We start from the raw sequence: 121,896 nt of genomic DNA on the forward strand, positions 1-121,896 counted from the left end.
GGTGAACAGGTTCAACAAGGACTTCACTCTTTTGTGCCTGGTGTTTCGTTATCTCCAGTGCATTCCCTTTGGTATTTACATCACAGGTATTTAAAGCATTGCAAAGAAAATGACTCATTACTTTTTAGAACCTGTTTAATGCTAGCAGTTGCTTCAATCCTACAATGGACCGTATTGTAGAATTGTATATTCAAATCAAATCACTAATGGACTGCCATGTTGTTTTGTGTATTGTCTGTGTGATTGGACAACAGATAAAAGTGTGTCAAACTCTCAAATCAAGGTCAAATAACTAACTCTACACCTATATGGAATAAATTCACAACTTCATTTCAAATATGCGAATTTATTAATAGGAATAATTCAACTCAAGGTTAATGATATATCAGTTTAAAACTTTCAAGCTAGTGAATCTCAACTAATTATCTACTACGTACACTTACAGGAAAAAAGGCAAATGAAAATATTTGAAAAATCCTGATCAATAAGATCAGGTGAAGATATCACAGATAACACAGGATTTTTTTGATAACACATGATTTTTTTGTTTTGAGAAACAAAGTTTATCTTGAAGAGTTTGAAATCTTTTCAAGTGAGCTTTTAAACATATCGAGAGCAATTGGAATGCAATCAGCCTGCACAAAAGCAAAGAGGTTGCTTTTGAAAAATTCTCAAAAAATTTTTTTGTAGAATAATATTTTAAAATCTGATCTTATTTTATCAGAAATAAATAACTTTTTAGATAATTAATTCTTAACATTATGTGATTATTCCTAATGAGTTGAAAAAGGCAAAGTAACACTTATGGCAAAGGGTTTTGTTTAGCTTGCCTTTTTCTGACATACCATTAATTCACCACCCCAATATTCAGACAACACCCCAATAACCCTTTACAAAGACATGCCCCTCTACGATCAGTTGCATCCCCCCACTATGACAGTTTTAATTGTTGCCATTCCGACACAAGTACACTCGTGTGTTGAATAGGGCCACTCTTCACAAGAACTCTGAAAAGATAGCAGCAAGAAGAAGAACTCTACAGGTTGCCAAAGAGATACACAAAGCACACCACAATTATGATAATAACATTATAATCATTATTATAATTATCATTATTACTGTAATTATATGATGCGAAATGTGTGCCATACATATTGTAAAGAGTTCACATGATACTTTTACATCAGTGGATGAAGAGCTTTGCGCCCTGTGCAGGACCTTGCGCACCTGACACATAGCTGACAGCACATTCCCATTACCAGGAGAACAACCTATAAAATCTGCAGAACAGCAACCCTGCTTGAAATAAAGTAACCTCACTTTAAATTAAATGTAAATAAATTTTAGAGAAGAGGCTTAAAGCATGTTAGCCCCTGAAGCCACTGGCATCTGTATTAGTGTTATTACATTGTTTGGTTTTAAATACAGTAGAAACACTTTGTCATGCTTGCATCTCTGCTTCTGTCTCCTTGAACCCCAGTCGGCCTCAGCAGATGGCCGCTCACACTGAGCCTGGTTCTGCTGGAAGTTTCTTCCTGTTAAAAGGGATTATTTCCTCCCCACTGTTGCTAAAAGCATGCTTAGTGTGAGGGATTGCATTTGAGGGAATGAGTCAATGCAATCAACTGGTTTTGCTTAGAAAGAAAACGTTTGTATGATCTGGTAACTGTAAAGTGCCTTGAGATTACATGTGTTGTGAATTGGCGCTAATCTGAATTGAAACGACCCGGCTCATAGCCCATTACAAAACCCACTAAGACAAAAATCTAAAGTAAATAATGGAAATCTTAATAGAGAATAATCTTTGAGTTGTTTGTGCTCATGAAACAACCAAGGTTGGTAAGCTTCCCCCATTCTCTAGGTGTCAGAGAAAGAAGAAAGAGATCCTATGGCAAGCCACAATAGGACAGTTGTTTCTGTAGATCCTGAAAAGGTTTCCCCAGCAGCACAATATATAATCTGTTAATTTTGAGAACATCAGCAAAAATAAAAAGTGCAATGTTTCAAATTAAAAAAATTTTTTAAAATCAGCATAATAAACCGAGTCCGATCGCCCCAGCACTCATCTGCACAATTGGAACACCTCAATCAAATCTAGTGCCAACTTTTCTCTTATTGCACATGTTTACTGTACTGTATATTATTTGACCATATTCAATTTTTTATGCACACTGGAACAGATATGCAGCCAAATATTTGGTGGATGTTAGGTAATTCCCCCTAAAGTGCACTCGGAAAATATTAAATAAATAGAACAATAAGAAAGCTCTGCTTTGACTGAGTATAATGAATCATGGTATACATGTAACTTCTTAAAAGCTACAGAAAAGTCTACTGGAGCCCTGGTTGAAACTCTATGGAAAAGCTTTTTGGATTAAGCCACCATTTTTACAAGCACTTTCTACATATGGCTTTTGACTTGCAGTCTTATGCATCGGAGATCAAAAGTTATCAGCTGCAAATGCAGCCTTGCAATACATGATACAAGTAGCTCCCACAAAAAGATGGATGTTGAACAACCTCGTACTTGAGGGATTGTCACTGCTGTCCTGACATCTTCTTGCTTCTACAAAACAGGTTATCAGGTGTCAGTAAGAGAAGCCATAATGGCTAGCCATTTGTCTAATTTTGCAGGTGTGAGTCTGAGTGAATGATAGGGATAGGAAAAATGTTTTTCCCCACCCCAATTCATACCCATTAAACCTTTCCACATTTCCTCCTTTCATAAACGTGTAAAGGTCAGTGTGGTGTTGTTCTAAATGAATAAGAAATGTCAGACTGGTGCTTCTTCAAGTATGTGAGACCTACTGAAGAAGCAGCAGAGTGACATTCCACTCTTTCTGAATCGAGATGACACACCCACTTCACAAATCACCTAAACAATGAAACACAGGGAAGATTTATCTACAACTAATCTCAACTGATAACCAGCTTTTTATGCAGTGGTGTGGATCAAAGCCGATTCATACATGTAACTTAAAAAGCTTGGTGTCACAATTGGTGTCACAATTTCACTAAGAAGGGCTTACCCATACTTCAGACACGTTTTCTAAACTCTTAAACCAGACTCGCACCTACAAAACACAATTTGCAAATGGATAACTCTCTTCTCAAAAATGCATTTTGTTAAATGTATACTAACTTCAAAATATAACACACTTTTCTCTGCACACACTATCTTTACCAAAACACTGGACATCTGACTCAAAATGAAATTATTCTATCAAAGAATGACACTTGTTTTCACTTCACAAAATACATGCAGTCAATCAAAGTGCACCAGGTTTCAAAATACTGGCTATTGTTGACATAAAAAAAAACTACATAGACTTTTATGTTTCAGTTTTACAGGTATTTGCATGCAAACTTGCATTCCGTTTTTACACTAAATTTCTTGGTTGGTAACTATATGTCCATTGTCCACATATACAGTAATGCTCGCATTCAAAAGCATTCCAGTAAAAAGCAAATCCGTTTTTTTTCCTGTACTGTTTACTAAAGGAGGCACAGTAGAAACACGGTTTGATAGAGCAGAAAAAAGTTTTACAGTATTTCTTACAATGAAAAAAATATCTGTGAAACACACAAGACCACTCTGAACAAAAAGAACAACAGAGACAAGTCCAGATAAATATTGGGGGAATAAACTAAATAAAAAGCACAACATTGCTATAACAGATAATTACAAAGGTCCTCATGTTTTCACCCTCCCAATACTGCTCTGGAAACAGGTGCTGGTGGAGATCATTGAGAAGTCAAGGATGCACTCAGTATTATAAGGTCCAACCTGACATCTGTGAAGGAGTTATCCTGCATCTGCAATTGCTGCACACATGATAATTTTTGCCCCTCTCTGTCCTGGCACATCAACTGTGGCTCTTTTTCCAATTACATTTCGTCCACGTCGACTCCTCTTAGCCAGATTGAATCCTGCCTCATCTATATATATATATATATATATATATATATATATATATATATATATATATATATATATATATATATATATATATATATATATATATATATATATATATATATATATATATATATATATATATATATATATTCATGAGGGGCCTGGTTGGCCTCCAATTCCAAAACTCTGAAACAAAGTTTAGGTAAATCATGTCATTACTATAATCCATACTGTACTGTAACCTATAACTGTGTAGGTTAAGTGCAAAGCTTATAGAACTGGACATTTAATTGAATATACAATATACCTGGGCATATTGTTTTCATAGCTCCTTGACTCTCACTGTTCCTCTCAAAGGGAACAGGGTAGAGCTGCTTCATCCGCACTCTGTGTTTGGAGAATGTCCTCGTAATGGTCGAGAGGCAGATGCTATCGATGTTATCAAATATCTCATGGTCCTCCACAATCCTAGTTTGAATTTCATGCAGTTTTATTGCAGTTTGCAACAACTATTTCTACAATGGCCAGCTGTTGATTGTTATTGAGGAGCTTTCCTCTTCCCCGTGAGGGTGGAAGACATTGCATTCTTTACAGGGACAAAAAATACAAACATATGCATTACTGTATGACCTTATTGAAATGTCAAGTGAAAATAGAAACGATCCATGTAAAATGCAATACTTACCTGTTGGTTTGCTGAAAGATGCATATAAAGGAGGCAACCATTGACTGCCTCAAATTGGGCTGCACTCTTTCACCAGCCTCTCTTAGTTAAAGACCATGGTTGATTACATGGTCAATGAATGTTGCACGAATTTCATCATTGATTACTGTTCTTGGAGCCCCTGGATTGCCTCCACCACGCATTCTTACACCTCTAACTTGCCCTCTCCTTGGGCCTTCTATTCTCCCTTGGCCCCTTGCTCTTACTCTTCCTCGTCCAGACATTACAGTTCTTTTTATGTTTATTTTTCCAAAAACATCACTCCTCAAAGTCCTCCTTTTATATATATGTAGTAGAGGAAAAACACCCTGGCACTACAAGTCTTAGCCAGACTGGAATCATCTGTGGTTGGCCCAATTTACCCAACATAAATCAGCTATGTGTCAATTATTTAAATGTTTGTTTATTATCAGCCAAGGTTTATTGTTTTAGAATGATATTATTGCAGAAACAGAGGTTTTTATACTGTATCTAAGGTTTGAAATAACGTTTTTGCTATTGTGGGATGGTGTGTGTTGACATTTGTAAATACTACAAAAACAATCCATAATTTTGTTGGAAGGTATAGTGTGTCTATTAAGAAAATTTAAGCTTTGTGGAAATGTGTTTACTGACTGTATGTTGTGTGAAAACAACATGAAATGTGTGAATGGTATGGCCATGAAAGACCGATGCTGTGCTGTGTTTAGAGATTTGAAAATGTGACAACTGATTTGACAAAAGCTTGTCAGTGACTGAAAAAACTGTAATCCTGCTTACTACTGTACCTGAAAAGTCAGAAGTACTGATGACACATTCAATTTTTTTATGCTGTCCTGTGCTATCTCTTACTTCCTTGGCAGGTAAAATGGAAAAAGGTGAAGGACCTCCTCTAGATAGTGCAGTTGTACAAGATATTCCAGGTATTCCATATTTCCCAGCTCCAGTTTTAGAATATCTTTTTTTTTTTGTTTCTGCTGTCAATGTTCTGTAGTTGTTCCCATGTTAGTACAATCTTATGGGGATTAAGTTCATGGTTTAATACTGAATTCTTTATACATTATGTATAGTCATTTTAGATTCTTCTCTATCTTTTTGTTCAATTCAATTCAGTTTATTTATGTAGTACCAATTCACAACATATTTCATATTTCATATTTCTCAAGGCAATTTACGGTTCACCAGATGATACAGTCAAATTGATTCAAAGTTTTCTATCTAAGGAAAACCATTTGATTGCATGAACTAATTGACAAAAAGCCTTCACACTAAGCATGCTTGTAGTAACAGTGGTGAGAAAAAAAAAACTTTTAACTGCTGCTGAGGCCAACTGGGGAGGCAGACTCAGGGAGACAGAAGCAGACATACAGAAAGAAGCAGAGATACAAAAGGCAACTAGAAAAGATGGCCCCGTCCAGGCAGACAAGCTCCAAGCCAGCTCCCGTGTCAAAGGATGAACAGAGCACATTCAGCCAGTCACAGTCAGAGAAACAGGACTACACTGAAAAACAGGCTGATCTTGAACATCAGTAAACAAATGTGTTTATGGCAGCAGCACAGCTGATATTTCTCTCCAGGGTGGTGTCACAGCCAAACAGGAACAGACGAGGCAAAGCTACTATGAGAAAAAGCAGAGAGAGTTTAATGTTACAGATTGAACTAACATGTTCTGAAGAGTGGGAGAATAGAGAGAGAAACTTAAGCAGAATGATGAAAAAGGGGTCCCTATGTCCTCCAGAAGTCTAAGCCTAACCCAGCATGATTATAGAGATACTCTACTAAGGATAACATTAGCCACTCTTAACTATAAGCTTTATCAAAATGGAAAGTTTTAAACCTACCCTTAGAAGTAGACAGGGTGTCTGCCTCACAGACTAAAACTGATAGTTGGTTCCACAGGAGAGGAGCCTGATAACTGATAACTCCCCTTCTATTTTTTGAACTTCTCGGAACCACTAGTGAACCTGCAGATTGAGAGCAAAGTGCTCTGTTTGGAACATAAGGAACAATCATAACAGGAATCATTAATAGGAAGCCAATGAAGAGAAGCTAGGATAGGAGAGATATGATATTATGTTTATTCAATGATTATTATAAAGTTAATGTGTGTGCATATGAAACATTGAAGAAATAAGATGCTACATTCTGTCCTGTGATTTTATGACCTGCCTCTCAGTCAGTTGGTCATTCTAGGGTCATAGGACCCACCCCATTGTGTCATGTTCTGTTAATAAAAGACTCTGCTGTTCTGGTGTGGGACAGAAAGGTGCTGAAATGTGAGCAGGCAGCCTTTCTCCTCCTGGAGGAAGCTGTGTTTGAAAATCCCTTGGTGTGTCAGATTCATTTTTTGTCCTATATGAACTCACAATTTTTTGAAGCTAACATATGATCTCTCTTTTTAATGTCCATCACATTTGTGGCAGCAGCATTTTGGATCAGCTGAAGGCTTTTAACTACAGTTTGCGGACTTCCTGATAGTAAAGAATTACAATAGTCCAGCCTTGATGTAACAAATAAATGGACTAGTTTCTCAGCATCACACTTGGACAGGATATTTCTATTTTTTGCAATATTGCACAGATGAAAGAAGGAAATTCTAAAAATCTCTTTGATATGGAATTTAAATAACAGGTCCTGGTCAAAAATAACACCAAGAGTTTTTACTTTATTATCTGGAATCAGTTTAATCCCATCCAAATGAAGTGATTGACTAATCAGCTTCTTTTTCAAAGACTCTGGTCCAAAGACTATTACTTATATTTTGTCTGTATTCAGGAGCAGAAAGTTAAGAGACAGCCAGGTTTGTATATCTTCAAGTCAGTAATCTATGGGTTAGTTTCATCTCGATTTTTAGACAGATATAGCCGAGTATCATCAGCATAACAGTGGAAATTAAACCCATGCTGTCTAATAAATCTACCAATTGTGAGCATATAGTAAAGAGAATTTGTCCTAGCACTAATCTCTATTTGATAATGATCTGCTAAATGAAATCTTCTTTCGGGGGAGGGGAACCCTATTTAAGTAATCCTGAAGGTTATTAAAAAGTGGTCAGAAAGTATGAAGATGAGAATGTGTGGGACTATTCACATTTTGATCTAAGCCAATAGCATCTAAGATACCATTAAATGCTGCATTTAAGCTATCACTGTCAATGTCAGCATTAATGTTAAAATCCCCCACTATGATAACCCTGTCAGTATTTAACACCAAATCAGATAGGAACTCTAAAAGTTCAGAGTAAGGATCTGGTGGATGATACAAAGGTACAAGAAGAGGTTTTCTTACTTTGCAGTTTGGATGAGAGAAACTAAGGGTTAAATGTTCAAAAGAGTTGTAGTTATTAACTTTCTTTGGAGTAATCAATAAGTAGGACTTAAAGACTGTTGCTACTCCTCCTGCTTGCCCAGAATTTCTGGGTATGTAAAAATTTAAATAGCTAGAAGGAGTTACCTGATTTATGCTCAAATAATCCTCTTGCTGCAGCCAATTTTCTTTAGGACAACATAAATCAGTGTGGTTACCACAAATCAGCTCATTTATTAGCAGACTTTTTGAAGAAAGAGATCTTAAGTTAAGTAAACCACATTTAATCGTTTTAACTTTTTCCCCAATCTGAGTTATTTTAATTTAAGTTAGATTATCATGATTTGCTCCTTTGGGAATCTTTTTGTTCCTGGGCAAGACACTGTGTGGATGGAGCAATGAGAGGTAACAGTAGACAAGCTGCAGAGAGGTGTGTTAAACTATGACTCTGCTTCCTGGTCTGCACCCTGGGTTGTCAGAGATTTGGAGGACTAAAAATTTTGGCCAGATTCCTAGAAATAAGAGCAGCACCACCCAAAGTGGGATGGATGCAGTCTCTTCAAATCAGACCAGGCTTTCCCCAAAAGGATAGCCAATTATTAATATAGCCCATGTTGTTTTCTAGAAACTACCTACACAACCAGCTGTTTAATGGCAACATGTGGCTAAACATGTCATCACTGGTCAGATCAGGGAGGGGACCAAAGGAAATTACAACAGTCTGTTGTGGCTAACTTACACACCGAAGCAACACTAATTTTAGTGACCTCCAATCGGCGTTTTCAAGTGTCGTTACTGCCAGCGTGAATAACAATCTTACTGTAATTTATCTTGATGTTGCCCATTCTGGTCCTGGGCAAACATTTGACTGTGGTCCCTGGTGTTTCTAATGCCACGTTTCTGACTATGGAGCTGCTAGTTACCAGAGTGGGCTTCCCAGTGGGTGCGTCACTGAAGGGAAAATTGGTTAGAAACGTGGACAGGTTGGTGCTGACCATGGGGCAGAGATCCACGACTACACTTTCTGCGTACCATTACCCCATCACCTGGTTGCTCAGGCACTTTTGGAGGACAACTACGTGGGGGGCCTATTTTAACCCCTGGGTGTTCAACAGCCTGAAGCCTGGGCCCTTTTTCAATATGTGTACTTGAGCATTCTCATGTGCTTGTGTACTCGTGAAACGTCATCAACCTCAGCCCTAGTACTGTTCCAATTCAAAAGAACCGCAGACCGAGAACAGACAAAGTCCCAGGATGTTGATCTCATGTACAGGTGCTGGTCATAAAATTAGAATATCATGAAAAAGTAGATTGATTTCAGTAATTCCATTTAAAAAGTGAAACTTGTATATTATATTCATACATTACATACAAACTCATATATTTCAGATGTTTATTTTGTTTAATTTTGATGATTACAAATGACAACAAATGAAAATCTCAAATTCATCATATCAGAAAATTAGAATATTACTGAAGACCAATAAAAACAAAGGATTTATAGAAATGTTGGCCAACTGAAAAGTATGAACATGAAAAGTATGAGCATGTACAGCACTCAGTATTTAGTTGGGCCTCCTTTGGCCTGTATTACTGCAGCAATGCGGCGTGGCATGGAGTCGATCAGTCTGTGGCACTGCTCAGGTGTTATGATAGCCCAGGTTGCTCTAATAGTGGCTTTTAGCTCTTCTGAATTGTTGGGTCTGGTGTATTGCATCTTCTTCTTCACAATACCCCATAGATTTTCTATGGGGTTAAGGTCAGGAGAGTTTGCTGGCCAATTAAGAACAGGGATACCATGGTCCTTCAACCAGGTACTGGTAGCTTTGGCACTGTGTGCAGGTGCCAAGTCCTGTTGGAAAATGAAATCTGCATCTCCAAAAAGTTGGTCAGCTGCAGGAAGCATGAAGTGCTCTAAAACTTCCTGGTATGTGGCTGCGTTGACCCTGGACCTCAGAAAACACAATGGACCAACACCAGCAGATGACATGGCACCCCAAACCATCACTGACTGTGGAAACTTTACACTGGACTTCAAGCAACGTGGATGAAGTGCCTCTCTTCTTTTCCTCCAGACTCTGGGACCTTGATTTCCAAAGGAAATGCAAAATTTACTTTCATCAGAGAACATGACTTTGGACCACTCACCAGCAGTCCAGTCCTGTTTCTCTTTAGCCCAGGCAAGACGCTTCTGACGCTGTCTGTGGTTCAAGAGTGGCTTGACACAAGGAATGCGACAGCAGAAACCCATGTCTTTCATACGTCTGTGTGTGGTGGTTCTTGAAGCACTCACTCCAGCTGCAGTCCACTCTTTGTGAATCTCCCCCACATTTTTGAATGGGTTTTGTTTCACAATCCTCTCCAGGGTGCGGTTATCTCTCTTGCTTGTACACTTTTTTCGACCACATCTTTTCCTTCCCTTCGCCTCTCTATTAATGTGCTTGGACACTGAGCTCTGTGAACAGCCAGCCTCTTTAGCGATGACCTTTTGTGTCTTGCCCTCCTTGTGCAAGGTGTCGATGGTCGTCTTTTGGACAACTGTCAAGTCAGCAGTCTTCCCCATGATTGTGTAGCCTATAGAACTAGACTGAAAGACCATTTAAAGGCTTTTGCAGGTGGTTTGAGTTAATTAGCTGATTAGAGTGTGGCACCAGGGGCCATCAATTTTGAACCTTTTCACAATATTCTAATTTTCTGATATGATGAATTTGAGATTTTCATTTGTTGTCATTTGTAATCATCAAAATTAAACAAAATAAACATCTGAAATATATGAGTTTGTATGTAATGTATGAATATAATATACAAGTTTCACTTTTTAAATGGAATTACTGAAATCAATCTACTTTTTCATGATATTCTAATTTTATGACCAGCACCTGTATATATTAGGGCTGGGCGATAATTCAATAACGATATATATCGATCGATAGACGTGTGGCGCAATAGAAAAAAAGAGGGTCAATAAAAGTTCGATAAAGAAACGCAGTTTTCCTTCCTTCTCATTGTAGCCTAGCATGTAGGTTTATGCTAGTCACTGCTTCCTCCCAACCAATCGCAATCGCGGACCCAGGCACGACGTCACCAAGCGCCGCCCTCTCAAACCACAACACAGAGCACATGAAGATGTCGCAGCAAGGAGAGGCGGAGGAAATTGTTTCAAAGAAGGTTTTTGTAGTTCGGCAGTCTGGCAGTATTTCGGTCATGGCAAGTCGGACAAAAAAAAACCCACAGTCATCTGGAAAATGTGTCGGGAACCAGTGAAAACCAAGTCTGATAACACAACCAACTTTTTTTTTTTTTAATCATCTCAGCCGCTCACACCCGCAGGAGTACGAGGCCCCGGCGCGGCTCTCCTCCGAGGAATCTTCGGGAAAATATATATACATTTTCAGTTCTGGGCAGTTTCCCACGTAGTTCTAACAATTGAGATAAAAATGCTGAGGGGCCAGAAACTTCAAAGTAATAACTCAGGTTAAAGCAGGAAACGGGGGCGGCGGCGGCGGTGGGGGGGCATTTATTTATTTGTTATATTTATTTTGGTCACTTTTCTGGTCACTTTAGTTTATTCTTTGTCAGTATTTAATGACATAACTCAGGTCTCTTAAGTTATTTTTCTTTAAAACAATTCTGTTATGGTTAAAAAAGTTGGTTAAATAAATATTTAATTAAGTCTGTGTTTGTGTTTTTTATTAAAATTAAATCTTTTAGCAAAATTATAAAAAGTCCAGGCAGAGCTGCACATAAAATATGGTTTCAAATCTTTTCAATAATTATCGATATCGATCAATATGCATTTTTTTTTATCGATAAGCTTTTTTTCGCCCAGCCCTAATATATATATATATATATATATATTCATATATATAGTATATTCTTTCTTTTTTTATTGTATATTTATGTTATCCTTTGCTGTATTTTCTTTAACATCTTTGGCAGATAAAAAGATGGGAAAAGATGAGGGGCCTCCCCCAGTTGAACCAGATATTCCAAATAGCCCAGCACCACCATATCCTGGCTCCCCTTTGGACAGTAACATGGTATTCAATCTACCCACACCTGATGGTCAGCCAGCATCTGAGTCTTTTGTTTCTCAACCTGATGCTAAACAGCAATATCCTCAACAGCAATTTACCCAGCCCGATGCTGTACAGTATCAACAATCGGCTGATCCGCCATATCCTCAGCACCAATTTGCTCAGCCTGATATTCAGCAGTATCCACAAGCTTTTGATCAGCAATATCCTCAGCAGCAATTCCCCCAACCTGATGCTCAGCAATATCAACAAACTGATTATCAGCAATATCACGAGCAGCAATTTCCCCAGCCTGATGCTCAGCAATTTCAACCACAATATGTTATGCCTGGTAAGATATCAGACATGATCTTTGGTGTCAATTGTTTTGCATTTGTGCAGTTATTACCAGGCATTTAGCTAGTTTCTTTGTCCAGTTAATTATAATTTAAATCCTTTTCTATGTCCAGTTCAGCAACCTCAATCACAACCACAACAACAACAACCACAAGTTGTGCAAATCGTTAACCAACATCATGTTGTCCAGCCAAGTAAGTGACATTATTAGTTACTTTTTATAAATGTATATAGATATCTAAATATACAAATGTATGAGTTGTGTGTCATTAACTAAAGTTTGCCAATAGTGAACCAGCCGGCAATGGTGGTGCAACAAATGCCCACTGAACATCCTGGAACTATGATATGTCCACATTGCAGGAGCCAAGTTGTGACTGTAATTAGTTACAAAGTAGGCTGCTACACCTGGATCATCGTTGGAGTGCTGTTTGCATTTCTGTAAGTAGAAACTTGAACATGAAAATATGCATAAAGTTGGTCGTGGATTCAAATTGTTGTACCAATTACTGATGTTAGAACTGAATCAGCAATTCTCTCTGTTAGATTTCTAGAAATACAAGTAGTACAGCTTAAAATACAGTTAAAAAAAAACTTCTTAGGGATTTAATTGTACCACTTTACTTCAGTCTGTTTTGAAAGGTAATTTAGCAATTTATTGATGCTATCATAATGCTGCTGGTAGACTTAATTGGGTAAACTGTTAATTCTTTAGTAAGGTGTCACAGTTTTAAAATTGGAGGCTAAGTTAAGCCGTGTCTATTTTCAGCTCTATATGACCAGATGATATTATTATAATGCCCAACTGAAGATAAAGTAAGAAAAATATTATTCTAGTCTTAGCTGGTGACTGCTGCCTCTCACTGCTGATAAAGTCAGTGTTGCTGAGACTTTTCTTAACAAAGCTCTGTCTTTAAAACTAAATGTATCTTTTAAGTCCAAAGAAAACTGAGTTTTTATTTTTAATAGACAACTGAATAATTGTAGAATATCTATAATTCTCTGTGAAGCAAAGGTTAAGCCAAAAAAACAGTCATAAAATAAAGCTGTCATTGTTCCAATCCTCACTTATAATCATGAGATATGGGTGAAGACCATGGGGGGCTTCAACCACTACATTGAAAGAAGTTACTTTTCTTTCATAGCATTTGTTTCGTGTCTCACATTGGGAACAGAAGCTCCTTTGACATTACGCCAGCCAGGATTGGCTGGACAATAATCCTTTCAGTCGCACTGAGGGCAGAGTCCCTCTCCCTATATATAGGGCTGAGATCACTGAGGCTCCACACACTGGCTCACAAACTAATCATTTGGAGCAGCAGACATTTTCGTCTTTGTAGGCCACCCATTTCCAGGGAGTGCAGAACTGTGTAACAGATCGTCTCTCCAGGGAGAATACCATGTATGCAGAGTGAAAACTCCACCCAGAGGTGGTAAGGATGGTCTGGCACCGGTTCGGTCAGCCATCCATAGACCTCTGGCCTCATGCTTTGCTTTATGTGTTTCCCCCAATAGCTCTCATCCCGCCTACATTAGCCAGGGTGTGAGGAGACGGTCTGACAATGATTGTCATTGCACCCAATTGGCCAGCGAGCATTGGTTAATGGGTATTGCAAGGACAGATTTTTCACCCCCAACCATAAAGACTGGCTCTGTGAGCTTGGCCTGTGAGTGGTTTAACCTACAGTCTGCAGGTTAAACCACAAAAATATTATTGAGACAATACAGGATGATAGAGCTCCTGCAACACGATCTCCGTATGGATATACAGTAATTGGTCAGTTTTTAAATAAATGAAAAGCTTTCTTCACTAGTAAGGTCTATCAAGCAGCAATTTCAGTCTGCCACATAGGCTTTGAGGGGAGAACTGTTGGCCAGCATTCCGTGGTGTGCCGGGAGCTTGAAGGAAGCTCCCTCTTTCCGTACTCTGTCATTGCAAGGAAGAGGTGATCGCTTTTTGAATAACTGTCAGCACAGTGTCAGCCCTATATATAAGGGGAGGGACCCTGCTCTTGCTGACACTGACAGGCTTATTGTCCAGCCAATCTGGGCTGGTGCAATGTAAGAGGAGCTTCTGATGAGGGCTGAAGGTGTTCCCAATGTGAGACACTCACTCATGCTACTCAGAGAACAAGGGTTATGAAAGTAATCAAAGTTTTTTAGTCCTTAGCTCATCATGATTGTAGATAATAATTAGTTTGATGTTGGATACAGCAACAACTTCATATTTATGAATTATTGCAACAAAGAAATGTTGAAAACGCGTCAAAGAATATTCTGAACCAAAATATTGAGTTTGCTTATCAGTTTTAATTATCAATATGATCAAATATTGCCCTGTCTCTTTTTATCCCATCCTCCTCAACAGATGCTGGCCTTGTTGTTTGATTCCCTTTTGTTGCAACTCTTGCAAGGATGTGGAGCATTCCTGTCCACAATGCCACAACAAACTGTACACCTATGAACGAAAATGAGACAAAGGTTTCCATCCTACAGTGACTGAATAAGATGATGAATCTCACTAAGGTCGACTGTAAAACATTTATGAAGTTTCCCTGATATATTTTACCAAATTGTTAAAAGATGACATTAACTTGTGCTCGTTTTACTCTATGATACGACATTGTTAATGGATTTGATTTAATAGCTTGGTGTAATCATTTATTAAAGATAAAGAATGTATTGCTTGCTCCTCTGGATCTTGTTTCCATATTGTTTCTTGTCAGATTACTTATTCTAACATTAAAAGTTTTTTTTTAATATACCTTCATGTATATTAACCTAAAGAAAGCTTTTGGAATATATTGAAAGATATCTAAACCTTAATTTCATGAATCACTTCATACATCAGAAATGTATATGTTGATCAAAAATGTAATATACTGAAAGCCTTTTATAATCATGCAGTTAGATCATATCCTACTCTGATAATGCTGTTGACTTTATAATACATGCTTGAATAATTAATAATCAGTGATTAAACTGGAGACCAATGCTCAAATTCATTCCTTTATTTAGTTATTTTGAGACACATAAAAATGTTGGCCAAAAAAACCCAAAATAATATCAATGTAATTATATCTGTATATTCTGTTCTTTAATTAAGGCAGGAATGTGGCTTTATACGCAAAAGCTGATTTGACTGAAACAGCATATAACATCTAAAGAAATATTAATACCTCCACCAAGGAGGCTATTCTTGGTTTTTAATGTTGGTTTGCAAGTTAGCAGGACACCTGAAAAGTCATGAATGGATTTTAATGAAATTATATGTAAAAGTTGGAAAATCCAAACTTTTGCTGCTCAATACATATAATGTAAGTACAGTTTGTTTATGTGTAAATTCTAAATTAAGACAGTTTCCTTCAAAATGATTCATTATAAATTTTCATGTCAGGTTTAAAAAAAAAATCAAAGGGAAAGAGGCAGTGCTCAATGACTCATAGGTAAGATAAGAACAAGCTAATATTAATGATCTTCCATATTGCTAGTATTACTGGCTAGTTACTTCTATTAATTTGTGCTAGTTATAGATGCTTTAAATCAAACTAGGTAATATATTAATAAATGTTATAGGGTTGCTGAATGGTGATATGACAAACCAGATATCATAGCAGTTTATTTCTTTGAAGGACAGTAGAAAGAGCACCTTATTTAAAGATTATTATGTTCAATAAGCTAAGATGAACAGCACTGTCATGATTTTACTAACAGAGTGACCAGGGAAATGTTTAACAGGTTTATTAGAACAATGACATGTGTCCAAAGCTGAACACTGAAAGGTGAGGGAACTGAAAGGTGAGGGGAAGACACTGCGGTTAGTTCAGGCTCAGTGGGAAATTAGAATCTTGGGCTTGAAGAGGAGGAATAGGTTGCAGACTCACGTTTCCAACAAAAGGTGTCCTTTATAGAATCCAGTCTGCGTGTGATGTTCCAGTGAAGTCTTGTTTGATGTTGGGTGGACAGGGTTTACTCAGACTACGGTTGTTCCTTGGTGAACGGAGAAGCTGACTGCCACTCAGATTTCCTGCGGTACTTGAACGGGTCATAGTGGTCAGTGCGAAGCTCAAACTATCTCTTGGGGAAAGTGGATCCAAACCTCCTGTTTGAACCCCAGCTCAGTTTGAAGCTCAGTTGATCCTTCCAGGGAGAGAAGGTCTGAGAAATCCAGTTTGCAGGATGACTTCCTGCCGAGACGCAAAGACAAAAAACAAAGTTAAACTCAGGTTGACAAAAACTCAGTTTGACTCAGCAAACTCAGCTTGGCTAGAGTGCCCAAAACTAGCAAAACAAAAACTTAGGTTAGACTCTGCTAAACTAAGCATGGCTAGAGTACCCACAATTGGCAAACACTCAGCCTTGAGGTAGTGGAAGTCAGCAGCTTAAGAATACTCCACAGGTAATGAGGCAATGAGCTGCAGGTGTGCAGGGAGGCCCAATGAGGACGGGGCACCACCTAGTGGAGGAAAAAAGGAGACACAGAAACAAACCACAAAAACTGGATTCCTGACAAGCACAAGTCTACTGATGTTAGATAGTTTTGCAGTTGTGATGAATCCTTTGAAAAATTGTGTAGATTTAGGTTAAGTTAAATGAATTTAAACAAAAAGTATCTGCAACTTGCATTCTTTATTAATATTATTAGTACTATTTTTGTTCAGTCAAATAAGGTAATGATGACTAGTTCTATGAAACAGAAATAAAACACTGTAGTGTTACAGTATGGCACTGGCCTTAAACTCAGTATTTAATTAATTTGCTTCTTGAAACTCTTATTTATTTAGTAAATGCAAAATGATTTTAAGGCAAGGCAAGGCAAGGCAAGGCACATTTATTTGTATAGCACAATTCAGTACAAAGACAGTGCAAAGTGCTTTACATGATTAAAATACAGGAAGATAAAACAGAATCAAAGCAAGTAGGAAAAAATAAAAAAAAATAAATAAAAGAAAATAAAAAATGCAGAAACAAAAAAGAATATTAAAAACAGTTGTACTAAAGAAATATGTTTTAGTTGAACTGTTTAACTAGAACAGTCGCAACTATATGTGGTGAAAGGAAGTGGATGCATTTGTTTGCAGTAAAAGCTCAGCTATTACTTAAGTCTATCAGAAATGCAGAAATAACCCCTGAAAGACAGATAGATAAAAGGATAATGTTACCTATTTTGGACCATTTTTGTTATGTATAATAATCTTCTCAGGACCAACAGGGCTTGGTTCTAATGTGGTGATCACGCATTTAATGTTAGTGAGTCGGTTTAGACTTATGTGAATTAACTTGAGCTTAAGGTTAGGGTCAGGTATATACTGGTAGTGGTATAAGAAAAAGAGAGCAAGGTTTGAGAGGAAAGATGAAGATTAATTGTATATGTAAAGAAAACCAAAAAGCAGACCCCCCACTTTTTAAAGGAAAGGAAACATCTGGGAGAAAATAAGAGCTGTTTAAAAAAGTTAGGAGCTGGTTAAGGATACATTTTTTATCAACAGCATGTATCATCTCTTTCCTCTAGTTGTTACTTGCAGGAAATTAACTCTGAGGCCGAACATTCTCTGAAGATCAAGATCACCTTCGTTTACCTTCTGGCACATCTTCCCTCTCCCGCACATGAATTAACTTTCATCCACATCCACCCCATCTCATCCCTCATTCTCAGTCCCACTCATCCTCTGGCTTATCCTACCACCAGTCCCCGGGAGCCTGGGGGAAGACTACTCTAATCCTTTCCTTGGATGCCCATCCAAGCGAATGCTGATTCACAGCATGGATCCCTACTGCCGGGGCCCCAGTTGCTTCTTTCTCCTCAAACCTCAGTTGACCTCAGCAGATGGTCGCTCACACTGAGCCAGGTTCTCCTGGAGGTTTCTTCCTGTTAAGAGGGAGTTTTCCTCTCCACAGTCACCGCATGCATGCTTGGTGTAAGGGATTGCAGAGAGTCAATGAGTGCTGGCAATCAGCTGGTTTTCCTTTGAAATATTTTGAAGAATAAGATTGTTTTAACTGTATAAATAAATTAAATGACTTGCTGCCCTGTGTCTATGTGAATTCCTGTTTGGATAAGCAACCGCCTTTAAAAAGGCACATAGCCGCTGTACAAATGAAGAGCAGAGTGAGCACAGTGCTCTGGTATTTTAACTTTTCGATTTTAGTTACTTTTTACACCTTAAAAGAGCATATACCTATACCTTTTTGCAAGTTTTTTGGTCTCTAAGTGTGGGATAAATTGTCTTGCTAGGCATACTAATTTCACTTTACTGGAGGGAGAGACTTACTTCCCTACCTTCGAGATGGTCACAAAAGTATCACAAGCCAATTTTTTTGATGAATGAACCTTATCTGACCTTCCTTGTGCTCTATCCTTCTTTAACCAATACGTAGGGGTTGGAGATTAGGCCTCTCTAAATAAACTTGACTGAATCATGTTTTCTAAGGTGTTATGCTACACTACTAAGATAGTCACCTGTGTTTAGAGTGACTGATCTGAGCTGCTTGTCCTCAATAAAAACACCTGTTTTCTGCAGCATACATCCCATCTTTGTTTCCTTATCAAAACTGTAGGTCAGAACACAGCTTTTTGTAATCAGTTCATCATTTGACAGCCGATATCCCCGTAGTTTAGATGGATAAGGCAAGGCGAAGATGTGGGAGTGTGATGGCGTGAAATAACACCAGAATATGCACACAAAGTGATTAATGCTGGACAGGCTTAGAACTGCCACGTTCATATACTGATCTTATTTCCTCTCTTCTTCCTGGTTAGACAGGTGCAGTGGCTAATCATGCTGCCCAAGTGTGGGCGAGTAGAAGTAAGCTGGGACTGCATCTCTCTCTGTTGACACCTCCGCAGATTCAGCGTGAAGCTGAGAGAGAGAGAGCAACTCAGACATGCAGACTGCACAAACGGAAAGATGAGGACAGAGGGAGTTAGAGAGAAAGGAGCGAAAGAGGCTGATATATTTGACCGTGTGGGTGTGTGAAGTCTCGAGGCATGCATCATAATCCTGGCTTCTTTTTCTCAGAGCAGCTGGACAAGGCACTACATTAGCAAGCCATTGGTGGTCTTTCATAAGGTGCTGCCTCATACTTTTGAGCAATCAGAGTTGAGAGGAAAGACAGCGAGAACATGGAAACTGCTTTGTTCTTGCTGCCTTGAGGACTTCGTTAAGGAAAAATTCTGAAAATATGATTTAAGTCATGTCCAGAAATGTTACATGGGAGATGTTGAAACATCTACATTATAAGTAACCAAGAAATCAAGTCAGGAATTCATCTGAGGTGAGTTTTACTGTTTTTCTATAAAATTTTGTTGCCTTCATTTTATACAAACATCCACCTTTAAAGCTTTCAGACACCATATAGCGTGTGTGGGGGGGTTGCAATTGTTCTGTATGCATTCATGTGTTTACATTAGGCATGTCGGGACGTGTATGAATGTGTGGGGGGAGAATGTTTTGTTGTTCTGTGCTTTTGGGTACTGAACTCAACCCCTGAAAAGCAGTGGCAACGTAGCCTGCCCACGCTGTTTCCCATTTCCATGGAAACTATTGCTCAGTGCTAAAAGCAGTTCTATTCTATGCAGTGTGTGTTTGTGTGTCTAAGAGAAAGTATGTCTCTCATAGATGAAAAACATCACACAACAGGCTTATTGACTCAGTACATAATTAGCTGTTTTTACCATTTTGTCATATCATGAGGATCCATGAACAACTGATGTACTTATGTTCATCAACATCATGCCATAAAGACCTGTATGGATTAGACGCCTTTTTGCATACCTAACTGTACCTGTGCCTCTCTTTGCCTGTCTTTCCTGTTTGTCACCAAGATGGCTGTCAACCCTATTGCCATCTTCCTCCTGACTTTGATCAGTTGCGGCTCATCCCAGCCTACTCCTCCTCCTCCCCGGGGATGCAGCGTGGGCATAGAACCCACCTACAGAGTGCTCTGCGACCTGGAGGCAGTCTGGGGTGTCGTACTGGAGGCAGTGGCCTGCTGTGGTGGCCTCGCTTCTTTGGTTCTTGCAGTGCTAATGATCGTCAAGATGCGTGTGGTTTCTGACCCAGCCCGAAGGTCTGGTCTTGGTCCTCTGCTCCTGCTCTTGGGGACTCTTCTAGGAATCTTCACTATCTCTTTGGCTTTCCTGGTGGGGAAGACCCAGGTCCTCTGTGTGGTTCGCAGGGCCTTCTGGGGACCCCTCTTTGCTCTCTGCTTCTCCTGTTTACTCGTGCAAGGAGTGAGGCTCAGGAGGCTGGTGGCTGGAAAATCAAGTCCATCTGGGAGCACACTGGCAGCGCTTGGACTGGCATTGGCTTTAGTTCAGGGGATTATCTCTGCTGAATGGGTTCTGTTGACTGTGGTCAGAGAGGGTCACCCAGCATGTGAGTACCCTCCTTTAGACTTTGCTCTGATGTGTAGTTACACTCTAGGCCTGCTCCTCATTGCCATGGGCCTCTCTCTCGGAGTGGTGCTGTGTGGAGGAGAATTTGGAGAAGATGGAGGAGACAGCAGAGAAGAAGACAGAGAAGGAGAACACGAAAAGCGAAGATGGAAATGTAATGCCGTCTGGGTCTTTCTGTCCAGTCTGGCTTCCGCATTGCTTTGGGTGGCCTGGCTGGGGTTTTATCTTTATGGCAGCCAGGTGCTGAGAGGAAAAGGGAGCAGGGAAAGAGGAGGAAACAAAGATTCAAAAGTATTGGATGAGCCTGCATTGGCTGTCGCCTTGGTGATTCAGGGCTGGATCCTGCTGCTGTTCCACGCTATTCCAGAGGCCCACCTGTGTCTCCAGAGCCCAACACAATCTGACACACAAGATTTTTTTGACACTAGTCGTGCATCGCCTGCTCCTCATTACGGAGAAGAACACCCTACGCATTCTCACCAGTCTTTTCAAGAAAACCAAGCCTTTTCAATGGAAGAGCACAGCGCAAGTAAGTCTTGTATGTGCTCCTTGCTTTACGTGCTTCTTTTTATATGTGAAACTATATATTTTCCAACAGTAACTGCTTCAGTGGCTAACACTCCTAGTTCTGAAGGACGTAATTTCATATTTGTTTCCACCTATCTACGTAAATGAATGAACCAATGACTGGCTTGCGCACAGCCTGGTAGCACCCAGTTGAATAACAAATTTTAATTTCTGTCAAATTTCCAATCCAGAGTCTATTCAATTAGTGTTATTGAGAGAATATTAAAACCATAAATTATTTTTGATTAAAAAAAGACCAATGATATTCAAAAGACATTTTTTGTGGATAAAATATTAATTTTCAGGGTAAAAAGGATTTGTATGATCATTCAAATTTTGCAGAAGTTGCATGACTTGACAGTTCAAGCTAGACTCCCTATGCTGTATTTGAAAAGACATTTTAAATCCATCTATCTATTGCGGTAACTGCTTATTCTTGCAGGGTCGCTCTGATGGGGGCAAGGGGTGCAAGGATAAGTACATGCTGTATTAAACCAAAAGTCCGATTACATCTCATGAAATGTATGAATATCTACCAGCAATATGGAGGTAAAAATATGAGTCATTCCACTTCTACTGCTCACTGCAGTTTTCTGAATGCAGCTTACCAGATTAGTTGATCTGTTATAATTAAAAAATAAAGGTAAGCATTGAAAAAAATTTAAGGTGGTGGTATACAGTGTATACTGTATAGTTAATATTGATTAGTCACAGTAAGAAGGTACAATCAAGCATACAATGGCCATGTCACATTTTAGAGTAAGAAAATGTTTTTGTTAATTAGCAACAACAAAAAAATCTAGCCAAAACTTGATGTCAGAAGATTTATGGTTGTTTTAGTATTTAGGATTTACTTTACACGCTTTGACCCATTTATTTTTTTGATGATTTTGGAGAGATTTAACATATATAACTGTTTTTGTAATTAATGAATGCACTTTGTAATTTTTTAATAATTCAATCTGACTTGCAAAACAGAAAAACTTATTGTCAAACCTATCACCATTACCTTTTTGTACTTCCTCCCACATTTTTGATTAACCTTAAAGCAAAACAAACAAAACAATAAAGGTATGTAAAAAAAAATTTTTTCTAATCATGAATGTTTTAACTTTGTGAAAACAGATCCCTGACTCAACAGCTCAACGCCGCTGAAAACACTTCCTTTTGTTACAATAATTACACAAAATATCTGTGTTGCCCTGGTAACCGCTGTAGCTGTAGGCTTTGTCAAATAACAGTGAGCAGTCGTTTCAGGCACACAGGGAATTAATATCACAGAAAAATAACAAGACTTTAGCAAGGCTCCACGTCACCTACCTCAAAACAGATTCAGCGGTTAACGTTGTTTCCTCCTGTTATCTCTTTTCACTTGTATAGCGTTTAAATGCCGTAGCATTTCTGATGAAGCTGTTCTTATGCACAGTTCTGAAATGCTTCTCAGTGAGTCAGAAGCAGAGTCTGAAATAGTGGTCATGAGCCCTGCATGCCATCCAACAGGCAGTCATACTAAGATGCATTCTGCTTTTATTTGTTAAATTTAAATGTAACATGTCTTTTAAAAAAGCAAATATAAAGGAAAAATGTCCAGTGAAGCTGTTGTCTTAAATGACAAACAGAAAAACTTATAGGTCATAGATGAGAGCTGGATGCTTACATTAATACAGCTATAATTATATTATTATAATTTCAATTTGTCAAATTAATTAAATAACTATATTTCTTGCTATTATGGTGTTGGTAGTCATTTTTGCTTGGAAAAAGCTGTAGGTACTTTATAGGGATATCTGAAAAAATAATGCTAAGGTGAGTCTCTCCTGTTGTTAGTTTTGTTATAATAAAATTAACATTTCACATGCAAGGTCAAAGGTGCAAAAAAAAAAAACGTTTTTAGCAAGACCAGATGCTAATAAAATAAGATGGCTTTCAACATGAGCCAAGGACCTTAAGTGGCTCACTTACCTTTGAAAAAGGATTGTGGTTAAATTATATACTGTTGGTCTGTGTGGTCTTCCTGGAGCAAGGGGTCAATATTTCATTACTAAACTAAAAAATGTGAAAATCCATGTTGCATGGTTTTTCATTTCTTTCATTTTGTTTTGTTTTATTTTTCCTACACATAGAAATACTAAGAGAAACATTAGGCATTTTGCAAAAAAATACCTTTGTTAGTTAAGATTTTTCTACTGACTTTCACAACCTATCAGGGTTTTTTTTGTGTGTGTGTGGGGGGGTGATTTTACAGTTTTGATGATATCCAATAAAAATTACTTCTTACATGTGTTATATTTTGTATGTTTTGGTCATGTAGTGCTTAACTGGGATTTAGTGTTAGTAAAGGAGTAAAGTTGTCATCAGGAACAATAAGTCTTTCTTTGCCTGATTCCATCATTTTTATTCAGATTAAAGCTTTCTCATTTCTATAAATATATAGGTTTTATTATTGTTATAGAAGTTGGGATTTATTATTTTTTTTATTCAACCTTGTTTGTCTTTTGAAGCGAGGAGGTGGATTGTTTGTACCATTTCTGCCCAGTTTGGACAATGGTGGTAAAATGTATATGCGTGCATATTCCCACTGGTTGTATATGTTGGATTTTGTGAGGTCTTGAAGTTCTGGGGGCCTTCACTCACCACTGACTTCTGTATACCCATGTTGGATGGATTACTATATCCATCCACAGACTCTGTCACTGGTATTATTTTCTTTACAAAGCAATCTCAATCTGATTTATTTCTCTCTGAAGTCCTGTCCATTTTTAAGAGAAATTATTCAAGCAGTTACTCTCTGTATCAAAATTAGTCAATTTCACTAATTGTAAGTAAGGTTGCACTGATCATGGTAAAAGAGCCTTCTAGTTTGCAGCCCCCCTCGGAATCATACCCTTTGAATCAACTGCAGAAGAAGCTGAAGGACTAATCTCTGTTTTTGAGCCAATTTATAAACAATTAATGTTTTACATTATTTCATTTAATTTTTTTATTTTATAAACAAGATTGTATCTTGAGCGTTTTTTGATGTCTGCGGTATGTGTTTGCGTCCAGGTCTCTCTTGAAAAACTGAATTTTAATCTCAACAACCTCTAATACAAACAAACATACATACAAACAAACAAATATACAACCTTTTTATCAAATGTATGTTTTCTCTTAATAAAATAAAATAACTTGACAAATATATTGACATTATAAATTCAGGATTAGGACCAATCCTACAGCAGAATAAATCAAGCTTTGAGTCTTTAACCATTATTTCTTAAAAGTATTTAAATCATGTCTTGAATGAGAGTAGAACCCAAGCATGCATGGGGAGAACATGCCAACTCCATGCAGACAGGCCCTGGGCCTCGAATCAAACAGACAACCTTCTTTCTGCAAGGAACCATCATGTAGTCCACAGGCAGTTCATTGAAAATAAATTCTATTAAATGAAATAATTTCTTTATAAGGTATCATGCCATCTTCTATTTTTTAAAGAGAATTAGATAACTAAATAGTCTCTAGAAAGTGACTTGAGATTACCGGTACATTGAATTTCAATTAATTTTGAAAGACAGATTTAAGTATTTTATCTAGGGAAAACCCAGCCTACTGCATCGAGTAATTGATTGCAGGATTCAATCCTCCTGGATAAGTATGCGGTTGTTCATTAAATCTGCAGTTATCGGTCACACTGAGCATCCGTGCAGCTGCAATGGAGAGAAAAAAACTCCCATTTAACAGGAAGAAACCTCCAGCAGAACCAGGGTGAGGCCGACGGGATGTTCAAAAAGTCAGCGGCAAAAACACAAAAGAACCATTGAAGCACTGATCCATAAATACTTTCTATTTTAAAAATGGTAACAGTAAACTGGGTCAGTCAGAGAAGATACGACATAAGCTCTGCAATTTTAACCTTTTTTTTGTGTCACTAATTGCCAAAATTAAAGTTTTTTCACCCTAAAACTTCATTAAAACTTTCTTAAAATACTTTCCTGGAAAGATAATCAAACTTGCTGTTATGTTTAGTAAGAAACAGGAATGGGAATATTGTTCATCCCCATAGTGTTTCCCTAAAGCAACTCCCTCCCTTAGGGAGTTGGTCATGTAGGTCAAGTTCCTCATGTGAGGTTGATTGAGAAGAGAAAAATGCATCAAGTTTTAATTTAATTAAGGTCCTTAAGAGCCAGTGTCCAGTGACTTCCAAAACTGAGCTGAGTTAAGAGGATGATTACCTCCTTGGCTTGTCAACGCCATTTACCCGCATGTTCAAATCAAGTTTATTCAAGCACAGTAGTACATGTGGGTCCCCAGCTGGGTTGTATTTTAGGGGACTAAGAAAAATGATTTGCATTCTGTTGCACTTGTAAAATTTTTCTATGTTTTGTCTTAATTTTTTTAAAGCTGTCCGAAGTGGAACATACCACAGCAGCCATGGCAGCATGCGCCCAGGCATCGCCTTCAGGGGCCATGTTTACCAACCAACTGAGATGGCTTTGGTCATGAACGGTGGGACGGTAAGTGTTGACAGACACAAGTGATTGATATCAAAAGATCGGCAAATATGTATCTGCTATTCCTGAATGTTCCTTTATCTGTTGTAGATGCCTACAGCACCCATTAACTACACTGGAAGACGTCTATGGTAGAACAGAGGAGGACTTACATGGGTTACAATTTCTGATGCTGAAGTGTTTCCCCGTTTCCTAAAAAGAAAATGTAGAAGTGTTTTATGTGTTTGTGCTATGGCCAATGTTTTCAAATGATGTTTTTGAAACAAGTAGAATTAACTGTTTTGTCATAGAATTTGGCAGAAGGACAAATCATTAAGAGCAGGAACAGAGAAAAGACAATAGTTAAATTAGAAGTATGTAAACATGAAAAACCCTATTTTTGAATGAGAACTAGAGGACATGTTGCAGTTTAGCATGTCAACAAAAGCAAAATTTTAATGTGGTGAAGTAAACCTCTTTTTTAAGCAGCTCGATACCAGTGTCCTAACAACTGGTTTCTGTGAAAAAAGAACGCTTACTTCGATGAACTGCACTTTTGGTTAACTCAGCCTTGAGGACGTTGATGTGAATTACCAGCAGAGGCCTACAAAGCTTGTTTGCTGTATTTCATTGTTCTTATAGTGACTTTCTCGCTATGCTGGGACACTTTGGCACATTTCTATCATACAACACTTGAATTATCACATTCTTTTATGAAGTAAAGAGATGCCCCATCTCAGTAATGTTATTGAAGTCCTTTGCTATTAAGAAGCATATAGTAAAAGCCATTTTATACTGCAATGCTTACTGTAACGTGCACAGACAATGATCAGTACAGAGATCTTGGTGGAAATGTGAGATTGAAGATTGTTTCAGTCGCATGTAAAGCACAACTATGGGGGATCAGTATTTTATCTCAATGTTTTGAATTTATGGATCCTTTTTGTTATTTTATATATGAAATAAAATTGTATGTACTGTATGTATAGCAAAAGGAAGTACTAATCACAGTTTTGAGGAAAATGGACGATTCTTCATCATAGAAAAAGGATCATACAAATCAGTCTTGTACATGTAAAAACAACGCAAACTGAAGGCTGCCTTAGAAAGAAAAAAACGACTGAGTACATTTTTATGACTTCAGAGTATCTGCTGTAATAAACCAACTGCAGTCTGTGGACCGTACAGTCAACCAGCTAAATTATTTTCCTATCTTATTAATACATTCTAAAGAGTATGCTAATCAGTTTTAAAAGAAGGTTTGGAAGGTTTGTTGTCTGATATTTTCCTGATAATAAAAAAAAAATATGCTTGTCTTTCCTCCCCTTGATGCCAGAATGTCACAGAACAGAACAATCAATAATACTGCTGATCCATCTACTGCATTCTCCTTTTTTCCTGATATTGTACTGATGTATCTATTCACAGTTCTTTATTTTACTGTTTTTACAAGTTACACCAGACAGATATAAGGAATCGTACACAAGAATCTTAACAGATGCATCTCTATGAAATTTTTTAAAAATGTATTGTTACAGGTTATGACTTACAGATAATAAAAAACTAAGATCCAGTTTATCAAAGAAAAGGTTTAAATGATGAATAAGGCCAGTAAAGGAATTTCAATACAAATTCCAGCCCACTGAAAGGTGAGTCCATGTAACCTGCTGTAAAGTTTCCTGGCTGATGTCTGTGTCGACTGGACTAACACCAGCAGATGGCATGGTAACTCAAATCTTCACTGCCTGTTGAAATTTGGCTCTCGGCCCCTAGTAATCGTCCAACAGACTATACTTCTAGTAGACATTGGCACCTGGATTGCAAATGAAAAACACAAGTTCAGAACTACAGGTGCTGGTCATAAAATTAGAATATCATGAAAAAGTAGATTGATTTCAGTAATTCCATTTAAAAAGTGAAACTTGTATATTATATTCATACATTACATACAAACTCATATATTTCAGATGTTTATTTTGTTTAATTTTGATGATTACAAATGACAACAAATGAAAATCTCAAATTCATCATATCAGAAAATTAGAATATTACTGAAGACCAATAAAAACAAAGGATTTATAGAAATGTTGGCCAACTGAAAAGTATGAACATGAAAAGTATGAGCATGTACAGCACTCAGTATTTAGTTGGGCCTCCTTTGGCCTGTATTACTGCAGCAATGCGGCGTGGCATGGAGTCGATCAGTCTGTGGCACTGCTCAGGTGTTATGATAGCCCAGGTTGCTCTAATAGTGGCTTTTAGCTCTTCTGAATTGTTGGGTCTGGTGTATTGCATCTTCTTCTTCACAATACCCCATAGATTTTCTATGGGGTTAAGGTCAGGAGAGTTTGCTGGCCAATTAAGAACAGGGATACCATGGTCCTTCAACCAGGTACTGGTAGCTTTGGCACTGTGTGCAGGTGCCAAGTCCTGTTGGAAAATGAAATCTGCATCTCCAAAAAGTTGGTCAGCTGCAGGAAGCATGAAGTGCTCTAAAACTTCCTGGTATGTGGCTGCGTTGACCCTGGACCTCAGAAAACACAATGGACCAACACCAGCAGATGACATGGCACCCCAAACCATCACTGACTGTGGAAACCTTACACTGGACTTCAAGCAACGTGGATGAAGTGCCTCTCTTCTTTTCCTCCAGACTCTGGGACCTTGATTTCCAAAGGAAATGCAAAATTTACTTTCATCAGAGAACATGACTTTGGACCACTCACCAGCAGTCCAGTCCTGTTTCTCTTTAGCCCAGGCAAGACGCTTCTGACGCTGTCTGTGGTTCAAGAGTGGCTTGACACAAGGAATGCGACAGCAGAAACCCATGTCTTTCATACGTCTGTGTGTGGTGGTTCTTGAAGCACTCACTCCAGCTGCAGTCCACTCTTTGTGAATCTCCCCCACATTTTTGAATGGGTTTTGTTTCACAATCCTCTCCAGGGTGCGGTTATCTCTCTTGCTTGTACACTTTTTTCGACCACATCTTTTCCTTCCCTTCGCCTCTCTATTAATGTGCTTGGACACTGAGCTCTGTGAACAGCCAGCCTCTTCAGCGATGACCTTTTGTGTCTTGCCCTCCTTGTGCAAGGTGTCGATGGTCGTCTTTTGGACAACTGTCAAGTCAGCAGTCTTCCCCATGATTGTGTAGCCTATAGAACTAGACTGAAAGACCATTTAAAGGCTTTTGCAGGTGGTTTGAGTTAATTAGCTGATTAGAGTGTGGCACCAGGGGCCATCAATTTTGAACCTTTTCACAATATTCTAATTTTCTGATATGATGAATTTGAGATTTTCATTTGTTGTCATTTGTAATCATCAAAATTAAACAAAATAAACATCTGAAATATATGAGTTTGTATGTAATGTATGAATATAATATACAAGTTTCACTTTTTAAATGGAATTACTGAAATCAATCTACTTTTTCATGATATTCTAATTTTATGACCAGCACCTGTATTCTCCTTAACGCTGGTAAGACGTCAGGCGTGGCTTAACAGGATGACCCCTGAAACCCCGCCCATCAGCCCCTGTTTTCCATTGGCATTAACTCTTGTAGCTTCAGTTTAGTACAAGATACTTGTGCTTTGATAACTTATCCATTCAGGTTGGGACAATTCGAGTCAGTTCGCTGCAGATTGCTTCATTTTCCATTACAATTAGGCATTGTAATGGAAAATGAGTGGGGGAGGGATCTTCAATAGAAATACAGCTCTGCATTCCAATATAATATTGGGACACCACCCCCTAACCAATCTTCTGACGGTGCATTTACAGTGCAACTTTGGACAGTTGGAGAGGTGAACAGGCACTAAAGATAATAACAGATCTATGTAACAGTTACTTATGAAAAAGCTGAGAAAGTGAATTGCTCTGAGTTGGTACTACAGGAAAAGGGACATTTTTGGTCCCCCCAATGTAATCGCTACTTTATTTAATGACTGCTTCCTTGTGGTTCCAAGTGCAGCAAGTTAACCTGAAAACATCACATCAGTAAGCAGCCTGTCTCCAATTGACTAACTGACTATGGGGTCACTGCTTGCCTAACAAGAACAACTCCAGAACTAGAATCAGACACATTATATTGAAAAAAAAAAACACACCCACACAGCAACCACGCAGACTACAGAGCTTAGGACTGAATGAAGTTGGAAGCCCCATAATAAGTAATGTAGTCCAACACAGAGGTGCACACATTGCTGGGATTTGTAGTGTAAGAGGAAATTTAAACGAAACTTTGCAGAGGTCCAACACTGGATGTACACATTAACTTACCATTACATTTTGGAGAGCAATAATCTTCTTTTCCTTCATCCAATTATGCACCACGGCTCCTTAGATTTCCCTCTACACTTTCTTTGATTGTCACGTTATTTCTATAAGACTCGTCTTGGTCATCTCCATTGACTCTAACTCCCTTTCTATTCTCTCTAGTCTTTTTATTCACTGTCAACATTTCTTGCCAGTGAACCAACCTAGCCATGTTTCCATATCCTCGATTGCTATGTTTGCATGTGTCTCATAGACATTTTGTCACATGAACTTTTTCTGTGCTGCCTTGCTGTTAACAACATGGCCGCATTTGCTGCACTTCTGTAAAAGAAAGCCACCCATACCAAACTAAACAACACAACCCCAAACAAAACAAACCAAAGTGGCAATTTGGACAAGGCTCATAAGACAAGGGTCTTTAACCTGTTTCTGTCTGTGGACCAGCTTTGCTTTTGTTTTTACTTCTTCAGCTTTAGCATTTTATTTCCACATTATTTCCAGTCACTTAACTTCATCATATGCTTGAATACAGTCATATGGGAACAGCTGGCTTCTCGCATCGCTTACTTGTGTATAAGTCACCTTAAATGTACATAACTCTCTGCCTCATGCCTTTTTTTTTTCGATCCACTGTATATATGAGGATGCACTGTATATACCCCTGCACATTTTTCTCCTTTTGGCACCTTCTTTTGACTATTGAGCTGATGTGACAGGTGAATTTCTCCACTGTGAGATCATTAAATCTTACTTTCCTCGTGAAAAGTGTCAGGAACTGTCTGTTGGACAACTGTATTCAGGCCATAAAAATCCCTTAGTTTTCCTTCTTTTCTTTCTTTTCTATTGTTGGAAAATACAAAGAAAATAATTGATCATATAAAACTGATCATATAAAAATTCACTGCAAACTATCTAAATATGTTATGTCTTACTGCTTTGATATCGCTGGCTAGACATGATGTTTAAACTTAAGAACACCATATTGTGTACATCTGGGTAAAGTTTTGCAGTTTCACCTCTTGAGGAAATTCAAGCTGAGGAAGTATTTCCAGTTAATGCATTGTGTATATGACTGTGACTGGTCATTTTTGCTGTTACCCAAATTTAAATAGGTTTATTTCTCAATGGCTTTGTTTTTGTGAGTGTTTTTACATATTACAATTAAATATGGGTTTAACATGTAAAACTAGGTCTACCTGCTTTTTAACTTGTACTGTAAAGAAACAATGCTTTTAGCAGGAGTTTATAAGAACAATTCTGTCACTGTTTTCTGGCAGCATTAAAATGAATGTTTGTAATGTGATTTGCACTAAATGGCTATTACATCCTTTGCACAGTTTATCGTTTGGTTTTACTTCTTCTCAATGATCTGGTTTTTTGAATTGTTCTACTAATTTAGGCTGATAAGGCACACACATTGTTATTCCTAAAATAAAATGAGTGTGCCCCATCTGGCTAAAGTAGTGGAACCATTTGACATAGCTTTTGGAGTCAGTGGGTCACATGACCTGAAAGCTATTGAAGAAATGTCAATTACTTTTGTAATAAAAATTTTGTTTTATGTACAAAGGCTTAAAATGGAATAAAAATGAGGGTGCCTCATCAGTCTAATGTAGTGAAAGAATTTCACGAAGAATTTGAGCCGGTGGATCAAATTACCTGGAAGTAATTGAAGAAAAGTCCCAACTTTTGTCTTTAAAAATTCTAAATAGCTTAAAATTGCATAAAACCAAGTGTGCCTTACGTAATTTATCTTTTCGCATGATTTTATATTAGTTTTGTCTTAGCTGGTCATAAGATGAGGACTTTATTGATTTTTGTTTCTCAAGAGTGCTTGGTTCAAAATTTTGTAGACAGTCCCTAAATGCACCACCACGTGTGGGAGGAGGGAGCAGAGTTTGAATATCCAATAACCAACTTCAAACCAACTTCATCATGGTTGTCCGATCTTAGATCAACATGGTCACTGTTTCTAAGATACGACGTCATCAACTAGTCAGAAAGCTACCGACAAGACATTATCCGATCACCTGAATAATCTAAGACCAATCACTCTTCTCAATGCAGATTATAAAATATTTACTAATGTTCTTGCAGCTAGATTAAAGGTGGGTATATCAGATATAATTAGTTCTACTCAATCTGTTTTTTAAAAGGTAGAACAATCCATAACAATATTTGTCTAGTTCTGGATCTAATTGAATATGCCCATTTGATTGATGGTGATGGTTTTATTCTGTTTTTATTCTTGAAACATTTAAACATTTTGGCTTTGGTGAAAAGTTTTTGGATATTATCAAGATGTTGTACACAGACATAAATAGTTTTGTCCTTAAGTGAAGGGACATGTCCAAGAATGACCATAAAGAGAGGGATTAGGCCAGGATGTAGTGTGTCACCTCTCCTGTTCATCCAAGGCTTGCAAATTAGAGATCAGACAATCATCATAAGTCAACCAGCAGATGACACCACTCTGTTTTAAAAAATGAAAATCAAATCCCTATGGCCAAACCAAACAGTATATGTATTTCCCAAAGCTTCAGGGTTGAATTTAAATTTAGAAAAATGTGAATTAATGAGCATCAATGAATGTTGACATTCATCATTGTACAACATAAAGGTCAAACTGGAGGTCAAATACCTGGGAATTTGGGTAACAAAAACTGAAAGTTGTAAAGTCAAACTAAACATTGAACATAATTTAAACAAATGTAAACAGATACTTAAAAACTGGTTGCAGAGAGACCTAACTCTTTTTGGTAGAACCCTATTAACCAAAATGGAGACTTTATCAAGATTTATTTACCCCGCATACTCATTATCCATACCAAAAAAAATTATCAAGGAAATTAATAAATTAAACTTTAACCTCAACTGGAGAAACAAACATCACTACATCAAGAAAGGCAATGCAGTTAAAGATTAAGAAGATGGAGGTATTAAAGATAGATAGACATAGATTTTGAAATAATGAATGGTGTTCTAAAGTTAAAGTGGCTACAATCTTTTCTTAGAAGTAGTCATGAGATCTGGTTTGCTGTCCCCTCTCTGGTTTTTAGTAAAATTGGTGGTATTGAGTTCCTGTTGTGATGTGATGTTGAAATTCATAAATTACCTGTAAAACTTTCTGCGTTTCACCAGCAAGTGCTGTTAAATTGGAAATTGGCATTCAAACATAACTTTAGTCCCCATAAGGTTCCTTTGTGGAATAACAGTTATTTTATACCAGAAAAAAAGTCTGTGTTTATGGAAAACTGGATGGAGAAGGGAATCTGGTCAATTAGTCATTTATTGAAAAATAATGGCAATACGTATGCATATGAAGATTTAATTCATAAGTATAATCTAATCTGTACAAAAAATGATTATGAAAAAATTATGAAAATAATACCAAATGTATTTATTCGGCTCATAAAAAACAATTATGATACAAAGCAAGTGATTAAATTACAGAATATTGTATAAAATGGTTTAGATTTACTAGACAAAAAATGCAATAATAAGTTTTTAAGACAACATTTAGCAAAACAGACATACCCTGGACTGGTTAGAAGGAAATTTATGGATAACTATGAAAAGAAAGACCAAATAAATTTAAATTTGAGCTCCCACCAAAATATAAAGAAATACATTTCAAAACTCTACATGATATTTACCCCTCAAATGAGCATATCAGAAATAGATTTAAAATTGAATGTGGTAACTGCTATATATGTAACGAAAGTGAAACAACAGAACACTTTTTCTTTCTCTGTCAACCAATCAAAAAATTGTGGGATTCTTTGCACACTCTAATGACTAGTAAACATAAACATAGCCCCCTTCTCATCACAAACTGTCTTATATAATTTTTTTCTCTGAAAACAAAAGAGATGAATATCTTATTAATAGAATTATCATCACTTTAAAATTTTATATACATAAATGCAGATTTGGAAAAGCTAAGCTGTTATGGTCTGTATTTAAACAGGAGATCCATCTTCTAAATCTTTCCTTGGACAAAATTCAGAAACCAAAAGCAGAAAGTTTGTTATATCACCTCTCTAATTTATTTCAGCCCTCCCTTGATACAAATTAAAGAATTATTCTTACTCGGCTTTTTTTCTTTTTTTTTTCTTTTCTTTTTTTTTTTCTTATTTATTTTTATTTTTTTAATTTATTCATTTATCTTTCATTATAATTCAGTTATATTCTACGTATGTAATTATAGATAGCCTTGATTTTCGATTTTTTTTCCTCTGTTTTTGAAGTGTATTGCATAATCTTAACATCTGTTTAAATCGGACCTTGAAAGAAAAGGGGGAAAAAATATTAAAAAACAGTGTTAGGAGGTATGATTGACTATATGTTGTGCTTAATTATACTGTTTTGATTGAGTTGTCATTGTTACTGTTCCAAATAAAGTAAAAAAAAACAAAAAACAACACTATCCGTTTTGCGCATGTGCCATCAGATGCGCATCCATCGATTAAATTTTGTTAAAAATACCTAAATGACGTTTTCCCTCCCCAAAAATAGTAAACGTACTAAAATATTATGTGCTAAAGTTTAATAATGTATTTCCTGAGAAAATTAAGGCCTAAAAACCCTTTCTGTTTTATCACCCGTCGCTTCCCTACTTGCACCGGAAATGGGATCCTAGGCTACTTCCGGTGGCAAACTTTTTCGGGTTTGGATTTAAACAGTTTTATGTTTCCGTTTCGATTTAATCTTATGCTATATATTGTGTAATCCAAAGAAAAAAAAACAACTAAAATGCAGATAAACATGGTCTAATTATATTTTCCCGGACTGCTCTGAGCATGCCTGATGATGACGTCAGAGAAGGAGTTTAACGAAGAAAATGTAAAAAGCATAACACTTGTCTCACAAAAGTCATAAAACATTTTTTTAAAATATGCATTAGCATTTTTAATGAGTTAATGATAGAAATAAGTAGTAGTAGTTTTAGTACCATAAAAAACGTTGTCTAAGAACACGCTGATGTATGTCCGCGCATGCGCAGGACGGATCGGGTAGGGACAACCATAGATATCCATAATAAAGGATATGTAATAATGATATCTATGGGGACAACTCATAGATATCCATAATAAAGGCTAGATGTCTCGTCCGCGCTGCTGGCCAATGGGGGTCGACGTCCGCACGTGGCGGCCATCTTACCACAGGCAGCTCGCTCATTCGTAGCATTGTGTTTCAATGGCGCATGTACTGAAATAACCATAACTTCCTCAATTGTCTAACTATTCTCAAACTGTTTGGTTTGTTAAACAAAAGTCAGACATGTAGTTGTGATACTGCGCACTTAGGAATAATTATAACCATGGAATTTCATATGAAAAGAACACTGAATAGAACATACAGGTGCAATAAATATACACATGCACAAGGTATTTATGTTAAATCAATATATGCTATTAAAACTCAGTGTACAGAATGGCAACCATATATATATGGTCCCAGAAATATATATTTATATATATATTTTATATATAATGTATATATACAATATATATATAATATATATTGTATATATACAATATATATACAATATATATATATATTATATATATATTGTGTATATATATATATATAATATATATATATTGTATATATATAAAATATATATATATAATATAAATAATATATATATATATATATATATATTGTATATAAAATATATATATATATATATTATAATACATATATATATATATATAAACACTTTTATTTGAGTGTGATTAATTATTTCACAGTCCTAATTTATTTATATTTACATAAATACTTTTATAATATAAATATTACTGTTATAATAAATTTGAAATACTGACAAAAAAGGCTTATTGTGTGGCAACCTCTTGGTGTAGAATCATAATCCAGGTTTCAAATTAAAGGTTACACTGTGAAGTTTCATGTAGACTATTCGGATTATATATCAGTAATTACACAAAAGTTCCTATTTTTAAACCATTATAAAAGTGAAATTTATTTGCTATTAAAATTGGTACAATAGTCCCCTTCACAAGTATATATAGATGTAGCATGTTGAAATCCCCACCTACACTACTGTGATGGTATACACATGGAAGACAGAGATGAAAAAATGACCCAAAAAACATAGCTTGGTTAATGCCCTTTGAAAAGGACGGTTTTATTGTGTTTCTGTCGCATGTTGTTGCTCTGTAAGCCAAGGTTGGTTATTTTGGCAATGTGGTGCAGCCTTAGCTTAAAAAACAAGGACACAACCAATGTTAACAGCGTATGGTGGTGGCTGTCTATGCCATATCCGATGTGCTCTCCAAGCACAAACACATCCTCTGACCCTATCCTCTTCCGTACAATGTACACAACCTCTAGCACTTTGATGGGCTGTGATCGTCTGGTACATGAGGTCTGACGAAGAACCCACTCTGCTGCCCTGACTACCATCACTGTGCCTTCTGATGGAATCACCAGACCTCCATTGTTTTTTAACTTCAGCAGGTGGTAGCTCTGGTCCTTGATGGCAGATGCAGCATCTGTTACCAAGCTGGCACGGCAGACATCACAGGACAGCTTTTTCAGAGCCCGTCGCACAACAAATCCTGAAATAAGAGTTGTATTATTAAAATAATTTATAATAACCATGGGGAAATTAAGGGAACATTTATCTTTTTGGGCCATTGGGATATTGATTTCCCTCAGGTTTTGACTATTGGCAATCTTGTAATACTATTAAGTCATAGCCCCGCTGTTCCTGTGTACCAGAGCCTGTATTGTACATACATCCACTAATTAACTAACGATTATCCCAAAAACCAATCATAATTTCATATCTTACATGTGAAAGGTGATCCCACTGGCACTCGTTTTGACACTACGGCGATTGGAGCATCCGTAGGCTCCACAAAAGTCTGGCATCTTCCTATTAATAGACCCAGCAAATTCCTGTAACATAATGTAAGATGTTTTGACAAACCAAATCGATTGGAAATCATACATTAATCATGTATAAATTCTGCCTCTTCCACTGATGCAAAGTTGCTGGTTAACGTTAGCAGCTAGCTAAACTGTAACGTTAGCTGCTAACTTACTAACTTTAGGTCTCACTTCGCAGCTTCTTGTTATTAGCCAGCTAACGTTAGGCTAATAATGAAAATACAACAACACTCAGATTATTGTTATTAGCCAACTAATAGCTACAACCACATCCACAAAGATTGTAATTTACACTAAAGATTAATTGTCATACAATCGTTATTGATAACTTGCGCAAGTAACCGTGATGCACAACTATGCTGCACGATCAAGTCATTTTTCGACAAGAAAATCTGCAATTTCGACATGTTCAAGCATCAAGAATTATAGCCACGTTCATAACGTTTGTAAGAAACCAAACTGTTTGTAAATCCGTCAAGAATTCAATGAGATAAGAGTATTTGTGTTCGTGCTGATCACTCACCTTACATTAAGTACCACAGAGCACAACAGAAAGCCTGCCTGTGGTAAGATGGCCGCCCGGTGATGACGTTTGAGACTCCGCCGTAAGACATCTCAAAGTAAAACATTTGAAGCTTTGCACTGTTCTGCATTATCTATGTATTTGAGATTTTGTATTGCATTTTCATAAATTCTCTGCTTGATTGAAAAGATAATAACAACGCTTTTTTTAAATTTCAAACTCCACTCTTTATTGTACACACATTTTTACAACTTCAGAAAACATTAATATTTGAAGTGATGGTGAAACTTATATTTGTTTTGCTGTTATTTTTCAAAAGTAACTTTAAAAAAAGCAAAATTCTATTTGTGTGAAAAGAAGAATAAAAAAAGAATAAAGTTGAAACAGTACTTGATCTGGCATTCATTTATTAGCTGGTTTCTCTGTGAAAATTTCAAAACAGTCAATAATCACTGTGACTATGTCCAAAGGCCTCCACAAACTGATGAGGCATAATTTTGTGCAAGGTGTCTCTATCTGGCCACACAATTGCACGCTTTAGATTTGCCTATAAAAATGACAGCATTTCATTGAATGTTCTGTACACTGTCTTTGGTGAAACACGTAAGAGATAAGCAAGGTGTTGTGAGGGCAGATCCAATCTCAGACGCATGAAGGTTAACAGAAGCATTTGAAATGGACTGAGAATTTTATTTTGAGCAGACATGAGAGGCAGCAGAAAATTAAACAAAGGTTGCCAAGTTTGGTAGACCCGTATAGTACTTGACTTTTTCATTACTGTCTCCAAAGAAGCAATCAGAGATCTGCAGCTCATCAAGTTCACGCCGCAGCTCTCTGTTTTCTTCCAAAAAACGGTTCATCTCTGCACACCTGAGCACACACAGGTTACATTCTGTCTGTCCTTCCTGACGACCACCTTCTGTGTCATCCTTGGTGTTTGGCCGGCCAACGTTTTCAGCAGCCTTCTGCGTGTCAGTCTGTTGCTGGTTAGGGTTCTCTGTCGCCTCATGTGTAACTTCATCCTGTCGCTGAAGGATTTCATCAGCCTGATGGAGCCCCGTTTCAGTTGCTTGCAGGGCATTCTTTTTCAGCTGTTCCCGATAACCACGTCTTAAAGAGCGGTCTGTGTCTGTTGGTCTGATGTCAGTGTGGCCCAGATGCAGGGATGGAGCCCAGTCTGGGTCAGTCTCCATCATCTCATATGCGGGTTGACCTGCAAAGTAGATGAAAGGTTGAGTGTTTTACACATCTATTCAAAACACTATATAAAGCACCTTAATAACAGAGCCCATTAGATTAGATGAGTTATAAAATAAGATATGCTTATGTTTCCGACAGTGGGGGAAATTTGCTATACCGAAACAGCACAAGTACATCGGATTAGTAAGGCCAGAGGTAAATAAATAAACTGAAAAGCTCACAGGACGAACAAAGGATTATAATAAATAAACTTAAGTAGATTACACAGGATGAATAAATGCAGTGAGTTGGCTGACGAGTGGGTATGTACAGTGTTTTTATATGTACACTGTATTTATATATATTTATTCATAAAAAAATATATTTGTATTGCAGATTGTGTAAATAATTATATACAGATAATGCATTATTTATTAAATTTTAGCGGTCTAAAAAAGAAATAAAACAAACATCACTTTCCGCTTCTCTTCCACAGCATGTTTCAGTAGGTTTACATGAACTCCTGCAACTTTATAAGCAAACCATTTCAGCGTGTTGATTTCTATTAGTGTATATTTATAAGGACTTACCTTTGTGAAAATGCCGAGAGCAAACACGAACAAGAGGAGATATTTTATGAAACGTGATGTCTTTCCTTCTTACAGCAGCAACCCATGCAGCCCGACGCCTCTTTGTTAAGTCCTCTGTCTGCGGTCCGTATTTTTTTTCCAAGTGGGGAATACGAAAAACCGTACGGCCCCATCTGCTGTTTTCTGTTTAGAATTACTATTGCATCCTTTGACGCAGCGCCAGTGTCCCATTATTTCCAAAGAAGCAACTAGAACACGTCTGCTCTCTGTTAGTTTTCTTTTGTTTCTTGCTGCTGTCTCTTCACCACAGAAATGGCGCTAACTACCCTAAATGAATTGCGCTTTTGCGGAAGTGACGTACACTGTCACAGACCGATTATGGATATCTATGGGGACAACTGACAACCGCGCACGCGTTGCTAAGGACGCCCCTGCTGTTGTTAACAGGAATTAGAAAGAGCTACATCCGGTGGAGTGTAGCTGTGTCTCCACGTGAATAATCAATGTGAAAAAACAGTAAGTATAGGCAAGCCACTAACCACAGTTTTATAAAGCATTTTCATCCTTTGTTGATTCAGCTTGTTGTATTCGATTGTTTTAATTATCATTCATACTTTACAGTTCTTACAGGACTGCTAGCATGCGAACAATGCTATCAACCGGTATAAGATATTTATTTTCGTCTTACTGGTGCATTTTTTTATCACGTTGTTTTTTGTTTGGTTTTTTTAGAACTACCCCACTCCATGCAGTTAAGTTGTGGAGCGTCGGATGCAAAAATCGATGTTCTTAATTAAAGCTCTAAAGACAGAAACATTTGTTCTCCTTTCAGACGGATTCCGAAGAGGACGTGGTGTTTGTTTCTGAGATATGCGCACCCAAACCCGTAAGGATTTATATGGACCAGGTAATAATCATCTTACTTTATGATCTGTATTAATCCTATTTCAAAACATTTATCGTTTTTTTTGTTTTTTTATATAGCGTTGTTTCCGTGTTTCCACTAGTTTGTATGTGGAATCATTATCATTTAATTCAGTATATTTATTTTTGCTCCAATGCACAACACGTAATTTAAAGGTACTTTACAGAATAAATAAAATCTCTGACGTTGCAGTGATCACTCATACTGAGCTTGCCTGCTGCAAAAGTGGAGAGGAAAAAGCCCTTTTAACAGGAAGAAACCTCAAACAGAACCAGGCTCAGTGTGCTCCTCTATCTGTCCACACTGACTATATTGCATATCATACAAACCTGTATATATTCTGCATATATACTGATCCCCCAAATATCTTTTACATAACGGATCACTGTATGGAATTCCAACATTGATTTTTGTTTGTTTCCAACCCAAAAAACAGAAGGGCAAAATCATCTCCATCTTTCCTACATAGCAACACCCATCCAAAACATGGCTAATTGATCAACTGTTATCAGAGGCATGCAGAGAATAAAGTTGAAACTCCAAGACACGGCTGACGTCTTTATGTTCTTGCTACTGTGAGAGACTGGAAAACCTTTCACTTCTCAAGGATGTAGCGGCCTTTAGATGCAGTGACGGCTAAGCCAGTAGAAAGACATGGCTGATCACTGAATGACATGACTGAGAAAAAGCACAGTAATTTCTAGTATTATTTGACTTTGGCTGGTCAAAAGTGGTGAATGTTTATTTAATCCACTTTGTAAATGACTGCTTCACCCTCTATCCCACATTTCCTTTAACACTAGTCAAGATATCACTTTCATTTTTTTTTTTTTTTTAAGTATAGCCTCTTTATTTTTTTCTCTATGTTTTAACCCCTAGAACCCTACGGATCCACCAGTGGGTCCAGCTGCTACGTGACCTCGTAATTTTAACAAACCCCCAGTATTGATGTAAAAAACACATTTGGCACAGTTTGGTGACATTTTTGGATAAATGTGCCAAAATGGCCTCTCCGCTTAAGAAATTTCTCACTAATACCATTGTAAAATAAATATGATTCATCTGATTGAGTCCAAATTTGGTATATTTTTACACAACATTTAGATTTAAAAGTGTGTACTACTTTTTTGTGCTATAAATAATATTTTGGTAGTGTTTTGCAATGTTTATTTCAAAGAAAATTTTGGCGAGGTTCACAAAATGCAAAATATTTTGTATTTTGTCCCTAATATTTCAGGCAGGGTCAAAGCTACAATGGTGCTTACACCAGAAAACCATTCTATGACATCTTACCTTTACAGAGGTACCAAAGGTTTCTTCTTAAATCTAATAGCTGTGAGGCTATAAGTGATTTCGTTTTGTGTGTTTTTGTCAGGCAGAAATTTATTTATACCCCCTGAGGGTGTAAGAGGTTAAGAAATATTTGTAGGGTTAATTAATTTAGTAGAATCTGTTTAAACCACGTATCTATTACCAACCCCTTATTTTTAAAAGTCTAATTTTCTTTTTGAAATTTAGACCTTTAGATTTGTGTAGTTGGTCTGTTTTGTTATTTAAAGAAAGGTGGAAGAAGGGACTGTGGTGAAATGTGTACAAAGCTGAACTTTTTTTTTTCTACGTACAAGAAAGCTGTTCAAAGTGACTGGAAACATGGATGAATCTAAATACAGGACAGCCTGTAAGAAAATCTGTCAGAGGCTGTAAACTGCCTCAGACTGTTGAAGTTCACCTTCTTACAGTATTTAGTTACCATGCAGCTTGAATTGAGAAGGCTTCGTGTATTATTATTATTTACTATATTATTGAATAAAGACATTGTCAGGATAAGACCCTGATAAACGTCCTCAACATGAGGGAAACCGGCTTTAGAGTAAATAAAATGCCAGTATTTTTAAACTTTTTTTTTTTTCAGTTTCTTTACCATAGCAGAAATGACAGCATTTATATATTCTAATTTATAGCGTTTCTGTAAGGCCTCCACAGTTAAACTATGATGGAGAAGTTGTAACTGCTTGCTCAGCTTTGCTGATGATGTTTTTAATGTTTGCTTCATGTTTTTATAGTGAACATTTAGGCCGATTTTTCTGCTTGGTTTGCTGCAGGCAAAGCTACTGGCTCTGCAGAGAGAGATTGATGAGCTGTCCCAGCCCACACACCCAGCCAACCCTTTGGTCAGTATTTCCTCCCTCTAAATGTAGAAAAGTAAGCCTAGTTTTTAGATTGAATCTCTACTTTTATATCCAAAGTAACTGTTGTCTTTATTTATGATCTTGTTTAAACCAGAAAAGAGAGACAATTAGGAATAACAGGTCCACAGAAACAAAGATTGAGGAGGAGACCTGTGAGATAATGAAGAAGGAAAAAAAACATAAGAAGGAAAAGATGGCTCCACCTGAAGTCCAAAACAGTGGGGCTGAGGAAGGGAGCCAAGCTAAGATGAAGAAAAAAAAGAGACGGAGACAGGCCAAAATGGTGGTAAAAGAAGAGCAACAGGAAACTGAGCCGGAGGAAAAGAAAAAGACTAAAAGGAAGAAACATGATGGTATCCACATCAGCGCTGTAGAGGTTGAGACAAAAAAGAAACTGTTAGAACAAGACGTGAATCAAGCTGAAACGGTTACTTTAAAGGTTAAAAAATTAGAAAAGAAGAAAAGGAAAGAGAAGAAGATAAAAGATAAGTCGTTACACATCGAACCTGTTCATACAAAGAAAGGAAACAAAGAAATGCAGATTGGAGATGAGAATCCTCCCAAGAAACCCGAGAAAAAAAAAGATAACATTGTGTTTTCAAGCGAAGCAGAAACTGAAGAGATAGTTAAAGACAAGAAAAAGAAGAAGAAATTGGAAATTGCTGATGCCTTTGTTGAAACAAAAGCAAAAAAGAAATCAAAACTTGTAGAAAATGGGAATCATGTAGAACAAGAGACTGGGGTTAAGGAGGTAAAATTAAAAAAGAAAAAAGAGAAGCGTAAAACCGAGGGGTTTGAAGGCGAACATGAAGAAACTGAAATTCAAAGAAAGAAGAAAAGAAAAATTGAGGATCCAAAATCCACAAAAAAGATAAAGGAGACGTTCATAAACAGTGAGATGGTTGCAGAGGAGGAAGAAACTAAGGCAAAGGCCAAAAAGAAAAAAAAATCCATAGAGGATGATGGGATGGCACAATCAGAGGAGACAAAAACAAAGAAGAGAGGGAAAAAAATAAAAGTAGAGGAGGAAGAGTTGGACCAGCACATCACTCTGACTGCCGATCCACCGAAGAAGAAATCTAAGAAAACAGCTAAAGGGAATCTGGACATTAATACAGAGGCCAAGGCTGGAGAGAAAAAGAAGAAAAAGGTAAAAAAGGAGAAGGAAGATTCACAGGTGAGCCTAGTTAAGAAATTTTTGATAGCCTCTTTATAAATTTGTGGAATGGTCTGGAACTAGTCTGCGTTTGTTGTTTCAGGAGTTTCCTCAAGTTGATGTAGTTTTCCTATCAGCAAAGAGTGGAAACAAAGACGAGGTCTTCGTTAATCAGGTAAAAACAGCTCTGTCTTTTAGTTGAAACTAGCCAAACCCTGGATGGAAATATTCCTCAGAAAATAATTTCAAAAGAACACTTTTTGATTTGCAAAAGGGTGACTTATTTTATAAGAAAAAAATAATTTTCATAGTGTTTTTAAAACGTTCTAAAAGTGTTACTATGTCACCAGTTATTGACCGTTAAATCTTTTTCACCTGGCAACTCTTTGGTCTATAAGTGAAATAAACTTTGTCCAAATTAATGAGATTTTTCATACATCAGATTTTCTTAAATCCCAACTAATGATCAGTCATCTCATTTAAACCTATATACATATTACCATAGGCTGTCATTTGAAATATAAAAATGACTAAATTTGTTGACAGATTTTAACTTTACAGTAAACATGTTTCTATAAACTAGAATAGATTTGAAGCAGTCTAATATATAGTCGGGTAAACGTTGAATATTTGTCAAGTATCCATTGACTGTCCATTATATTACCAGAGTAGATATAACCAGCATTGAGATCTGCTGTATTTTCAGTGTCCCCTCTATTTGTTAGAGCTGTTTATTTTATCACAGGAGAGAAGAAAAGCTCTTCAAATGGAGATCGACGAGGCTTCCCAGCCTGACAAACATACAGTCAGTATCTTTTTTTATTTTTTACATATCTTAGAAGGGGAACGCATTTTTCCAGTGATTACAGATGACATTGCATTCTTCTTATCTACTAAATCAGAAGCAGGCTTCTGAACTCACCTTTCCTCCCCTTGTCTCTTTAGGGTCTGGGCCAGTGGAGTACGGCTCAGTTCGACAGCTCCCAACAGCAGCAGAAGTTCCTGCGGTTGATGGGTGGCTTTAAAAAGGGCTCCCAACCAGCGGGGACGACCAGCAGAGGAGCCAACATGGCACTAGGAAAGGATGCACAGCAGCAGCTGCAGCAAGGGCTTCTGGGAGAGTTTGAGCGAGCCCAATCACGGAGAATGGACTTCAATAACAGGGGGGCTGGGCTTGGGTTCACAGCGTCGTCCAATAAGAAGTTCAGTATCGATATCAATGCATCTCGATCTATCCGCTTTGATTCCTAACCTGGGTGAATTTTTTTATTTTTATTTTTTTACCTCCACAGTGGTGAGTTTTAACTCACCAGCAGGATGTCGGTTATAACTGATCTAAGTGTAAAATAAGTGAATGAGTCTGAAAAAAATTTCACTTTTGAGTGGCAACCTTGTGGAGAGAAACATTTTGAAAGTTTCTTTGAATTTTTTTTTTTTAATAAATGCCTAAAAACAACCTTAATGTTGCTTCATCCGGTTTGACAATTTTTTTTTAAATGCCTTAAGAAATAAAATGTAGAAGTTAAGTACTGAAGGGTTTGAAAGCATATCAGCATTGGAGAGATCTGGACACAGAAAAAATAGGTTAACAAAAAAGACTGAAGACATTGCTTAGATAGTCATTTATTTTGAGTTATGCAGTTATAGTCAAGGAAAGTAAGAACAGCAGAAAAAAAACCTCTTGTTCCTCATGAATCATGAACATTCAGCTGGAATATTGCACTGAAATCATTGTGCCTCAGTATTCCAAACATAACTTGGTTAAAGTCTGACTAATTCTGGCTTTCCAGTTCAACACCAACATAAACAGGCCATGCTACAGCTTAACTCAATATAATGCAGTTTGGACAGATAAGAGTTTCTTCAAGATTTTTTTACTGCTAGATTAGCCAAAGTACCTATAAAACAAGAATTACTAATCATTTTGAGTGCTTTAGTCATGAAAGTCTGTAATATATGGAGTTTTTTTAGACTGATTTGTTTATTTTTTTGCAAATGCATAGAAGTTCCTGAAAATACAGTTTTTTACTCTTTAGTGGGATTTAATGGAGTATTTAAAAAACGTGAGTATCTAAGGAATAACATTTATTATAACCCCATAATGTAAGCTATCAGAAAAGGGCCCATTTAGGAGAAAAAACACTGAAAACTTTATTTTGCTTCAAGTGATTGTATTTCTGTAAATCTTCACACTGCATGAATTTCACTTTAGGGTAGTCAACTTTCAAACTTAAATTTTAGGACACCAAGTGTCCCTGAGCAGGACTGTTCACCTGATTCTCCCTTAAAATGCTTAATATATGTATAAATGTGCCATAAAATGAGAGCGTGTATAAACAAAACGCTCCACAGAACCTCATTCAGGTTCAAAAGGCGTGCTATACAAATACAGACTATTCCCTTTTAGTACTGTCCACGTTGAAACCGTCACATTGTACGGTTAGAACGCAGAGCACGGTCCATTTCAACACGGTTTGTGTTAAGGACAATGTCATTAGTACCCAGTTATGGTTACTACCAGCCAAGTGGTGCAGCAGAGAAATACAGAGCAGAGCATTCACCTTAGAAGCTTGACATGTTTTAGATGGTAGAAATTAAAGTTTAAATGTAACCTTGGATCCTTTTCTATCCTAGTTTTAAATACTCCATGTGATCCCACTGTGATGACATCTGAACTGTACCTTCAAAGCCATAGACATTATACCTGCAGTGTTAAAACTACAGTTAACTTTGACATTTCATCACCTCAAATCAGAGAATCTAAGGAATAATAAAAATGATAGAACCAAAGGTGTTGTGAAGTAAAATTAAAAAAAAAAATGCATGGATTTCAAATGTTTAAATAAAAATCTAAAAGATATGGTGTTCACTTTATTTACCTCCCTCACTCAGGAAGCAACTGAAAGTCTTTTGGGTTGCACGGATTTAGAGACTTGCTGACTTTTATCAGGCCATTCTAAACCACTTTCCAACCTGGACTGCCCTGTATTTAGCTACATCATGCCACTGTGACCAGCTACTCCCTCAGCTGAAGATCCCACATCCCCACCACATGAATCTACCACCATGGGTTTAGTATGTTAGGCTATACATTTTTCAAAGGACTGTTTCAAGCTGAGCATTTCTGTTTAGATGATAGGTCACAGTCTGTTAGGATTGCAGCTGTTATATTCTTCTCATTTGAAGATATCTGGCTGATCAGGTCTCTAAGATGCTCAACGTTTGCCATTTTGTTCTATCACAAAACGAATTTCTCAGACTTAATTCACAAGCAGGGGGACTCTATCAACTCTGGAAAGCAGTGGGCTGGGAAGAACTGATACATGAATCTACAATTTTGAAAACCATGCATTTCTTTCTCCAATTTCAGGTTTATGCAATTCTTTGTGTTTGCTGGTGAAGGTTCTCAATCATCCAGGTCATAGTCATTAAAAAATGAAAAAAATAAAACAATTGATAGTTGGGAACAAGTCTTTGCTGTCTGTATCTTAAATTGAAACAAAGATGGTTCCTATAATCTGCAAGTTTCCTAACCAATTTCTCATTCTCAAGCATTATTCCGTGGGAGTCTTTCCCAAAATAGAGTGCATTATGCTGGTGAAGGTTCCCAGTCATCCAGGTCATAGTCACTCCAACAAAAAAAATGAAAAAGACACTAAGATGGATATGGGGTATTGCGGTCTAACAAAAGAAGCCGAACGACCCCATTCCAAATGGGTAGATCACTTCGTTTGTTCCAATTAGCACATTTCCAAACAAAAACAAGGCTTTGTTAGACTACTGTATAAAAACTCAAACTCAACGCTATTCCTGACATTTTGAGGATGGGAAGTGACATTCAAACTTGGAAACCAAGTCTAGTGGATTGTTTTAATTATTTTTTTTTTATTCTAAGTGATGATTTATCATATGACAGCATGGAATTAACATTATTGTGATGATTTAGAATAATTCAAAGTGGTATGAATATTTCTAGACATCCCTGTATGTTGGTGGTTGGTCCTTTTTAGAATAAATCTTAGCTACAAATCCTAAACTAGGCAGCAGAAAAAAACCATCAGGTCCGGTTTAAATTTAGACCCTACATTTTTTATTTTAGGTGTGTTGGGCACAACAGGCCTCTGATTCTTATAACATTGATTGATTGATGACAAAATGACAAGTTAAGGAGATGGGGCACAAATACTTAGTGCCCGTTTTCTTTAATAACTTCAAAAGTTTAGACATGGCCTCTAATTAAGTGGCTTCATCCTTCAGCAGAACAGCAGCAAAGATACTTCTGTCCGACTCTGCAATAATACTAGAAAAACATTGAATTCATTTGAAACAGAACCTTTTCCTCTGGGTAGAAAATTCCCTGAAATCTCAGTAACCTTAAAACGTTAAATCCTGACCGGATGCAATCCTACTTTGGTTTCCAGGACGATATTCAGGATGGCTCTGACTATCTCTGTTTTTGGCCATTGGAACTTTAAAAAAAAAAACAACTAAATTTTGTGGAAATAAAAATAAATCTTTGTCAGTTTGGTCTCGCTGGGCTAAATCTAGCACAATGAAAATGTGTAGAAGCAAAAGCCATAAACAAGACTTAATGAGCCCCCATCAGAAAAAAACAGACAAATGTCAGAGGAAAAGAGTTAGGAGGCCACTTGATAGAAGGTGCTTGTTTTCTACCCCAAGGCGGTGTGTGACAGACTTTTAGTTGCTCTCATGCTTCCAGGTATTCGGGCTGCACACGGGCCACTTTCCGAAACTCTTTGGCATTGGTCTGCGGGCACTGCATCTCACGCCAACTGATGGGGATCATCTGGGCACCTGGCCGAGCAAACAAAGAAATAGAGGTAAATAATATAGATGTATAGTTCTTTTTCCAGGTGAATCATCAAAATAAGTGGTCCTCCAAACTGTCAATCATTCTAGTGATATGTTTACATAAGGCCTTCCCATGTGCTCAACCTCATTTTCCCCATTACCGGTGCTATGCTGAGAAATACCTGCCTGCCGAGAATTACCATCCCTCTCGCCAGTGACGAGAAAACGCATTGAAATATGAACAAAAAGGGAATGTTTAAACTAGTGGTGGGCATAGATTAATTTTTTTTAACTAGATTAATGTCACTAATCTTGGAAATAATCTAACTTAAAAAAGCTCATTTGAATTCTGCCAAAGGGCTTCCTGGATCAGAGTCAGAATTACATTATTAATCCCTTTTTCTTGCAGTGCAACCATTTATAAAAGATAGGAAAAACAAGATTTTAAATGCAAATAAGATATAAGAGTAAAATAAGGATAAGAATAAAATGAGATAAGGATGATATGTGTGTGCCGTCTAAATAATAAGTAAAAGTAAGTCTTTGAACAGGTTTCTGAAGCCAAGTGGTGTGGTAAACCAGGGGCTAATCTCCTGTTTCCAAAATGCATCTCAAACTGCTTGAGAAGTCTTTTCTACTATGATAACTGCAGATGAAAATAAATAATATTCAACAAGATGTATTTGTGTTTATTCAGATAAACATGAATTCTGAAATGTAGGCGTACATAATAGATCATGATGAACTGTTTACAGTCAGTAGCTTTGTGTCAGTCAGTCAAAGCCCTATTTCTCCTTTTTCCACCACTCAGTCAGGCAGTCGTCCTGTGAGGCTGGAGTAGCCGCAAAGGCTGCTGGGTAATGTCAAGATAGGGAAAACATCCCCATTTTATCCTAGTTTTGTGTTAAAAAGGGTTGTTTATGTTGGTAATCATGCTAAGCTAACATTATTTTCTGGACAAGCATGTCCTGGAGTTTCGTATTGTATAAACAGCTACGTGACTTGACCTTTGTTTCAGCATATGTTACTTACCTACTGGCAAAAAAGCTACAGTATCAAAGTGAAAGTCATCATTAATATAGACCCCTAACATTGAGAATAGATTAATTGCAATATTTTGTAAATTGCCTTGATAAGAGTCTGGTGTTAATGCAGCATGTTAAAGCCGATATAATGGCCCACTCCACTAGTTTAAATATATTCTCAATGTTTTCCTAATTGTTATGCATGGTTGGCCTAAAATTGAGAGTTTTGGTGGAAAGATAAATTCAAATTAATATGATTTTTACTTGTATAATGACACATTTTAGTTGATGTGCTACAGTCAGCATCCGATGAATATGTTCTTTGCTCAGAGGACGGCATTTCTCGCTTCTGCTATCAATACCATTCTATAGCCTTTCTGAGAAGAAAAACTAAGAATATGTTTAAAAGCTCCTTTTTTGTTCATATTTCAATACATTTTCTCATCAACGTGTGAGAGTTAAGGAAGATGCACGCTCCCGCGTCAGGGCAGGTGTGTCTCTGCATTAATCTGTCCACCAAAACTCTCAATTTTAGAGCATCCATGCATAAGAAATATGAAAGCATTATGAATCTGTTTAAAAGTTTCCTTTACGTTCATATTTCAATCTGTTTCCGCATCAGTGTTCGAGAGGGGACGTCATTCTTGGAAGGCAGCTTTTTCTCAGCATAACATGGCGAGTCTGAAATAGTGGAAAATTGCAAATCTTCTTTTGGAAAGTAAGCTTGTATGAGTGATGCAAACAGCAACTTTTGAACAGAGCATGCACGAGGAGATGTGGGCTCATGCATGGTCTCGCACATGTTAAATAGACTAAGTAAAAAATATTACAAGTGATGCTTAGAAGAAGTGAGATGACTTCCACTGATATGATGGAAAATAAGAATCATCCAAATTCTTGCAAATATTTTCAGAATCAAGCTTAAAAATGTGCCTGTTTTAAGTGTTTCTAAATAAGCAGTGACAAATTCATCACAGTGGAACAGAAATTAAAAATCTTCTTCCTGCTGACGTCCTGTGCATTTGGAATGATCTAATTAAAGATCTGTAAAGTGAACCACGGGAATTACCTGCTTCGCTGTGAGCCACCACCACACCCAGCTCATTCTCTGCCGTCGTCAGCAAGTATGTGGACTGAACGTCTCCGAGGGAAATCTGTCGTCATGAGTCAAGGTTTCAACTCTAAACAGGGCAGGAGCAGGGTTATTAGCGTAGCACCCTTTCTTCATAAGGTCGTTCAAAGTGTTTTACAAGAACATTTAAAGTATGGAGAAAAAGAAAGACAATTGAATAAGATTCAAATAAGCTCTTGAACTTTACAATCAATATGCACACATTGTTTAAACAAATACTAAAATTACCTGTTTACACATATCCTGCTCTCAAGAAACTGATGATTAAAAAAAAAAAAAAAAAAACTTGTTTTATGGTACGGCTTTTAATTTGAAGGGCCAGTCACATGCAGCAAAGGAATCCCAAAAGACAAAAAATGAAAGCATCTAAGGTATGTGCTACAGTCATGAAGGATTAGTCACAGACTTAAGAATAAGACCAGTATAGGATACAACTTTTGCCAGAACAATGTCACCAGGTCGGAAGCTTTTGTGTATGTCCACCTGTAACAAATGGGGAACACAGCTTATAATTCATACGGCTTCAAGAGGAACTGAGGAGGAGGTGTAAGCAATGATGAAGGAAGCAACGATTTGAGTGAGAGCGTCAGTCATCACTCACCTTGTCTTTCTCAGATTCTCTGACATCTTCTTTTCTGTTGAGACACAAACCAGAATATTTAACCCAGTAAGGCAATAAAACAAGCCGTTTCCCTAAGTAAGCACTTCCTGCTTTACCTGATGGTCCCTCTGAAGCGATCTTTCAGTGGTGTGGACCCGACGTAAAGAATGTGGACCTTTGCAAACCTGGAGTTGATGCCAGTCACCTTTTAGATAAAACATAAATAAAATTTAAGATTTTGAAAACAACTACAATTCAGGTCTCTGCTTAGAGGCCTTTTTTATTTATTTGGAAAAAAGGAAAGATAGACCTCTTCTACATTATGTCCTTTATTTATTCTGAAGGAAACATGTTTACTTATTTTTTGTGATCTCTATAGTGTGGATAAATCAATTGCTATTTCATTTTTTATAAACTTCAAGTACTAAAATTTTACACAAAATAATTAGTGGTGGGGAAGAATTTAAATTTTAAATCAAGTTGATTACAGACTATAATTAAAAGGTATAGAGGAGGATTTTCACAAATTTTTGAAAAGACCAGCTCTCTCCACTTAAAATGCTTTTTGCATCGCTCATACAAGCTTACTTTCCAAAAGAAGATTTGCAATTTTTCCACTATGTCAGACTCACCACCGGTAAGTGAAAATTGGGACTAGCACGTAGGACGGCCTTACGTAAACATATCACCAAAATGATGACAATTAGAAAGACCACTTATTTTGATGATCCACCCGGAAAAAGGACATCCTCCACTATACCTTTAGTTAATCACATTTAAATCAAAAAACATATAGCAACAAAATAAACCACCTTTTCAGTCAAAATAAACACTAATTTAATATATATATATATATATATATATATATATATATATATATAAAGCTATACACGTGGTATAGACAACACCACGTGTATAGCTTTTAATCCAACTATTTAGGTTAGTTAAGGGTATTCTGCCCTAATCACTTGTCTAATGGTGGTCTTTTTTTAACCTTTTGTTTTTGAAGTCTTTAAAATTCAACAATTGTTTTATAATCTTTGTTTGACTACCTAATTATTTAACTTTAAGCACGTTTAAACATTGAATAGACATGTAGTAGGCCATTCTGAGCAGCCTTTTGACTAACCCATTTCTTACTCTTAAGCGTTTTTGTGAATAACAATTTCTACCTTTACTTAAGTAAAAGGCCCTCCACCCTTCCTACATAAAACAACTGTAACATTATATTTGACCTAATGCTGACACACATCTTCTCATTATGCCAGAACCTATTCTTTATCCCTTACCAATGCTGCTGTTATATTGAAAGTAATCCTTGCAGACAAAAAATATATTATCCTATAATAAATTTTTCTAATTCTAATATCTTCAGTTAGTTGTTACCAGTATGTTAGGATTTATGCAGACATCCTTCTCCTCCTCTGTTGCTGCTGTTTAACACCTTAAAGCCTGCTCTGCTTCACTTTTCAGCTGCACTTCTTGCACTGAATATATCCATATTTTTTCAGACATTTTGCTGCATCCGTTTAGAGAAACTCAGCCTCTTTCGCTCCACAATGACTTTTATAGCGGACATAAGGCGACTCAGACTCCGGTCGGCTAGAGAGTTTGCTATTTAACTATGCTAAACAGTGAGAGGAGAGTGAGGGCTGAGCTGAGGAGGTCAGAGAGAGATTTCAGAAAACTAAACCAACCGCTGTGTATATGGTCTCATATAGTCTACTTACAAGTTTAATAAATCCAACAAGGATTTTATGAGTTCAAACAGGCTCATGCTCCTGTCTATCCGTATGTATATAAGAAATTGCAATTAGCTGCATAATATTTTTTAAGTATTAAAATGTTTCTAATTAATTGATTGAAATTATTGCATTAGAGTCCCAGGACTAAAAATAATACATTTTAAGTCTTGATATCATTTCATCTTATCATCAGTGAATAATTTGCAGTATATTCAGTTCCTCTGTAAATACATATAATTCCTAAAAAGTGTTTAATCTAATGACAATGTTATGACCTACAAAGTGATGGCAAACACCTTCCACAAGCACTAGAACTACAAAGCTGACCCTTTGCCGATTGCAGTATCCAGTGTTGTTAGAAAAGAAAAGACGGATATTAAAAATTATGCACAAGATACAGCGATAGACTTATTCAAAGCCAACAGTTGCCTTGAATAACACTTTAATTATATTCAAATTTATTTAGATACACATGTTTATAGGTTGCAGGTGCCTTTGTATAGTTCTGGGAGTAGCATGGGTAAGTTCTCTATTCACAGAATTAATATACCTGCTGGGTACAAGGAAAGTATTGGATGATTGTGTGGAAGAAAAAAAAAACAAGGAAACTGAGATTATAAGACAAAATATTTTTTTTTTTCCTGGAAAACAGAAATGTATTAACTTGTGCTCACATCTGTGCCTTTTAGATTTATTGAGCTTAACGATGATGTGGATAACATTAACAACTTTGGAGTTTTTGATTTATGCTGAATGTTAAGGTGCCAAACTATATTTGTGGCATGGGAAATAATTTAGTTTCTCTTTGTAATATCAAAGTGTCATCCGCATAATGTGACTTTTTCTCTAGGCCACCAAGCCACAATCAAACTATAGTAAACCATTTCCATTTACATACCTTGCAGGTGACTATGGCTCCAACATCTGGCAACAGCTGTGCTTCTGTTTCCCTAACCACAGATATCACTGGTAGCTAGAAAAGTAAAGACAAATACCTAATTAACCCTATTCAAATGTAATTAGTATTGCTCAGATTTAAATACATACTCTGTTGTAGAAGACATCAAATTCCTGTGCAATACAACTTAAATACTGAATAATTATATAATGCACAACATGTAAAGATTTTCGATTCTATGTATACATCAAGTATAGAAAAAAAAGTTTTGTGTGAAACAGTAGATAAAAATAAATTATTCAGGAAAATGGTTAACATGAGACAACTAAAAACAAATCGGCTGGGACTGTGTGCCTCTTATGAAAGAAGAAGCCAAAGACCATTGTTTCATTATGAAACATTACAGATTAAAAAAGATAGAAAACAGCAAGTACATTCAGCCGACAGACGAATGCATTTAATTTCTGAACAGTGTTAATGTTTAGGATCAGTCAGGGACTTTAGGATCTGTCACAGTCTGAGACATGTTCTAAAGACTGACAGATCCTAAAGTCTGTGTCACAATGTTTAAAACATTTCACATACTATGAAACTCCTTCAAATGATTAAGGTACATCTCACCTAAATATGCAGGTACTTCTTTTACTGTTGTATGACTAAAATCTTATCTGATGTATATTATATGAAAACTAAAGAAAACTAAAACACCAAGACAAATTATTCCATTAAGGTTGAAGTGGGAAGAGTTCTAATCCACCCAGGGAAAAATACAGACATCCAGTCCTTTTAAACAGGTTGTAGAAGTGGGGAACCTTTCAATGTGACCACAGGACATGTTTAAATACTGAAACTAACTAAACTAATAAATTAAATAAATAAACCCTCAAAAATCTAACTCAAAAACAATCACGATTTAAAGAGCAAACCTACCTTTGCACAAACAGTCCAGAAGAAATGTATCTTGAGTCAGTATGTTACAAAAAAATTTATACAGAAGACTAACTGAACATAGTTTTTTCATCCTTATGCTTCTTGAATATACTTCAGTCCTAGAGACAGGAAATGCAACTTGTTTTTAATAAAAAAGAAAAAAATCAACATCATAGGAAAAATTTATTGTTCAGCTTATCAAATAAATATTCGCTGAGACACAACAGACCAAAGTAAAGAAACATCTCTAATGTCCTGATGTGGAAAAACATCCAAGGTCTTTGAAATGGCAGGTACAACAGTGACCCTGCTCACCGAGGTTCTCACTTTCATTGCTTAGTGTGAGTCAGCCTCAAAAACGTTGCATAATACTCTTATTGTAAGCCTTGCATATCTGGCAGCTTTCCAAATGTCTGTCATCCACTCAACTACTCAGCCAAACTCGCTCCTCCTCGTAAACCTCACCTCCTCTCCCTCGTTTTTCTTCAGCACATAGCCAGCGAGGGAGGAATATATGTAGCCATGTCGCTGATACACTCCAGTGCCAGCTCTGCAGTCGTCTACACTGCACAGTTTCTCACCTGAATACAAAGAGGAGAGGAGAGTTAATACATTTAAAAACATTAAATACAGTAAAGTTATTCACAGCCATGGTTGACATTGGTTCAAATAATTTTTAAATTGACCAAAATGTTTCCTCTGACTGGAAGTAATAGTGATGCTTAAGTTGCCCGAGTCTTCTGATTGAAAATATGTGAAGGAAGCTAAGGATTAGATTGATGGATTTGGAGCTCATCACCAAAGATAAATTGCACAACAACAGTTGGTAATTGTCAAATTTTGCTTTATCTATCCTGCATCAGATATAGAGTTTTAAGAAGGGTTAATTTGCCATATCTAACTATTCAAGTAGAAATATGTTGCAATATCACTACTTTCACTTGAGCACAATTTTTTGATACTCTACCAACCTCAGTATATCTCAATTTTTATGATAATTACTGTAATAATTTTAAGCTGTCAGTCGTTCCTGCTCTCTATGTATTCATAAACATTTTAAAACTGCATTAATGGTTTAATAAGCACTAATAAACAATGAGTTTAGTTCCATTATTTGGAATCTAAACTGGATTATATTGAAATACACATGGTGAGATGAGAATTGAGAATTTCGGGTAAAATGATTTGATTATTTCTGGTAACTATAGAATGATTTGGAGAAGATATTACAGAAGGAAACTGACAAAAGCTATAAAACAGATACACTTAAACTTAAGAGTTGTGATTCATGTTGTGTATAATTATGTCTCTTTAAGCCAATAACCATTCATATTAAATGCTGGGCCTCATAATAAAAACTGACATAAAACCTTGCTTATGTTCAGGGACAATAAGAAGTTGCGGGTTTAATTTAGGTGCATAAAGCAGCAGTGCAGAGGAATGTGCAGAGCTGCCCTAGGGCGATGGGCAGGGCAGGTGATGAAACCTGCGGTGAGAAACTAAACAGCCGAGCAAACTCGATAGAACAAAATACAATATGAAAAACAATTATTATTATTTTATTTCCTCTTTTATATTACTCAGGTTTGGCTCACTTTAAATATGCTGGGGTACCGACCTCGCAGTCTACTCGTGGTTACTGCAAATATTCTACTGTTTCGCCTATGGAAGACAATATACCGAACCTGGTATCCGACTTTTTAGCTACACATAAACCTCGTTATCACATAAAACAGCAGCAATGTCACAAACACAGTTTAACTTCAGAGTGCAACACATTTCAAACGGTTTAATCCGAGGACTCACCTGGGACACACAATCTCAGGGGCGACATGTTTTCGGGGAAGAGCAAAGGGCCACCTCATTGGCTATGACCAGAGCAGGGTAAGATTCTGATTGGACAGTTTTCTTTCTTCTTCACCAAATCAGCTTTAGGATGCTTTAGAGCCACCTACCGGACAGGAGGTGTAACAGGCGATACAAGTGGAGACAAGAAAAACAAAACAAACGTATCTAGGGACATTCATTCCTGTCGGTTTAGCCTCCATCTGATATGCTTCCTATAAAATATGCGGAAATAATTATCTGGAGTGTCATTCATTTGTCATCCATGTTTTCCTAGTAGTTTAAATATATTAACCTTTATAAATTCTAAGACCAGTGGCAAATGGATAATTCCTCTTTATAAGGATACCTCCACTATTTTTTAAATTTATTAAATGAGTTACATCTCATATGCCATAAATATATATATTTTTTAAATTTAGAAATGCATAGACTTTCTGATTTTTTTTTACTGCGATAAGACAAATACTGTAAATGTAATCTGTATGAGTGAGGATGGAGGGAGGTTAGCAGGTTGGTGAACTCATGGTGGTTTGTAGTCCATTTTACAATCCCCCATATAAGCTGGAGTTGTAAAGCATTTTTGTTCTCTTGTTATCTTCCACTCCCACATGTGCAAGAACCCAAAGTAAATCAGCAGGTTTTCTTTCATAAAAGATTTGATATTACATGTTGCAAATCCAGCATTGTTACATAACAAACTGTTTCATAATGGTTAAAATAAAAATATTTTGCTCCTCAAAGTCTTAAATATGTATAGGGAATGTGTATTCATTTTCCCTGAGCTAATACTGTAAAAGCCTTAGCATGTCATCTCTAATCAATATGACAATTAAAAACAATCTGGGATAAAAGAGTTTTGGTTGCACAGTGTGTCATCTCAGGCCACACAACAGGCAAAGCAGAGCACAACCCAGCCGATTTCACCCACAACATTCAGTTCCTTAAAGCTGCAGTCTGTAACATTGAGAAGAGAGCAGACTTCGACTGAAAATTTGAAGAAAAACAGGTCTCACGCCACTCCCCCACCCTCTCTGCTTCACTCATGCCCCCCCTCCAAGCTCCACCCCTCTCACAGCATCTGCGCAGCTACCGCATGCGACCAGAAGGGGGGGGGGGGGGGGGCGGGGGGGCGGGATTCAGCGTGTGTGAGCTGTGATTGACACTCCATCAGACGCTCCTCTGGCTGTGATTGGTTGTTTTGACTCGTCCCGAATTATTCTTTCCAGATTGAAATAAAGGCAGTAGGCGGGACCATTTGAAGCAGTTTTTTTCACAGGTTACATATCACATGTACTGCTGTCTGGGCATAGGGACAGTTTTAGCCAATATGACAAAAAAGTTATTTTTAAAAACTTACAGACTTCAGCTTTAAGAGAAAATATGATAAATATAAATTCAGTCTCTTATACCTTAAAAGAAAAAAAAAATGTAGCACATATATTGAGAAATACCTTCAGCTCTGTTAGATTAAATGGAGGAAATTTGTGTGCAGCTTTCAAGACTTAATACATATTCCCTTCCTTCTGATTTTGGTGTGGATTGTGGGCCTTTTAAAGCTGAAGTCTGTAAGTTTTTAAAAATCCCCCCCCCCCCCCCCACACACACACACACACACACACACACACACACACACACACACACACACACACACACACACACACACACACACACACACACACACACACACACACACACACACACACACACACACACACACACACTATATATATAGGAGAAAAAAATAAATCATTAAATGATGTCACAAATATTTATTCTTTTTTGCCACAGCAAACAATGTTAACCAGTGTACAATGAAACACTTTGCCCTTTTCAAGAGCAGCCAGCGGTGTTCCCAGTGAGGTTTACCTGCAGATACTGCTCGTAAGCTGCAGATCAGCTCATCTGCTTTCCATTCTGTCACCACTCTCGGGTCCCTAATTGCCTATTTGGTCAGTGCTTCAACTATGTTCAAGGGTCTAAGAATGAAATGTGTTTTTCAGCGTATAACTACGACCAATAAACACAAGCAACAGGCTGATTGTGTTAAAGCCAGAAAAAAATTGTAAAGTGCACATTTTGGGTCTACTTGTGTGCAAGTCTGTGATGACAAACATTAAATAACCTTTTTTTTTCCTAACAGAATGTGTGAGAAGAGGATGATTGGTCTATATTCTGTGCTTCAGCAGGAAGGACGAGTCTATTTCTTGGCTTTGCCCTGAGCGGCCACTGCTTCCATGGCCTTCCTGACGGTCTCCTCGTCTCCCAAGAACTGCATTGGTCCTACGGGCTTCAGGTTTTTGTCCAGCTCATACACGATGGGAATGCCTGTGGGCAGGTTCAGCTCCATGATGGCTTCCTCTGACATACCTGGGAGAAAGGAACACTCAAATGTTATGTTATTTTATTTCAGGTTTTCTGCAAAGGTTTTTTATATTACATTTTTAGGGCCCGTATGTATAGACAAAAGTTAAAACAATTGATTTTATGTCATTTAGTAAACTTAATAATCCAGGTAAAGTCTCCTATAAAGCTTGTTGATAATATGGAAAACATTTTTTTTTTTTACCTTTTTTAAAAATGCAATAAAATTGGTCTCAGGGGCAGAATTTGAATTATTAATGTTGCAAAATGAAAAACCAATAAATTTATGGATTTTAGAAGATGCATCCACAGCTGTATGACTGCACTAATCCAACAAATTAAAGTTAAATCAATCACTAAATAGGTCAAACCGCTCTTCAAGCATTTGGCCAGGCTGAAGGCCCATTCATACCTCACGTAAAAGACGGATACGGATACGTGTGGAGTGTTTCATACGTTCTAACCGTCGATTTCGTCCGTACTTTGACACGAAAATTGGGAGCTTACGCTTACGGACGAAACGGATCAATACGGAGCAATACTACCGGAAACGGTGGGGGCGCTATAGAGTTTTTAGTACAAAATGTCAACAAAATCACAAAGAAGGTTAGAATTCTGGGCTTTAAACAATGGAACATCCATCTCCCGCATAGGCAACACCAAATTGCAAAATTCCCCATCAAAAGGGCGACTGATATTCAATGGCCTCACGTTCCACCGTCGATCTCGTTTTTTACTTTTCTTTCGCTTACGGAGCAAATGCAACAGAATCAGGTCTTGGACCATCGCCATGTTTTGATCAATGACGAATCATTGGCGCCCAGCACTGCCACCTAGAGGAAATACGGGTTATTGCGCACCTCAACGGACGGAGGTATGAAGGAGTCAACGGATAGAACGTACGGACAGAAATACGGACGTGCAGGCCAAACGTGAGGTATGAATGGGCCTTTAGCTGGAGATCAACCCGCAACACCAGCATTACTGAAATCAGTCCATCTTCCTACACCATTAAAATACCATTACAAGTAGGTTAACAATGTAGCTTTTATAATCATTTACTTTTATTTAATCAAAATATTCCAACCATTTTTAGTGTTTAGATTTTTTGCATCTTTAAAGCCTATTTGGCTATAAAGTTTTCTGCATAAGCTGATTTTTTTGCTGCATGTGTGACATGGGTCTGATATTTCTGTCAACTAATTGTCCTGGTTTAAATGTCTTTGCTTTTGTTGTGTGGCCTGACATGACACACTGCAACCAAAACAAGCTTGTTTTTAATCATTATGTTTGGATTAGAAATAGACTGATCAGCCTTTAAAAACCCTCATCATTGACCTCTTAAGGGTTCTCTGTAACGTATTTCCAACTTGTCGGCCTTTACACTGAAAATAAGGCTCATAAAAAATTTGTTTAATGACCCAACAGGCATTTGACTGACATTTGGGCTTCCTCCCCAGCACATTTCAGAACAGACTGTTGTTAAACTGAAACTTGTAGAATTACATTAGAATTATGCCAACACCATTGCTGTGTCCAAAAGTCCGCCCTAATCACTATATAGGGTCCTATATAGTGATTATATAGGGTACTATATAGTGATTACACCATTTTAAATGACTTTCTGAACGTTTAGTGGTTAAGTTTAAAAGCATTGTTTGCTATGAGTTTATGGTCTTCAGCCATAAGCGAGCAGCTACGGCCCTTTTCTGTAATCAGAGAGAGAAGAGCGACTCCTGTTTCTAAACTGAAATGTACTCACACATGCCCAAAGCTTCCACTGATTTCCCCTGAATAAAAGGATGCAACTATATATTTTATCCCCGTTTCCCTACAATAGATCCCTCCCACATTTTATTAATTCCACTGTGTGCCTCTGCTAACTGTCCTTAAGAAGAAATTGATAACCGATTGACTTATGTTGTTTTAGTTTAAGTCAAGATTTTTTGGAATACTAGAAATATTGTTATAAAGCTAATCTTGAGTTTTAAAAGTATTTGAATTACCTTCTGTCTTACCAATATTAATTTACCATCATTATGACATAAATTACTAACCCCCTGCCCCACTAAGTTAATGACAAATCCTGGTGTGAACTCTGCTTTAGTGTGGAATCTCTCAAGCTTAAAAAAAAAAAAAAAAAAAAAAACAACACCTGACAAAGTGGACCAGCCTTATGAAATTAAACAGAGATAAATTCTTCTTAAAAGAAGACCAGTAGTTCTTTTTTATTCTATTAGTTTCAGGAAAAGGAATTACTAAACTACATTAATATGGACAAAAATATTATACATTTATATGTTTAGCAAATGCTAGTAATCATTGATTTAATTTGTTATTTAAACAAAACATTTCTTTCAAATCAAGCTTTTTTTTAAATGTATTATTTATACTTAATCTTCCCTTCATTTCTTTTCCCTTACCCTCAAGATGCTTAACAATGCCCCGCAGGCTGTTGCCATGAGCAGCAATCAGGACCCTCTTCCCCTCCTTGATCTGGGGAACAATTTCCTCATTCCAGAAAGGAAGTGCTCTGGCAATGGTGTCCTTGAGACTTTCACAGCTAGGCAGCTGATCCTCTGTAAGGTCACCATAACGCCGGTCCTACCACAGAAGGAAACACAGCATTGTTGGTTCAACAGAAAACACTGAAGTAAGCACTTGTATCAGAACAATCTTTAGTGTGTCACAGCTTTCCTGAGCTGTTCACCTTGCTAATAGCCTGGTAGAAGTTGTGACCCTCATCCATGGGTGGGGGAGGAATATCAAATGAACGCCTCCAAATCTTGACCTGAGCCTCGCCGTGTTTGGCAGCCGTTTCAGCTTTATTCAGCCCCGTCAGGCCACCGTAGTGGCGCTCATTGAGCCGCCAGGTCCGGTGGACGGGCAGCCACATTTGGTCAATGCCGTCCAGCACGAACCACAGCGTACGGATAGCCCTCTTAAGAACAGAGGTGTAGCAGATATCAAATTCATAGCCAGCATCTGAGGTTGAACAGAGAGTGTATCATGAGCATTTGACAGAGTAGGAAAATGTATATTAATAGATTAAACACCATGCAAAATTATTAATTACGCATTTCTAATGTGTTCTAATGCATAGCATTTCTTAGGATTGTGTGTGACAGCCAAACGTGAAAGTGAACAAAAATCTGAATTGTGGCATTCATTTGTATCTGCCCCCTTTAGTCTAATAACCATAAATACTTAAGGAAGTCAACATCCTTCAGAAGTCACCTTAATACTAAATAAAGTCCAACTGTGTGCATTTCAAACAAGCCAAATCCAGTCGTTTGCAAATACATAAATCTGCAGCAGCTTGCTGTCTCTCTAAATCTGGCAATATGCATGGTATCTCGGGAAAAAAAGGGTGGAGGTTTTAAAATAATGTCCCACATTAGATTGGTTCAATAAAAGCCCAGATCTAAAATCAATCAGTCTGTAGAACAATAGAAAATCTGCATGTTACTTACTTAACTGAAAATGTTGGTTTTTGAGTAGTGACGAAAGGCCGGAATGCCAATTAAAGGCTTTACTGTTTTAGAAAAAAATATGCCTCTATGGCTGCATAGTGGTGCATACTTCTCTTTCATCATTTACTAATTTTCTACTTTGTAATAATGGGTCACTCCCCCCCCCAAAAGGCACCGCATGTAGACTTTAAAACATTTTAAAACATAAAAAAAGAATATATTAGTCTGAAGGTAATATTTCTGTCCTACACTGATCTGCATCTTATGATTCCCCTTACAGAAAAGCTATACTTCTGTCAGTATTCAGCCACATGGCTTTGTGTCTGTATAATGTGCATGTAGTGGAAATTTATGTCAAACTGACAGGGTCTGTGCATGAACACGTTTTGAAATTGCAGAGTGACTCATAGGAAATTTCCACTTGCCCAAACCTTTTTGTTAACGGTCTACCCATTCTGTAGGTATTCTGCAAGGAACTCATTTATATGCACATTTTCTTTTAAATATGAATGATTAATTAAATCTATTATGGCTGGTTTTTGCAAAAGAAAAAACATGAAGGCTTGCATTTTACTTTCTAATTTCTGTCGAAAATAAAACTATTTTTTTAAGCAGGTTTATGACCTATTCCAATTTGTTTGCAGCTTTTGGATTGGTTTTTCTTTTTTTTTCTTAATCCTCCAGAGTTACATAACCATCTATTCAGGGGCTTAGTGAAGAAGAGTCCGATTAGCCCCGCTGCCTGCGCCCTTTCTATCCTACCTTTCAGGGCCTGTCCTCCCCTCTTTGCTTCCTTCTCTCCTGTCTCACTAAGGTCGGCGTCGAACCAGCCGCAAAAGCGGTTCTCCTGATTCCAGACGCTCTCTCCGTGGCGAATCAGAACCAGCTTGTAGGCAGCCATCCTCACACCAACGTCCTCTGCGCTGTACTTCCGGTAACTTTGGCTCTTCCAAGCGGCCTGCGGAGATGCTATTGGATTATTCCTGACTCCACGGCAGCTCCTAAACAGGATGAACAAGAAGTGGTCGGTGTTTCTTGACAACCTGAAGAGAGGAAGCGCGTGTTAGTGAAAGAGAGGTTTTTGGAGTCGCCTGAGTGACGAAATAATATCCCTCACTCGCTTCCGGGTATTTCCACCAATCAGAAAGCGAGCTGGGAGAGGGGGAGAGAGAGAGACGATGCGCTCTGCGTCACGTCCACATGTTTTGGGCTGTAATGACCCCAAACATCTGTTTTTTAACAAAAGAATTGGCTGATGAGGTCACCTGGGAGGTGTTAATGGTCATCAGGGGGTTTTGATGATTTGTTAACTCCCTCGTCAGAGTGATTTCGGTCACATGCCTCATTGAAGTGTTAGTCAGGTGAGAGGTGAATCTTCTGGGTGTTGTTCCTAAAAGTGCTTTGTAAGGACACTGAAAAAAAAATAGAGGTTGACAGAACTTAAATTTTCTAGGCAACGTGATGCATTTGGTTTTTTGAGTTTTCCTTACTTAAATTCACTGTGGTTGAGTTTACAAAGATTTTTGAGTTCTGCCAACTTAGGTTTTTGGAGTGTTACATAGAAATTTTGAGTTCTACCAACTTAGGTTTTTGAGTTTCACCTTTAAGTTCTGAGTTCTATCAACTTTGTTTTATGAGTTTGACATATAGATTTTGAGTTCTACAAACTCAGATTTTGTAGTGTTATCTGCAAGTTGAGTTCTATATACTCAGTTTTTTTAGTCCTACCAATCGTCTTCACTACCAATCATTCATCACACAAAAAATTATGTTAATACAACATTTTTATTGCTTCAAGTCAAACATTGTATCAATAGATACAGTATAAAACCATGTTCAACAACATAATCTTAACTGCACAGATCAAAGTAACCTGACACTGGACCAGAATGTTCTAGATTCGTAAGAGGGAGTGATGATGATGGAAAAAACAGTAAGACACCGATTTAGTAAGAGGAAAACACACAGGTAATTTTTTGTGAAGTAAGTGTATTAACATATATGAAAAAATAACAGTTTTACAAATTTGGACGGCCTTCAGTTTGTTTTTTTCAATTGTAGTGTCTTTAAATTGGGTGCACCCTTTAAAAAAAAAATAAATGAAATAAAATGTCTTGTTTCCCAACTGAAAAAGAAAAAGGTTTTCCCTTTTTATCTCTGAGTTTTTCTTTTTAGTCCTACCACTCCGACAGGACGATGAATGCAAGAAGAGAAAGTCCTCTTCAGTCCAAATCCTTCTCTTCAGTCCAAATCCAGATGTTCACACGGTTGGCTCGCCATCTCCATTTAAGGAGAGAATCCAGAATCCAGGGTATCCAAAAAACCCTGCCTGCATAGCACAACAGGGCTTAGTTAAATCCATTCACTTCTTGTTCTTAACTGTACAGTTTATATCTCTCCAAGTATGATAAATTTCAGTGTGTAATGTAACTTTTCTAACTCATTACGAATTAACTCCTGCATTACAGGGTTAACATATAAAATGTTAATGTCACTGTTTTTTCTTGTAAAGCAACTAAAATCATGAAAGCAAAAAATCCACATGTAAATAATTATAAAACCACTTACAGTTAAACAGTAAATACCCAAATCGGATTAAGAAAGTAAAATAATGTACTCTTGTAATATTCTGTGCCTGAGTGCAACAACACTGCACTACATAAAACAATTTAGAAATTTCATAAGTTATTACACTCAACTTAATGTCTCTTTTCATTTGTACAATGAAAATAACAGGCACACTCTTTTCTCTACGCATAAACACTCACCCGCACATGCGCGGTATAAACACGCACGCGCGCACGCGCATTATAAACACGCACGCGCACGTGCGCGGCTTTTCCTTTCATCAGAACGTGAAAAAAATTTGAACTCATGCTTCAACTCGGTGGCAATAAACCACAAGGGAATGCTAACTCACGGAGCTAACTGCTAACTGGCTGTACTTTGCAGCACTCACCGGGAAAAGAAAAGATTCAGAAAACTGGTAAGGTCCCAGGGTCGTTCCTCCGGGGTTCTCCAGATGCATAAAAGCACAATATCCGCCAATCTTCTCAAACACGAGGGAAAAAGGCTGTGCACTTGAAGAAAGGGATAGGAAACCCCGTACCGTAGTGGGCGTGTCCATGAACATAAGCAGTGCGCATGCCCATGAGTTTACAGTTGAGGGAACTCAAAAAATCTTGTATAGGCGATTTAAAACTCCTTGTTAAACCAACTTCTGAGAATTTGAGTTGGGCAAACGTGTATTTATTTGTTAGATGTCAAATTTATATTTCTGAGTCGGATTACAATACAATTGTGTGTTAGAACAACAATTGCCATTTACTTTTTTAACAGTGGAGGGGAAGGTTATGTCTAAGACCACCTCCTCTGTAGAGAGATGTTTTATCCATGTTAACCAAGATGGCTTCCTTAACCCCTCTTTTAAACCATCTGTCTTCCTTGGCCAGAATATGAGCATAATGTCCTTTAGGTTTAGGCTGAATCCCAAACTGCTCCCAAACCACTAAACCTTAACTATCATTCCTACTGAAGTCCTACTCACAGCTGTGGAGGGTGTCTGGATTGTATGTGGGGCATATAAACGCGAATGGGACGGCCTCTTCCTTCTAACAGAAAGGGATAGCAGTTGTTCATATGGCAGAACAATGATTCCTTATATGTTTGGTTGAAGCTCTGTGGCACAGGTTAACATGACATCAAACATTTTCTCTTTTCTTGAAAGTAAATATGTGCAGTCAAATACAATTGCTTCTTGGTAATTTATTATAAAGTCTCAGAAAGACATTTTTTTGCTCCTAGAAATATAACACCTTTGTCAGGGAAATGCAGTAGTGGAAATACATTTTGGAGTTGAGCTTAAAAAAAATAATAGTGAAAAACTATATACTTGATTTGAAGTTGTGTGCATGCAAAACCATCCAGGTTTTCCTTTTTTCTTCTTCAATATTAAGACAAATCCTTTGTCCTACCAGAACAAAAAGAAAAGGGCAAACTCTGGTCCTCTTACAAAGGTGAATAAATGCTGCTTGAATGAAGACCACTTACCTTATTTCTTATTAAATATGATTAATACTATTTTCTGATAGCAAAGTTTTCCTCAGCTTATCAGGGAGGTAAAGGTATAGAGTGACCTGTATACAGTATGTATCTCTACATCATTGGTGATTAATAGGATCATATTGGCTGTTTGAGCCAAAGTGATTAACACACATTGGCCGTTCTGTCTGAAAAAAGTGATACCAATCCTCAGTGTGGTGAGGCAAAACTGGTGACTGGACTGAGGATGAGATGTCATCTTCTTGTAGCATAGGTACAATTCTCACTGTTGTTAAACTGACAGTATAGTTTGCTTCTTCAAATATAATTTCAATACCATAAACCACATTGAAAAAGAACCTATAAAATAAGCTGCATGGCACGTGCAGAGAGGATGTTACTCTCCAACAGGGGCAGAGCTAGATGGGGGGTCAGGGATGGCCATGGCCACCCTTAGCCAATCATTGGCCACCCCTGTGGCCACCCCTACCATTTTTCCCCTCTAATACAGATGGTGGCAGCAGTAATACTCTCAAGTGGAATATAAATTTTTAATATATTACTTACTGTTTTTTCATGTATTCATAATTTCTTGACAACATAAACACTTTGGTTAATTATAAACATCAATATACTAACATTAAAGATTATAAGTACAGAATTAAGGTTCTTTTGAGAACTAGATTCTGTGTTATATGGGGTAAAGCGAAAAATATGTGTCTCTGCAAGTCATCTAGACTTCAGTTAAATCATAGATAAAGAACTATTTATTTCTTTATCTTATTTAATAAGATAAAGAAATTATTGATTATTTAATAAATTATTGATTATTTAATAAAAATGTATTAAATAATCAATTAATGTAGATATTAGTACTTGTAAATATCAATTTTATGCAGGATTATTGTCGATAAAAGTAGGTAAGTAAAGACAAAAGAAGAGGTGTTCGCCACAGAAATCAAAACTAAAAGTATTTTATCCACAATACCTTTAATCTAGAAAGCACAGATGTTTAAATATGTGCTTAAACATGGCTAAAAAAATAGTTCATTACGAATGGTGTTCCACAAAGGTCAGCATCTACACCCAAACTCGTCATCCTCTATAAAAGATATTTACAAGCCTTAACTGAACTAAGGTTTATTTGTTTGCAGAAGGCAAATGTATGATGCAAAACAACTTACAGCTGCTTTTTGACTAAATCCTTAATAATAATTGATTTTATTTGATGACTGCTTTAAGGAAGTCTAAAATGTACTATTCAATGTAAATACAATTGACAAAGAAATAAAAAAGTTTCTTTATAGTAAAAGTTAAATTATTGATATTTCTAATTTGTTTTAGACTATTACGGAAACATTGTTGTAATAGAAACAAAACACAAAATCGTATTTTGATTGACAATAAATGAGAAAATCCACTGAGAGTGTCACATAAGATCAATTCAAGAAAAAAATAATCAAAGAGAATATTCATTTTAGAGATTGTGGAGGAAGCATCCCATGATGCAAAAGGTGATTTATATAAACACAAAAATCAGAAAGCTAATGATTTTTTTTCTCCTGAGTTGAAATACAAAGAATAAAATTTTAATAAAAGAGACAGAAATGTGTTTACGTATAATTGAATTCATTGTTAAACCCTTTTTTATTTAGAGCTATTATCAATGTTTTAAGTTTTTGTATAAATCTTACTTTTTAGAGGCATAGCCAGAAAATGTTTAGCAGGGTGGCCAGGCAATAACCAATGTACACTGAGGGGTGGCACCAGAACCTCAGGGTCAATCTATACTCTTCCAACAGAAAATTAATGAGCAAAACATCCATATTTTCTAAATAAAGACAAACTATACTTTCCTACAGCCTTTGCTAACAAATAGACGCATATCTTTAAACATCCGTGCTTTCTAGATAAAAGGTATAGAGAATCCTTTCAGGTTTGAATTCTGGGGCGTAAATCTTTTCCATTTTCTTTACTTATCTACTTTTATCAACAATCATTCTGCATAAAATCAACATTTATAAGTACTAATATCTACATAAATGGATTAAGATTTTATTAAAATAGTTATTTATTTATGATTTCACTGAAGACTCCTAGATGGCTTGCAGAGACACATCATTTTCTCTTTACCCCATGAAACACAAAATCTAGAAATGGAAACAGCATGAATTCTGAACTAATCATCTTTAATGTTTGTATTATGGTGTGCATAATTAACCACAGTGTTTTTGTTATCAAGTGATTGTTAATATATGAAAATTTTAAATGTTTTGAATATTCCAATTGAGAGTATTACTGCTGTCACTGTCTGTATTAGAGGGAAAAAATGGTAGGGGTGGCCAATGATTGGCTAAGGGTGGCCATGGCCCCCCAATCTAGCTCCGCCCCTGGGTTTAACGTTGCATGGTTTAATCATCTTTTTAGGTCACTAAAAAAAGAGATGAATAACACAGAAGCACGGGCTGATGAGTCAACGGAATACCATAGAAATTTGTAGAATGTATGTCATACTTTTTTTTTTTTTTATTATTTAAAAAACGTTAGTTTAAAGAAGCCGTTTTTACACTAAACGTTTTCCATCCCCAAAAATGAGCGACAAAACGAGTAGACCTAAAAATCCAAAAGGAAAGGACTGCTAATGCTGTAACCTGCGAAAATCCCTAAACCTCAAATTTTATCTGATTAAAATAGATCACGAAATGTTGATCAAAAGCCCTTTTGTAAAGATAATTGATCAGATTAACTATGCCCTCACATGTGTTTTGTTTGCGGCATGACTCTATCCAATCAGTATTCGCTTCAGGTCACCGACACAAGGATTTCAACGCTGATTGGCTGCCGATCAGAACTGCCAGTAGGTCCCGCCTCTTACCGGAAGCTGACAGTCACCTGATTTTGTTAGCCAACCTCAGAGCTAACCAACAAAAATATTGTTTGGTCGTTTAATTCTTTCCCTTTCGTCCCCCTTTCTCTGTCTTTTCGTTCCTTATCAGAAGATAGAATAACTCCCCAGGTTCTCCCTAACCATGGACGAAACCAGTCCACTTGTCTCTCCGCTCCGGGACTCTGGGGATTTCAACTACTGCACCACGGAGCCAAACAGCCCGCGGGGCGCTTTCGGGAACACACCGGGCTCTGTGGTGCGAGTCCCAGCCGGGAGTCCTGGACGGAGTCGGGAGAGACAGCCGCTACTGGACCGGGACCGGGGACAGGCTTCAAGGGAGCATCACAGGAACGAATTCCCGGAAGATCCTGAATTTAGAGAAATCATCCGCAAGGCCGAACGGGCCATAGAGGAGGGGATCTACCCAGAGAGGATCTACCAGGGCTCCAGTGGAAGCTATTTTGTTAAAGACTCTCAGGGGGTAAGAGGAGCCGCATCAAACTCACACCCTCAGGTTACTTAAGGCGCCACAGAGCTAAAGATCTGACAGTTTACTGTAGACCTGAGAACATTTACAGTAGTGTTAGGAAAGAGTTGTGGCCTTTTGTAAACAACCCTTTGATGACTTGGCAGATCGACCACAACACACTTAAGTCCAACATGCATCCTCTTTTACAATAATCAAAGATTAGGGTTATTCAGCCTTAGTAAAATATACCAAACATGACTTCAAAGCTCATTTCAGGGGTTTAGGCTATAACAATTTGATTTTTTTTTTCTTCTCGTGTTTGCATTTTGTTTACAAGGAGCTAATTTACTGTGCCCCTAAGACAAGATAAGATGGACTTAATTGATCTCACAGTGGAGAAATATAAACTTGTCACATCAGCTCAATAGTCAAAAGGAGTAAAAGATGCATGGGGTATATACAGTGCATCTACACACATATGTGTATGTATGTATGTGTATATATATATATATATATATATATATATATATATATATATATATATATACAGCAGAAGTCTCTTATTTAACAGGATTATTGCATAGGGTGTTATAGCCTGCTATTCAACAATAGAACGCTCTTAATGATAGTGAAGATATTACACTTGTTTAGGCTTTCAAACGAAGGTTTCAATATACAGTCGTGGCCAAAAGTATTGAGAATGACACAAATATTATATTTTCACATGATCTGCTGCCCTTTGGTTTTCATGTGTGTATGTCAGATGTTGTCATCACTTACATAAATTCAATTGCAATCATATAATGAGTAACAAAAGCTTGTAATGACAGAATGAGTTAATGCAGCAAGTCAATATTTGCAGTGTTGACCCCTCTTCTTCAGGACCTCTGCAATTCTCCCTGGCATGCTCTCAATCAACCTCTGGACCAAATCCTGACTGAAAGCAGTCCATTCTTGCACAATCAATGCTTGCATTTTGTCAGAATTCCCAGGTTTTCGTTTGTCCACCCGTCTTTTGATGATTGACCACAAGTTTTCAATGGGATTAAGATCAGGGGAGTTTCCAGGCCATGGACCCAAAATCTCTATGTTTTGTGCCCTGAGCCAGTTAGATATCACCTTTGCATTATGGCAAGGTGCTCCATCATGCTGGAAAAGGCATTGTTCATCACCAAACTGCTCTTGGACGGTTGGGAGAAGTTGCTCTCGGAGGACATTCTGGTACCATTCTTTATTCATGGCTGTGTTTTTAGGTAAGACTGTGAGAGAGCCGACTCCCTTGGCTGAGAAGCAACCCCACACATGAATGGTTTCAGGATGCTTTACAGTTGGCATGAGACAAGACTGATGGTAGCGCTCACCTCGTCTTCTCCGAACAAGCTGTTTTCCAGATGTCCCAAACAATCAAATTTAGTTAGCATGCTCCTGAATAAACTGGACCCATAATATAGAAAAGCAAATAAATCTGCCTTCTGGAATACAACTATGAGAAATCTTTTTGAAAACAAAAAGGCTTCTTTATCTTGCAGATAAAAAGAAAAGAAAAGAAAACAGTCCAAATTTAGCTTGTTGGTCTTTAAAAGTAAGGCCCACTGAACCTGTTTGATCATATAAAAGTAAAAGTATTTTACTTCCTTTAGATCGGTGGTTTCCACCCTCTTTGTCACATATAAGTAATCATCACCTCAGTTGATGGTTTAAAACAGAAATGATAAACTTTGGTTTCCTGCAGCCTTTAGTTTTGTCTTTGCTTTAAAAAGACTAAATGAAACATTTAGGGTCTTTGGTAGGGTTCTATAGAACCAGATGAAATGTTGAGGAAGTATTTAGGCCTTTTGATTCAGATGGGGTTGGCCAGGGACTCGTCTAAAACTTTACATATAAAAGTAAAAGTATTTTACTTCCTTTAGATCGGTGGTTTCCACCCTCTTTGTCACATATAAGTTATCATCACCTCAGTTGATGGTTTAAAACAGGAATGATAAACTTTGGTTTCCTGCAGCCTTTAGTTTTGTCTTTGCTTTAAAAAGACTAAATGAAACATTTAGGGTCTTTGGTAGGGTTCTATAGAACCAGAAATGTTGAAGAAGTAATTAGGCCTTTTGATTCAGATGGGGTTGGCCAGGGACTCATCTAAAACTTTACAGGATGCCAGCTGTTTAAGTAGTTTAACACTGCTGATCTGAAATAAAAGTGAGTCTTAAAAAAACAGCTATAAAATCTTAATTCTAGTGTAAATTTTACAAGGAATACAACAAATGGATTGATACAATATATTTGTGATTGATGGTTTAGCTTTGTCTTTGTACCTTATAAGTTATATGGTGGATCAGGTCACAAATCTGCTTAAATTAAGTACTGGATCTTGGAAGCTAACAAGTTGAAGAATAACTGGTTAAGGTTTGTTGTTACTAAGTGAACTAAACCAGTGTTATAAAGGCTTAATTAGCCTTTCATAATTGCAGACAGTACATCTGTTTAGGGCGAAGGACTCTCCAAAGTTATGGTCAAAGCTTTTTCTGTTGCTTACTCTAGAATTATTTTCAATCCATTAATTATTTCTGTTCCACTTTACTAGCAGACTCAACGCAGCAGGACAAAGTTGATTCTGTGGACTGTTCAAAAAGAAACACACCCTTACCTTTTACATTTTCAGTTCCTCTAAAGGTAGATTTCCTGCCAGATTCTTAATGGGCTTCAAATACCAGTTCTATGGTATTTTAGGGCTTAACAAGCAATGATAATACTTAATAGTGTTGGCTAATAAAAAACAAATAGTAAATGCCATCAACATTTTTGTATTTTTTTCTAGTTTAAAATCTACCTTTCATTAGTAAAACAATCTTAACGATTGCTTAGAAACTAGAGTATTAAAACTTTTACTGTATAAAGAAGGATTGGTAGAGTGAATTCACACTTTTTGTCTTTGAGCTTTACAAAATAATGTCTTGCTGGACACATTTGTCTTTCATTTAAATATATAGTGAAAGGACTTTTGCAAATTTTTTAAAAGACCCACCTTCTCCACTTAAAGAAAATGCACATGCACAACCCTGTACCTGCTCACAAGAGGGAATGCCTATTAAACACATACGAGAGCGTGCATAAGCACAATTCTCATCGTGCACGCTCTGTTCAAAAGTTGCTATTTGCGTCGCTCATACAAGCTTAGCCAAAAGATTTGCAATTATTCCATGTCAGACTCACCACCGGTAAGTGAAAATGTAGAAGAGCACGTAGGATGGCCTTACATACACATATCACCATAATGATTGACAATTAGGAGGACGACTTATTTTAATGATCCACCTGGAAAAGGAGCTAGGAGAAAGCATTTTTTCCCAGCCAACAGATTGTTATACAGAAATGAGGGAGGGTCTTAATCTGCCTCGTCCCTGAGATATGTTTAAAAGGACTCCTAATTTTAAACAGTTTGTTGAAAATGTTTGTAGTAACTTGAAAATGTATGTATACCTCGATACCTCCCTTAAAAAAAAAGCAAACTTGTGCGTTATACAATTATCTTGTTTTTCATTCAGTCCTTGACCCCGTTCAGTTTGCTTTATTACATACTGTGTTTCTACTACTTATTGAAGTCTTCTGAACCAAAGTCAGATTTGTGTTTGTGGGCTCAAACATGGCTATTAAAGTTGATCATTTTCCTTCTAAAATGGACTTAAGTTGTACGAGTACAGCTATACAGGCAGATGCTAATCATTTCAGATTCATCTGCTTAAGAAAGTATGATGTCAGTGCTTGCCTCCATCCTGCCATCACACTGATCAAACACTCTGAGATAACAGCTTTCTCCGACCGGTTTGTTTTTCCCTCAGAAACATTTTGAAATTGAGTTAAACCAGAAATGTTGAGCTCACATCCCTTCTTTGTTGCAGCGGGAGTCGTCCTAATGGATGGACAGCGTTTCAGATAAACCTGTCACTATGGAGAAATTAGAGGGGGTTCTGTCCAGAATAATTGCTTTAAGCTTTAATGGTCGCCGCTGGATTTAATGAAGAGCCTCAAGTGACTCACATGGCGGGCCTTCCTAATAGTTCCCATCAATGGTTCCCATGTTGTGTAACAGAGTGGGTAGAAATAAAGTACAGGAAATCTCTGTTTGAAAGTTCAGTTTAAATTCTCAACGTTTTTTTATTCAGTTTGTTAAAAATGAAACAAAAGAAGGTCTTTCATTTCAGTCTCTTATTTCAACGTAAGTCTAGTTTAAAACAGATAATTAATCAGGGGAGAGGTTTTCCTTTACACACCGACCTGTTGCCATTGGCCCTCATCACTGCGGTTTCTTAAGTTGGTCACTATGCTAAGTAGTCATGTGCTAGCTCTCTGAGGATTTTTGTTCTTGTAATGGTGGGGGTGTGTGTGTGTGTGTGTGTGCAATAGAAGAGAAATGTGACTTCTGTACTGGAGTCTGAAATCACACCACACCCCAAACTGTCCTCATGTTGTCAAAATCCTCATCCTCTTTTAGATTTAGGGGAAGTTTGCGGCTAATTTAGCCAATGGAAACTGTACAACCTGTTTTTTTTCTTGTATTGGTTAATCCACATTTTTGCTTTATTGAACTTATAACTCATAAAGGTTATAACCTAATCCTTTTTTTTACACTCCCCTTTGTTACAGTGGATTGCAAAATTACCAACCTATTTAATAATAATAATTAAATAATTTAATTGAACTCTAATGCATTCATTTGGGTTTTATCCATTCATCCATCCATTTTCTGTCACGCTTATCCCAAGCGGGGTCGCGAGGGTGAGAGGCGGGGTACACCCTGGACAAGTCCATTGCAGGGCAACACAGAGAAACAGGACAAATAACCATTCACACACACCTAAGGAGAATTTAGAGAAACCAATGAACCTATCAGTACATACACAGTACTGAAGTACATAAAAGTGAAGTAGAAGAGCAAGGACTTGTGCCCCTTTTCAAGACATTTTCAAGCAACTTATTTCAATTCATCCTCTTTTTAGAGTTAACTCCAAATAAAATGTATAATTTTTTGATATATCTCTTGAGCTTTGCAGATCTAGAGACTTCTTATAGTTTACCTTTTCATTTTCTCCATCAGATTAAGCAGAGTTAGAATGGACACAGCACTAAAAATGTAATGTTTGCATGCCACAGTATTTCTAAATATCATTTGAATCCTATTTATAGTCCTTTTTTGCCACTTCAGTTATGAACTACCTTGTGTGTCGCATCACATCAAATTCCAATAAAAGACTTAAGCTTGTGGTTCTAATTTGACAAAATATGACAGAGCTTGAGGGGAAGGAATTTCAATCTAGTGATAAATTTGTGCTCTTAAGTTTATACAGTTCCTCATATACACAATAAATGCTTTCCTAAATGCCTGTTTTATCTGCCCCATCCCCGCACCTCTATCTTTGCAGAAAATTATTGGTGTCTTCAAGCCAAAAAATGAAGAACCGTATGGCCAGCTGAATCCCAAGTGGACAAAGTGGCTCCAGAAACTGTGTTGTCCCTGCTGTTTTGGCCGCGACTGTTTGGTTTTAAACCAGGGCTACCTGTCAGAAGCTGGAGCCAGCCTGGTTGATCAGAAGCTGGAACTCAATATTGTCCCCAGGACCAAGGTATAACCCTTCACACTCCTGCCTACATATTGTCTACAAAACCATTTGAAGCTTCTCTTCTTAAACAAATGTATTTATATATTTTTTAACAGCTTAAAGTGACTCTCTGAGATGGATTATACAATATTAGAACTATAAATAACTTACCAGTAAATAAAATTTACTGTGAGATTTTTTTCAAGGCTGGACATTAATCAAATGTCAATATTTATCCATATCATTTTGGTAAATAATGTTAATTTGGCATTTCTTGTATTTCATTTACAGAGTATGACTTCAGCATTTGTCACCGACTGTGTTTTTTGTGATATTTCTAAAATGTTTTAATAATTTACATACATTTTAACAGGACTGTTGTGTTCATCCATGTCCAGTTTTTTTGAGGGTTTTGTGTTATTTATATCGAAATTGTTTTAGCCAAGTTTAATAAACATTATAATCTACGTATATTGTGATATACATTTTTTTTCTTGCATGATTTCAAGGTTTATCTGTGATGTTTAAAAAAGCTTTAAATGTCAATCAAACTTTGTCGTTTAGCTTGTCTACAAGTCATTACTTTGTTTATCAGGTCGACCGTTTAAAACTGGGCAGACCTGAGGAGTTATTCTATCCTCTGACTTTTTGTCATTCAGTCGCTTTTCCTTATACTGTATTACTCTGTACTGCGGCTGAAGCAATTAATGAGATTAATCTGATTAATCGATCATTGAAATAATCATCAACTGATTTAGTAATCGATTAATCATTAATTGGAGTATAGAGACTCTAAAACATGCCTTTAGCTGACACAGTAAACCACTTAGAGAACTAATTCTACCAAAATTGTGAAAAATAAAAAGCTTTTGTCTTTTAATTTGCTCTATCCAGAACTCCTCAAGTGGAAAAGTTTAATTTCGTAAAAAGTCCTCTTTAACTGCTATCCGATTATTAATCGATAAATCGAAAAATTATCAGCAGATTATTACTATTAAACCTACGATGCAAAATATGTGGAATTATTCAGCAAACAAAAATATTGTGAAATAAGTAAAATACCCCTCCTCCACTTTGATTATTGCTTTCACACACTTGGCATTCTGTTGATGAGCTTCAGTGGGTAGAGAGGTTTCTCCAGTAGAAATCCACAGAGGTGGTAATAAAAATAAAGATTAATCACTGAATGAGAAGCTGTGTACAAACATTTGACTGGCTGGATAAAGAACGGGATGCAGGCAGCCAAAAATCTAAAAATGGTTGAAACAACCAGAAATTAAAATGTTGTTGCCTGGAAAATAGAAAAGGCTTATAATTTATCTAAAATTTACATTGAAATATGTAATATAATTCCTCTTGCATGAGGATTTAACAGCAACGAGCATTTATTAGAAATGCTTTGGTTTAAAAATTTCCCAAAGTGTAAGGGGAACTGAACTGTATCTGTAGGATCTTCTTCCTTGCTGTTGCAAGTGTTGCAGGAAGGGAATTTCATCTATTGTGTTTAGAGAATTTTTATCAAAAAATTAGTTTTGAAAAAAAATGAATATATATTTAAAGGTAATTTATGATTATATCACAGTAGAAACTGAATGTGAATTTCTGCCCTCTTTCTAGTAAAAGTTAACTTTCCAAATAAATAAATAACCTCAGATCCTGTCTTTTTTCATTGGCGGTATTAATCCATAAGTTATTTTTCACCTTTCTTACCCACCGCAATGTTTTCTGTGCTTTCAAAAGTTCTTTCTTAATGTCTAATAATCATAACTGGACAACAGCTGCACACAACTTCTACAAATTGTGAAAAAGGTATTGAAACTCTTACTGTCAGGTTACATAGTATGAGCATTATATTATACTACATTAAGCTCAGTAAATATGGCATGCATATCCTAAATGTAAGATACTTGATATTAAATCAGACCAAATATGCCACAATGGTAATGTAGGAGAAGGATTATTTTAATCTTGTATTTCCATACTGTTTTTGTATTGAACTATCAATTTCTGAAATCATACATGGCTCTACTATTTTTAATCTGCCTTTCAATTGAAATAAATCTAGCTTGGGAATTTTCCAACCATAAAACAAGTTTGAATTTACGTAGTGACATTTTCTGTTTTTATTGTCATTTCAGGTGGTGTATTTGGCAAGTGAAACGTTCAACTACAGTGCCATTGATCGGGTCAAGTCACGAGGGAAACGGCTGGCTCTAGAGAAGGTGCCCAAAGTCGGCCAGCGCTTCCAACGAATCGGACTCCCACCCAAGGTTAATTTGCTCACAGAACATTTCAGCTTTACTTTTTTTGTCTAGCTTGTAGGAAAAAAATAATTTGCAAATAAGGTTTTTCACATTTTTTAAAATTCTACAAACTAATTTTATTAGTGTGTAATAAGTTGTTAGTTTTTTTGTCCCTATGTTAAGATTTCTTGTAAATAGGACTATTCTAAGTGCAATGGAGCTAAAAGCCTAACAGCAGTGCTGCTAAGCAGTACCTACAGTTCATTGCATTAATGCCAGAAATGGTTATCAGTGAAATCATTACAGAATCCATTCTTCAAGTTTTTAGCTTAAATTTCAAAGCAAAAAATCAGACCATGGGACAGAAGTTAATCCAATCGGTAAATTTAAGGTCTATGATCTGTCAAGGTTGTCATTTTAATGCAGTTTATGGAATATTTTATTTTTAAAGACTTTTTACTTTGAAACATGTCAACAACCACCCCCATTCCATTTCTTTTCAGCAAAGATGCTTTTCACACATCACACTCTGTAATTCATTCAGCTCTATCACAGTTATTTTAACGGAAGGACTATTAAGGTAGTTAAACCAGAAGGTTTTATAACCTCATGATGCAAGTCATGTTGGCCATTAGGCAGCGCATTCCGTCAAAATCCTGCCTCCTATTCAGCTGTACCTAGCAAATAAGAGTCTAATTAATCAAAGATTACATTAGATTTATACAAAAGTGTACATATGTCCAAAAAGCAAAGCAATTTCCAAATTTATTAAACCATGCATCAAATCTGTGCGCAAAGTTTTTCGTGTAAGGCTCCTCTTCATGTTCTTCCCTCTGCACACAAAGTTCAACCCTAAATGGTCCAATACAAGCTCCACATAAATGACATAGTGTAATTAAATGAGCCAGCTGATCAATATTATTTGGTGGTTACCAATAGCAACTACTGAAAAGAGAATGCCCAGTTTAACTGAGGTAGAAACAGCTGTATTTGAGCTGGAGAATCGGATTTATATGTTGGATAGCTACAATGGTTTTATGACAAATAAAAGAAGTATGATAAATCAGAGGACTGATCGTATATACAGAAATATTCAAGGCAGCAGGCAGTATTTGACTTTGCGCTGGTTGTGATATCTCAGCTTTATAGATAAATTCACAGAATTATTTTTTTCCTAAAAGTTGCTTCTGGCAAGGAATTAATTAATATTTTATTATGATTAGGAGCAGGTAAGAAACCTGGATTGGCTAACAGCAATAATTTATTATTAAAATAAAAAATCTTAAAACCTGGAGAAGATGCCCACCGAGGTACCTATATTATTTTAAAGGTATAGTGGAGGATAGTCCCGAATTTTTGAAAAGAACAGCCCTCTCCACTTAAAAATAAGAAATAACAAATGCAAATGCACAACCCTGTACCTGCTCCAGAGAGGGAACGCTTATTAAACGTATGTGACAGCATGCACCAGCCCATTCCTCCTCATTTTACTAGCAGTGATGTGAAATGGATTTCTCCAGCAGATCAGAATCCATCACACACTCTTATGCTTGGACGTGATAGCTGTATTAAAAAAGCTGTCCAGCAATCGCTGTAAATGCCTAACATCTCGTTAAATTTATCTACTGATCCGTGGTATGATTCACCTGGTGATGACTGGGGAGAGGAATGAGTTCTCTGATTCAGGATCGAGCTTCTCATGGGCCTCTTTTATTGATTTGAACGGTCCCTAAGTGTAGCTCACTAGTGGGAGCATGTATTACACTGTGAGATTAGATGCTGTGACAATATAGCACTGTGATTAAAGTTTTACAGTCAACATCTACGAAGATTATCTCCAATCTACTGTCTCAACAAAACTACCTGTGTCGCTGTTTTCCATTGTCCTCCAATGGGTTGTGCAGGGGTACACACAAACATGGGATCCCAAACACAGTGGGCCAAATTTGTTTTGGATAGCTCACAACCTTTGTGTGGAAATCGACCTGTGCAAGTTTCAGGCCTCCATGATTCACATCCCAGAACACTTTCGATCTCAGCTACTACCATGCGGATGAGACACCTCAGGGATGGACACAGAAATGCGGTATTAAAACGGCCCCAGTGCAACAAGCTTCATCATTATCGTTTCTCTTAACCAATTTATTAAGGTGTTATTTCACTTTTTAATGAGACTCCAACTCAAAAAACATAGTACTGCCAATCTCATCCTCCTTAAGAAACAGAGCACTTATGGGGCTAAAGCTCTGCTCTCATATGTTGTCTCACTAACTCCTCGACAATGTTTCAAATTTAGCGACTTCTTCACTACATTTAGTGACTTTTCAGATGCTTCTGTGATGTTTGAGACTTTGACAGCTGAATACCAACGAACGGGGTGAGTTTAAGGTGTTTGGCAGTTCTGAGCCCATCTCGGTTCTAAAGCTCAGAGAGGCGATGGTAGGTCAGTCATCCTGGCTGTGCAGCAACTAGGATGGAAGACAGAAACCCATCTGTTTTCCCAAATTGCATGAACAAAGATTCCACTGATTCCAACCTAGATGATACAGTGGTACAATGAAAATGTTATATTTAACCTTTTCTTTATTCTTGGACATTGTGACACTTGGATCTTCCCTGTAATTGATTCATGCACAGCCTCCCACATCATATTCTGTGGGTTACTCTGCTATCATTTGTTTAAGTTAGATAATATATTTACAAAATCTACATATGTAATGTTGATTCTGGTAAAATATAAATGAACTCTTGAGTTCAGATCTTCTAGTTTTAAGCATTTTTATCAATTTGAATTGCTAATTTGTATGTTATATCCTCCTACAATAATGCAACAAACTTTTTTTAAGATAGTGTTTAAGGCTATGTCATGTCATATACATATATATATATATATACACTATATTGCCAAAAGTATTTGCTCACCCATCCAAATTATTGGAATCAGGTGTTCCAATCACTTCCATGGCCACAGGTTTATAAATTCAAGCACCTAGGCATGCAGACTGTTTTTACAAACATTTGTGAAAGAATGGGTCGCTCTCAGGAGCTCAGTGAATTCCAGCGTGGAACTGTGATAGGATGCCACCTGTGCAACAAATCCAGTCGTGAAATTTCCTCGCTCCTAAATATTCCACAGTCAACTGTCAGCTGTATTATAAGAAAATGGAAGTGTTTGGGAACGACAGCAACTCAGCCACGAAGTGGTAGGCCACGTAAACTGACGGAGCGGGGTCAGCGGATGCTGACGCGCATAGTGCGAAGAGGTCGCCAACTTTCTGCAGAGTCAATCACTACAGACCTCCAAACTTCATGTGGCCTTCAGATTAGCTCAAGAACAGTGCGCAGAGAGCTTCATGGAATGGGTTTCCATGGTCGAGCAGCTGCATCCAAGCCATACATCACCAAGTGCAATGCAAAGCGTCGGATGCGGTGGTGTAAAGCACGCCGCCACTGGACTCTAGAGCAGTGGAGACGCGTTCTCTGGAGTGACGAATCGCGCTTCTCCATCTGGCAATCTGATGGACGGGTCTGGGTTTGGCGGTTGCCAGGAGAACGGTACTTGTCTGACTGCATTGTGCCAAGTGTAAAGTTTGGTGGAGGGGGGATTATGGTGTGGGGTTGTTTTTCAGGAGCTGGGCTTGGCCCCTTAGTTCCAGTGAAAGGAACTCTGAATGCTTCAGCATACCAAGACATTTTGGACAATTCCATGCTCCCAACTTTGTGGGAACAGTTTGGAGCTGGCCCCTTCCTCTTCCAACATGACTGTGCACCAGTGCACAAAGCAAGGTCCATAAAGACATGGATGACAGAGTCTGGTGTGGATGAACTTGACTGGCCTGCACAGAGTCCTGACCTCAACCCGATAGAACACCTTTGGGATGAATTAGAGCGGAGACTGAGAGCCAGGCCTTCTCGTCCAACATCAGTGTGCGACCTCACAAATGCGCTTCTGGAAGAATGGTCAAAAATTCCCATAAACACACTCCTAAACCTTGTGGACAGCCTTCCCAGAAGAGTTGAAGCTGTTCTAGCTGCAAAGGGTGGACCGACGTCATATTGAACCCTATGGATTAGGAACGGGATGTCACTTAAGCTCATATGTGAGTCAAGGCAGGTGAGCAAATACTTTTGGCAATATAGTGTATATATATATATATATATATATATATTGCAGATGCCCTTTGTAGCTTAGATGTCTGCACTGATTTGAGGTGTTCGGTAAGTACGCCTAGCTGCAGAACTCATATTCTGTTTGAGCCATGATGGGTTTTTGAGCCTAAATATAGGCTAGTGCGCCAACCCTTGTGATGCCACTTGTGTGTCAGATTTATGAGCTTCCCTCATAGGATCTTAGTATGTATATAAGAAAATGCACTTAATTATGCAAACTATTTTACTTTTCAAATGTTTTAAGTCAGAGCTTTTCCTTTATTTTTAACAATTCTGTTTGATTAAAATAAAACTATCGATAAGGAGTATCATTTAGAGTAGTAGTATTGATAAATCAGTCATTCTGATCACATAATCCAATTTCCAAATTATACCCCGACTATTTGTTATGCATAATTACATAAGATATAAAAAGAAAAATCTGGGCCCACATCTGTTAAATAGTCTTTTTTTTTTTTTTTACCTGCACAGGTTGGCTCCTTCCAACTGTTTGTTGACGGATACAAGGATGCCGATTTCTGGCTTCGGAAGTTTGAAGCGGAGCCTCTCCCAGAAAACACAAACCGTCAGCTACAGCTACAGTTTGAACGGCTCGTTGTCCTTGATTACATCATCAGGAACACAGGTAATGGTTACCAAAATATACATATTCAAGTCATGTATGGAAATATAACTTATTCTGATTTGCCCAGTCTTTCAGATGTCACTGCTGAGTAAAATGTTTGCCTATTTTGAATCTAGATAGAGGAAATGACAACTGGCTGCTAAAATATGACTTACCCATGGATTCTGGGGGGAACAGGGTGAGGAAACCCACTCGTTCACAAACACAGACCCACATGTTGGGTTTTGGTATGACATAAATTTATTTCTATGGCCTAACCAAGACCCTTACCTCGACTTTACCCATACAGACACATATTTCACCCTAAACCTAAGCTAAACTCAATACCTATCTTAGTCCTAACCCTAGAACTCAGAAGAGAACCTTCCAAATGACCAGTCAGCTGGTCCCCACAAGTATCTGTAAGTCCCACCAGTGTAGTATATTCCTGGGAAATTTCTCCACAAGAAACGAAACACAGTTCCTCTGCCCCAAACACGCATTCTAGCCTTGCTTTAAATAGTAAAGCTGCTGTTTATTTCCATTGTTTTAAGTCATATTCACTACTTAACATTCTGCATCATATGCAGCCTTTAACACTGTCAAAGGCATTTAACGTTTACAAATATACAAATATTGTTTGGTATTATTTTTGGATTGCCTATCAGTACAACAAACAAAATGGTCGCACTTCATTGGTGACTTATTAGTCCATATATTTTACATTATAACTTATATTATATATAAGGACCCTGTCCTTATTGGGCTCCTAACATTGCCTGGCTGCCACACCTACCCATTTACATGCTGACAGATCTTGGGAGACCCAATTTTAGTAATTTGTGTTTCGTTTTTTTTCTCTGACAGATCATGTTGTGTGTTTTTCAGCTGTTTTAATGTTATGCTTGCTTTATTGATTTCAGGACACAGACTGGGTTGTAGTCAAGGACCCTATCATCAAGTTGGCAGCTATAGACAATGGCCTTGCCTTTCCACTCAAACACCCTGACTCCTGGAGAGCATGTAAGTAAATTTACCTGCACATCTTTATCATAACTGCATATCTATTTGGGTCGTTGGTCTTTTTCACTGATGAAATATCCAAGTTTGGAAATTAAACAAGTTTCATTGATATAATTGTTTCATTGTTGACTTTACAGACCCTTTCTACTGGGCGTGGCTGTCCCAAGCTAAAGTTGCTTTCTCCCAGGAAATCAGGGATTTGGTGCTACCCAAACTTTCAGATCCAAACTTTATCAAAGATCTGGAAGAGGACCTCTATGAACTATTTAAGGCAAGGAGAGCTTCAGCACAATCATCAGCTGTAGCTTTAAGATGAAGTACGAGTCCGTGATTAGAATACCAGATAACATGTTTCCTATTTTTGTGTTACAGAAAGATCTAGGTTTTGACCGGGGACAGTTTCAAAAACAAATATCTGTTATGAGGGGACAGGTGAGTTCACTCTTCACCTCCATTTTGATTAGTCTTAAAATCTAAAACTGACTGAAGTTTATCAACATCTTTTAGTTGGTTAGGCGTTTAAGTGTTTGTGTTTCCATCTTCAGATCCTAAACCTTTGCCAAGCACTGAAGGAAGGTAAATCCCCGCTCCAGCTGGTCCAGATGCCTCCAGTTATCGTTGAAACAGCTAGAGCACCTCAAAGAGCAAACAGTGAATCCTACACGCAGAGCTTTCAGAGTAGAAGACCCTTCTTCACCTGGTGGTAGGACCAAAGGAAAAACAGCAGCAAATTCAAATTGCTTTGGTGACAAACATCTCCGCATGGATGCAAGAGAAGAAATCCCACTACCTCTCCTCTCCTTGTGGATTTTTTTGTTTTTGCTGCAGAAGAAGGTTGTTGGACGGAGAAATTAGGCAAAAGAAGAGGGATTTCCCTAAATATCATCCCTGTTTGCATCCGTGCCTTGTGTGAATATGATCAAAGAAGGTTCTGTGCAATGGCATTGTTTTCTGCACTCATGGGTGCATGTTATGGTTACTTACCCACCCACTTGCACACCAGTCAGAATCTTCTCATTGGTTTATTTTTGAATGAGAGGTTTCTTGCATTCCATTTTTTTTTGTTTTTATTTTATTTTTTTCCTTGCCCCTGTCCATACTTGTACACATTTCCTGTGCTACGCAGTGCCAATACAATTGTTTTTCATTAGGTTAGAGAAGTCTTTCCTGAGGCTTACTCACACATTTAGGAAGAGGGCACTGAAGTGGTTTGTATGTCCAAACTTTGACCATATGAACTGGTTTCATGATATGCATTGTTTCCATGGTGATTGAGACAATGCAGTAACACAGAGGTACGTACAGTTACAGAGTTTCGATAAAATAGGAGCCATATAACTTGTTTGCCTAAATTTCATTTTCCTGCAAATGAATAATTTTATGAAAAAGGAAAGTTATGCATCTTTAACTAAACAGTGAGGTGTGACAATTTCTAGCTGCTCCTGTTTTTCCTCCGTCATGATGATTGTTAGATCATGATGATTTGTGGCTCTTGTGTGGACCCCCTTGAAAGAGGAAGTAACATGCTACTGAACTGACATGAAATGTGTTGTGACAGTGCACTGTATAATTTGTATGTAATATTTAATGAAAATTATAATTAAAACATATTCAACTAATACTGATTTCTGCTGCTTTAGTTATTTATTCATATATATATATTTATAGGGTAATATGAGGTACAGTTGTTGCCTTATGCTAATACTTTTTTTCTCATTAAAAATATTTTAAAAAATTTTAAGTAGTTATTTTAAAGAAATTACTTAAAACTCAATATTTTTTTACATCTACATTAAGTGTATGTATGTATATATATATATATATATATATAATTTTTTTTTTTTTCATTCTTCACTAGTTAGGAAGGACCTCATGAAATTCAAAGTGCTGAATTTAACATTCTGAGCTCAAATCCAAACGTGTCACACAGCAAATGTCTTTAATGAGATTAATTGCAACTGCAGCATGTATGGAAAACCAAAAGTACCACAAATTTATAAACAAGCAGCAAAAAGACATAACACTACCATGTAAAGTGCACCGGATTAGATCTCCGATATCAAATTACCGATATCTGATACAGCTAATTAGTCAATATTTGAGCCCATATCTGATCCAGGTATCAGATCGGTGCATCTCTAGTAAAAAGGGACATAGCTACCTAGATACAGTGTTTGCATTCCATCTATGCTTCAGAAAGAAGATAAAAGTTCCTCTACTAGAGATATTTAGCAATTGTCCTTGATAGATAGAATTTTATTGTTAAAATATTGTTTTTATTACATCTTTTCAGCCTAAAAGTATCTGCTAATTTTCCCAAACTGAAGGTAGATTATCAGAGGGAAACTAATAATAATTAAAAGAGACAATTTGCCATCTAATCAAGTAAAATAAGTTATTATTGATTGAAAATGTAGCTATAATTTAAATTCACCCCGGTTAAAATCAGCTAGGAATTTCACATCTTAAAAAGTTCAAAGATTATTTCTATACAACATATTGAACCAAAGAAACATTTCATATACAACTATATACAATTACTATTGTCATTCCACACAATGAGTTCTGTGAAACCAACATAGTTTGATGGTGTATCTATAATCTGTGTCTAATAAATTTTCCAATGGTAAATTATTTAGTGCTTTTCCAGATTGAAATCTGCCCAAACGCTTGACAGTGATGACAGCAATAGCAGACATATCCTTCAGTGCTAAAATAGTATTTTGATACATTAGTCCTTTCCTCTCCCTCAACCACAAGGGGCATATTTTGTCAGTGGAGGATGCGGTGAAGGTAGCGTTCAGAGTCTCTGGCACTTTCCATCCTAATGCCCAACCTCCATGATGATGGCTTGAAGGGATTCCCTGTAACATCTTCGTCAGCTGATAATTTAAATCTCCCCGGGCCTGTCTGATCATCGTTATCTTCAACAGGGTAGACAGCTGATGGTTCCTCAACCCTGGAGATGGAGTGATGACACTGAGTTAATCTGACCACAATTCATCTCCAAACGGAAACTATTTAAGAAAGATCAGTAATAAGGCCATAGATGGAATAAATAATTATAATACATTAACTGCTTATAATCAACGATTATACTTTTAAATAAGAGCTATAAAAAAGAGTTTTTTAGTTGGACAAAAATAATTTCCCATTCAAAAAGTAATATTAGAAGAACAGAATTCAACTTTATTGTCATTACATTGTCACTAGTACAAAGCAACGAAATTCACTCTCATTTAACCCATCCTTTTGGGGAGCTGTGGGCTGCCAGTGTGGGGTTAAGGGTCTTGCTCAGGGACCCAGAGTGGCAGTGGGGCTTGAACTCAGAACCTCTGGGGCTCAAGCGTAATGCCCTAACCACTAGGCCACCACCCCTGCTAGAAGTATGGTACTTTAGGATATATTGGAGGATATAGTAATCTAACAGAGACTATTTTGTCAAAAAGAAACAGATTTCAAACACATTCAGTTTTTTAAAGGCAAGCTTATTCAGATAAGGTCACACAGATGCAATTCTTAGAGAAAGTCTAGAAAGTCTTTCTGATGAAATGGCCTGTTCTGCGGGTGGTATGGACCAATCTATTTTTTTTTTTGTACATCAGATTTTCTTAATCAGATTTTCTTAAAAAGTAAGCCTGGTTTCTTCAGTATAACTATTCTCTATATTCACCCCTTTTTAATAATGTGTTTAGCTTCATGACTACCCTCACCAGACGAGCTTCATCTCAGTGAGGAATGTGAAACATGCAGCATAGTGTGTGCCTGTGAAAAGCAGACCAGGATTCAAACTCTATCAAACATTTTCACATACCTGAGATACCCTGACGTTCTCAGCCACTTATGTTCACTTTGTCCATCCACTCTTATTCCATTCTTATTCCTGGCTCGAACTCTTAGTCCCACCAAGGCCTGGGCCAGGCCCACTTCATCGTCATTCTGCTCTTCTTCATTCTGCTTTTCTTCATCTGCCCCTTCCAGATTTGTCTCCACATCCTGCCATACTAGCTTTGCCCGATTTTCTGCATTTCGGTCCCCTGCTGTTCTAAAGAGCCTATGTAGTTGATGCAGGTTCACCCCTGAAAAGATGTTGGAATACCCAGACTTTCGACTGCGACGACTGGAAGGTTTCCACTCTGCAGGCAGAGCATCCTTAGTGGAGTTGGGTTCCAGGGCCTCTGCCATGTTTTTTTTTTGGTGAGAGTTTTTCTTTCTCCTAAACAAGAATGAAAAGAAATGGTAACCTTGGAGAAAAAAATTTAGCTGTCTGTGAAGAGAGCTAAACATTAGATAGGATGGCGAAAACCCTGTCTGACCATAAAAACAGTGTAAAAATGTAAGGGACTGCTTGATTTTTTTTAATGCCAACAAAGAATTTGATATTAATTACAATTAATTAAAGTAGGTTAAGAATTTATTTTAATTCTCAGATTTAATAAAGTAGAAAAAAACTTTTACTGACTAATGATTTACATATATTTATGCCTTGTTAAGAGATATCTTTCTCATGTCTTTCAAGAAAAAAACGTTTGAATAAAATCTAGTTAAAATCCAGATCTTTAAGGAATATTAAAAACATTTTTTTTACTCAACTGTATGATTTAATTTTTGAGAGAAATGCCATATTTGAGGATCTACTATATTTCAATGAACAAACCTTTCACCTTTGTAACAAATAAGCCAATGAATCAGTCTGACTAATTTTGCAGCTCTGTAGCAGTCCATGCTCTCCTGGCCATATTTGTCGAATAGGTTGAAGTTTGAAACTTTAAAATAATCTATACCTTTCTATGTTTACAACTTCTGATGATCTTACTTGATCAGTTATTCAGAATTGCATAATATGTTGAGTGAGCAGTCTGAGAGCTGTCCTTTTACATTTAATCTTTTACAGATTTTTCTATGAGGTAGCCCAAAATGTATCTTGTTTGCCATATAAAACCCATTAGATGACATTCAACTAAAGCTTCATCTAAACTAAAAATCAAGCTCCTAACACTAGGAACATCTTTTGGAGAAACAAGAAGAATGTGGTCTAACTATTGTGCTTACCTTAGGCTGTGTGGATCAAACGAGAAGGTCTGCCTTTACACTACAGGCAGACACAGACAACCTAGTTACTGAGGCAGCATCTAGACTGCTGCCTTCACCACCACCTAATGCTGAGCTGACCCACTTCTAACTGCAGCGTCAGAGGCAAACAGAGCTGTGGGGGGAAGGAATAATCAAAGAGTAATCCAGTCATGACGTCAAGCCCAGGGCGCTCACCTCAGTCTGTAAATAAAGAAGCAGAAAGAATTTAACAAACTAGTAGAGACTGTGTAGAAATATCAATGCTCAGGCTGAGTCTGATAATGTTAAGCAATAGTAGTGTGGAATGGTTCTTTGGGAATATAGATACTGAACTACGCAATTTGCTTTCTACAGCAAGAATGCATAGATCTGTTTTAATTCAGGAAAGTCTTCTTGCTCTCCTTGCTGGTCTTTAGCTTCCTCTACAGATTCTTTATCAGATTCAAGTTTGCACTCTGGTTATGGCATGGAAATAATGTGATTTTATTTCTAGTCAGTAGATATATGGAAAAAAGGAGTTTATTACCTAAACCCATCAGAGGCATTGATAATTTTGGATTTACCATGATGTTGCACTTTATTTCTTTTGTTTGCTTTTTGCTGTTTTATATAATATATACATGTGGCCATGGGAGGATTGCAAGCCAGCATGGTAGAAATATAAACGCTAATTATGAATTAATTTAGAACAGAGATTAATTCATCCTTTCAACAACGGAACATAATAGTTTACTACATTTTTAATGCCTGAAATAATATATGGTTTTAAACCATTTTTTGCAAGATTAAATCTTGGAGAGGAAGCCCCCCCAAAAAGTTCATTTGATAATAAGATCTTTAGACATTTTTTTCTTATTCCTTTAATCAATGTACTAGATATAATTCTTTACCCACAATAGATACCCATATGCTAGACTATAGGAAAATATAAAACTCACAGACAACCACAATTAAAATATTTTTATTTTTTTTTGTCTAATAATCCATATTACAGTATTATTTGTATACACTCTATACACTTTGTGTAATTTTTCATTTGATCTTCAACAATAGTTCAAAACGACCATTTAAAATTATCATACTTGACTGGACCTGTGAAAATTTATCTTTAAGATGTTTTCAAAAAATGGATTGTATTTTATTTACTGAAGGTGAGTCTTTTATGATGTTTTGATGGACATAAGATTACTCAGTAATGTTTCTGATCTGTTTGAAATGTCTTAGAAGGAACAGGTAGAATGAACAAACCAGAAACAACTTAGGGGTTAAGTAGTCCAAGTTGTCTGGTGGCTCAATTACAAAGGCTGGGTCACAATTAAAGCTTTACAAAGAGAAAACAGGATCAATAAAAGTCTGATCAAACGCAAAAATGAAACGCACCAGGAGAGGGACCTAATACCACAACAACAGACATGAAAATAAGAACAGCTGCAGGTCAAACTTGTTCAAAAGGAGCTGCAATAATAAGTTTGTCTATTAAATTGTATATATCTGTCAACCAGCTTGTGTCAATACAGCAATCTTCTGGATCAGGTATTCATCACCCATCCATTAGTTCGCTCTTAGATTGTCTTAATAAGATCAATATTCTTAAAAAAAAAAAAAACTGAAGTAGAAAGGAGGTAACTTTATCACTGAGCTAATTTCATGTAGCTAAAATCTGCTTCCATGTTTTTCTAACTTAAATATGTGGTGAGTTACTTACTTTCTTTGTGACACCTGAATGCAACATTAATCAGCCAGCAGGTGTGAGAGGGTATATATGTATATTTGGCTCCTCTTCAGGAATAGCCAAACACTTTGTTTATTGGACTAATTTCAGCTTTAGTAATTTTTTTTGCAAAAGCTAGATATGAGTCGACTTTTTGTTGGACTGGTGAAGGCTCGACAGGCTCAAATATCCAGAATGTGGGTTCAGCAAAGAGCAACCTATATCCATGATAAGCCACCTAAAGACAAAATTGGAGGTGTGGTAAGTTCTAATCATCCATCTTGACTTTAGATCTTTTCTTAGAAAGTTATTCTTTCCCTTGTCTGATTTTTTTTTTTTTCTAAAGGAATCTGTGTTTGTCCTGACTGTGATGTCTGTGACTATCCTCGGGCCCTCCGGTTGGATTCTGTCAAACTTGGACCATTACAAAGGCCGAAAGTGATGGAGGACATCATGGAGACTTGTTTGTTAGTCCAATGACTTGCAGCTGAAAGTGCCTGTTGGAATGTCTATTAAATGGGTATTTAATAAACTCTTGTATCACCATATCTAGTGAGCAGGTCTTGTTTTATTTCCAATGTATAAATCAACTGTTGTAGTTTAACATACGCGCCACTGGGTGTCGCCAGAGGTGCGTGAGACGCATTCCTTTCAAGGTGATCATTTTTTTTTTTTTCGTTTAAACTTTATATAACAAACCTATAATGTACAAAGACTCGTTGAGGTACAAACCAGAGATGGCAAAAGTACTCATTTTCTGTACTTGAGTAAAAGTACAGATACTTGTGTTAAAAAATACTCTGGTAAAAGTGGAAGTACTGATTAAACTTCTTTACTCAAGTAAAAGTAACAAAGTACAGGCTTGTAAATTTACTTAAAGTATAAAAGTAAAAGTAGAAACCACTTTTTTCATGCCGTTGCCTACATTTTAAATGGATGTCTGCCAATAGGACTAGATCTCCGTTGTGTTCATTTTCAATCATCTCGTCGTCCATGCTACTATGCTAACGCCACCGCCACCAAGCTGCAATGATTTGCCGCGAATGAATACCGCCGAATCTGTCGATTCATCTTGTAGTGGTGCGTCAAATGCAACGTAGATTCCCATCCAATTAGATTGAATTTGGTATTGATGACGTGAAAAATAATAACGGTAACTCCATTGAAATGATTCAAAACTAAAGTAACGAGACAATTTTTTAAAATGTAAGGAGTAGAAAGTACAGATATTTGTGTAAAAATGTAAGGAGTAGAAGTAAAAAGTCGCCATAAAAATAAGTAGTAAAGTAAAAATATCAGAAAAATCTACTTGAGTACAGTAACGAAGTATTTGTACTTCGTTACTTCCCATCTCTGGTACAAACATTACAATATGGGTAGAGGGGAACAAAAAGAGAACATGGTGCAAAAACAAGAACGGATAAACAACAAGGCCAATGAATTTAATATAGAGAAAGATTTAAAACAAAATAGAAGTAGAAATACTGGCAGTTTTTGTGTGTGTGGCAGAAACAGATTTCAAATGTTTCAAAGAGGTGTAATACAATTTTTAAATTAAGAAAAAAAATCAAAACATGGAGTAGCACCTCTATTTACAGCAATGTATATATTTGACAAGCAAAACAATTTCATTGTGAACATCTGCCAGCAAACTGTTAGAGCATGAAATCATAACAGTTTATGTATGAAACTACCACCAGCATGAGAAACGGCTGACTTTATTACTGGATTTAAACGTTTATCTAATTGTACTACTCTATAAAACTCGACTATCAATATCCAGGCTTGATCAATATAAAATTAAAACATTATTAAAAATTTGGTCAGTGTAAATTGTTTACATGGTTCCAAAAATTAAAACCTGAGAGGTTGTACAAAGAGAGCCTAAGATTTAAAATTATAGATTAAACGTACAAGTTTGAAGGCTATCGGGTGAGAACCCAATTTAAATTCCAGTTCTGTCCACTAGCTGTCACCTTCCACGGAAGTGACGTTTTATTTAATAAACCAGCTGACGCGTTCACACATTGTTGTCCAGCGAGATCAATCAGAAAACTATCCAAAAATCAAAGGGCGGTGGATAAACGGCATGAAGCCACAGCTGTTAGGGGGGCAGGGGCCCGCGCTGGCGCCCTTGCTGCATGGATCTGACGCCATGCGATCAATCCAGGAGGAGCTGGTTGCTGCGATACACGGAGCTCTGGAAGCGGCTGTGGAGATCGCTGTCAGAGAGGTGAGGACGCTTGTTGGTCAGGCGACACTCGGTATGCATGAAGAGCTGCGGAGGGAGAACGAGTCTCTGAAGGAGAAGCTGCAGCGAGCAGAGCAGCTGCTGCACTGTGTCACAATGGAGGAAGATGATGGTAGCGACAGACAAAGAGACGGAGCGCCCCACCCTGCTTCCTGCGGTCCAAACACTGTTACACCAGAGGTCAGAGGTCAGCCTGCAGGGGGTCATAGCTGCTTTGGTCTGGATCACCGAGATGTGAGCAGACCATCTGATCGCGATAGGAAACAGCCTGACACCGATGGACAAAAGACTCATAAAGGTAACATGCCTGATGTTAAAACGTGTCCCCAATTAAATGCAGCTGAGATACTCCTATAATAAAGTTTGAAACAAGTCATAGTCTTTTGATCAAGCACGTTGCTTGTCTAATGTTTAAGCTTTTTCTTGTAGGCTGCTGAACTATCGGTTTTAACACAGTTTACTGTATGTACACTATTTGTGAAATAAGGACGCCAAGAAATGCATCCTAAATGCACCAGAGAGCTTTATCACAGACCCTTCCTTCCAGCAGCTGTAAGACTTGATAAGACTTGATCACTGTTCCTAATAACCTCAATAATTTGTTACATTCATGCTGATTTTGCAGAGTTTCTACCCTGGTCAGTTAAATTCAAATCAGTGTATTTATATAGCGCCAAATCACAACACATGTCATCTCAGGGCACTTTACAGTTCACCAGATCATACAGTCAAATTGATTCAAAGTTTTCTATCTAAGGAAAACCAGCTGATTGCATCGACTCATTGACTTGGATGCAATCCTTCACACTAAGCATGCTTGTAGCGACAGTGGAGAGGAAAAACTCCCTTTTAACAGGAAGAAACCTCCAGCAGAAACAGGCTCATTGTGAGCAGCCATCTGCAGAGGCTGACTGGGGTTCAAGGAGACAGAAGCAGAGACACAATAAGCAACTGTAAAAGGTGGCCCTGTCCAGGAAACACACAGGATGAAGAGAGCACATCCAGCCTGACCCAGTCAGAGAAATAGGAATACACTGGAAAAACAGGCAGATCTCCAACATTTATAAACAAAGGTGTTGATGGCAGCAGCACAGCTGATATTTCGCGTGTTATTTCAAATAACATGCTGCTGTCATTTTGCACATCTTTGATGCTATTTTCAAATGTCCATTACTGTAGAGATGTCCATAGCTGTATTGGTTATTTATTCTCCAGGTGCCCAGTTTTATATTGTTGAATAACCTTTACAATACAGTATTTTATTTATTTATCTTTTTACTCTTCACTGTTATATTATTCTTATAAATTTTTCTAAGGTCCACATTTGTGTGACAATTTTTCTATGATCTTTTTGCTGCTGTCAACACCAGAATTTCCCTATTGTGGAACAATAAAGGGATTTTTTGTTCTTCTAAGAAGACCATCTGTTAGTGATAAAATATTTCTAAATTGCTACTGATTTTAAAATACCTCTGGCAGTATTTTGAGGGTGTAGCCTACTTTATTTGCAGGGATTTCTTCATGAAATCTGACCAGCTCTTGGATCTAGCAAATGGCCTTTGTAAGTAGTTCATTAGAAAAAAAACATAAACTTGCTAATAATGCATCTTTATGCACTTTTCTGTTGCATTAAATGTTATCTCATTACAATCAGATATATTAAAATTAGCTTCACCTCCCTTTTCTTAGAAACCATTGGAGGGCTCAGTATTTTTGTTGCCCAACAAGTGAATTTATTAAATCAAACTATGTTTTATCAGCAGGGAAACTGGAGATTTAATGTTGGTTGTGAATGAATGTAAATGAAAACTAAATTCTATTCATCATTTTTGTCAGTTTTCAACTTGCTTCATTTTATTTACAGATGTGTTGAAAATAGAAGGTGTGACCACACCATGTCGAAACCTACAAGCTCCAGAGTCAGAAGCACCTCTTAGAACTTCCCTCAATACTACACTGGAGCAAGTTACCATAAAGCAGGAAGAAGCGGAAGAGGAAAGGAGACCTATCTGTTTGGACGTAGTCAAAGACGAAAGTTTAGTTTCAGACAGCATTAATTGGCCGTCGGAAGGGACAGATACCCGGTGTCAAGACCCAAAGGCTCAAGTTCTTGATGAAAGGGTGAATCAAGGTAAGAGGCAAACCAGATGAGCTGATAGATGCTGCAATAGTTTTTACACCCTTAATTCACTCAAACTCTTCCCCAGTCCTTTAATTCCTGCTGTATATCCACTTAAAACAATATAAGAATTACTTGACAATATAAATAGATTGTGTGTAAGTGAGGTTTATTTATATAGCACAAAGTGCTGTACAATATGAGGCATAGAATACAAAGCATCCAGGGCCGGCGATTGCTATAGGCGAGATAGGCAATTGCCTAGGGCGACAAATGTGTTGGGGGCGCCCTCTAGCGTCGCCCTTAGGCTTACTTCCCATTAATCATAGAATTAGAAAAAAAAGCGAATTAAACCGGTTATGAAGCGTCCGTCAGTTTGACTTAACCTTACGTATATATAAATAGCAAAATATGAACAAATAAATATACCACCGTTTTTTTTAATTTATTTTTTCACATTTAAGAGAAAATCGGAAAAGATTCTGATCACTTTTCAAGCGCCCTCCAACCCGGAAGTCGTGACGTCAGAACGGGAGCGTTCATGGCGATCTACTGCACTAAATGCGATAGCCAAAACGAGAAATCTGAAAGCAAAATTTCGACTTCAACCGAGCGATTCCTACCAGGAGACCATTCTGATGTATCGGAGGAAGAATATTTGTGTCTGGAGCCTCACATGTTCGACCCAGATGTTTCAGATGAAGAGAAGGCAGCGGACGAACAACAGCGAGTCGGACAATGAGTGGAGATTGGAAGTCAACAGGTGTTATGCCCAAAAGTGCATGCCTGCCGAAATATGCATCCCCAGTCGCGGGAGCGCGCCTCGCTCTGTTGAACTGCATATCGACGAGGTAAACGGATTAAAATATGTTCAATGGAGCTTAGGTTCTTATATTAATGATATAAAAACGTTTAAAAATACCTCTCGTGGGAAAAAAGTTGTGGTTATTTGGCAGATTAATTTACAAAAGTACGGATTTTTTGAACAACATTAAATCCAAAGATTTTGACCATGGTACGGCTGATTTATTTGTTGTGGTCTCTTGTTATTTACACACAACACTAAACCGTGATAGCCGACGTGAGTTTGGAGTTTGCAAAGGTTTCTCTTAAGTGGAAAATCAAACGCGCATCTACACAGCACAGCGTTCACAGACCAGTTAGATGCATTCGCTGCGCGTCAGAAAGCTATGGTGCATTCAGGAGCATTGGAACATTTCAAACTTACAAGAATGAGGCATAAAACAGAACTGTATTTTACTGAACTGTATTGTATTTTTTTGTTTTTTTTGTTTATGCATCTCACTGGTCTGTGAACGCTGTGCTGTGTAGATGCGCATTTGGGCATAACACCTGGAGATTAGATGAATGGTAGGACAAGTTTTTTCTTTTAACAGTTCAAACATTTTTTTTGTATGTTGACATCATTTTTTTCTCAGTATATATGCAGCAGAATTATGTGCTATATTATTAGCTTGAGAATGGGTAGAAGATACTAATATAAATAAAATATTTTGTAGTGATTATCTGCATTGAGTATTCAAAAGGGATGTACAAATAATCATCAAAATGGGCTTGCACTGATGAGCATCAACCAAGAGGTCTCAAATAAAATCTCATTTGATGATACCATCAACGAATTTGCCATTAGGAAGTCCAGACGAGTCAAATTTTAATGCTGCATCAATTTTGAAGGTGAATAGAAATACCTGAAACAACTGATAGATAGAACTACAAGAACTTCAAACTTTTAATTTTGTAATGGTATTCATAAAAGCACTTTTGTTTGTAGAGGGTTAATCCTTTCTTTAATCACTAATCAATGTCAGAAATCAGGGTAAATATACCTGATATATTTTATTTAGAGGAAAATTTTGTTTATCTCATTTCTATTTATGTTCAAATGATTTAATTGAACTGGAACAGAAAATTTAATTTAATGTTTATCAATTACTTTTTTATGTAGTCCTTGGTTGAAGAATTTCTTAAATTTATTATTTTTTATTGTTATTTGGTAACTTCTGAAATTGATTTATTTAATATTTGTTTAATGTGTGTTAAATTTGTTAATTGTCTGAAATAAATTCATTCATTGATTCAATCCAGTTTTTTAGTTATACTTTACCTAAGTGTCCTTACAGATGGTTAAAAGTGTTTTTGCACAGTCCTAACTTTGAGTGTGTAATAAATTATTTAAAATAATAAAAAAGAAAAGGTACCGAAACCTATTCTGGTATTTGTCTATGCATCACTCCATGCTAAGTTACATTTTTTTCTGAATGCTTAAACACAACCTTGATTCTTGTAGCACAATTTCTAAAACTATTAATACTTATAGCAAATCCACTCACTGAGTTCACAAAACTAAAAGAACAAACACTGCTTTGCACTCAATTTGCAATTTTGTAACACACACTTTGCACAACTGTAGGCACAATTCACCACACAGCACTCTTTGTGGAACTGTAAACACAACACAATGAAGCACTAAACAGATGCTGAAAACAGTAGTGGTATTTCGCACGGCAAAAGTGAGGGGGGGGCAAAACTCAATCTCGCCTAGGGCAACCAAAGGGCTAGAACCGGCCCTGAAAGCATCACTTTAATATAACCACATATCAATGCTGAGGCTCTTACAGATTAATACAAAATGAATGCAGATCAATGTCCAGAAGCCTCTATAACTGGTATGCTTCAGCTTTTAAACTAACTGGAATCACTTCCCGTGAGTGCTTCCATAGCAAATTAAAAACTTTGTGTCAGATGTTTCCTATTTGCAGGTACCTATTGTCACCCAAGTGCTGTGTGTACTCAGAGGACTAATGTGTTCCACTGTTGACATCCCCCAGTTTTCCTTCATTATAAAAGATACAAGAATTACTGTCATGAAATCAGTTGAGCACGATGAGCTCATTGTAATCTGCCTTACAAGCCAAGGCTCAGCTAATATGATAGGCCTGTGCCTATCTGCGGCATGCGGGGTACATTCTGGACAGGTCGCCTGTCTGTTGCAGGGCAACACAAAGACATGCAACCACACATGCCCCAAAGGAAAATGATGGCAATCTACCTAGCAGTAATGTTTTAAGACTCTGGGTGGAAGCAGAGTACCCAGAGAGAACCCGCGCATGCACAGGGAGAACATGCAGAAAGACTGCGGTCCGGGAATCAAACCAGAATCTTCTAGCTGCAAGAAAACATTGCTACGAACTGAGCCACTATACAACCCTCAATATATAACCCTTCAAAGAGAAAATACAATTTAATTATATCTCAACTGGGAGATATATTTTTTTTACATTAAGCAATGTCAAGAAAGACTTTGAACACTAAAAAATATAAAAAAAAATTTTTTAATAGTGTGTTCCATAAACTTTTCATTGATTAGAAAATGTAAAAGATCTTAACATTTTAAATTGTTGTGACGATTTAAAGGATTGAGAGGATGATTTTTAAATAATCATGAATTTAGCTTCATGACTTTCCAGTTTAGGATTGAAAGTTTAAATTTTATTATGATAAAAATGAACAATTTAATTTGTACAGAGTCGATCCATTTTCACTGCACATCTTTTGCAGAATATTATAAAACTCAAATAATAATTTGAGAAAAGATTTTTTTTTCTTTACACAGGTCATCTCTCTCTGATATTGACATTGGTTTAATTACATGAAATATTTAAAGTGATATAGAACCAGACTGTGACAGGGCAAATACGTATTTACTGCACTCTCAGGTAAAGACAAAAAAAAAGATTTGATTCTGGCAATACATTTTTTTATTTTATTGAGGGTTGTTTTGGTTTTATTCTTCTGAATTATTCTTTTTCTCAACAGCTCGTCCTCCAAACATAAGTAGCAGCCTCACATCAAACTCGGATCTTCAATTAATCTCTCCAGAGTTTTCAAACATCTTCCATCTGGAACCAGCTTCCGTATCACAGGCTCTTCCACAAGTCCAAGAATCCCATATCAAGACAGGCCGCAGCAGCACCACCATCCCCACGTGTAAGCTCTGTGGTCAGACCTTTCCCCTGCCCAGCTTGTTGCGGCGACACTTTGGTCAGTGCAGCCTGAGGCTCCAACAGCGTGGTCAGCCTCCCCAGGGAGGAGGCACAAAGACCCAGCTGCAGCTTCACCCCCCAGGCTGGAGCCCCTTCCGCTGCACCGTGTGCAGCCGAGACTTCAACCGCTTGGAGAACCTGAAGACTCATTTGCGCATCCACACTGGCGAGAGGCCTTACACCTGCTCTGTGTGCCTCAAGTGTTTCCGTCACTCAGGAGCGCTGACTCGGCATTTCCGCATCCACACAGGAGAGAAGCCGTACGTCTGCGGTCAGTGTGGGAAGTCCTTCAGGAACTGTGGTGGGCTCAAATTCCACCAGCGCACTCACAGCAAAGACCTACAGTAGATTAAAGAAAGTCAAGTTCTTTAAGTGCTGACAGCTTTTAAAACACAAATTTATATTCTTCATTTGAAGTTTATAAAATACCAACACAAGGCTTTTAAATACAGAAGTGTTTGGTTTTCTAAAAATATATTGCTCAGGGAATGTCTGCTGGACAGGATTCAAGACAGCAGAGTTGCTCATGATTGATTTTGAGCAGAATTTACCCATAAAACAAATTTGTTTTAATCTATGAAAGCCAAGCTAATATCCAACGATCAATTAGCTAGTTACATTTTTAAAAGTTTGTAATTATTCAAAATAAAAGTTTCTTTTTTTGAAATAAAAATATTTTAATTAAAATTCACTTGTTCATAAGCTCATGTGATTTTTTTTCCTTTCTTTCCTTTATAGCTAATTCCTTCTTCATTCAAATTCTTTCACAAATTGCTATTTTGATCAACTAGAGCTGTAATTATTTAGTAATAAATCCTTTATAATAGTTGGAATACATATTGATTTTACCTATATTAATAATTGCAAAGGTGATATGCTGTAGCAATGATTGTTGCAGCTCATGGTGACAGTTTATGTTGTGTTCAGTTTAGTTTTTGCATTTTTGTAATAAGTATGGAAATAAAATATTTTCATTTATTTATTCATTTTTTTGTCCACTTTAGGTTCCTGTCTGCTTAATATTGACTTGTCCATATGTGTTTAGCATCATAATCACATCGGAGATGGTTGGGGAGAATTGTCAATGGATTGCTTGATTCTCCAGAAATTGGTTTGGAAACAAACTAATCTCATCTAAATAAAGAAGGGAACAACATTTAAGAAGATGTGCAAGTTGCTGTTCAGAGAATGAGTAAACACTTTATGTATCCTATTTATTTTATTTATTTATTCGTTTTTCAGGGACGGTACACATAAACATTTCTGTAAATGTGACAGTATTGGCTATGAAGCTAGTTTTCAACTATTGTCTCCTGGCAAAGTGTATAATGTCAAAAACAATTATGAAGAAATGATAAACAGACATAGAAAATGTAAAAAATTGAGGCTACATACTTGGGGTAGGTTTCAAACAGAGACATTAGCATACACATATACAGATATTTAAAAGGTAAAACCCGATCCTGACATTTCTGATGCATGCACTAGGAGATCTGTAAGGTCTAACTCACAATGGCAGTAATAATGGGATCATAAAGAGTGAAAAATATCAGACAAAACAGAAATCTGATGCGGACTAATAAAAGCTTGAAAGAGTTTCTGGTTAATTTGGCAAAGTATAATACTGTCAGTCAAAAGTCTATATACTGTATATTTGGATGACATATGCCATATCTGGATGGCACATGCAAGCATTATGCCATCCAAACCACCAATTTCTAAATCAAATCCCTACATTGCAAAAAATGGGTGTCTAAAATCAAGAAAAAAAAAACGTACTCAAAGCAATTATAACATCTGTCAATGCAGCAAGATATTTTACTTGTCAGGATTTCTTTATTTAAGATTCTTAAATAGAAGCTACCTTAGCATGTTGAATACTTAAAACTACGTCTTAAAAGAAGATAAATGATCTAAGACGTCTAAATGTAAGTTTTTTTTTTTATGTTGGTAAGAACCACATAATTTGCAAGTGTACCAACGTGCAGTCAAAGTCTGATAGGTAATAATCAGCAAAATAGTAACTCTGGTAAAATTTGGCTGTTCTCCAACTCCTAAAGACATTTTAAATCATCCGGCGTCAAGGAGACATTCATGCAAAGTCTAGAACTTCCTGCCTCTTGACGTAACTACTTGATAAGATCTGTTTGCTCTGAAGATAAGGACACAGTTGGGTTGAGTGTGACTTGTTTTAAACTATCATGACTCTCTAAAGTGGGAAAAGAATATTTGTAGTGCAGCAACTGTGAAAAAACTAAGTGCATCAAAGACGCTATGAGCAGCGGATCTGTCCTCATGGCACTTCTAAGGATGAATCTATTTCAGTTACGTCCTATATCATTTGAGAGGCTAATTTAATCAGTTTCCTTTTTCTCTGTTAATTTGATTTTTTTTTTCTTGTGTAAACATTGTGCTTCAATGAACTCCAGCAGAAAAGCAGCTATCAGTGCAATCGACCATTATCTACTCAGTTTCTAATGTCAGCTAGGAGTCTTAAAATAGAAAACTTCCCTTTTCATCATCTGTATAACGTTCTGCTATTTCATAATTTTGCACAAGAAGAGCAGGATGTAGCACGCAGCACTTAAGGTCGAAGTGAAAGATAACAAATGAAGACTTCCTCCACGATCCTAAAATCAACAACCAGATGGTTTAGACCAAAAACAAATTGGTGTTCCCACAGAACAGTGACCCTTAAACATGCACCAAAAGGGAGGTTTTTGGAATAGATACGCAAGCTAAACTTAATCCTCTGATGTGACCCTGACCTCATTCCTTTAGATAATGTATTTACCATGCTTAAATGCAATATTCAGCAACCATTTTGCCAAACGTTTATTATTGTTTCTCTGCAATTTGCCAAATGTCACATAATCCAATATAATTAGAGATTATGCCAATATATTATCAGGTAAGCATTTTTATTTCAACAGACTACCAATTATATGAACATGTCAGAGTCCCTTCAGTTACGGAATATGTGGAGGGTGGAAAAGAATTGGGTGATTAAGAAGGATTAATTATTATTTCTCATCAATTCCACATTTCTTTTTGATCAGAAAGTAAAGAAAAACATTTGTTTTAAATATTTTTGATGATGATAGTTGTGACATTTACAATCTGTTTTGTTCTTAAAAAAATACAAATAAATTACATTGAAAAAAACTAAAAAGAAATATAAAAAACATAACATAAAAATAAAAATCAGAAAGTAAAGAAAAACATTTGTTTCAAATATTTTTGGTGATGATGGTTGTGCCATTTACGATCTTTTTTTATTCTTTAAAAAAATTATAATAATAAATTAAATAATAAAAAAGAAATATAAAAAAATAAAATAGGAAAAAAAAATCTGAAAGTAAAGAAAAACATTTCTTTTAAATATTTTTGGTGATGATGGTTGTGTCATTTACAATCTTTTTTCTTCTTTAAAAATAATACAAATAAATTTAATAAAAATAAAATAAAAAGAAATATAAAAAAATAAAATAAGAAAAAAATATAAAAAACATAAAATAAAAATAAAAATCCGAAAGTAAAGACAAATATTTGTTTTAAATATTTTTGGTGATGATGGTTGTATCATTTACAATCCTTTTTTACTACAATTAAATTGTTATTTTTTTTTTAAATAAAAAAATATTTAAAAATAATAATAAAATAATAATAAATGAATAAATAAGTTATTTACAATCTAAAACAAATCGTGTCAGTATCGATTGTTCTGGTCTGATCGGGCCGCTATGGAGGTCCTCCATAGGCCGTTCTCTGCTATCAACTATGCGTCCTGGATTAGAAAAGGAAGCGACCATTCTCTGAACAACAGAAAGCTAACAAGTTAGCCGTTTTATAAACAAGACAAGCAAATCCTTCTTGTCGTCCTTCCGCCTTGTAATAGTGTGAATGAGCCCAACTCTTTGGCCAGACTGTCTACATCATGTTACCGGAGCTGGAGGCTCTTCCTTCCTCCGGTCCAGTCATGTCGGTGGGTGTCGTTAGTTTCGCCTGAGCTCCTCTCCCAGCTCCACTGCTGCTGCTGTTGCTCTCTCTCTCCTTACAGTAAGTTCTATATCTATTTTAACATCCTGTTTTTAGATGTATTTAAACAGAAGTACTCCTACATGAACGGTTAGACATGGCGGTCAGTACTGTGCTCTGTGTTTGGAGCAAACTTTCCTGTTTGACCACATCTCTATCAGGCCACAGCAGCTATTAGCACCAATGGTTGGAGCTCATTTCAAAAGGATTGGCTCTGTTGGAAGTATTCGCACTTTGAAACAAGACCGCTGCCAGTCAGGTATTATACAAACTGCAGAACTTCAATTACATCGGCATATATTTCCACTGTCATGTCCATTACATCGCGATAATATTTATATCCCTTTGATACTGTTCTCCTTCTGTCACTATTGGGACTGAGAATTGAAAGGTTGTGCATTTGTATGAAAAAACCCTGAGTGTTTTATTTCATTATTTGATAAAGAAAATGTGCTCTTATTTATATCTGGGGTTTTTTTTCAGTTCCATTTTGTGAACACTTTGTAAAATCACATTCTGTGGCAGAAATAGCTGCAAGTTGTTTGGTGTGGTTTTATTTTTTATTTTCTTCTACAGCTTGGCTTTTTTTTTTCTGTTCTGCTTCTTCCAAGGTAGCTTAACCTCTCAAAACTTTTATAGTGTTTACAATTAATAACTCAGAATGCATGAAAATTACTCCAGTAATATGTTTACCAATGTGTTAGACATTGTTGGAACTTTTAGATTCTCCACAATTCAACCACCTAGTTCATTTTATGGACACAGCGAGCACCAATGCACAATTAATACAGATATAGCAGCATGTCAAAATATAAACATGATAAAGCAGCCACAACAAGCAGGCATGTCTTTATTACTGATGTTCAAAATTATGTAAATATTATTTATTTTTTATTCATGTTTGAACTGATGCAGCTTGGGTTTTTTTTTTACTCACCCAATTTTCAAATATATATTCAGAAACTAGAAGGTGTTAACTTTAAAATAATGGATCACACATGTAACTTGGGCTTTTGCTTTTCCATTTGGGTATGCAAAATAGGCGAGAATTTCCCAAAATGAGGTGGATATTAAGAGTTTAAACTCCATTCTTACCTCAGATTCCCAGTTGGAATTATGACTGGACTTTGACTGGGCCATTCTAAAATCACACACACCTTGACTTTAGTCAGAGGAGGGTAGAGAACCTAAAAACCTTAAGCAAGCTAGAGTAGCAGTGCTTTAATATCTATTTACTATGTACAGTTGAAAGCTTTCACCCGAGTATTTTCTCCAGTAAGAGATAGAAAGTACTCGTTAAAATGGTTCCTCAATTAACTGTTGGCTCTTAATATCTGAGTTAATGTTTAAACTCATGTAATCAGGCAGCTGTATGCTAGTTCTGGTCATTCTATTTTTAAGTATAAGATACAAATTTTAAAATGACAAATAAATGAAAGGAACATAAAAAATATTTATATAAAAAACATAACCGTTGTGAATAGGTGCTATATAAGCTAAATTGAACTGAATAAAACTCTTTTTTTTTTTTCAAGTTGAACTTATAAACCCAAACCTTACAGTAGATGATGCATGTATGTTAGTAAACGATAAAGAACTTTGTGCTGCAAAATCTACAATTTACTGTATTTTCACCTGATGTCTGAATAGTTCAAACTATTCACGACAGTTTGAATAAGCAGACAATGTAATAAGTAGGAGTAAGAATACACTGACAGGGATATCACTTGATTAAAATAAGAAAGTATCATAAACCATAACCATTTTAAGGTATAAGTAATTTTATGGTAATAGTCACGAAAGTAAATGTAACTATTTACTTCCCACCTCTGACTTTAGTTATTCCATTTTACCTCTAGTTGCATTTTCACTGTATTTACAAATGATCTATCTATCTATCTATCTATCTATCTATCTGTCTGTCTGTCTGTCTGTCTGTCTGTCTGTCTGTAAAAATGTGAATATATCGCTATTTACATCAGTATAATATTCAACATTATTATTGCTATTTCTGTTTTTAATAACATTCAGAAACCTTCCATAAACTTTGAATGAATGCATTATTCTGATAAAATCTTACTCAATTATTGCATAAACATGCTACCATATCCGTGTGCTGTTCATCTTTCCTCTTTTTACCGATCTAGAATTTTTTTCTATAGCACGATACACTAGATAGATTTTACACTCAGGTTTTAGGAGTAACATTGGCTCCACCTTATCCGAAAAACATTTCTGTTTGATCCCTTGAAATGCTTTCCACAGACCATAACAGAAGTGCTCATAGAAGCAGTTCTTTATGAGTGACTGACTTTTGCAGTACAGGTTTCTTGTTTCATTGATTGCGTTGTGCCTGCTTGTCTTTTTTTCCCTACCCTCTAACTAGAGATCGTGATGCACAGCACTGGAGAAACCTCCCAGGGTTCGGGGGAACGGGGGGAGCTAGTGCAGTCGTTCTCTAAAGAGAATCCTGGGTCTCCGGATGCCTCTGAGTTAGGGAGTCCACGCTGCCCTCCAAACTTTGACCTCCTAAACATGGTGGTTTCCTACAAGAGAATGGCTATGTTTCTAGAACCAGTGGTAGATGCAGTGGAGCTGATCCGGTATCTTCTCGGGTATTTTTGCAGCCTTGTATCTTTATATATTTATACATTACCCATCAACAAAAACGATGTCTTTTCCTAAAAATGTTAATTATGTACGTTTTTTTTCATTGCACAGATGGAAAATGCCGGTGTGCTCTTTTCTTGTGTGGATATTCCTCAATGTCTTCTTTTGCACAGTTACTAAAGGTACGTTGAGGCGTTAATGTTAACCCTACTGTCTTTTTGTGGATTTTAATAATTAATAACAGTTTTTTTTTTTTTTTTTTCTGCTTTGGTATCAGCTGGTTGGTTCATAGTGATTGCAGTGGCAGTTTCAGCACCTGCTGCCCTGGGTTACCTGCAGGACAGGTGTGGGAGCAGAGTGTCCGAAGCTGAGCTTCAGAAGAGGCGTTTTCACGCTGTGCATCGTAGAGACCTGCAGACGGTGAACCTCACCAAACAGGAGGCCATGCTGGAAATCAAAGACCTGTAAGACACAACCTGCAAGGTTGCAGGCAATCATTGTATGATGTATTCAGCCCATAAATACTTGTATTAATGAATGTTTAATGAAAGCCAGTCTGTGTCTTCACTCTAAATGTAAAAACCTAAGTTTTGATTTTCACCTCCTAAATTAGAATCAGACCAAAAATGTATGGTCAGACCCAATGGGATTTCTCAGTCAATTTTTGTTTTTTGATCCAAAATAGAGTGCCAGTCCAATACAGTATTATAGTCAGTAAAGTAAATGCTGTATATCCTCAGAAATCAAAACAATTTAATCTCACCACTATTCAACATGCTGAGGCATGTTGTTCCAGTTGGAATTTCTGCATGAAAGCACTGGTATCCTGCCCTGCCCTATAACTGACCCAAAATCCAACTGTAGTCTAAACTGATGAATTTCTCCTACAGAGGAAGTTTGCTAAATTGAGAAACTAAAACTAGCTTATTCGCCCTGTTTTGATCTGACTTATCCAACCTATAGTGAATTTCAGTTCCTGTTACTTGTACAGGTGACACTAATTGAAACTTGTTTTTCTGTCGTAAACATTGGTTTGCGCTAAACATTATCAAATTTAATGGCTGTAGTTTCAGTGACTTTCTGAACCGCTCCCCTCGACCAGGAGGCATAACAAAACTCACAGAGGGTTGCAGTAGCCGCTACAGTTTCCATTTAACTGGGATTTCTTGATAAAGGGGTGTATATATATAATTGAGCTTTTTTAGGAAAAGCTAGTCATCAAATGTAATGTAGACCACCTTTAATGCAATTTGTTGGCTTTGAGGATTCCAATTATTGAGGGATTTGGTTATCAATATTCTGAAATCTCTGACGGATCATTAGACCAGGACACTCCTACAGCAGTAGTCAGATTGATATGTGTAGAACTGAGTTGAGTTCTATGTTGTCAATCTGGGATAGCTGCCATTCAGTCTGTCCGTGAAAAGGAAGGAGGTGTAGTACAATACTTCCAGCTGATTGGGTGACGTGCCAGCTAGTACCCGCCTTCCATAATACGCTTTCAGCCATTCGTAGCAGTGAATCATGATGTTTCGCAAGGTGACAAATCAAACTTTTACCAAATCCTGTCGAAAGAAAAGCTCAGACATCTTTATCATTTACCAATGCACGAAGTGCTTCTCTTTGGGGTTTTTTTAAACGAAAAATTGATGCTATTTTAGCTCAAACTGAGTCAATTGCAGTATCGACAGGTGAGTCCTCCAGCGCAGCTATGTTTGTAATACCTCAGCAAGGCCCTTCTGACTGTCGTCATTCTTGCATGTACTGCCTAAAAAACATTGCTGGCATTTCATTGGTTTGACTCGCTGGTTCTTTGGAGATGCACGTATTAGTGGGAGTCTTTCAAGATGGACTTGTTGTGAGCCTGAAAACTCAGATCTCGGGACAGTCCAGCTTGCAGCGCAATGTTGGGATACTCCTGCCTGAGTCCATAAATTTATCTTCACTTTTGCTATGTTTTGTTTTTTGGTACGACAGATTAGTTTTGGCTGACTGTATGAAAGAGGCCGATTTGAGGCATGAACATGAGTTCTTGTTTTATATGGAGATTTGACATAGTTTTAATATTTTGTTTCTTGAAGTGTAAGGGTCGTAAGGGTTTTTTTGAGAGCGGGGGATTGAAAGTTGGTCAAGTGTTTGTGATGTTTTGATGGGCAGTTTTAAACCAAAAAAAAAATATTTGGCTGTTTACACAATAACCACAGTTTTCAACTGAAGTGTGCCTTGTAAGACTTTCCACACAATGACGATGCAGAAGTTAGCCACAATATAAATGTTAATGCATTTTAGTTATAACTGTGTTGAAGTTTCTTCCTATTTTTTTCATTTGTGTTCATTTTATGTTTCTTGTACCAACTAGGCTGAAGCACTTGGATGAGATGTTGTCCTCTGCTTGTCGGTCAGCGGAAGCTATTTATAAGGTCTTATACTGGGATGATCACGCCACATCATCAAGGTCTGTGTGTCACTCACACACCCAAACACACAAATCCTTTTCCACTGCATGAAGTTCACTCACTGTTGTTCAATAGCCTCACCTTTGGAACTAGAAATAGACCGAACAATCGACTTTATTTTTGGCCGATATCGGCGTTGTTTTTCTTTTATTTGATTTGGCCAATACGATATGTTCATTTGTGCATTCAGCAGCCATGCCTTGAGATCACTTTAACGACATGCATCTCTGCTACCTCCATTAGTGAAGGTTTTTGTTTGTTTAAACTGAGACTTGTGTAACATTTGTAGTCGTTGGCTGAACAATTTTCCCAAAATTCTAAATTGCAATTATTTTCAACCAATACTGCAATTATAATTGTATTTTTGTTTTCCTTTGCATGAGCCACACACCTTTTTCATGACCTTGACAGCTTGCTTTTTAGAGTCAATTTTTGCAGGAGTTAACAGTAACTTCTGTGTGAAAAAGTGTTTGCATGTATTTGCATACATGAACCTGCATGCTGACTGCAGCTCTCTCAACTTTTCAGTTTGCCGGCAACCCATTTAAAAATAATTACCGCTACCTAAAGGGCTGCAGTGAAAAATGTAGTGTTAAATATATTATGACCAAAATTTAGTGCCTCTGCAATTTGAAAATTGTGTTTTATAAACTTGCAATTTTATTGCAAATGCAATTAATTGCTGAGCCCTAAATCATTGTCATTTTTATTATTTATGTAAATGGAAGAAGAAAAAAATTTTTTGGACTAAAGAATCAGCCCAAAAATATCATCAGAAAATAATATCAGGGATCAGTTAGACAGATCTCAAAATAATTGGTATCGTTCATCTTCCATAAAACCTGTATCAGTTAATCTCTACTTGAAACTGTTAGTATTGGAAAATTATATGTAATACACTTGTTAGAGTATAACTTATTTAACTACATCCTGCTCCTATTGGGGAATTTAATGTTTAGAATTCCTATATGAGATGGAAAAGTTTTTCTATTTGTTACAAAAATGGTATTAATTCCAGGCTTTTTTATTTGTCCTTTGGTCTAAATCCGTCCGTCCGTCCGTCCGTCCGTCCGTCCGTCCATCCATCCATCCATCCATCCATCCATCCATCCCTGTAATAAATTAAAATGTGGTTAATATGGACCAGGTTCTGTGTAGAAACATTTGATTCTCACTTTCTTTGTTTCTGCCCTCCAGGTTTTACGGCGCATTGCTAATAGTGGTGTGTCTGCTCTATGTTGCTCCTTTGGGCTGGGTGCTTGCAGGGCTCAACAGTGTTGCCTTCCTGTGGAACAAAGACTTCCACAGAGGTTGGCTCATTCCCAAAAGTTGAACAATGTCACTTGGATGGTTTGGAGGTTGGTTTTTTTAAGTTGCTGTCTTTATCCCTTGTTTTTAGTTTTATTGGATGTGAGGAACCTGCTTCCTCTTGGCCAGACACAGACCTCAGAGGGGATGAGTGAGGAGCAGGAACAGGGCAATACAGCGGACCAGACCCCCACACCCACCAGCCTGGAGGTGAGATTACAGAACATTGTGCTCTGAAAAAGATGTTGTGGTTTACAGTTGAACCAGCTACAACTGTAAGCTTCTTATTCTGTTCATCCGATGTACTGATGAATCTGTGTGTGTGTGTTTCACAACAGGACCTCTCTCCTGGCAGCATAGAGGAAGCTGAAGAGGCTGAGCCAGATGATGAATTTAAGGATGCTATTGAGGTAAATATTAAGCGAGCACTAAATATTTAAGATCCACTTTTCTTTTCTGGTGAGTCTGTAATCCTGCAGTCTGTAGTGACCTGAGGAATGAGTTTACCTGAAAAATCCAGTTTTCTAATAATCACCTGAGACTGAACCCAACATATATGGCATGCAATCTGCTAGAGCTAGATAAGATAGTAAAATGGATAAAGCTGCAGAATCTTTGCATTAAGTCCTCAACCTATCACCAGCTAGCCCTTCAAGGAGTCTCAATGTTGACAAGCTTTGCATCAAAATATGGGAGCATTTTTTTCCACTGTAAAATGTTGTAAAAGTAGTATGTAAATGAGAATTTTCACTGTTTTTATGTGTACGATTTAACTATTTGATTGCCTAGCTCTGTCGGTCTTAGGGTTGGTCAATATCCAATGTTCTAATACTGCCAGTAAAGAATAAAAATACCTTGAGGGGCTAGTCATATTTTTATATTGGTGCACAGTTAACAACATTTAATAGCTTCCTAGTATATGTTTAAACCCTTTTAATCTTGCTTCCATGGATTTGCATAACACAATAAGATATGCAGTTGAAACAGATTTTCATAAAATTACAGTAAATATACAGAGGTGGGTAATCCAGGTCCAGAAAGTTAAAACCCTGCCTAGTTTCCCTTCACCCTGCTAAATTATGCAGATGATTTGCCCTCAGTCTTTTTTGTGGAGCTAAAATGAAAACATCAGTACTAATCTGTGTTAAGGTTTTTTTTACTTTCCGGACCTGGATTATTCACCTCTCTATAAAAAAAATAAAAAAAATGAAAGCATTTCTGAAGTCAGTATTTTGGTTTGATCAGGTCTGATGATGATATGCGGCAGGCTGTATATTTTTGAGCTGAAGCATTTGCTTGGTGTCTACTTATTGTTGCACATGGTTACGGTATATCTGGTTATCGCCATCCTAAAACTAGCAGTTTTTTTTAATGTTAAACAGTCCTGCAGCTATTCATAATAAAGTGGTTGTCAACCCTAATCCATGTTTCTGTAATTAATTTACACGAAGACAAAGGCGTCACATTTGATACATTTTTCTACTTAGATGTTGTGTATCAAATACTTTTAGTGGCTGGTGGTGATTTTTAGCTTGCTTTAAGTTTTGATCTACGTAACTCTGGTCAGAGAAGATCGAAGGGATAACGGGTAGATCTAAATACTTGGATTAATTTGTGTATGGTAACAAATATTTGTGTTTGTCATGACTTATGACAGGATTCTAAATGTAATGTTTGGAGCATTTTCTTTAGTTTTTCACACACAATTTGAAAAAAACTGGTTTCACTTTTTGAAATTACAACATTAAACCCCTCTGATGACACTTCCTTTTTTCCCTCATGCTGTGCTCTGAACTCAGGAAAATTCAGTTGCTTTGCAGGTGAGTTTTACCTGCTTTCCAAAGTACTCCACTTCCAACCATCACATGTGGCAACCATGTGGTGTAGTTGTTGGATCTGCTCTCAAACCGTGGTTATAAGTGTTATTTATTATATGTAAAGATGCTCTCATGTGTTGTTCTGATTCCTAACAAGGAAACCCCTTTGCTGTCATTGGTAAGTGAAATCCATCCATGCATGAACCACATTAGTGAAATCAAATTTTCTCCCCCTTCCATTTAACTAGAATGTCCTCATTAAGGATTTGAAGTGCTGTTGTGCTTTTGTAACTGAAAGCATGTTGTGAAGTGTGCTGCCTAAATGCCTGCTCTTTAACGTTTGACATGCACATGCATGAGTCCATGCATCATAATACATTTCAGAGATGCACTGATATGTAGATTTGGGCTGATAAAAATATCTCACCATTGATATTATTATAAGAGCTAATATTTTGCTTATTCTAATTTTTGCTATACTTTCAACATGATAAAATGACTTTGCTGATATTGCCTTACTGTTAAATTATTCTTCTTATTCTAATTGGTTTTAACATCTGCCAATACAGAAATGAATACTGATATTCCATGCATCCTTGATACGCTTTTATTTTTTAAACTTCACATGAAAATGCAGCCCAGTATGACTAACCAGCTTAATCAAAGATTCTGGTAGAAATATTTTTCCTAAACTAATATTAATTGGATGCAGTAGGATACTGGAGGACGTCATAAACGGCTATAAAAAATAGGAAATCCCTTCGAACTGTACATTTCAAGATGACAATGACCCCTAACACACCAATAAACAAGCAGCATCTGGGCTCCAGAACAGCAGCATTTACATTATGCAGCAGCCACTCACATCACTGGTCCTTAATCAGACATAAAACTTAAGGAATGATATCTATTCTGAGGACTCTTAATCCGCTGGACTGGAATACCTTTTGGGATTCCATGCTGTTCAACTCCATGCTGCACAGATGTTTAGAGATTATTAGATATCGGGAATTTAATTTATTAACAGTTAGATATGAGTAAAGTGATTCACAGAAAATGGTTAAATCTGCAGGCTTTTTTGTTTATATTGTAAATATTGACTTATTATTTTTAATGTCAAATATTCATTTTTAATAATTTTCTTGTTTTGGACGACATGAATGTGGAGGTTCTCTCGATGCATTTGTGTGTTTAAAAATCAAAAGCTATTATAAGGCTATGTCTGAAACATTATTATCTTTTAACAAGACAGCTGTATTCTAGGACATGCTGGATCACAAAATACTTTTAAGAAATTCATACTTAATAATAAATGAAAGCATAGTTTTAAAGGTAATCAATAAATCCATCTTCTTGTTCATTAGTTCAATTGTCATTCACCTCCTGCCATCTCAGGAATGTTATTTTGTGACTAAATAACCTCAGGGTATGCATATACAGTTAAAAGCTAGAACAAAAAGATTTCTATATACAGTTTAATTACATAAACAATTTATTTTATTATACATTTTTTTATTGTCTCATGTAGGCCTGAAACAATCGGGTTAATCTCCTTTATTTTCACCTGATTTAATTTCGTAAAATGTCTTCTTTAAGGAATCATTGTTTATCTGGTTATTAATTGATTAATCGAAAAAATAATCGACAGATTAATCGATTTGCAATATAATCACTTAATGCATGAAAATAAAACACTTGATGCATGTATTAATTCTCAGCTTAGAGGTCTTGCAAATGTTGCTGTAGTTGCTCAATTTCTCATACATGAAATTAAGGATTGTTGAAGGGTTAGGTCTAAATTTAATCAAAAAGTGGGTCATATGTATTTGAATATAAACTCCATATACATTGTTGGATTTTATGATCAAACATTAACTCCCAACCCTTAATAATTCATCTGTGCTGTTTCTTTCTTCAGGAGGATGACGACGGGCCTCTTGGAGCTCCTGAATATGACACCGTTTCTGAGAACGGCTTCTTGAGTCGAAATGAACCAATACGCAGCAAGGTGTCCAAACTGACGGAGAGATTGCGGAAGCGCTATCCTACCACCAGCACAGGTCAGTGAGTTCCCTTTTTGTTTTTGTTTTCCCTATTTTCAGCTTCAGTGATGGGGCAGATGAGCCTTAGTGTTTATTAATACCCGCTTTGATCTTCTTTCTCTGTAGGCAACTGTTCCAGCTGCAATGCTGTCTTCTCGGTGCTGAAGAAGAGGGTGAGACTTAAAGCTTCCTGTCCTTGTTTAGCTTTTTTATTATTAGTTCTAGTTTAATCATTTCACTGACTGGATTTGAACTGAGGTGTCCTAATGTTGCAGAGAAACTGCAGTAATTGTGGTAACAGCTTCTGCTCCCGATGCTGTTCCTTTAAGGTGTTGAGATCCTGCATGGGGGCAACAGGTGAGAATAAAAGATAACAGATGCAGCCATGTTAACAATAATCATGATTATATTTTAAGACATAAAATCTTTGTTTTTAGAAATTGCTGAAACTTTCTTTAAGCAGCCATATTGAGAACTACTATCTCACAACTTTTATAAGCATCCCTGTTTCAGAACAACTAAATCAAATGGCTGATTTGCCTCCTCAGAAAGTCTTTAAATTCTGCAGAGGTTTGGTAATGAGGGAGTCATTTCATTTAGGTTGAAACAGGGATCTATGTAGAATGTTGCAGGACAGAAGCTCTCAGAGACTTCTGTATGAGAGTATATTCCTGTTGCCTTTTTGAAATGTATTTATTTTCCTCCTGCCTCTTATCTTCTGCTTCCTGTCTCCTCCCCAGCTCCAGAGGCGCAGAGAGAGACCGTGATTGTTTGTGCTGCCTGTAATTCCTCTCTTCTCAAGTTACAATGAGAGCCCATACTGAACCTGTCTCCAGGGTCTTTCACCGAAACGCAAAGCTACATGCCTCAGATCTGTAGTAAAGGCTTACACACATTAACCAGATATCTCATGTTAAACTCCAGGACCCTCCTGCCTTTACCAGCTGCATCCCTCTGTAAACCTCTCGTGTGGCTTGTGGGATTGCTTCTACCGTGTGTTTAGATGTTTTCTGCTAAATCTGTCAGTGATGCTCATGAGTCTGCAAGACTTGATAGAGATTATTATGGCTTCACAATCAAAGAACCTACATTTATCCATTCCTCTTAGCTGAGAGAAGTATAAATGTCGAGTTAAGGCCAAGGACTGAACAAAATAGTTGCGTGGGTTTTGGTTTTTACCTGCTTTATGTCCTGTGGAGCAGATATGTCATACTGAGAGGAATTCTCAGTAAACAAAGGATCCTCTGTAGACTTGAGATGCTTTAGATTACTTTAGTAAGGGGACAAGTGAGTCTGTGGTCAAGTGAGGGGCCTAATTCTGCATTAAGCTCTGGCCAGCTAATGTGAAGATTGCACAGTTGCTTTTTAACATATCTTGATTTTTTTTTTTTTCTGGGGGTGGGGGGGAAGTAATCTGAACTGCCTGAGATCATTTGTTTGTAATTATTTTGACAAAATGCCCATTTGTGTTTTACAATTTGTCCTATTGCTGGAGTACCTCCTGTGACCATAGGTTGGCCTGCTGTCTGGCTGGATCAGCACCATCTGCGGGGGTTCAAAAGTCACAGAAGAAAATCATGTGGAACCAGCTTAATTTGAAGTTAAAAAGCACAACCTTAAGCGGATCAGAGACTTTTTCAAAATAAGATTCTCTACTTTTTTTCCTTCTTCTGGTTTTAATGTTTCCCCATGTGGATAAGTTATCAAGATGTCGTGGAAGCCTAGAAATCTCCAGACTTTTTAAGCTTTTCCTCAAACTGGATGGATATTGGAAGAACTAAACTGGAAGAAAATTAATGAACTTGCAAAACGCCACCTAAAACCTTCACCTCAGCCTCACTCTTTCTGGCAAGCAGGACTTGACTTGAAGAACTGATTTGAGGCACTGGAAACGTGTTGGGTGAAGAGTTGATTTTTAATCAGACAAAGATGATTGTAATTTTTTGCTTTGCTTTTATGGTAATTATATATATATATATACTGTTACTGTAATATGTTATATTTGTTCTACATCTAATATATTTAATTTAAAACACCTGAAGGTGCAGATTTTTATTTCAGAAAATGGTTATTTTATGTTTTTTTTTTTTTTTTTTTTTATATATATGTGTATATATTTAGGGCCATATTTTAAAGGTTCATTTATTATGTTATTGTAATAAATTCTGGAAATTTGAGTAAAATTTAAGAAAAGACCATTAGGTTTTTTTTTTTTTATTTGAGCATTAATAAAAGTTCTTACCACAGTTAAATACTGAATGTTAAAAAAAATTACATCTCTGCCAGTTTTAAGCCCAATAATTAACTTTAAGAATTTTGTATTTTTTCCTTTGCAGCATAGATTTGTGATCAATTTATTTTTTAATACTAGGTGACCTAAATTTTGTGGTTTGTTCCGTTTTACTTAACAGTAATTTAGATCTAAATAGAATTAATATGAAATGTTGGTGAAAAGAGCTCCCTTTAATACAGAGGAATTAAAGACCTCCAGTCAGCTGAAGTTGTGCAGATTTGGGATCTGGGATCCTTAGAAGAATGTTGGTCCATACCCCCTTGGGAGGAGACCACAAGTGGAAAACAGCAGATTTTAGTGACCTTTAAAATCTCAAGATTTGGGGGAAAAATTACACTTCACATATAACAAGACTATAGTACAACCAAACTATTAAAATATGCTATTCAAAGGAGGCGATTCATCAGCCAATCAAAATTTGTAAACAACAAGCCAACAATAAACAAAAATACACAAAGTTTACATAAAAAAAAAAAATCAGTAAATAGTCAAACTGTACTGATTGAGCTTCCCAAATAATAGTTTAGCTATCCATGATGTGTTTTCAATAGATAGCTGGGATCTGGATGTCTGTATGGCTTTGTGAGGGGCATCACACAGAAAAGCTGGCACCTGTTTTTTGAAACATTCTCTACCATCCATCCCCAACTGTTGTCAGTGGGATTTAAACCAGGGGTGCCTTTAGTAGTTCCAAAGCAGTCGGCTTATTGTGAACCTGAGTGTTGTGCTCTGGAAGACCCAATCATTACTTAGAGAAGGGGCTTTGCTGCAGCATCTTCACATACCCAGCATGAATAGTTGGGTGCCTCTTGACAACCAGATTCTGCATTGTTTAAACTTTAAAAGAACTTGCAGATCATTGTATGGCGCACAAGAACTTTCCAGTTGGATGAGTCAGAACTGACCTGATTAAGATATATTTTTAAGGATAACATCCTATTTTACACTTCATTCTCCCATCTTTATTTCCCCTGTGCACAATCCAAGGAGCAAGTTGCGTTAGGAGACCTGTCATCCTACAGTTATTAAGCTCCAAGAAAGGGCCACATGTCAATAAAACATGCAATTGACATTTTCATGATTATTGACTCTGTCATAACCTGTCTGTATTTCACGAAAAGCTAAAGCAAACCTCACTGAATACAATAAAAAGCAGAAATCTTGTGCAGAGCTCTCCTGTTACAAGCCACGCCCCTCTGAATCGTTCGAGCTGGCCCCGCCCCAACAAAATTAGACACCCCCATTGCATCAAGCCCCGCCCTCTGATCTCCCGAGTCTCACTAAAGCAGATTTCAAGGGGGTGAAGGGGTTCTTCCCCACGATCACGGATCGCAACATGGCGACAGAGGTAAGACGATCAATACTCTATTTTTCTGCTGGCCCAGAAATGAGAATTAACTTAATTTGCAAAAGAAAAAGGAGATTCAAATCAAGCCCACTCTGCTGAGGGCATCGGGTCTGCACACGGTCAAAATGATTAAACCGCTCCTGCCCTCTTTCAGAGCTGGGCTGGCGTTTTTATTCCTCTTTAAAGCAGAGAGACCGTTATTTTAGACATAGCGTGGATTAGAGCTTCGGCTGCGTGACGTGGGTCTTTAACAGAGATATAGCGGATAATGGTGTGAGCCCGACCGCCCACCCTCGCGATGTTAAGCTGTTTTGGTAAAAGCAGATCAGTTTTCCTCTGTTGTTCCATTTAATCCGGTGACAGGCCACTGTTTGACTTCAGCACCACGGACAGCAGCCACGCTGCGCAGACCTTCCTGTAAAGCTCCCGCTGTTAGACAGGCCGTTTATATTGCCTTGCTGGCCTTTTTCTGTTTGTCTGTCTCAGCTTGTTCAGTTCTGTTGTGAAAGTAGTGAAATCTTGCAACTCATTCCAGGCCAGAGAGAAAAAAAGAAAATAACCCATCCGAGGCTGTGTGAATTAGATAGTATGTCGACTGCTAAGCTGTCCTCAAACAACCAGCCAGGGAGAAATGATTGCAGTCACTGAGCCACACATGGATCGATCACATCCTGTCCTACACCTACAACACCAGCCTCTGTTTACACAAACAGGATTGAACAGAACTTGATAGCTGCAAAGCGACAGATGGGTCTAAATAAAGATACAGTGCTCTAACCCTTATTGTTTTATTTCCCCTCCAACCCAGTTTCATAACCTACAGGAGTTGAGGAACAGTGCATCTCTTGCCAACAAGGTGTTTATCCAGAGGGACTACAGCGAAGGGACCACGTGCAAGTTTCAAACAAAATTCCCATCTGAGCTGGAGAACAGGGTAAACAGAGGATTCCCTATTCAATGTTATTACTTTGTAAGGTTTCAAGTACATGTTCAAAACCGCCTGTGCAAACCTGGTTAAAGAAAGAGTGAAAAGTCCTGAAATAAGTCATGTTTTTTGTTGTAGTCCAATCAGTTTTTAAAGAAACAGGCAACCTTGAATTTGAGTACATTTGTGCAAAAGAAAAAAAAACGTGATGAGAAATTGCCAAATATTGCTGCAACTCCTCACAATGGGGCTGCACTTAGTCTTTTTCATTAAAGGATAGCATCCAAAGTCCAGCCTTTTTCTCTACAGTACATCTGAACGTACAGGTATAGTGCAGGATTTAAGTCTCGGTTGTGAGAGAAAAGTCGATTTTCTTTTTGGTAAAACATTTTTCTATAGATTTGGCCACATGTTTGAATAATTTTCCTGTTTAAAATATTCTGAAATTACTTTCATGTTATTAATGTGTTCTACCAGAGTTTTATTCAAAGTTTTGTATTTTGGACTTAATTTATTGCTATTATAATTTTACTGGAATGTGGATACAACTTGCATTGCATGACTCCAAACTGTCATCATGATATCCATAGCCCTCTATGTGAAGTTTCTTACATATAATTCAAAACGGTCAAAATGATTGGGCCTGATTACCGGTATTATTACTATTGCAAGGTACTGCTGTAGCTTCTTCTTTGTTGCAAAGAAGACAGTTATTTGTGGTGTTGCTATCTAACTTGTTACAATATATTTGTGATCCATCTGAAAGGATAAATAGGACTAAATAGCACATCATAAAGTTTGTGTTTTCTATCACTCTTGGGTAAATTAAATTATATAACACTATAAGTGTAGTCTTATATTGTTAAGATCAAGCTTTTAACTTGAACAGATGTTGTAATGCTTCAAATAAATTAGCATTTTCACCTTTAGAATATAGATCTTGAATGTCACAAGATCTGAACCTGTCAGTGTAAACATCCATATGCCTAAACTATCTTAATGTAAAATTATTTGTCTTTCGTGCCTTAGTTTTATGTGAGACCTTTTATATTTTTCTGTTAATTAAGCTCTAACAATCAGATTTTAGGGGAAATTATGTCTGATTATCTTATATTATCTAAAGATAGTGATGTTTTTGGAGAAAAAAACCAACAGAGCCTTGTGCAGTAATGTAATTTTAAATGAAACTTTTGAGAGTTATACCACATTCATTGATGCCTGTGGTTCATAATGTGTTTGCAGATTGAACGGACTTTGTTTGAGGACACTGTGAAGACACTGAACAACTTTTATGCAGAGGCAGAAAAGATTGGAGGCCATTCCTACCTGGAGGGCTGTCTGGCATGTGTCACGGCTTATTTGATCTTCCTCTGCATGGAGACTCGCTATGAGAAGGTTGCAGTGCCCGTCTTCAGTTCATTGCATTCCAGAAGTTAAGATTATTCTCACGTAACTCTACAATGTTTGTCACCTGTCTGTCCAAACCGTTTTTTCAGGTGTTGAAGAAGATAGCTAAGTACATTCAAGAGCAGAATGAGAAGATCTACGCTCCCAGAGGTTTGCTCATCACGGATCCAATTGAAAGGGGGATGCGTGTTGTATCCTTTGTTGTTCATTTATTTATTTTGCTTTATATGATCTTTGTTTCTGTAGAGATGAATTCAAAAATAATTGTAACAATGTTTAAGATTATAAACCTGGTAGTAAATTATTGACAAACATAACTGGAAAAACCTTCACAAAATTTGCAAACGCTCAGGAGTTTCCCACATGGCTTTATGTTAATTCAGGGATATAGAGTTTAGCAGATTAATCTAATCTTTCTCTCCCCGATTCGTTCAGATCACTCACAACAAGTTCTTTAAAAAACACTCCATAATATGTGTTAAAGGACAATGACAACAGATTTTGACAGAAATTGTAATTTTATTTAGAACAGAGAAATTGCTCAGGGTTACAGCTGGCATTGCTTACCCATCGGGCTCTCTTCTTCAGAAAGTTATCCCTAAATCAAAGTTAAAGAAGCTTTTTATATGCCCAGCCTGCCACACCATCACATCATTACATCACATATGTTTGTTAATGAGGAGACATGCATGGCTCCAGCCATATCAAAACATCACACAGTGTTTTTAGATCAAAGACACTACAAATACAGTGTGAGAGATAACTTCTTATCCACTTTTATCCATTCCCAAATATCTGTTATGTAAATAATGAACATAACTTTCCTAATCAGATAAACTGCTTGGTAAAACATTAGTTTTTACACATAACAGGCAGGTATTATTAGGGTCTAACATAATAATAATAATAGAAATAATCCCAACACCATATCAAAAGCTGTGATATTTTGGATGTTTTTCCCAGATTTGTTTTGTTCGCTCATCTCCAAAGAGACTGAACATGTTGGGATTTAGATTTTTTCATTAACACAAAGTGGTCAATAATGTGTAAATAAACCAGAGTTAATGATAAACCTCAGTGCTTAATGAAATATAATAACCAGCTTATTAAGACAATGAGCCAGTGCATTCCTATGTATCTTATTTTGTCAATAACGAGCAAAAAAGTTGATCCTTTCAGTTTTATTTGATATGAAAATAGCAGTAAAAGTCTAAATTACAAAAACAGCAAGTCCTAATTTCATCCTGATAAGAGTGTCTTATATAATAATGAGGCTTTGTCTTTATAAAGGAAAACAACCATTCTGATTAATTACGGTGTTTTTAGGGTTTTCTCAAACAGTGCAGACCTTGCTTTTCCTAAAACATGCAATTTTGTTTGTATTTTAAAACTAAACTAAATGTCAAAGCTGTTCTTAAAGTCAACTTTAAGCATGTTTTAGAAAAGGAAAAAAATCCATGCAGTACTAGGTGAGTAGAAGTTGATTACAGCATGTTACTTGATTTTACCTGTGGGGACTTATTCAACTATTTAATTAAAGAATTTCTATAAAATGTTTTGTCAAAATCAGAGAAACCTTAATGCATGAAAAGACAGCAGAACTTTTCAACTAGAGTTAAGCTGCTTCTTCATTGCAGCTACAGAAGAGTTTTTCTAGCATAAACATTCACACACATTTTTAAATAATAGGTCATACTATGTTTTCATCCCTAACCACATTCTCCAGATTGAAATATCCATCTATGAAGACCGAGGTTCCAGTGGCTCCAGCTCCGGCAGCAGTTCTGTGTCCGGTAGCACTGCTCGATGACTAGGTGCAAAGCTTGCCCTGCAGGAAAACTTAGGACAATAATAACAACCATATTCCAACAGCCTTCCCGTTCACACTGAGCACTCACCAGCCTCCATAAAAATATTAGTGTCCATGACCGCTCATCACAAACATTGCTCCACTGCAGACAAGACCCGCACTTTGGTCTTTTTTTTTCTGAAAGATGTGTACATGTAACAATGCTCTTCAAATAGGATTTACAAAATCAATGTATCAAAGTAAAAAAATCAAGGAAAAGAATGGTCCCAAAAGGGTACATATGCTTTGCTGTCATAAAATGAAGCCCCATAGTGTACCAGCATTGTAACTACAATGATTTGTACCTTTGTGATTTCTATATCTTTATGTTCTTGTCAAAAATTGAAGTAGCTCTGAATTGTTGAACCTAATGAAATCAATTTAGGAACAGCAGTTAACATACTTTTCTTTAGATTGTAGGAGAAGTCTGGATGCTCTAAAAACATATGCAAGCAAGTCTCAGAACAAATATTAGCCAATATACAAACTTATTTTCCTATTAGAAGCTAAATTAACCACAAACAATAATCTTATAGATTGGTAAAAATGCTCTAATATTTACTGCCAAGTCTTGCAATACCAAAGATTCTGAATGGCTGATAAGAAGCCAGTTCCTGCTTTGCACCGGTTCTTTAGCCTGGCCATCCATACTAATTTAGCCACTCTACAAAATATATTAGACTTAATAGGAGCAGGTAGAGCCTGGTTTCAAATGCTTGTTAATAGAGTCAGCAGAACCAGTTTAGAATTAATCAGAAAAGATGTGATGCAAAAAATTTTATTTTAATTTATTTTTTTTTTTAAGGAAAACCTCTTATAGCAGACAATTGTTAAAATTTGAATGATATTTACCGCTAATTAAGGGCATCAATAGATCACTCCATTGTAGCTGCAAAAGCTGGAATGAAGCTTGTATTGCAATCTCAGTACATACAAACTCTTGATGTCCATGAAAAACCTTTCTGAGGCTTTATCAGATTGAAATTCTCCCCCAAAAACATTTTGGTTGAATTTAGAAGGAAAGCAGTATGTTCCTTTGTATATTCAATGGAAATTTGGAAAGCATACAAAAGCAGAAAACATTGAGCAAAAACAAGTAAAACTTACTGAAATAGAAGACTAAAATAAAAGTTAAAAGCCAAAAATTCAAGAACTAAACAGCCTAGCTTTATGTCCATTAAATACATGAAAAGATACTAAAAGCGCAAGGTTGAAGCCTGAAGGATAAAGAACCTAAGC

At 36.9% G+C, this 121,896-nt stretch overlaps 10 protein-coding genes and 1 long non-coding RNA gene across 17 annotated transcripts in view; 7 read left to right on the forward strand and 4 right to left on the reverse strand.

Moving 5' to 3' along the window:
- LOC119774367 (cell death-inducing p53-target protein 1 homolog) overlaps positions 1-15,306 on the forward strand; it is a 16,008-nt gene extending 702 nt beyond the window's left edge. The window contains exons 2-7 of the mRNA XM_038271846.1: positions 5,486-5,545; positions 11,868-11,968; positions 12,056-12,296; positions 12,415-12,495; positions 12,592-12,742; positions 14,670-15,306. Of these exons, the coding sequence (XP_038127774.1) occupies positions 5,491-5,545; positions 11,868-11,968; positions 12,056-12,296; positions 12,415-12,495; positions 12,592-12,742; positions 14,670-14,775 (735 nt within the window). The 5' untranslated portion in view covers positions 5,486-5,490 and the 3' untranslated portion in view covers positions 14,776-15,306. The remainder of the gene's footprint in view (positions 1-5,485; positions 5,546-11,867; positions 11,969-12,055; positions 12,297-12,414; positions 12,496-12,591; positions 12,743-14,669) is intronic.
- Positions 15,307-18,509: 3,203 nt separating this feature from the next.
- Positions 18,510-26,084, forward strand: gprc5bb (G protein-coupled receptor, class C, group 5, member Bb). The gene is made up of 4 exons (XM_038271840.1): positions 18,510-19,576; positions 20,127-21,228; positions 25,650-25,762; positions 25,850-26,084. Exons 2-4 carry the CDS (start codon positions 20,127-20,129, stop codon positions 25,892-25,894), a joined length of 1,260 nt encoding a protein of 419 aa, XP_038127768.1. The 5' UTR covers positions 18,510-19,576; the 3' UTR covers positions 25,895-26,084.
- Positions 26,085-39,976: 13,892 nt separating this feature from the next.
- knop1 (lysine-rich nucleolar protein 1) lies at positions 39,977-44,955 on the forward strand. Its single transcript, XM_038271828.1, has 6 exons — positions 39,977-40,130; positions 42,251-42,319; positions 42,432-43,514; positions 43,597-43,668; positions 44,239-44,298; positions 44,439-44,955. The coding sequence occupies exons 1-6, from the start codon at positions 40,122-40,124 to the stop codon at positions 44,742-44,744; spliced, it is 1,599 nt and encodes a 532-aa protein (XP_038127756.1). The 5' UTR covers positions 39,977-40,121; the 3' UTR covers positions 44,745-44,955.
- Positions 44,956-45,100: 145 nt separating this feature from the next.
- exosc1 (exosome component 1) lies at positions 45,101-56,551 on the reverse strand. The gene is made up of 8 exons (XM_038271850.1): positions 56,443-56,551; positions 55,102-55,217; positions 53,707-53,781; positions 51,180-51,268; positions 51,064-51,097; positions 50,895-50,945; positions 50,400-50,484; positions 45,101-48,308 (listed from the first exon to the last, which is right to left on the reverse strand). The coding sequence occupies exons 1-8, from the start codon at positions 56,468-56,470 to the stop codon at positions 48,202-48,204; spliced, it is 585 nt and encodes a 194-aa protein (XP_038127778.1). The 5' UTR covers positions 56,471-56,551; the 3' UTR covers positions 45,101-48,201.
- Positions 56,552-58,238: 1,687 nt separating this feature from the next.
- pgam1b (phosphoglycerate mutase 1b) lies at positions 58,239-63,445 on the reverse strand. The gene is made up of 4 exons (XM_038271841.1): positions 63,081-63,445; positions 61,556-61,830; positions 61,269-61,449; positions 58,239-58,851 (listed from the first exon to the last, which is right to left on the reverse strand). The coding sequence occupies exons 1-4, from the start codon at positions 63,217-63,219 to the stop codon at positions 58,682-58,684; spliced, it is 765 nt and encodes a 254-aa protein (XP_038127769.1). The 5' UTR covers positions 63,220-63,445; the 3' UTR covers positions 58,239-58,681.
- A 5,781-nt stretch (positions 63,446-69,226) lies between these two features.
- On the forward strand, positions 69,227-84,967 carry pi4k2a (phosphatidylinositol 4-kinase type 2 alpha). Its single transcript, XM_038271837.1, has 9 exons — positions 69,227-69,727; positions 75,130-75,330; positions 77,445-77,576; positions 82,191-82,344; positions 82,461-82,522; positions 83,247-83,346; positions 83,484-83,617; positions 83,719-83,778; positions 83,892-84,967. Exons 1-9 carry the CDS (start codon positions 69,389-69,391, stop codon positions 84,051-84,053), a joined length of 1,344 nt encoding a protein of 447 aa, XP_038127765.1. The 5' UTR covers positions 69,227-69,388; the 3' UTR covers positions 84,054-84,967.
- A 986-nt stretch (positions 84,968-85,953) lies between these two features.
- avpi1 (arginine vasopressin induced 1) lies at positions 85,954-88,537 on the reverse strand. The gene is made up of 3 exons (XM_038271851.1): positions 88,399-88,537; positions 87,161-87,562; positions 85,954-86,305 (listed from the first exon to the last, which is right to left on the reverse strand). Exons 2-3 carry the CDS (start codon positions 87,529-87,531, stop codon positions 86,119-86,121), a joined length of 558 nt encoding a protein of 185 aa, XP_038127779.1. The 5' UTR covers positions 87,532-87,562; positions 88,399-88,537; the 3' UTR covers positions 85,954-86,118.
- Positions 88,538-92,117: 3,580 nt separating this feature from the next.
- Positions 92,118-99,244, forward strand: si:ch211-284e13.5 (uncharacterized protein LOC793850 homolog). Its single transcript, XM_038271838.1, has 3 exons — positions 92,118-92,679; positions 94,246-94,512; positions 98,338-99,244. Exons 1-3 carry the CDS (start codon positions 92,220-92,222, stop codon positions 98,910-98,912), a joined length of 1,302 nt encoding a protein of 433 aa, XP_038127766.1. The 5' UTR covers positions 92,118-92,219; the 3' UTR covers positions 98,913-99,244.
- LOC119774372 lies at positions 98,262-102,777 on the reverse strand. Its single transcript, XR_005279528.1, has 2 exons — positions 102,509-102,777; positions 98,262-98,903 (listed from the first exon to the last, which is right to left on the reverse strand). It is a non-coding gene; the product is annotated as an uncharacterized LOC119774372 (long non-coding RNA).
- On the forward strand, positions 102,327-115,023 carry zfyve27 (zinc finger, FYVE domain containing 27). Of its 7 annotated transcripts, none has more exons than XM_038271829.1 (15): positions 102,327-102,623; positions 102,764-102,861; positions 104,989-105,217; positions 105,324-105,394; positions 105,466-105,676; positions 107,572-107,667; positions 108,866-108,978; positions 109,068-109,186; positions 109,315-109,386; positions 110,776-110,796; positions 110,951-110,971; positions 112,712-112,853; positions 112,962-113,008; positions 113,111-113,192; positions 113,576-115,023. In XM_038271829.1, the coding sequence occupies exons 2-15, from the start codon at positions 102,786-102,788 to the stop codon at positions 113,644-113,646; spliced, it is 1,371 nt and encodes a 456-aa protein (XP_038127757.1). In that variant the 5' UTR covers positions 102,327-102,623; positions 102,764-102,785; the 3' UTR covers positions 113,647-115,023. The 7 variants fall into 7 exon arrangements, with proteins under 7 accessions (XP_038127757.1, XP_038127759.1, XP_038127758.1 ...); XM_038271831.1 differs by having other exon boundaries at positions 105,490-105,676; XM_038271830.1 differs by lacking the exon at positions 110,951-110,971.
- A 968-nt stretch (positions 115,024-115,991) lies between these two features.
- golga7ba (golgin A7 family, member Ba) lies at positions 115,992-121,436 on the forward strand. Its single transcript, XM_038271795.1, has 6 exons — positions 115,992-116,012; positions 116,363-116,476; positions 117,285-117,410; positions 118,644-118,796; positions 118,898-118,999; positions 120,535-121,436. The coding sequence occupies exons 1-6, from the start codon at positions 115,992-115,994 to the stop codon at positions 120,616-120,618; spliced, it is 600 nt and encodes a 199-aa protein (XP_038127723.1). The 3' UTR covers positions 120,619-121,436.
- The last annotated feature ends 460 nt before the right edge of the window (positions 121,437-121,896 follow it).

The sequence above is a fragment of the Cyprinodon tularosa genome, unplaced genomic scaffold (genome assembly GCF_016077235.1).
Source record: "Cyprinodon tularosa strain WSP-4 unplaced genomic scaffold, ASM1607723v1 ctg81, whole genome shotgun sequence".
Taxonomy (NCBI): domain Eukaryota; kingdom Metazoa; phylum Chordata; class Actinopteri; order Cyprinodontiformes; family Cyprinodontidae; genus Cyprinodon; species Cyprinodon tularosa.

Bases quoted from the DNA above. Each gene is read 5' to 3' on its own strand.
- gprc5bb (XM_038271840.1), top strand. From the start codon at position 20,127: ATGGCTGTCAACCCTATTGCCATCTTCCTCCTGACTTTGATCAGTTGC. The intron at 21,229-25,649 runs GTAAGTCTTGTA...ATTTTTTTAAAG, and splicing joins AATGGAAGAGCACAGCGCAA to CTGTCCGAAGTGGAACATAC. The intron at 25,763-25,849 runs GTAAGTGTTGAC...TATCTGTTGTAG, and splicing joins TGGTCATGAACGGTGGGACG to ATGCCTACAGCACCCATTAA.
- knop1 (XM_038271828.1), top strand. The intron at 43,515-43,596 runs GTGAGCCTAGTT...TTGTTGTTTCAG, and splicing joins AGGAGAAGGAAGATTCACAG to GAGTTTCCTCAAGTTGATGT. The intron at 44,299-44,438 runs GTCAGTATCTTT...TTGTCTCTTTAG, and splicing joins CCCAGCCTGACAAACATACA to GGTCTGGGCCAGTGGAGTAC.
- exosc1 (XM_038271850.1), bottom strand. From the start codon at position 56,470: ATGTCGCCCCTGAGATTGTGTGTCCCAG. The intron at 55,218-56,442 runs GTGAGTCCTCGG...CTTTGTATTCAG, and splicing joins CCTGAGATTGTGTGTCCCAG to GTGAGAAACTGTGCAGTGTA. The intron at 50,946-51,063 runs GTGAGTGATGAC...CATTTGTTACAG, and splicing joins GAGAATCTGAGAAAGACAAG to GTGGACATACACAAAAGCTT.
- pgam1b (XM_038271841.1), bottom strand. From the start codon at position 63,219: ATGGCTGCCTACAAGCTGGTTCTGATTCGCCACGGAGAGAGCGTCTGG. The intron at 61,831-63,080 runs GTAGGATAGAAA...GTTCAACCTCAG, and splicing joins GGGAGGACAGGCCCTGAAAG to ATGCTGGCTATGAATTTGAT. The intron at 61,450-61,555 runs GTGAACAGCTCA...CTTCTGTGGTAG, and splicing joins TCTACCAGGCTATTAGCAAG to GACCGGCGTTATGGTGACCT.
- pi4k2a (XM_038271837.1), top strand. From the start codon at position 69,389: ATGGACGAAACCAGTCCACTTGTCTCTCCGCTCCGGGACTCTGGGGAT. The intron at 69,728-75,129 runs GTAAGAGGAGCC...CTATCTTTGCAG, and splicing joins TTGTTAAAGACTCTCAGGGG to AAAATTATTGGTGTCTTCAA. The intron at 83,347-83,483 runs GTAAGTAAATTT...TTGACTTTACAG, and splicing joins CCCTGACTCCTGGAGAGCAT to ACCCTTTCTACTGGGCGTGG.
- avpi1 (XM_038271851.1), bottom strand. From the start codon at position 87,531: ATGGCAGAGGCCCTGGAACCCAACTCCACTAAGGATGCTCTGCCTGCA. The intron at 86,306-87,160 runs GTATGTGAAAAT...CTCCATCTCCAG, and splicing joins AGAACGTCAGGGTATCTCAG to GGTTGAGGAACCATCAGCTG.
- si:ch211-284e13.5 (XM_038271838.1), top strand. From the start codon at position 92,220: ATGAAGCCACAGCTGTTAGGGGGGCAGGGGCCCGCGCTGGCGCCCTTG. The intron at 92,680-94,245 runs GTAACATGCCTG...TTTTATTTACAG, and splicing joins TGGACAAAAGACTCATAAAG to ATGTGTTGAAAATAGAAGGT. The intron at 94,513-98,337 runs GTAAGAGGCAAA...TTTTCTCAACAG, and splicing joins TGATGAAAGGGTGAATCAAG to CTCGTCCTCCAAACATAAGT.
- zfyve27 (XM_038271829.1), top strand. From the start codon at position 102,786: ATGGTTGGAGCTCATTTCAAAAGGATTGGCTCTGTTGGAAGTATTCGC. The intron at 110,972-112,711 runs GTAAGTGAAATC...TTCTTTCTTCAG, and splicing joins AAACCCCTTTGCTGTCATTG to GAGGATGACGACGGGCCTCT. The intron at 113,009-113,110 runs GTGAGACTTAAA...CTAATGTTGCAG, and splicing joins TCTCGGTGCTGAAGAAGAGG to AGAAACTGCAGTAATTGTGG.
- golga7ba (XM_038271795.1), top strand. From the start codon at position 115,992: ATGGCGCACAAGAACTTTCCA. The intron at 117,411-118,643 runs GTAAACAGAGGA...ATGTGTTTGCAG, and splicing joins CATCTGAGCTGGAGAACAGG to ATTGAACGGACTTTGTTTGA. The intron at 118,797-118,897 runs GTTGCAGTGCCC...CCGTTTTTTCAG, and splicing joins TGGAGACTCGCTATGAGAAG to GTGTTGAAGAAGATAGCTAA.